Raw genomic sequence first — 138827 nt, forward strand, 5'->3', positions numbered from 1 at the left:
CTGTATGTTTGTCCAGGCTAATCTCGAAAAGTACTGCATAGATTGACTTCAAATTTTGCATGAATATTACTAACAGGTCGGGTGAGGCTTTTTTAAACATATTACCATGCTATCACCTCCGGGGGAGGAGCCGTGAACCTTTTTTTTTCTTACGTATTCCGTGTATTACGACAGCGTACAATCTAAAGACTCATGTTTAAATGTTGGTTTCGGATAAGCCATGCTATTATCTAGCTTTACACAATAAAAACTATGTCATTTACGTAATTTGGGCAGAGAATCAGTTTAATGAATTTATTAGTATACAAATTTGAAACAGCGCCATCTATGAGATTTCGTAAAAATCAAATCAATTTACATGTTAACACTACTGAACACAATGTTAAAAATTAATAATTTAAATATAATTATGTTATTTATTTATTTAACTCTTTAACCCATATCTTCCCTTCCCTATAAGGTGCGCTTATAATTCGTGTGAATATACTACATTTTTAAAAGTGAGGGTAGATGTTTATTATTTTAAGTCAAACTAGACACCATTACAGTTAATCTAATATTGATTGTGTTCATTGGTTACATTTTTAAAAATCTTCGTGTTTTAAAAATTCGATAACGAGGCGGGACTCGAACCAGCATTCTTTAGTGGTCGAATTTTTTCTATTCTTTATAAATTTATTGTTTATGAATTTATATTTATAAACAATAATACAAAAAGGTTAGTTCGTTGATAATTATTATTCCTTCATCATTTATATGTTGTAAGTAAAAATATACTTTGACTGTTAATACTTTTGTTCAGTATTTACCTGTATGATTATTGCTTGGTAATTAATATATTTTCATGTCGTATACCTAATTAAAAACATAAGTTTGATGTGAAACTAGCTGGATTTATTTTTACACACTCACAGTCTTATATTTTGTGTTAATGTTAAAATAGTATTAATAGTGTAAATCATAATATTTTTTCACAATTAAAAATATTTCCTTTTTTTGATGGTGTTGGCATCGAATTAAACCGCGCTGTCGTTTCGTTCACAAAAAGTGAAGTTATGAGGACTGAATATGTAGCCGCCTCAACTTACGGAAACGAGAGTAACCTGCGTTGTCTGTTAGTTATTGTATAGTCGAATTTAACGTTACATGGAAATTGGCATCTAATTATATGAATAATACTTATATTAAATCTGTAGAGGTCAATTCTGTACATGAAATATATTTCCTAAATAACTATCACGAGGTGATTAGGGATCGACACTGACGCCAAAAATTTTTGTCCGTCTGTCTGTCTGTATAACCGTTATAGAAACAAAAACTACTCGACGGATTTAAACGAAACTTGGTACAATTATTAGTATGAAAGAAATGTTCTCCATATTATATAAAAAATATCTCCCGACATCATAATTAATGTCTATCTTTTATGGTTGAGCTTAGGAGTTCAAAGCTTTCTGATTATATTTGTCTACTAGCTGTGCCCGCGACTTCGTCCGCGTGGAATAGTGACTATGGGACCTATGACCATGGGCTCAGGGTGGGGCAACAATAATTGTTTTTATTTTCATGCTTCCACTCCCACGCCCACTCCCAGGCCCACGCCAACGCCCACGCCCACTCCCCTTCACAATTGGTACCTACCAGATCAAACCCAGGGTAAGCGCCCCACCCAGCCCCACCGTGGCTACGCCCATGCTGAATTACTACTTAACATACAATTATTGAGTAAAAAATTATGATTAGTATATAATATCGAAAATCAAAAAAGAAATGCCTAACTAATTCTACGTTAAATTTCTTTTAAATTATGTCATATTATTTTTTAGGAACCAGGGGGGAGGAGCAAATTCTATTTCCTTCCTTTCTTAAATGGATGTTTTTAATAATGTATGGTGTAGCCACTGATCAGCTTAATCGATACTCAATTTTTATCAAATCCAGCAACAAATCCAAATTAGATGTTTCCTGTCTCACGCACGTAACTAAAGGCTGAAGAGAGAGAGAGGGAGCACGTAACTTAACCGTTTAGACGAAGAAAAGTGTATAGAAAAAGGAATAAATAATTTCATAAACTTCCCAACGATCTTTAAAAATAAATGATTATATCATTTTTTTCATTCCCACTTTTACCCCTATGTAGGTATAATAAGTGGATGAACCGATTTCGATACAATTTATCTAAGAACCAGCGTCGGAAAATATGCTGCCTAACAAAAAAAAGCCGCATCTAATTCGGTTTACCTGTTAGCCAGCTACGGTGCCTGCATAGACAGACACACACACACACACAGAAATACATAGCAGTCAAACACATAACACCCGTCTTTTTGCGTCGGGGGTTAAAAATATAATACGACATAATTTAAAGGACATTTTGTGTGGAAAATTTACCTATTAGAAGTAACCATAATGTTAATTTGACCCCGCCCCCCCTACTACCTCAGCTTACCCCCAAACCCTTGGGGAATTTTGATATGATCATCTGGACATGTAAAGGAATAACTGTAGCGTATAACAGATAAATTACGTTTTATCGTACATTGTACAGTGTACAATAGAATGCCTTAGCAAATGTTCGCCGTGATTACTTATAAATTGTCATAACTTTTTTATTTATGAACCGATTGACATGAAATAAACACTAACTGTTAAATGAAGATTACCACAATACATTAGTGAAAACCGCATCTAAATCGGATAAGCCGTTTCTGAGATTAGCGTGCACAAACATACAGACAAACAGACAAAAAAAATTTTAACTACAGTTTTGGGTTCAAGATCGATTTAATAATAACACCTGCTAATTTTTTTATACATATTTTCATTGTACAGACATCGCTTTTCCACAATTTTATTATATGTATTGATGATGATGATGATTGATGATTATAACACTCTCAGTCCGTTTTAACTTAATTTTTATTTACTCGCATCAGTGCCACCTAAAAAATCTTTATATCGAAATTCGAGCAAAGCTAAGAAAATGAGAAATAAGAGTTCTCAAGGATCGTTAGAGGTAAGAGGCTTACTATTGACCGAAAACAACATATTGTGTTATGCCGAGAACCTGAAACCGCTTCACAACGAGAATTGCGGCTCACAGCTGACCGCGAACGGCATGTACTATCCTGTGAGACCGAAACCTTCACTGAGAGGGTATAACGTCTCACAGCTGATCGCAAATGGCATATTTTATCTCGATAATCTGAAACTTTTACTCAATATGAAGACCGATTGACAAATGATAGATGAATCTCTTGAAGATGAACATGAGCATAAGCAATGACTAGAGTAGGGACGCGAATATTACCATTATTTGAGACAAGATTATTTGAGACAAGTACGATTAATAAGTTTTTTAATAAAAGATTAAGAATTGAAACTATTTGGTCTCTCGAAACGGACGAATAGCGAGAGGCCCGTCTTACTGTAGACAGATTTCGACAGTCTTAATGACTTAAGAGGTAAACATAGAAGATCAATCTACGAATTCGGTGGTGTGGTCCGACAAATATAAAAGTGGGTTTGCTTATAACCTCACAATTGATTACAGATCATCTTCTGTATAGGCGATATTAACGTAGTATGTTCTTTTTGTAATGCTTTAAAGAGGAGTAAGGAGTCGGCTTTCGTTTGAAGATATACCAGAACCTTTGAAATCACTACTTTTAGAGGAACATGTGCAATCTAAACAGTTCTTAGACAATATTCGCTCTTATAGTAGTGCGTTTTAAATGATCCTTTGGTGCTCAACAATTATCAGAGGATCCTTTCATGCTTATTTTTAAGATACAAGGTCAAGTTTATCATTTGATAGGATCCCTTTTGCCTGAAGGCCAACCTAAGTTTCTTCAAATATATTTTGTATTCGACTGCAACGAATAGTCGAATACAAGATATATTTCTCGAATTTAAAATATTACAATTTTTCCTACAGTAGGGCGACGAATGTATTTTCGCATAGTAACGGAGGGGAACTCGCGGGGGGTCAAGTGACGCGGGCCACGTACCACAAACATGCTTAGTTTGTTGTACCGAGCGCGAAAGAAAGTCATCGTGTTTTTAGTAAAATTACTATGTAAACTAACGTAATTTAATACTTAGGTACATATTATATAATGATGCGCTCAAACTGTTAATCTACATTTAATTTAGATTATTATTTGAATTACTAAGCAATGTAGAATTTAAATCAAATTCATGTTTTCCTCAGATTTTCGATGTCCTCCGATTTTAAGATTTTCTTATCAGAGTATTCAATTTTAATGTAGTTTATTTTTATAAGAGACAATTAAGAACATTCAAAAATAAAGTGTCACGTATTTTTTTTAAACGACGAATGACGAAAAACGACGTAATCGCGGACGAAGTCGCGGGCAACAGCTAGTCTTATATATAAAATTCTCGTGTCACAATGTTAGTCTGCATACTCCTCCGAAACGGGTGGACCGATTCTCATGAAATTTTCTGTGCATATCGGGTAAGTCTGAGAATCGGCCAACATCTATTTTTCATATGTACCACGGGCGAAGCCGGGGCGGACCGCTAGTCTATACATATAATAAAATCGTAGGAAAGTCAAAACTGTACATTGAATATTTTTTTAAAAGAATACATAATCCATGATCTATAATCGATATAGAAGCCAAAAACATAGTTTTTAGAATTTTTGTCTGTTTGTCTGTTTGTCTGTTTGTCTGTTTGTCTGTATGTTTGTCCAGGCTAATCTCGAAAAGTACTGCATAGATTGACTTCAAATTTTGCATGAATATTACTAACAGGTCGGGTGAGGCTTTTTTAAACATATTACCATGCTATCACCTCCGGGGGAGGAGCCGTGAACCTTTTTTTTTCTTACGTATTCCGTGTATTACGACAGCGTACAATCTAAAGACTCATGTTTAAATGTTGGTTTCGGATAAGCCATGCTATTATCTAGCTTTACACAATAAAAACTATGTCATTTACGTAATTTGGGCAGAGAATCAGTTTAATGAATTTATTAGTATACAAATTTGAAACAGCGCCATCTATGAGATTTCGTAAAAATCAAATCAATTTACATGTTAACACTACTGAACACAATGTTAAAAATTAATAATTTAAATATAATTATGTTATTTATTTATTTAACTCTTTAACCCATATCTTCCCTTCCCTATAAGGTGCGCTTATAATTCGTGTGAATATACTACATTTTTAAAAGTGAGGGTAGATGTTTATTATTTTAAGTCAAACTAGACACCATTACAGTTAATCTAATATTGATTGTGTTCATTGGTTACATTTTTAAAAATCTTCGTGTTTTAAAAATTCGATAACGAGGCGGGACTCGAACCAGCATTCTTTAGTGGTCGAATTTTTTCTATTCTTTATAAATTTATTGTTTATGAATTTATATTTATAAACAATAATACAAAAAGGTTAGTTCGTTGATAATTATTATTCCTTCATCATTTATATGTTGTAAGTAAAAATATACTTTGACTGTTAATACTTTTGTTCAGTATTTACCTGTATGATTATTGCTTGGTAATTAATATATTTTCATGTCGTATACCTAATTAAAAACATAAGTTTGATGTGAAACTAGCTGGATTTATTTTTACACACTCACAGTCTTATATTTTGTGTTAATGTTAAAATAGTATTAATAGTGTAAATCATAATATTTTTTCACAATTAAAAATATTTCCTTTTTTTGATGGTGTTGGCATCGAATTAAACCGCGCTGTCGTTTCGTTCACAAAAAGTGAAGTTATGAGGACTGAATATGTAGCCGCCTCAACTTACGGAAACGAGAGTAACCTGCGTTGTCTGTTAGTTATTGTATAGTCGAATTTAACGTTACATGGAAATTGGCATCTAATTATATGAATAATACTTATATTAAATCTGTAGAGGTCAATTCTGTACATGAAATATATTTCCTAAATAACTATCACGAGGTGATTAGGGATCGACACTGACGCCAAAAATTTTTGTCCGTCTGTCTGTCTGTATAACCGTTATAGAAACAAAAACTACTCGACGGATTTAAACGAAACTTGGTACAATTATTAGTATGAAAGAAATGTTCTCCATATTATATAAAAAATATCTCCCGACATCATAATTAATGTCTATCTTTTATGGTTGAGCTTAGGAGTTCAAAGCTTTCTGATTATATTTGTCTACTAGCTGTGCCCGCGACTTCGTCCGCGTGGAATAGTGACTATGGGACCTATGACCATGGGCTCAGGGTGGGGCAACAATAATTGTTTTTATTTTCATGCTTCCACTCCCACGCCCACTCCCAGGCCCACGCCAACGCCCACGCCCACTCCCCTTCACAATTGGTACCTACCAGATCAAACCCAGGGTAAGCGCCCCACCCAGCCCCACCGTGGCTACGCCCATGCTGAATTACTACTTAACATACAATTATTGAGTAAAAAATTATGATTAGTATATAATATCGAAAATCAAAAAAGAAATGCCTAACTAATTCTACGTTAAATTTCTTTTAAATTATGTCATATTATTTTTTAGGAACCAGGGGGGAGGAGCAAATTCTATTTCCTTCCTTTCTTAAATGGATGTTTTTAATAATGTATGGTGTAGCCACTGATCAGCTTAATCGATACTCAATTTTTATCAAATCCAGCAACAAATCCAAATTAGATGTTTCCTGTCTCACGCACGTAACTAAAGGCTGAAGAGAGAGAGAGGGAGCACGTAACTTAACCGTTTAGACGAAGAAAAGTGTATAGAAAAAGGAATAAATAATTTCATAAACTTCCCAACGATCTTTAAAAATAAATGATTATATCATTTTTTTCATTCCCACTTTTACCCCTATGTAGGTATAATAAGTGGATGAACCGATTTCGATACAATTTATCTAAGAACCAGCGTCGGAAAATATGCTGCCTAACAAAAAAAAGCCGCATCTAATTCGGTTTACCTGTTAGCCAGCTACGGTGCCTGCATAGACAGACACACACACACACACAGAAATACATAGCAGTCAAACACATAACACCCGTCTTTTTGCGTCGGGGGTTAAAAATATAATACGACATAATTTAAAGGACATTTTGTGTGGAAAATTTACCTATTAGAAGTAACCATAATGTTAATTTGACCCCGCCCCCCCTACTACCTCAGCTTACCCCCAAACCCTTGGGGAATTTTGATATGATCATCTGGACATGTAAAGGAATAACTGTAGCGTATAACAGATAAATTACGTTTTATCGTACATTGTACAGTGTACAATAGAATGCCTTAGCAAATGTTCGCCGTGATTACTTATAAATTGTCATAACTTTTTTATTTATGAACCGATTGACATGAAATAAACACTAACTGTTAAATGAAGATTACCACAATACATTAGTGAAAACCGCATCTAAATCGGATAAGCCGTTTCTGAGATTAGCGTGCACAAACATACAGACAAACAGACAAAAAAAATTTTAACTACAGTTTTGGGTTCAAGATCGATTTAATAATAACACCTGCTAATTTTTTTATACATATTTTCATTGTACAGACATCGCTTTTCCACAATTTTATTATATGTATTGATGATGATGATGATTGATGATTATAACACTCTCAGTCCGTTTTAACTTAATTTTTATTTACTCGCATCAGTGCCACCTAAAAAATCTTTATATCGAAATTCGAGCAAAGCTAAGAAAATGAGAAATAAGAGTTCTCAAGGATCGTTAGAGGTAAGAGGCTTACTATTGACCGAAAACAACATATTGTGTTATGCCGAGAACCTGAAACCGCTTCACAACGAGAATTGCGGCTCACAGCTGACCGCGAACGGCATGTACTATCCTGTGAGACCGAAACCTTCACTGAGAGGGTATAACGTCTCACAGCTGATCGCAAATGGCATATTTTATCTCGATAATCTGAAACTTTTACTCAATATGAAGACCGATTGACAAATGATAGATGAATCTCTTGAAGATGAACATGAGCATAAGCAATGACTAGAGTAGGGACGCGAATATTACCATTATTTGAGACAAGATTATTTGAGACAAGTACGATTAATAAGTTTTTTAATAAAAGATTAAGAATTGAAACTATTTGGTCTCTCGAAACGGACGAATAGCGAGAGGCCCGTCTTACTGTAGACAGATTTCGACAGTCTTAATGACTTAAGAGGTAAACATAGAAGATCAATCTACGAATTCGGTGGTGTGGTCCGACAAATATAAAAGTGGGTTTGCTTATAACCTCACAATTGATTACAGATCATCTTCTGTATAGGCGATATTAACGTAGTATGTTCTTTTTGTAATGCTTTAAAGAGGAGTAAGGAGTCGGCTTTCGTTTGAAGATATACCAGAACCTTTGAAATCACTACTTTTAGAGGAACATGTGCAATCTAAACAGTTCTTAGACAATATTCGCTCTTATAGTAGTGCGTTTTAAATGATCCTTTGGTGCTCAACAATTATCAGAGGATCCTTTCATGCTTATTTTTAAGATACAAGGTCAAGTTTATCATTTGATAGGATCCCTTTTGCCTGAAGGCCAACCTAAGTTTCTTCAAATATATTTTGTATTCGACTGCAACGAATAGTCGAATACAAGATATATTTCTCGAATTTAAAATATTACAATTTTTCCTACAGTAGGGCGACGAATGTATTTTCGCATAGTAACGGAGGGGAACTCGCGGGGGGTCAAGTGACGCGGGCCACGTACCACAAACATGCTTAGTTTGTTGTACCGAGCGCGAAAGAAAGTCATCGTGTTTTTAGTAAAATTACTATGTAAACTAACGTAATTTAATACTTAGGTACATATTATATAATGATGCGCTCAAACTGTTAATCTACATTTAATTTAGATTATTATTTGAATTACTAAGCAATGTAGAATTTAAATCAAATTCATGTTTTCCTCAGATTTTCGATGTCCTCCGATTTTAAGATTTTCTTATCAGAGTATTCAATTTTAATGTAGTTTATTTTTATAAGAGACAATTAAGAACATTCAAAAATAAAGTGTCACGTATTTTTTTTAAACGACGAATGACGAAAAACGACGTAATCGCGGACGAAGTCGCGGGCAACAGCTAGTCTTATATATAAAATTCTCGTGTCACAATGTTAGTCTGCATACTCCTCCGAAACGGGTGGACCGATTCTCATGAAATTTTCTGTGCATATCGGGTAAGTCTGAGAATCGGCCAACATCTATTTTTCATATGTACCACGGGCGAAGCCGGGGCGGGCCGCTAGTTATCAATAAAATAAAGTACGATACATTAGTCAGTTCCTACCTAGGGATGGTACGGATGAACAATATTGTGGAAAGTGTAATTCCATTTTAAAACTCCAATTTAAAACTCTACATAAACAATATTGTATTATTCATTCACTAGCCGCTCCGCGCGGTTTCACCCCCGTTGCTCCTCTCCTGTTGGTCGTAGCGTGATGGTATAAAGCCTATAGCCTTCCTCGATAAATGAGCTATCTAACACTGAAAGAATTTTTCAAATCGGACCAGTAGTTCCCGAGATTAGCGCGTTCAAACAAACAAACAAACTCTTCAGCTTTATAATATTAGTATAGATTGAATGATATAATTCAACCTGCTTAGTCAGGTAGGGCATCTAATACCGAATAAACTTTGTTTCATTACGAAAGCCTTTGTTAAAATTTTCTTATTGCAAAATTGTTCGTGCGTCAGTAACGGATTACGTAATTATTCTCATCAAACAATAAACAGAAAGTCACAATTTCATAATAAAAATGAATACTAAAGGCTTCGAGGGGCTCATTGTTGGTTCATAAAAAGAATTGAAGCTGTTCAAGCTTGTATAAGCTTTTGTACCTGACTACTGAAAATGTTAAAGCAATTTGTATTGTCAAGCCTCAAGTTATTGTTGGATCTTCTAATACTTAAAATTGAGGCCGAAATGGATTATGAAAATAAAATCTCTTGGTTGACTCATCATGAATAGATATTGCTTTAATTTTTAAACATTCAAACGAGTAGTCCATGATTTTTTTTAATTATTACAATATCATCGTTTTTGGGTTTAAAACCGTTAAAAAGGAGGCTACTGAATTCTAAACCATTATATTCCTCTTTAATTTCGTGCTTAAGCGTAACTAGTATCGTAAAATGTACTTAATAGCATTATACAGTGAAGTCAATTTCCATCGAATATCGTTCCCAGTATGTGTAATTGTGTGTCAAATGCATGCTCCGATTTTGCGAGGAACATGCACATACAGAGGTAATACAGATTGAAATTCCTCTATGTTAGTATAACAAATAGATCCAAAGAGTAGAGTCTGAGTTGCAGAATATGTTAAAGATCAAGACTGAATTGCGATATTTCAAGCTCTAAATTCTGATTTGTTGTTTATGTTTGTGCGGTTCGTTCTTATTTGGAGAATTGGAAGCGACTTTCAAATTTATTTCGTAAATTCAAACCACACAAAATCAAGTATTTCTGAAGCTCTTGTTATTCTGAAGTATAAACCTGTACCTGTGTTCAGTAGTGTATTCATTAAAGAGTAACAAACATACATACATCCTCACAAACTGTTGCATTTATATAACTTGTGGCTTTACTTACGGTTTGTCAACAATAGATTTACCAATCTACTCATTAAAACATACTTCAAAGTTTTCCTCCTCATAAATATCAAAAAGTAACTGATAATTTCACAAAGCATTGCCTTTACGTTATGTATTAGCATTTGTTTGCACCGCACAGCTAGTTCACCGCAATCATGGCGAAGTATAATGGTATAAGTCCAATTTTATGATAATGTCGTGTAAACTGACACAATTTGAGCGTTACTGGCTAGTTACTGGATTATACGTTTGCATGGCGATCAGTTCAACTGCAGAGCAATGATGAACATAATTTGATGGTTATGGAAATAACACTTTATGAGAGGTTTAATAGAGCGATGTTGGTACTAAATAAGAGTTAACTGAGGTTATATTATGATAATTAATGAATAATCGCTTTTATACTCTCTCGAATGATAATAATATTAATAATGAATGATGAATCGACATACTGAACATAAGTATAGAAAAGTACATCTTCACGGGTTACATTTATATTTTACTAGCGGTCCGCCCCGGCTTCGCCCGTGGTACATATGGAAAATAGATGTTGGCCGATTCTCAGACTTATCCGATATGCACAGAAAATTTCATGAGAATCGGTCCACCCGTTTCGGAGGAGTATGCAGACTAACAGTGTGACACGAGAATTTTATATATAAGAAGAAGATATAGCAGAGAGATAATTTACATAGACAACCTGCAAGGGTTGTAATATTGCAATGTAAAAAATATTCGAATATTGGCTACGCTGTATCACATCGTTCAATATTGTCACTGTCCAGTACCAACGTGGAAGCTCGTGGTCCATCCCACACGATTTGTTTATAGTCCGAGCTTTGATTTTCGTGGGAAACTAGCAATTGGTTATGCCAATTTGGGAGCACAATCAGATTAGTCTTATGACGACCAGTTCTGATACATAGATAGATAGGAGTATATAGAGCGTCGATTTTCAAAGCTATTGGGTACAGTTTTCAGTCAGTCACTTAGTTGTATGATGTATTCTGGTATAATTTGTATTTGGTTCATAATATAACATTTTCCAGGGTTTTGTCTTGAACGTCCTTATGTTTATCATGGTATATCTATATAATTTTATTAAATAATAATGTATAGATAACAAGTCGTCAAATATCATAGTCAAATTTTCAACACAGATTATTAAATAGTTACTACGTAGATTACTATTTATAAACTCAAACCCATAACGTAACCTCAGACCTCACTAATTGATCTTAATAAAGTTCCCGCCAAACCAAATTGTCACCTCAATAAACCAGGATCATGCTAAGATTTAACGAAATTGCCTTCATTTGCAATTTTAATCACCATCAAGCGAAGAGTGAACGGATACTTTCTAGGGAAGCGCGCTCCATCTTGGGCCACATCTCGACAGCTTACCATCAGGCGAGATCGTGGTCAAGCGCTACCCTATCATATAATAATAAAAAAAACCTAGATGTGCTGTGGGGTTTTACCCACATTGCTCCGCTCCTATTGGTCTTAGCGTGATTATATATAAGTCTAGCCTTCCTCGATAAATGGACAATCAAACAGTGAAATAATTTTTCAAATCGGACCTGTGGTTCCTGAGATTAGCGCGTTCAAGCAATTCTATGTCTAACTCAAATGAAGTGAAATTTATTAAAGATATTCATTTTCAAGTTTTTACTAAATTAAATGATTTATTTAAATTAAAAAACGCAATCCAGTGCCTTTAACCTTTTTACGTTACTTATGTAATTAAATTGTACGTTTAAATATGATCTCCGAGTTCATTAACATTTTAATTACGAAGTATTTCGTCAAGATAAATATATGAATAATAAATTTGAAGATTTTAATTAGCTATTCGTAATGAAGTATTTTTCTTTTAACGAGATTTTAGAATGAGAAATAGCCGGCGACGACAAAGTTAAAACTTCGTTTTTAGATGATATCTACATATTCAATAGTATGTTTTATGTGAACAATAAGTAAAACACGTCTATTAATGACATTATGAAATGTTGTATTGGAATAAAACAATTCTGCGTTATAGATAGTTAAATAATAAAAAAATAGATAAGATTTCATCTATTGTTTGTAACCACTACTCAACAAGTACTCGACCAATTTTAACAACCAATTAACTTCATTGTTACTTAGTAACAAACCATATTTATTTTATTTATTGTATTATGGACGAAACCGGTAAAACATCTAGTACAGTACAAAACGGTGAGAGTAAATAATAAACAAAGAAGTAGGTTAAATGTGGTTAATTCTTATACAAAGTGTGATAATTTATGTGTACGTGTTAAAGTACGTACATTATACTGTAATTAAGGAGAGTACGGTGTAAACTTATGAAGTAAAATAAAGCATTGCGTTAACAAAAACATCGTATCATGTTTTATTTACTCTATTATAATATTATTTAGGCGTGTCGTGTGCTCTCATTTTCCTCGTCTGAGCCACGACCACATTGAGCGAGCTTCAAGAGATTTGAGATCCTCATTAATATAATTAAAAAAATGAAAAATATAAAGTACATTTAATTCTTTGTAATTGAAAGCCATTTAAATTGACTACTTATCTAAACTACTACTACTATTACTACTCTAGTTCTATTAAAATATCGTTTATTAAATTTGAATCTTTTGCAGCTGACTTGAATGCATTATAAACCTATAATAATAAAAGCTATTCGCATGTAGGGAACATAAAAGCGATAAGTTTAAAATTTAAATAACATTGGATAGAAGCATACAATGTTAGGATAAAATCAAGTTGAAATGGGTTAATACCTCGGGGAGCTACCGAATATATGTTTAAAAGGATTCTCTACAATTATGCTAATATACTAATACAAATAAAACACCTTTTCGAATGTGTGTTAAAATTATGTTTCTTTGTGGGAAAAGACGCATATATCTAGATCCCGCAGGGGAAAAGGTCTTGATATATGGGACTCATGAGTGGACAATGGACTACTGACCCAGGGTCCAGTGTGTTTCGTGTAGGCGCTTTCAATGGCGAGATTATTGTATGGTAAAGAAACCATACTCGTTACCGGCAGCCTCTTCAAGGCATGTTAGGCTAACAATTTAACGACTAACTAATGCGTGTGGGTACTTCTACCAATTCTATTAGATGTAATTAATTATTCATCTCGTAAATCTTTATACCTATGTGTGTGCTATATTTACTCAACATATTGTGTTGTACACCTTGAAATTTTTAATATTCCTCTACCTGACTCTGAATTAAACACAATAAAATACCGCACGTTTCAGAACGTACAAAATTCTAAGCTCGCACCGAAACCTTCGTAATACGCTTGAATTTAAGACTGTATATACGAAAAGGCAAACCAAGTTAGCAGAACTTCCCGCTAACAATTTTAATATAAACTCGGATACAAAGATACGTCGAGGCACTTATTTAAATTTCTTCTACGTAATACGAGTGTTGTGTAAGTGAAGTGTACAGCGTAGTGTACACACGGTTGTCACTTGCATACGTTGAGGTTAACAGAGTTGTGCTAATGGGAGTCGATATGTTTTTCTAAGCAGGGTGTAGTCTACGCTTTATATGGTATTTTATAGGACAGTGTATAAAAGGCGTAACTGTGGAAACTACGCTTTGAAAGTGCTTTTTGTACGCCAATGTCTGTTAGACATAACAAATAATAATTCTGTTTAGGCAATGAATAATTTGAAGCGTTTTAAAGGGAGATTTTAATCTGTTTCGTATTTTAATTCACTCTTTAAATGTGTACAATAAAAAGTATTTATTCTTATCTATTATTCCTCGCGTGAACGCAAAAATACATGCCTCTCCTAATCTTAATCTAAATGTACACATAATACTAAAAGTGGTTTTTATTCCGCCTTTACCAATGTATGTAATCACTTAGTAGGAACAAATCTAATTACAGGCTTATTTCGAAAATTACCTGCACCAAACAAACGTTGGCGTAATAAAATTTTGTATGCTTCCGAAAAGTTTTGTTGAGAAGTTTTTACACGCAAAAGCTTTATGAAAGAAAAGAAAGATTAGAATATGACTTTTTTAAAAATTCACATGATCGTACTTGTGTGTGATCATACATTTAAAAGTTTAAAATAAAAAAAAAATAAGTTTATAACTATACCTAAGTTTGGCAGTTTATTATATAGTATGAATTACATGATTGGTAGGAATAAAAAATAATTTGGAAAATCCAAAAGTGCACGCCTCATAATTTTTTTTTAATAAATATTTATTAATTATTATTTTTGTTTATTTAATAACAATTAAACCACATCGAATCAGACCCTGAAAAATGAAAGGGTTCTATTCCTGAGCATATTCAAGCGTAAGAGAAAAAAAAAGACTCGATTAGTAAAGTATTTCGGTCGCTATCGTGTTAACAAGAAAAAGGATCCGCACATACAGACACACGGACGTCCAAGACAGAACTTTTTTAAACTGTTTTTTAACTAGTTTAAATAACAAAAATGACATCAAAAATATCATGAACGTTAAAAATAGTGTTTTTTCTTAATATGTATGTGTATGTATTATCTTACAAGTGCAATGTATGATACATAAAGACATTTTAAGTTTGAAAAATCAGATGTTTTGCGCGAAGTGACAGTAGTACCCACCTCAACGCTTCGCTTATGAGGCGTGCAATACATGTTAAAATTGTATTGTATGTATGTAGAGTCACTATAATATAAGTCCTATGTTTTGAAGAGGACGTTGACCTGCGCCAGATCTTTTTCAGCTAAATAAGCTTCTTGAACGATTATGATAATAAACAAAGGATATTATGTATTATGAAATTACCCAGTCGCCTCAAAGATCGGCCACCATGAACAACATAAAAAATTTACCCAATTCTGCTTAGTCATCTACTAAATGTTATATCTGTTTATTAAGTTTTTATCGATAATTTAATACTAATTTCACATCACTAGACCAAAGTGAAACTTGTCGCGTTAAATTGCTTTATTTATCAGCGAACAAAAGCAGGTAAGCCGTGCTTCCGAAGCAGTGTTGGAGCGGACATTTTGTATATTTTAGCTATCTTCAACAGCTATTGTTTCCCGTTGAAAGCAAGTTATGGTTGCAGATACCTACGGCTAGTTTATGGTACGGGGAATACTCGGACATTTAGTTCCTTATAGTACAGTACCTTTATCGTGTATGATAATTTCTTTTTTGTTAAAAAAATCCAATGGAAATCACAAAAAAACTGATCTTTTATTTCATACTCAATTGACATTTTTTGTAACATTAATTTAATGGGGTTGGCTATTGCATATGAATAAACCTTTTCTTCTAGCTTTAGCTTAGTATTTTCACTGTCTTTAGCAACCCATATCAACTCTAGATACTAATTACTACATATAATTCATATAATAAAGCAATTGTTGTAAAAAGTTTCAGGCCTACTTTTTACAATTGCGCTTCACCAATTTTGGCTTGGTGAGCTATCTATCAAATTACCACTACATTAGCCATGTTGTAAAAGTTACTTATAGTAAACTGTTCATAACACGAGTGTAAATAATCCTTTCAACTAGATCCAAACGATATCTAGGCAATCAATTCAATCGCCAACCCATTTGCGGATGAAATCGCGTTTGTATGTTCATTTATCACAGTTACGCATTTACTATGTACCTACATAGGTATCTGCTATGTATACCTATACTAATAATACGGGCATTTCTCCGCAACTCGACGTCAAGCGCCTATTTTGCGTGTACCTATACTATAACTATTGAGTATTCTGTGCCTATATCATAGTATTTTTATTTTTTATACTCCAACGCGACCCTAAACTCTACTACTACTAGTCTTAAGCCACAATATTAAACTACGTATTCGAAAATTAGTATTGGATTAGAAATTATTTTCTTACCGGCGAAACATGAAAGAAATTTAAAATTTTTGTCAAAACTACTTTAACTGTCTACCTAAAAACGACAATCTAATTTAAAAGCTCGCTGTAAACTTAGGTAATAGTAAGTTGTTTGAGAATCGAACATTTTCTAGGCACCGCATTGAATTTTCGGAATAGAATCATGAAGAAATAAACACGTTTTTAAATTTGATGAGTAGGCTTGATATAGGCTTGATAAAGACCAAGGGCAAAGTGTACAAGACCGCAGTTAGACCCGCTCTAATGTACGGCTCCGAGTGCTGGGCAATCAAAAAAGGTCAAGAACAAAGATTACATGTCAACGAAATGAAAATGCTCAGATGGGCGGCCGGTGCAACTAGACTCGATAAAGTGCGCAATGAACACATCAGAGGAAGTTTCAAGGTTGCTCCCATCACAGAGAAACTCACCGAACAGCGCTTGAGATGGTATGGACATGTAATGAGGCGAGGGGAGGACCTGCATGTAGTTAAGAGGGCTCTTAACTTGCCAAATAAAAGAAGAGGTCTGGGGCGTCCGCCAGCCACTTGGTGGTCCACCATATAGAACGACTTGGAGCGAGCCCAATTGAAAAACCAGACAACCCAGGATAGGCCATCCTGGCGCATGAGAACGAGGAGAGCCGACCCTAAATAAAGGGATAAGGCAAAGGAAAAGAAGAGTAGGCTTGATATACACGAAGAACATAATATATAGATTTAATAATATAATATTATTCTTAATTTCCATTCATTTCAAATCTCTTTATTTTCATTGCATATTTGTAATATTTAAGAACTTATACCTATAATATGCAATAACATGTTATGATCTCTAGACCGCATTAGAAAACAAACGCAACCCACGATATATAATGAAAATTTTAAAAGTATTTTCAACATTTTCGTAATATAAAAATTCATACTCCATTCCAGTTTTGCTAAAGGCTATTTTGTGAGCGTGCAGCTATAACTGTGAAAAATGCATCTGACACCGCAGGCGGCACTAAGCATTCGCATTTTAAACCCTTTTTAACCGACCGTTACAAAAGGAAATGTATTGATTCGGGTCATAATATTTTTTCGTTTCAAGTTTTAAAATGATTATACAGATTTTGCAAAAAACACAATCTACTAATATGTATATTGTTAAAAATATTACTATAATATTATAATGTTCTAAAAAAGGTTCTAAATAAAGGATGAAGAATGGTCATTTAACGTTGAACAGCAATTCTAATATGTACATATATCCACTTTCAGTTCATGTAATACCTATTTTTAATATGTTTTTGTAGTTTAAATTTACTGTTTATTATTGGTTTATGATTATTAAATATCACAGATAACAAAATAAATAAAATATCAAATTATCTCTCAATATAAAAGAGAAGCCAAAGTTAATACGAAATAACACCTAACTTATAAGATTTCCACTGGATAATAAGTCAAGTTTGTTACAAACGTACAGGCAGATATTGAACAAGTTTCTGAACCGTTTCTTATATTGAGCCTAGGTCAATTCTGAGAGACAGAAGTATGATTTCATATGAAATTCAAGAGCTATAAAAGTGGGGTAAAATATTATTATATTAGTCTATAGGTACTAATCCATACTAATATTATAAATGCGAAAGTAACTCTGTCTGTCTGTCTGTCTGTTACTCAATCACGCCCTAACTACTGAACCAATTTGCATGAAATTTGGCATAGAGATATTTTGATACCCGAGAAAGGACATAGGCTACTTTTTACCCCGGGAAATAGGATAGGTTTTATCCCGGATACCCACGGGAACGGGAACTATGCGGGTTTTTCTTTGACTGCGCGGGCGAAGCTGCGGGCGGAAAGCTAGTAATATTATAAAGAGGAAAGGTTTGTATGTATGTATGTATGTATGGTTTTCACGCATAAACTACAGGTACGATTTTGATGAAATTTGGCACAGATAATCTTTAGACCCTGAGAAAGAACATAGGCTACCTTTTATTGCGAGATATGTACCACGGGCGAAGCCGGGGCGGACCGCTAGTTATTAATATAATTCTTCTACAAAGAAAACGTGTACGTGTAATATTTGACTATAATATAGAAAGTAAGACTCTATCTGTATTTATGTTTGGAGATATTACTACGATGAATTAGGGAACCAAATATAATATTATACAGGGTGTCCCACTGTTGGTATACTAAGCTCAAAGGAGGTTATAGTTTTGCATACGCTGAGTACCTACGTAAAAAATACTTATAAAATTCCAGACGCATTTTTTTTTTTCAAATAAATGAATTCTTAAAACTCTATGTGTACACCCATAACAAGCAACCCGCCCAACTTTGCCACCAGCACGTGAGCTATCGTTTAAGATTATGTTTTCATAGACAAAATGCTCACATTAGATAAGCGGTATATGCCGGCTGCGCGAAGCTAGAGAAGAAAACATGAATTTTCAGGAAAAATTTAGCAAAAAATTTTGACGTAATTTTGTTGTTTAAGTATTTTTTACGTGATCAGTGTATGCAAAACTACAAGACCCTTCGCGCTTGGTATACCAATGGTGGGACACCCTGTATAAATATTAAATAATTAATACAATAAAACAATTGTTTCCATTATAATTATATACTTTGAACTTGTAAACTTGTGGATACTATTTTTAATTTATTTTTTTGTTTTGTTTTGGATACCTATATCCTACACTGTATTATTTCAACTAATATTACTTTGTATCGAACACTGCTTTATACCTACACACACACACACACACACACACACCAACTCATATGCTAAAATGGAAAATATATACCAAAAACACATAGAAGGAACATTTGTATTCCGAATCGTAACTCGTAAATTACAAAGTTCCCACACTGACGAAAACACATTTTTTATCTCGACTTGAATGGAAACGAATATGGCCGGCCGAGCGACCCGCGAATAATATATAAATCATAATATGAGTATTATCTATGTACTGAAGGTGTATATTTTCGTATAAAAAATAATCCTAACAACGTTATAGGAACAAATTAATATTCATCTAAACTCAAGCATATATTTATTCAACTAAACTTCTTATAAAAGACTCTTTGATTCATCAAAATAGAGACTTAAAATAATTACATGTACGTATTTTCTTTAACGTTTGTTCAATTCTATTTCATGTAGACATAGTATATGGAATTTACATTTGCATAAATCTATATATATATAAAACTTAAAGGTGACTGATATAGTGATCTATCAACGCACAGCCCAAACCACTGGACATATCGGGCTGAAATTTGGCATGCAGGTAGATGTTAGGACGTAGGCATCCGCTAAGAAAGGATATCCCGAAATTCTAGCGGGAACGGGGAAAAACTAGGATGCACGTACAAATTCGTGGGTGGAAGTAAGTAATAAATAAAATTTGTTATATATCGCAACTGATTATCCGTAACATAATACTCCATTCATATAATTTCATTCGTTTAAACAAAACATTGCAAAATTCATGAAATTCTGACCCAAATATTACAAAACCAAGTCTTTACAGTACAAGTAATTTGCACTTCAAGTCTATCCGTACAAACTTTTAGTTATTTCGCAAACCAATGTCTTTGTATTTACCGCAGATGTTCTAGAAGTTTCGCTTACAAAATTTCTTTAAAATATTTCTTACATCGATGAAACATATATTATCTGAAAATCCCAACTCCAGTGACCTGGCTCGAATACATATATCATTCAAGATAAATTATCTCACCCACACGTCTATGAAGTATGTAAGAATCATTTGAACATTAAGTTTCGTATATGTAATGTCTTAAAAATATTTGGAGGTTATGATTCTATACGATTGTAACGTGGTTAGTGATCGTGAATATTCGAGTCTCACTATTGAGAGAGCATTATAACATAATAAAGTGTGAATAAACTCTTTTTCTCACACAGTAACATGATATTAAAAATAAGATAATAACGTACATAAGGATCAATTACAAAGTATCAGGATGTCGTGTCTATTATGAAGGATCGATATTCCATATGTCTGATCGGTCTGTTTTTTTTTTTTATTAACAATAGGCAGAGATTTGGCCACAATCCCACCTGATGGGAAGCGGCGACGTGGCCTACTTGGTTGCACGTCTGCCTAGAAGGAGCCTATTCACCCTAGCTTTGAAGAGGTCCAAGTTGTATTGTTTAGGAAAAACTGTTTGTCAGTAGGTAAGTTTTTTGTTGATATCTTTAACCATCTGTAAAAGTCCTCTTAAAAACGTTACAACGTGAATGATCTAATATACATATACCAACAAATTAAAATAAGTTGATAAAATATTAATGACATTCCACACCATATATTACGCAGCACACGTTAAAAAACTAATACATTCAAAAGCGAAGGAATGTAAAAGAAATTTCCATTTGCACGTGTAAAAAATTCATGATTAATAAATACTTTGGAAGCAATAAATGAAAGGTTCATGCAAGGCCGCCTTTTAATCCTTTAAAGGACAGAGCTTTTACCGTCGAGTAAGTCGTGGATATTTTTCAATTATCCCATGTTTTTAGATTTAATATGGAAACAATGCAACGGTAAACAATGTGGTACACGTGCAGAATTATATTTTGCTTTATGATCAACATTTTACGTTGTATTTATTTGTTTTTATTGGAGGTGTGTTAATGAGAAATGTATACAGTTTTTCTTGTGTATGGATTTGTGTTTTTCGCAGTAACTTAGATGTCTTAACAAACTTGATTTCCATTATCTACACTAATATTATAAAAAGTAAAACTTTGTTTGTTTGATTATAATTAATAGGCTCATAATCTACTGGACCGATTTTAAAAATTCTTTCACCATTCGAAAGCTACATTATCCACGAGTAATATAGGCTATATAATATCATCATGCTAAGACCAACAGGAGCGGAGTAATGCGGGTGAAACCGCGCAGCACAGCTAGTGAGTATTAATAATAGAGCATTCGTTTTAGAAACAAATTCCTTTTAAATTTCACAAAATTGTGCCGTTTTTTTGCATTTATTAGACTTGATAAAATTTATTTCATTTAGTCTATCAAAATTGTACTTAGTTTTTTACATGCAAAATTATGCAAATAAAGTTAAATTGTATTTTGAAAGAGTAGCCTTAAAACTTATAAGCCGGCTTGAATAAATGCGACAAATAAATTTTTGCCATTTCTTTTTGGAGCGCGTTTGTTTCAAGTAATGCGTAATTTTTTTACCAAAACTTTTTCTTTAATTTAATTGCAATAAAAAGTGAAGTCCCGTGTCCCCGTAGTGGGGTAGGGGGCAGATGCATTATTCATACATCTGTTTCACTGATCGATTTTTCTTTAGGGAAAAGTAGGTGTGATCAGCCTTCTGTGTCCTGCCAGACCGAGACATTTTTTTTTTTCGTCTCCACCGGGAATCGCACCCAGGACCCTCGGTTCTACGCTCACGCGTCAACCACTGTACCGAGGAGGCGGTCAGTTGCAATAATGAAAGTATATTTACTCAGTTAAAGAGAATGTTGTTGGATATTTACTCAAAATAACAAAATTCTATTTTTGCAAGAAAAGTAAAACAAACAAACACATTCTATGTTCTTACTTCTTACACTACACACAAACACACAAAACTGGAATCGATTTTTTAAATTTACCTCTCTCAATTCTTTAATTTTTGAGTTGCAGATTGATATAATATCTTAATTAAATTAAAATATCTAAGGGCTGATTTTTCAATCCTTGGTTAAAACTTATTCGTCGAATAATGTATAAAACTACCATTTTAAAAAAGTATTCTAATTGCCCGTATTTGACAGTTTACGTGACATTTTAATACTATCGTGTAATAGGTACTTTATTGGACGGATAAGTTTTATCCAAGCATTGAAAAATCGGCCGTTAATTAAATAAAATTAATTTGACGTATTCTGGTTAAAACTCATATTAAATCGGATGTAATATGATGATTCGAATCATCAAAAGAAACTTTAAAATTTCCCAGTTAAATTTCTGAAAATTTCACGAAATACGCTTAAAATTATTCGTGCAGCTTTATTAAATACGACAGCCCTCAAAATTCGAAAACATCTGCTTTCCTGCAATAAAATGTAGGGCTGTACAAAACTTGTAATAAGCTGAAACTTGCATTTCTCGAACTCAGCGTCCATCGAGACTTGCTTTTTTATCCCGCTGTCAACCCTGCTTGTTAATTGGATGTGTTTTTTTCATTCAGAACCGATTTTTTTTAGAATCGACTGCTTCAAAGCAATTCTGTTGACTTTTTGAATGTTTTTACGCGCTACTACCTCCACTTTTGGGTACTTTTTTGTTCGGTTACAATGGACCTTTATTTTCATATGAATACAATTTTTCTTAAAAATTATTTTCTCTACGTTTAAACATTTCCTGCTGTTCTTCGCCACGGTGGTTAAGATTATAATTTAATTTGTCTTCTCGTTGCTACGTTTTCGATGTCTTGAAAAAAATCTGAAATAATAGCAGTTTTTGAGTTAATAATATTGAATAACATACCTACTTGTTTGTATTTTTTTAGTTATTATCATAAGTATTTGTACAAGCTGCGAAATACTTAAGAAAGTTTGACTACGTTGGCTTTGAAGATAAAGAATACAGTTACGAATAGATACAATTCGTACTAAATTTAAAGATCACATTTTTGATTTCACTTTAATTAAAACTTAGAACTTAATTAATGATAGTTTAGATAACATTATTTTTTTTATTTTTACAGGAGACTGGAAAAGTGAAATGTTAAAATTTAGCAGCTAATATTATTGAATAAAACATGCAATGTCGTCATTCAATAAACGCGCTAGTCATTCAATTGAATAGCAGATTCAATCAGATGATGGCAACACGTATAAATAATCTTGCTCATTTTATTTAAGTCCATGGGAAATGTAATACAAACTCATTTCAATTAACGTAAGCCCGTGAATGAATCGAAATAAATAAATTGAATCAGGTGATTGGATATTTTATTTTAAACTCCTTTCCTTCGCCATTAAATCAGTTAAAGCTCGAATTACATTGGAGTCGTTTTTCTTCCTTTAATATTGTCAGATATCGCTTCAGGGCGGTGTAGATTGTCTTTATTTTAACTATGGTCAAGTAATACCTTTTGGAAATACAAGGGTTTTGTTTTTTTGATACTAGTTGATTTTATTTTGAAAATATATCTACGTTAAGTATGAGAACAGAAGATTGATGAGTTTAAGTAAACTTTTGGCAATAAATAGTATTCGTAACTTGGTATGGTTTTGTTCTATTTCAATTCTCGCTTAAGTGTTCGCAATTACCCCACTCTCCCCTACTATGAATCTCTATTTAAAATCCTAACTAAAATGAAGTAAATTATTAAATATGGTAAATAGGTACTTATGTTTTTCATGTGATAATATAGTACAACATTTGAACCGTATTCAGCTACGTGAAAGTAAAAATAAAAGACATGTAGTTATGATTGAGATTTTTTTTATTATTGTATACTTATTATATTTACTCTAAATATTTAAATTGTTGTAAAATCCTTAAAAATTCATATCGTTAAAAAATCCATTTTAGTTTTTAGAATCTTTGACACAACATTCCAAGGCCAAGTTGAATCGATTATTCGATATTCAGTATCGAAGCCAAGTAATAGGTTCTCGATTATTCGATATTAATTACGTTGGTCTCTGGTATTTAACACAAGCCATTAAACCGCGAGATGAAGCTTCGATAAACAGAGATGCCTTCACACAGGATTATCGGAGATTGACTTTTAAATTACAAAATGTTAATGACATTTCAGGGTTTTACAATGGTAAATTTTGTGTGGCTTGGATAGTGGTTTGGAATGTGTTTATTTTATAAGATATTCCTAGATTAAGCTACATGTTTGATTAAGTAAAATGTCACATGATTTACATGAGCTTTAGCTGAGCTTAGACGCTTACATAATGCTCATTTACAACAAATGTGAAATGCATGGTAATATAATATATCAGGCCAAAATAAGAAAAAGTAATTATAATTATATGAAGCTTAACTTGTAGGCATTACATTCAAGGCTTGATGGCTTACGAGGTTTCAAAGCTGAGCCACTTCAACTAAAATTATAAAACTATCAATAAAGGATTGAAAATATGATTCGTAAATAGATATTTAAAGTTCCTAGACGTTGCAATTATCTGCTAAATTGAAGGCATTACATCGCTTATCTGCAAAAACATCAAAGCTCGACTATTGATGCAATTATAAAGTTTTCCTTTCTTTAAATTTCATTGTGTATTTTTCGATTTAACTTGAATGAATTCCATTTAAACTTGCAATACATTAAGTTTATTCCTTTAGAATAAAAAACGAGAAGGATTTTAAGCCGAAAATATAAATATCCTTTTCATGAATATTTTTTTTTTTAATAAAAATCTAATCAGCGTGTGTGCCGAGCAAACGTTTCAGAAGTGAAACTTCTTTGACAAGATTCAAATGTACCAAAATCGTCGCCTTACTCCATGACGAGAACTCGAAATTTTACTCTCAACGCAAAAAGTTTCACTTCCAAAAAATATTGTGTCGTACTTTAAAAGATATATATAAATACAAAATATAATTATTTATACAAAATAACAAAGAAAGGTTAAAAAATATACAGAAAAAAAGCATTATAAAATAACCCAATTTGGGACTTTAGCGGTAACATAAGAGTAATGTGACGAAAAAAGTCGACAGTTGTAGAATTATTAATACCCATACCACAGTATTACCATTATTTCCTACAGTAGTGCGACGAATGTACTTGTGCAGAGAAACGGAGGGGAACTGGCGGGGGTCGGGCAACGCGGGCCGCGTAAAGCAAACACGCTTAGTTTGCTTTACCTAGCGCGAAAGGATGACGCAGTCGTATTTTTTGTGTAATAATTTTATTATACATAGGTACTTACATATTCTATTACAGTGTTCTATTATGGCGCGCACAAACTGTTCGGTTTACGGATGTAAATCTACATTGAAATCCCAGAAGGAAACAATATTTCAGAAAGATTGTATTAATTGTATCTGTTGAATTAAAATCAAAGCTATGTATATGTTGTCCTCATTATTTTCTAATCAGATTGTACATCCCAATGCGAATGCATTACTTAGTTAAATGTTATAATATACAATTAAGAACATCCAAAAATAAAGTGTCCACGTAAATAATATTTGGCAGTGCAATATCTGTAATTATATATTTATGAACTAATAATTACATCAGATTTAATAATCGCAATTATTTTGAATGTACATATGAATAAAGATTGCATCATAATATTAATAATCACAATTGTTTTATTTCCCATTTGTTGCAACCCTAGCGTATTTTCGTGTGGCAGCGTAAGTACCTACGCTGGCGGCGGCATCGCGCGACATCAAAGGCGATTCCTTACTGTAGGAAATAATATTGTAATACTGTGCCCATACTTCCCGTGATAGCCCCTGAGAATAAGGACAATAATTTGAAACTGTACCTTTATTTCACCTAATATTATTATGTATTGTATAAGCAAACCAAGGATTTTAAATAAAGTATTTATTGGGAAATTGTAATTTTTGTGAATGAAGTTTGTCCGTAATAAAGGCGAAGAATGTGGATTTTGAATATATTTCTGGGTAATATTGTGAAGAAAAAGGGGTTTGGTTTTGTGAAGTGTGTCAAGTTATTAATAATTATCTTTAGGAATGATTTTACATACTTTATAACTAACAATGAATAGGAAGATATTGCAACAACTTAAGGCTTATACATGCGCTAATAACCTTGACCATACTTGACGGATCTCAAACCTCTCCCGCTGCACCTTCTTTTTTCCTCGCATTTTGTATTTAAAAAGATACCAATCAGTGAGACAAAAAATCCTCGTCAGGGACTGTTGTGTAACTGATAATTTATTAAACATAAAATTTTCAGAGCTCTAAGTCAGCAGGTTACGAAGTTTATAGAGTATTTGCGGAAAAATCGATGACCACGGCACATTTTTTTTCTAGAAATCTATTAACTTTGGAAAAAAGTCCTCGCGAGCAATTAAAGATCAAAGACCATCCTATTTTATATATTTTTTTCGGTATTGTGCTTTATGTTGTACCAGACTTTATAGAGGTTGAACATAGTCGAAATTGCCGGGTAACGCCTTAAAAAAAGACGTGTGGCACTCGGGGACTGCCGCGGTAAAGCTATTGCATAGCGTGCCTTCAAGCCACACCTCCGAGCCCGTCGGAGTGGGGAGCGTGAGGTTTTTTCGTTACGGAATTTCTCGATTCGGTCCCCGCGCTCAAGACCCGCGATAGAAGCTATGCAATAGCTTAAAAAATGGATTTCTTTAATCTAAATTATAAAATTCAGTTCCATCAAGAGCTAACAATACAGAGTATGAATTATAAACTTTATTTAAGATCTATAATAATTACTATCTGGTTGTTATCGTACTTATAGGTATAATGTTATTAGTTTTACTTTTGAAAACAGTCGCTCTATCATTGCGCTCTATAATTCAAACACTGCTTATTTAAGACTGAATTATTTTCACTCTACATACAAACTATCCTTCTTTCAATGCATATCTTAGTATAATAACAAAATACATAATACTGTACAGGTGTCAACTCGAGTGTAAAACACAAAATTACCCTCCACTGTGAGTTGTGACCTGCTTTTAAAAACTTTTATACTGTCAGCGACATTTTGTTTATTTTTAGTCGCAGAATAAGATGATAATACTGTTGGCGACCATTTCTAATTACTGAGTTAATGTATTCTTAAAAATACTTTAATTTAGTGTGAGGTCAATGACAAGGTTTTAAATGTTTGGCATCATGTATTGATGAAAAGAATTGTTTTTAAGCTATTGCATAGCTTCTATCGCGGGGCTGACCGAATCCAGAAATTTAGTAACGAAAAACCTCACGCTCCCCACTCCGACGGGCGCGGAGGTGTGGCTTGAAGGCATAGCATGCAATAGCTTTACCGCGGCAGTCCCCGAGTGCCACACGTCTTTTTTTTGAAATCTCGAAGCTAAGGAATAGGTCGAGCCCATGTCGAGCCTTTATCAAATAGATTAGATAATTATTAAGTAGCGTTTCATGTAACATCTTTGGATATTTCTCGTTTTATTTTTAAAAAGTTATTATTGTCATTTTACTCATTAGGTATAGTACTTTCAATATCAGTTTAAATTTTTTTGATATCTGCAATATAGTTACGGAATAATCGCCTGTGCACACTTAACGATTACACCCTGTATAAAAATGAAACCCGTTTTCCTTGGTCACGGCATCACGCGTAAACGGGTGGACCGATTTCGATTATTATTTTTTTATTATATTCCTTGAAGTACGAGGATGGTTCTTATGCAGAGAAAACGTAAATATGTACCACGGGAGAAGCTAGGGCGGACCGCTAGTGAGTTAATAAAACGATGTTAATCAAGATGTGTTTTTACTTTATTTTTTTACAATTTTATGTAACTAGCGATACTTAAATATCCATTAGCCCCACAAGCTATTTTCCAGAGACTTAATAAAAAGGTCAAGGGAATTGACCTATACCCTTGTCCCTGATTTAAAATCGACTGTTAGTGCTCCTTATCTAAATAAAAACGGTACAAAATGATAAAATTATGAAAAGTTTTTCTTCATTTTCCATAAAATATTTAAAAGTTCTGTATTTTTTATCAAAACCATCTCGCTGTTACGAATATTGATACAGATATGAACGTTTCGAATAAAAAATATTTTTTTTTCAGGTCCTTTATGTATTTAATTCTAACCTATGTCTTAACAGCTAACCAAAACATGAGTAATAGTTAACTAGGACTATTGTCTATTGACAAGTTAATTAGAAAATGTGTACAATTAATAAGACTCAAATTATTGTATAAAATATATATAAATATATATACATATTATTATATTATGGTTCATAATATACGACTAATTTGTATGATGTTTGGTACCACTTGACTATAACTAATGAGTACCTACATAATATCAGACCGCTTACAATGCTCGAACACGGCTTCATGGCTATCAAAATTTGAACAAAACAGATAACTTTCGCACACAATTTCGTGAAGTCAAATAATAATTTCATCTCCCGGTCTCACATATCTAAATACGTAGAATGGAATTCAAAAGGCTTGCGACCAAAGCGCTGACGCGGTCACTCCAAACGACATTACAGGAGTCACTGAAAGGTCTACCGGCCGGCTCATTCATTCCGTGTTTGAATTTGGAATGCTTTCTGATAATGGCGGGAAAGCCGTACTCGAAATTTATAAGTGGCCAGTTATTGCATTCCATTCTTTTTTTAAATTATTATAAACCTTCGCTTTATCGTATCTGTGGACACTTATTCTGAGCTTTTTTAAGAATAAGCTCGACCGAGACCACAGATGGCGGGCTGTGTCAGTGAATAAAAAAAAAAAGAAAAACACTATTATGACAATCCATAGAGGTTATAATTTACCACAAAAGATTAATGTTTCGTTAATCGCTTGTTTAAAAACGCGTGAAAATTACCCAAGAAACTTTATTTGCGAATGGCAGTGACAAATGTCCACAGATGTGGTTTTGGATTATTATGTTACGTGTTTTATCACCGTCTTATATCAGAGCCATGACCTAGAAACCCAATTATGTTTTTGTATTAGTTCTTCGAACAGTAAAAGGGATTAACGTGATCAATCTTGCGAGATCTGGAAGCTTCGAGAAGGTGTTTTTGGTAAGTGGAGGGAAATAACAAAGGTCGATTCGCCCTGGGAATACAGGAAAACTGATTTAGCTTATTGAACGTATTTACCAGATATGTAGTGCTATTTTTCAAAGCCTATCTAGACGAGTTAGTAGCCAGATTATGAATTTAATAAAATGGAACCTATATTGGTCTATCACCACTTAAAATTTTATCAAAATCTGCCCAGTGGATACAATATATGTAATATTATGTAATAACATACAATCAGACGAGCAGAAAAAAATACTAAGAATTCTATTATAAAACAAATATTGCGTAGAAAAAACTCTCTACAGACGGACATCTAAGAATTTGATACATGGTTTATATTTTGTTCTTTTGTGACTCCTTTGCTGGCTCAATAAATGCTGTCAGTCAATTATTTTCGTTCGAAGATCAAAGGATGCTCGTAAGACAATATAGGAAGTTGAAATATTTTAGTGGGTAGGGTTATGTATATGTATGGTTATTATTTACTAGCCGTGCCCCGCGGTTTTACCCGCATTGCTCTGCTCCTATTGGTCTAAGCGTGATGATATATAGCTTATAGCCTTCTTCGAAAAATGGGCTATCTAACACCGAAAGAATTTTTCAAATCGGACCAGTAGTTCCTGAGATGAGCGCGTTCAAACAAACAAACTCTTCATCTTTATAATATTAGTATAGATTTCTCACACTTATTTACGGTTAGGTTAGTTTTTTTGTAGTTTGGCTATGATGTAGCAAAATTGAAGGTCCTTCATGCGTGTGAAACAAAATATATTTATCAAATAATATGTAATAACTAAAAATAATCACATCATAGCTCTTTCATTATAGTTACGAATCAATGTATAATATTATACATTTTTAATATGCAAATAAATAAATGGAAGTGTTTATTGAATACACCTAATTAGGTATAATACAATAGTCTACGTAAGTTTTGTTTTAGGTACACGTGCATTCCGATTTTTAGAACAAAACACATTTATTTAAAAAATAAAATTGTCTGTGTATGTTTTTATAAATAATTTTGGTTGCGTGCATCAGCTACTATTTAAAAGAAACAAGACATATAATATAACAATACCAAATACAAAAATACTAATAATTATAGTCCTTTTCACCTAGGATGATTCCTGTGACACTTCATCGTGTTCCGAATTACGTATTTTATGTTTAAAACGCCAAAATAATTTTAGTGCATAATATTTTTATTTTATGGCGGCATTATTACCAAAAATATAAAAATGAAACATCTTAAGCTTATAAATACAAAACAGTATTGTTTAGTTTAATATAATGAAAAATAAAATAAAATAACACAAAATACGCAATTCGTGTACATGAAATGGATCGTTGAAAAATCATAGAGTTGGAAAATATATAATCGGCGCCCATCTTGTGATCGTTTGTCAATCGAGTAAATCGTCACAGTACGAGTGCGAGCCTTGTATACAAGTTGTATTTTTATATTGATACTTTACGTGGTATTCTGTTATTGTTACTAATTGTTATTGTTGACTTTTTGTTGCTGTTGTTTGCTAAGTTTCCTTAGTTAATTGTTGGCGAAATGCCGAAAAAACTAATTTTGGTACTTTATTCAAATCGATTTCATTTCCATATAAAATATTATCGATTATCGGAAACAATTGATATGATTTCAGTAAAGACATCTCTACACGTGTCAAAAATCGATGTGTCACAGAAATCATCTTAGGTGGAAAGGACTATAAAAGTTCTCGAGGTTTATTTGATGTGAGAACAATAGAAAGGCCTGATTGAAGATACAGCACGCTTTCCGTCGAGAAGTGGCTCTAGTTGGCTTTTATAGACCGTTTGACCTAATAATGCTGACTCTATTAAAGATTTTTGGTTATATAAGACGGAAAAACAACTGAAATAGAACTATTGACTGATTGTTAGGATTGCTGAGTAAATCTTTTTTTTTATTGACTTTCTGAGGACTTTAACGATGTTTTCAGCCAAAAATATTTATTCGATAGTTTTAATTATAATATTATGTATCTATGAAACGTTTTCGCTCTCACTTCGCTTCTAGTGTGTATGAAGGCTTTGTTTAATACTGAAAGATATTCTAATGGTTTAATTTATTATCAGCCATAGACACAATACTCATGTTAAAAAAATAGGGAGTATCATTTTCATACGAATAGACACTAGACAGGTGCAGTTGAATGAATTGAAAAAGGCATACCTAATATCATACGAAAGCTTATAACTTTCATTATTTATGTTACAAATAGATTAAGGAAAAGAAGATAATATGATGTCTGATTCAAATTATTACCCTCCTAACTGGTTTCCTCTGTCAAAAGGTAAAGAATAAAACAAAGGGTAAGTATAAAGCCATTTTTATTAAGCGCCCCATTCATTAAAACCAATGTTTCTTTCCATAACAGAAGTATTAGGAGAATGAGAAGGGACCTTTAGCAGGATATTGAGTAAAGGAGTCTTTGTGGCTCAAATCAACATCCATTATTTTGATTCGATCTTATCTCTTTGACAATATATTATTTTCGGCCAAGGAAATAATGTCGGCCATATTTAATAAGGATTTAGGCTGCCTGTCAACTTTCTTGCGAATTACCGAGTATCTACATATTTTATCATTATATTTTATTAATACCGTTTTTTCAAACAAGGCTTAAGAGCGTTATTCAATATTATAAGTACCGTACTCCTTGAAAGCTGTTTTAAAGGAAAAATTATTTGATAACCTATATCAGGTACGATAGAAGTAGCATTTGCAAAAACACTCAATTGGCGAAATTTTTATTCGCTTGCTTAGGTATATTTTATATCAAAGTTATTATGTACTAGCTTTCCGCCCGCGGCTTCACCCGCGTTTTCAGAGAAAAACCCGTTCCCGTAGGATTTCCGGGATAAAACCTATCCTATGTCCTTTCTCGGGTATCAAAATATATCTATACCAAATTTCATGCAAATTGGTTCAGTAGTTCAGGCGTGATTGAGTAACAGACAGACAGACAGAGTTACTTTCGCATTTATAATATTAGTATGGATTACTACGCACTTTTCCTCTTGTTTGTAATATATTATAATGTACAATTAATATTTCATTGTATAGTCAACAAAATTATGTACGCTGTCTTGAAAACCTAGTAAGTTGAATAAATATTGAACTATCAGATTTTAATAATTTACATTTACAAACGATATTATTTTATGATTTTGATGAAATATTCTTTCCTTATAATACGTCGCATTATATATTATAATATTCATGATAATAGGGCACACCATTTTATTTATTAAGCAATAACCTAGAGGCATTATAATAATGTTTCCACATTTCATTGATTATTTACAGATTTTAGAACATGCAAATCCCGTTGCGTATTACTGTTACAATAAAATATGTATAAGTTATTATCTAATGATACAAGCATCTTCTCAATAAATTTATTATACAGTCAAACTTTTCGCAATCTATGTGAATATTTAAAATGCATGTGATATTTCATAAACTTTATAAGATCGAAATTTCGGACAAGTATGTAAAAGTAATATTTCTTTTTGAGTTTAATTTTACTACTTCACTTGCCCAACAACGACTGAATTTATGTTTTTTGTTTTTCTCATTTGTCTCCGAAACACAATTAAAAATTACAATAAAAAAAGTTAAAGTGAAATTGCAAGCAAACGTGCAAGCAGAGCCATGTCAAGCAACTAGTATTATACATTTCACGGACCTGCCACTGCACCTTGTCAATATTCGAGATTGATGGCTTCGATTACAAAAGCTTACAAAAGCTCAGCTTATACGAGAATGAAATATTACAGCCTCTAAAGATATTGGGATTCGAATCAATGAAAACGTCGTTAACTTTATGATCTCCTAATGGATATTGAATCAGATCTTCGCGTAAATTCTAGTCCTTTATCCATTTTTCGTAGTAATTTATAAAAGCCGCTTTGTCTTAAACCTAATAAATAATATATTAACACCATCTTGAATCACTCTATCTAGGTACCTATTGAAGGAACCGCATCAAAATCCGTTGCGTAGTTTTAAAGAATTAAACATACATAGGGATACAGGGACAAAGAAAGCGACTTTGTTTCATACTATGTAGTGAGTAGTGATAATTTTTCCAGCATTATTATTACGGATAGAAAATACTTGTTTTTCTACAATATGACGCCTACGTGACGAATCCTAAGTCAGAAGATTATTTATTTACAGGATATTATATTGTTTACGGTTTTGTTTGTTTTATTTAGTAAACACTAGATAAAAATAGATTGATAATAAACAATTAATTTATTCACAGAACAATTTTGGAATGAATATTGTGTAAGACGGAATGCCTCTTACGGCCTTACAAACAATAACATAAAAATACGTATAATTTATCTTTTCATTTAAATTGATTCTTAAAATGCAATTTTATTTTTATCTATCTTATTAACAAATAAATATTTCAGGACAATTTTCACGAACGCCACGATCTGATCCCATACTAAGCTTTCGCTTGTGTTATGGAAACCAAATGGCAAAAAAAATGTAAAATAACTTTCTCCCAAGTAAAATATTCCGCTGTTCTCAAATTATCGAAGCAAACGCTATTAATCACGATTAATAGTTGTTTAATGTGGTGCTAGCTGAATGTAATAGTTTACAATAAACAACAGAGGCATCTGTTAACGCTATCACAACCACGCAATGTGGTTTACAACGTCCGTGGTCATTTTATGAAGATATCGCGTTTATGAGGGTAAAAATTATAGGTGTAAGGTGTTTGTGCGGATCGTAGAGCTTAGGGCGGTGAGCAATAATGTAATTTTTCTTGAGAAAATTATAGCAATTTCTAGTTGTATCAATGCAAAACCTATACTTTATATTATAAAGCTGAAGGGTTTGTTTGTTTGAGCGCGCTAATCTCAGGAACCAGGTCCGATTTGAAAAATTCTTTAAGTGTTAGATAGCCATGTATCGAGGAAGGCTATAGGCTAAATATCACGTAAGATCAACAGGAGCGGAGCAATGTGGGTGAAACTGTGGAGTATAGCTAGTGTAATATAAGATGTCGTAACCAAAACAAACTAGTATCATACGAAATATCTTCAAATTCTTTTAAACATGCAAAATAAAGTATTTTACGAAAGATTAATTTAAATTTTAATGAAATTGTCATGACAAGTCTTACATAGTCATAAAAGGGAGCCCCGTTTCTTCTGAGAGAAACAAAAGCCAATTTGTTCCGGCATAATTTAACGGACTCAATTTTATTTCACAATTTCACTAAAATACTTATTCGTCGAAAAGATTAAGAAGTACTGCATTATTATTAACAAAAGCCGTCGTGCCAAGCCGATGAAAAGATGAAAACAACTTGAGAAATTCTAGGAAACAAGATGACATAAATAAACACTTAATGACGGTAGTTTTAATTAAGTTTCATCGACGTGTCATTTCGTTTGCAAGCTGGGTAAGTGGGTCGAACTCCCGTTAACGCCATGTTTTATGCATACTGTATATAACTTTAGAATACTTAGAGAACTAAAATATTCTCACGGTCCAAATGCAGAAGTGTTTCGCGATAAAATCTTGAATAATGCCAACAACCAACGCAAATAGAGGAAATTAATTTGAAAGGAAACTCTTACCGCTTTCCAATGCAGAGGTAAAATATTAAATTCCTTAATAGGAAATATTAATAATGCTTTCTTTTGAAGTCAATATTGGGGAAATTGGATGATAAACATCCTTAGAGCTTTTAAGTTCAAGTATTTAATCCTTTATAAATGACTAGATTTCCGCCCGCGGCTTCGCCCGCTTTTTCAAAGAAAACCCGCATAGTTCCCGTTCCCCTGGGATTTCCGGGATAAAACCTATCCTATGTGTTACCTATCCTATGTGTGCACACATATAGAGAGTAACCTATCCAAGTTACCCTCTATATGTGTGCTAAATTTCATTGTAATCGGTTCAGTAGTATTTGCGTGAAAGAGTAACAAACACACACACATCCTCACAAACTTTCGCATTTATAATATTAGTAGGAAGTATGATTTTATTACGTAATATATTTTTAAGTCTGAAAGCATTTCAATACCTACTCTAAGAATTCTACTCTATTTAGTTTTTGTGACAAAAATCCATACTAATATTATTAATGCGAAAGTAACTCTGTCTGTCTGTCTGTTACTCAATCACGCCTAAACTACTGAACCAATTTTCATGAAATTTGGTATGGAGATATATTGATACCCGAGAAAGGACATAGGCTACTTTTTATCCCGGGAAAATAACACAATCCCGGAAATCCCACGGGAACGGGAACTATGCGGGTTTTTCTTTGACTGCGCGGGCGAAGCCGCGGGCGGAAACCTAGTAGTCTATATACACATACATTCACAAACTCTCACCTAACTCTACAAAATTTTATGAAAATCGACTTAGTGATGATAGTATGCGTAATAATAAGCAGACAGTGTTCCTCACAAATTTAAAAGATTATGTATTATATTTTCATAGTAATAAAGATTTATTTCTTTGTTCCAGATCCCAACCGTGCAGTGCAATGAGTATTCAATAGTGATAGTGCAGTGTTCATACCTAGTGTTTGTGTGATGTGTGTTTAAGAACTACACATATACTAAAATGTCATCCCGAACGGGCCAGCGGGGGCCGTCCCTGGCGACCAGTCAGAGGAAGCACCGGTCGCGATCGGCGCCGCGGTATGACCTTGAGAAGAAACCAAAGAAGAAGGACAATAAGCCATCAGGGACTGCCAGCTTGGTGTCCATACCGAATAGCATTAAGCTGACCATGCTTAACAGCGGCCTTATTTCTTTTGGTGAGTTTATCGTACTTGTTTGTTTCATAGTTTTATAAATAACCTATTTTGATTACTGTCGGAAGATTGTCTTTCTAAAAGTTCTCATATACATATTTAAATGTAATGATTACTATAGGTATTCCTTTACCTATTGAACCGTAATTATATTATAACATAATGACTGTGTATGTGCTTCTGCTGCCTCCCCGAGGAAATTTTAAAGATACCTACTATTATTCTATCATACATCTAGGATCGGACCTTTCGGATTATTATTTATACTACTTATAAAAATCAGTGAAATAGCATTGACATTCATCTGCTCTATACTTGCTCTACATCACAAAAGGCTATTTATTATTACGGTGGGCATACGTATTCGTAGCAGTATGTGTGCTTTAATTAGTCTAGCTCAAAATCTTTACGGCATTAACCCTATAGGTACACTTATACATGCAAGCTCTTCAGGACAAGAGCACTTCTCAAGACCGACGCAAAGAAGGGTTTACTATTGAATTTTTGACTATAGAATAGAAATATTTATCGACTTATATTTTCACTATTTACGTTTTACCCTCTCTGCCCTAACCTTCACTTAATAATATTAAGTAATAAGAATGTTTGACATTTATTTAGTTTATTATTATTAAATAAACATTAAATAACATAGATTCAAACATAATTTGCTGATGAAACATTAAAATCTGTACTAATATGATAGAACTGAAGAGTTTGATGGACTGAACGCTCAAATCTCAAAAATCACGTTTCCTATTTGAAAAATTATTTCACTTTTTGATAGTCCATTTATCGAGGAAGGCTATTATATAGTACCATATGCTGTATGTGTAGATATATGCTGGATGGTATATATCATCAGTCATCACGCTAGAGCCAAAAGGAGCAGAGAAATGCGAGTAACACCGCGGGGCAAAGCTAGTTGAAAATATTCTGATAGCGATGAGGGGAAGACAATTTTTGCTCCAATATAAAAAATGGCGCACATTAATGTCGCATAGATATTGTTATAAATACAATATGACTTGCACATTATACAGTAAATTGCCATCGTAGATTGGTGTCATCTATCACTTGCGATTCTGCTCTTAGTTATATTTAATGATTGATGATGCATTGTGGCATACAACTTAGGTATCAGGCTAGATTTAAGCTTATAATATATTATGGACTAAAGTGTAGTGCAGTAGTATAATAATTTATTATTGGGTGCTTAATTGGGTTAACTAGTTTACGTTCGAAGTCAGAAGATTTGTAAAAATAATTGATTGTTTTTTTTTCAATGAATTGAATTGGAAATTGATTCTACTTTATGCTTTACGAATAAATAAATAAATAAATAAATCTCTTTATTTGCATAATGTGTGTACAAAGATAACAAATTACATTATAAGTCGAATCAACACATTAGCCATGAATGGCGTGCAAATTATATTATCAGCTCCGCAACATTAATTTATATAAAAAGTACATTATTTCATTGTCTTACTTAAAAGGTACATATTATATATTATATTCATTAGTCAAGATAAAAAATTCAATGTCACAAATTTAAATAATCCGATACATTATAAAAATTGTTATTATTTAGCCACTCATACAGTTTTGTCTTAAAAGGACCGATATTTAACATTTTTATAGATTCCGGAAGTTTATTAAATATACGAATACACATAGCATGACAATTTTTGGTATATAAAGTGGTCCTGGGTGTTTTATTATAGACAAGTCGATTTGGATGACGGTGGTCGTGGCTGTATATGTCTTGGGCCGTGCTAAAAAGATACTTATGTCTTTTTACAAAAATACAAATTTCGTAAATATATAAGCACGGCAAAGTTAACAACTTGAGTTTAATAAATAGCGGTTTACACGATTCGTACGGACCTACGCCACAAATCGCGCGTATACATTTTTTTTGGGAGATGAACGCTTTTCTGATGTTTACGCCATTACCCCAGATTATAAGACCGTATCTCAAGATAGATATTACATGAGCGTGATAAGTCGATAGAGTGGTTCTTAAATCCGTAATTTTTCGTAGGCGCCTCAGGGCATATACAAATTTATTCACTTTACTACAGACCTTATTAATGTGTGATGACCATTTAAGTTCATTGTCTAAAACAATACCTAAAAATGAAGTTTCACTTTTTTCTTCCATTATTACATCATCATATTCTATTTTTAAATTATTGCGCAGAGGATTTGAAAATGTCATGTAGTTAGATTTAGTAAGATTGATTTTAAGATTATTTGTGCTAAGCCATTTTATCATTTTGTCCAAATTATTTATAATGTCGTTGTTAAAATTCATAATGTCAAAGATTTTTATGTCAGATTCAAAAATTATCGATATGTCATCCGCGTATAGAATTATTTTACGATTTGTTATGTCTATAATGTCATTAATATAAAACAAAAATAAAATAGGCCCTAGGACACTTCCTTGAGGTACACCACACTGGTTAGATATATATTCTGATTGGTATGTTTCTTTCTCATTAGTATTATTAGTCCGAGTAATAATAACACTTTGTTTTCTATTTTTTAGATATGATCGGAACCAATCTAACACAATCCCCCGAATCCCATATGCCTCTAATTTTTTTAATAGTAATTCATGAGACACTCTATCGAACGCTTTTGACATGTCAAAGTATAATACAGTAGTCAATATTTTTGCGTCGATGTTTTGAAGAATTGAATTTGTTAAGGAATAAATTGCATCATTGGTAGATTTGTTTTTTTGAAAGGCGAATTGTTCATCTTTAATTATATGGAACTTATCACTGAACTCACTCAAACGCAAAGACATACATTTCTCAAAAATTTTGGATATGATAGGTATAAGAGTAATGGGTCTATAGTTTTCTATGTTATTTTTATCTCCTTTCTTAAACAAGGGGGTAATAATAGATATTTTTAGTTCTTCAGGAAAAGAACCACAAGAAAAGGACAAATTAATTAAATGTGTCAGTACGGGTACCAATTCTGCTTGACATTGTTTAATAACTTTGGTACACACCTCGTCATATCCCTCTGCGGTGGTATTATTTAATGACATAATTTGTGTATAAACTTCCGTTTCAGACATAGGTCTCAGGTACATAGAAGAGGGGTTATTAGTAATACTGATTTGATTATGAAAGTTTTGATTTGGATTAACGCTACCAATATTATTGAAGTATTCATTGAAAGAATTAGCTATTTGAGATGGGTCTGTGATTGTTTGAGTGTTTAGTGTAAGTGAATCAATTTCGGTATATCTGTTCTGAGAGTTTAGCTCGCGTTTTATTATTTGCCAAGTTGATTTACACTTATTTTTACTTTTATTCAAATAATTAATATTACAATTTTTTTGTGCCTTATATATACAACTACGCAAAATTTTCGAGTATTTTAAATAAATAGATTTATTTTGATGCGATTTTATTTGGTAATAACGATACCTTAAATTTCGTTTAGTATTGCAACTAACTTTTAATCCCTTTGTTATCCATTTATTGCTGCTATTTCTTAATTTAATTTTGATCAACGGAAAACATAATTTATAGAAGAGGCAAAATGTGTCATAGAAGTTTTTGAATGCCACTTCAAAATTCCCACGTTCCTGAAATATATCAAAAAATGTTAAATCTTGGAGATAACTTTTAAATTTAATAATGTTCTCTTCACTGTAATTTCTTTTGTAAATTATTACAGCATTTTTATTAGGTTTGGGTTTAATATCAGATATTTTGAATGTTATAAGTTGTGCTGTGTCATGGTCTGAGAGGTGTAAACGTAATAATTCCGCTCTGACTCTATCTATATTGCTTAATATTTGATCCAAACATGATTGACCACGAGTTGGACCGTCGATGTGAAATTTAAGATTAAACGTTTTGGCTAAGTCTTTAAACTCATCCGAATGTTTATTTTGTTTGAGTAGATCAATATTGAAGTCACCTGTAATAATAATTTTTTTCTTATAATATTTTTCACATAATTTATGTAATAGTAAATTTAATTGGTCAAGGAAAAAGTTCACTTCTGAGTCAGGAGTCCAGTAAATGCAAACAACGATAATGTCGTATCCCACAACTTCTACTCCGCAGCATTCAAACTTTTTTTCATATGCGTAGTTGGTGAGATCTATGTTTTTAAACAACAAATCATTTTTAAGAAGTATACAGACTCCGCCCCTTGGTTTTAATCTACTGAAACTCGATGTCAAATAGTAGTTTCTTAAATTAAGATAATGTTCCTGACCTCTAATTAAAAAAGTTTCTGACAAACATATTACATTGGGTATTATTTGCGATTCGAATAATTCTTCCAACGTTATTTCAAAAATTTCTATTTTGCTTAATATGCTTGCTATGTTTTGATGAAATACGGAAAATGAATTTAGTTTTGTTTTCTTGTTAGGGACGAAAACAATTTAAGGTCAGTCTGGTTTGCGTTTGTGGCAGAAGTCGGTCTACATTATGGGCGTTGTTAGTGTTACTCAAGTTATTATTATTCGCGGATAAATGATTGATTACATGGGAATTTTGTATGTTGTTAACTTTACCGCACCTGTTTATAAGGTTTTTTAATTCTTTACAATCTAAGAATGTGCGTTCATAATTAATATAATTTATACAGTGAAGCAATTTATCACAAATAGTATGATTACCGTTAATACATTTTATAAAAGTACAATTTTTAAAGCGAGAACACAAGTGGTTAATTTCTCTATTTAATGTATATAAATATTTTGTATATAGATACTTTTTATGCGATGTGCCCACTACTATTATATTACAGGCACTGCGCGCACGTATTCTATTTAAAGCAATATTTAATTCAGACAAAGTTTGTGTCTGGCTATGGTCATTTTCTCCAACACAAATTATAACGATATCAGAGCGGTCTGTATTTAGATTATAGCAATGTTTCAATACTTCATCGTTCGGGGCATGAGGCTTGATGGTAGCTGATACGGAGTAGTTGAGAGACGTGGACAATCTGTGTGTTAACTTAGAGCCTATGCCGATACATCGCTGCGTTCCAAATATATGTATTTTCTTTTTCTCCGTCACTGTGTTGCACATTCTTTCTTGTGGATAGATAATATTAGTACTGGATTGAGAATTTATGTTTAACGTGTTTGAAGGTGATTTATAATTTGGTATAGTTTTTGTACCACTTTTATTATTATTTGAGGATATAGATGATGTAGTAACTGGTTGTATATGCTTATTTGTTTGTACTTTTGCTTTAAGTTCTTTTATTTCTATGAGTGCCAAATCGAGTTTAGTTTTTATTTCAATAAATTGTTGTTTAAGTTCGTTAAATTCGCTTATTGGTACAGTTGAACAATCCATCAAACCGGCTCTAGGCTCGGATTCTAAAGATACAAAAGAATTATCTAAATCAGGTAATAATTCATTTTCGATTGCTGGCATCTTCCTTCTGATAGTTACATTCATACAAGGATTTATTCTTGGCGTTGTATTATCTATATTCGATGAGTTTGTTTCTATGCATATTTTACATTTCCAGTTTTGCTTGTCCTCTGAAGTCATTAAATAGAATCTCTTTACAGAAATTGAAGCACAATCCAAGTCGAAAAGTTTGTTACAGCTCAAACATTTAATAGATTCTCGCATGTCGGTCAACTTATTGCATGTTTTACAATAATTAATATTATTTGAAGCCATATTTCGTAGATGCAAATTTATAATTTTAAGTAAATGTCTATTTTTTAAAATATTCTTCAAGAAATAAATTTAAAAATAATAATTATATATATGCTGGATGGTGCCGGATCGAACTTGGTTCCGTCGATCTTCAGTCGTCAGACCGAGGTGGTATGCTCGGTGCTATCAGCGCTGTTAATTGAAGCTTCGAAATAGTGTAACGTTTTGTTTACTATAGAAACAGCTGATACTAGAAACGGGTTAATGAACCGTTGCTTTAATTAGCCAATCACAACGCGTTAACTGTTTATTCACTGTACTTGATATTTTATGATTGTCAACGGATATTTGAACAAAGGAATTGTACATACGCGTGATTTAAGGTTTGATTACACTTATTACTTAGCTTCTGGGGTATGAGTTCTTGTTACTATATAGTTTGAATTAAATTTGTAGTTAATAATTTTTATTAAAGATATTAGGTTTTGTCACTTATTCACATCACATATTTCAACGATATTACTATTATTTTTAGAGCACTGATTGTTTTGCAAACACTTATGCACGTAAGTCACACAATATAGATCACGATTCACCATAAAAACTGTTGTCTTTTTTGTACTTTATATTTTTAATTTATTTGTTACGCGGAGCTGAAGTGACCTGTGGCAAGCGCAGCGCGCTGAATGGTCGGTAAAAATTAATTTTATATAGCATAATTTCATATGTAGGTATGATCAATGTGTTTGTTTTTCAATCACCTATCAACAAAACAAACAAACGATTGAAATGAATTGTATATTGATATGAATATAATGTAGTTTAAACACTGAGAAATTACAGAATATTTTATTCGACAGGCCACGCGAGAAAAACCGCGTGCGGCGTGCCGAAGCTAGTATCAACCCAAAGTCGAACAAAAGAACACCTAGAACGTTCCTTTCCACCAGACAAACGTGAATCAATAAAACATTTAACATTACATGTACGTTTTAAAATAGCATTGCTCGGATGCTGAACGAATTTTCCTCCGTGATGCATCACCATTCAATCTCGATATTTACATATGGAATGTAAGAATATATTCACTTGAATATATTGTATCTTATTTATACTTCTAAGTGCTACAGTTGAGGTGCCTTCACACATTTTTATTTTTTACGGATGTGTGTCGAGGCAAAAAGATTCTGGAAAATTTTTACAATGTGAATTTAAATCCGTGGATCTTGTACTCCTTAAATGTTATACCTTAAAGAAGCAATATTGCTAAGATTGAGAAAGATGCATTATTTGGGTATAAGGAAAGTTATTGTTGTAAAGCAATGCAGACAATTAATACATAGTAATAAAACAATTATCAAAATCAACGCATTAATAATCACGCATAAATGTCAATAGATAAAATTGAGATAAAAGATAAAACCACACAAATGACAGCAGAATCCAAACTATCTGAATAATTTATCACCGTAACATTATTATGTATTGAAAATACATTAATTTACGATCATAACAAACTGCACTATTAGGTACTATACAAACAGATTAACAGACAAAGCTATAAACATTGATTGATTGGAAAACGATGGAATGTTTTAGAACGTTTTTGGCGCGCTGCAATGGTGATCAGTGACGTCACACATACGCATGATAAACAATTCAAATTCAAATACATCGCCTAGATGTTCAGTAGTAAAATATCCATAAATAGCAGATATTATGTACATTATAACATGAAAGTTCAAAAAAGAGATATAAACGTCGAAGATTTGAAGGAAATTATCTTATTTATTATACAAATGGTAGTTGCGGTGATATTTTTTAGGATACTCGGGGTATGAATTATGCTTTTCCCATAAAACTTAAAAAATAAAAACAACTGAAAAATGAAAGGATGATGCGATCGAGCTTGCTTCATACGTTAACTTGGTAACAGAAAAATGCAAGCGCTATACTTAGTAATTTTTTTTTAGTCCCGAAATGAGTTTTTAGACATTGAATTATGCCTTATTGAAGTACCATTACAAAAAAATGTATCACGTATTCACATCTTAACTATTTACTCCGTTATGATGTTTGCAATTAAAAAAGTTTATATTACTACAAAGACACCGCAATATCTAGTACAAAAACAGAAAGAACAAACATTGAAATCACTACAACGATCCCGTCTTATATCCGACTGATCCCATAAATCCAGAAATGCATATTTTCCTAAAAGCTCTCGAAGTTTCCACCGACCGCCATTTGCCAATCGCATTTCCCAGATAACGTTAGCCTCAATATCCTTGAAGATAAGAGTGATAACGTTACTGTTCGATCAATATGTCCCTTATTTAACACTTTATTGATTGAGCTTTATTCCTTTAGGTATAACAAAGTAATTTCGATTTTATTATATTATACATATTATAATATAATATTATTATATCCATATAACAAAATGATACGCAAGTGAAAGCTTTATTGAAAATATTTTTTTTTAATACTTGATACAGGGCGATACAGGGTGTGATCTTCAATCGATATGGCAGTCTATGATGCATAGGAACGTCATACGCATATTTTTCTGAACATATTAACAAATTATTTGCGCTCCCTATGATATGAATAATTGAATAGCCTAAATCATCCTCTAAAACCCGAAACACGCATCTAAAAGTCATTAAAAACAATGACGGCTCTGGGTTTTCTTATTCTGTAAAAAACACTCTCTGTTGTATCATTTTAAATTATATTTATCGTATTTGTTACTCATTGGCTTGGATGTTGAACTTTGTTGAAATTCCCGCTACTAAATTTAGTATTTTTAAAATAAACTCCACATTGTATTCACGTTGCGTTGTTCCTAGAATCAGATGAAAATATTTGGCAGAGGTATGATTCATATTGTGAATGAAATTATAACGTATGTTCGTGTGCGTGAGCGTGTATAGAAGACGGAGGAGGAGATTGTATTATAATGAATGAAGATTGTATTTTAAGAAGTATAATGATTATTAATTATAGTGTTGTTTAAACAATTAGATAATAAATAAACATAGTGATAATATCTATATGCTAATATTATGAAGCTGAAGAGTTTGTTTGTTTGGTTGAGTCACAGAATAATAACCAGTAGCTAGCTATTGATCTGCCAACTTCCCGTAGCAGATCATTTTTAGCAGATCAAAAAAAAATGTGAGTTCTTATCGCGTGCAGTTGAGTTCTACAGTTCCTGATACTTTTTAGAAATACTCGCGTAAAATGAAACACTAGAAAATTTATTTATGTCATATTTCATCACGCCGTAGCACCATGCCGTAGCACCATGCTGTAGCATAATGCCGTAGCATCATGCCGTAGCATCACGCCGTAGCATCACGCCGTAGTATCATGCCGTAGCATCATGCCGTAGCTTCATGCCGTAGCATCATGCCGTAGCATCATGCCGTAGCATCATGCCGTAGCATCATGCCGTAGACCATGCCGTAGCATCATGCCGTAGCATCATGCCGTAGCATCGCGCCGTAGCATTACGCCGTAGCATCACGCCGTAGCATCATGCCGTAGCATCACGCCGTAGCATCACGCCGTAGCATCATGCCGTAGCATCATGCCGTAGCATCACGCCGTAGCATCATGCCGTAGCATCATGCCGTAGCATCACACCGTAGCATCACACCGTAGCATCACGCCGTAGCATCACGCCGTAACACATGCCGTAGTATTACGCCGTAGCATCACGCCGTAGCATCACAGCGTAGCATCACGTCGTAGCATCACGTCGTAGCATTACGTCTTAGCATCACGTTAAGCCGGGTCCAGGTCGGGTTTTTTCAAATGTCGTTTGTTAAGGTAAAAACGCCAGAACTATTTCTAAAAAGTATCAGGAACTGTAGAACTCAACTGCACGCGATAAGAACTCACATTTTTTTTTTTTTGATCTGCTAAAAATGATCTGCTACGGGAAGTTGGCAGATCATTTTTTCAAATGTCGTTTTCTAAGGTAAAAACGCCAGAACTATTTCCTCAAAAGTATCAGGAACTGTAGAACTGAACTGCACGCGATAAGAACTCAAATTTTTTTTTGATCTGCTAAAAATGATCTGCTAAGTTCACTAACATGACGATGCGTTTCTGCTGCCACTACTACCACAAATATTATAAAATTGGTATAAGGCGACGGTTCGCAAGGTCCTAAATTAGATGGGTGAATTGATGACTTACTATTTTTATTTTTCTCTTCAGCTTATTTGTACGGGATCACGATTGTCGCGAGTCCAACTTGCACTTGACCTGTTTAGTATAATACCTCACATAGCTTAAAAATTATAGTTGCGTAAAAAACTCTTTTCCAGCCTCGCTTGATTTGACATAGTATTATTGCAGGTGGCTCTTTATGGAGCGCTTGAGTGCTTTTTGTAATAAAATGTAATGACGTTAAAGATATGACGACATGTTTTGCGTTTGTTTTCATGCAATACTTGTTATTATATTAGATGGTATGGACCATGTATGGACCAGAGGCGGCTCGTGACAAAATTTTATGGGTGTTCACTTGAAATAAAACACTGAAAATACATGGTGTAAAGCAGTACATTTATCAAAAAAATTACTTATAAAGGAAATACCTACATACGTCTTTATTTTTGGTGTGCAAAAATATCTATAACTTAAAGCGACAAGACATTCGTAAATATCTGTTGTTGCTTTCATCACAACCACACAACCACGGTTTTTTTTACATATTGTTCAGATTTAAACACACGCGTATATGTTTTCGTTTTTGTCGTACATTTTTGCTTAAGATCAAGTTCAGGCCGTGGCGGTCCCTTAGCTTTACATTCAAGCCGAATTTGTAACGTTTTATCACACTTTTTAATGAACGCCACATTATAATTATTGTTCATTTTAACACTCACAAGTAATACTGATAAGTACAGGCTATTTCAACACGTATTTTATAATTTTAATTAGAAAATTGCATGAATCGCGCGCGTGCATTGAAGTTGACTCGAGAGTCGAGTGTTTGTTTATATTATAGACGTAGCAACTGGCAACGTCGCAATCGCTGTCCTGCCGGGCGGTAAAAACGAACCGGCAACGTTTGCGGGTGCGGCGCACCGAATTTTGCTACTTTTCCATAGAAAATCTTTTGTTTCACGCGCAGGGCTCTGGCAAAACCCTCTCTTTCACTCCTATTGGATTTCGTATTAGGAAATGTACTAAATCTTTTTTCATTGGAGCGCAATCGTGAGCGCACCGCTTCGCGCGTTACATAATACAGTAGGTATTATACAGGTGTATGGGATGATGGAATGATGGATATATTCATTGGTATTAACAGTAGTTTTAAAGATTACGATTGATTTTAAATAGTAATAATTAATGTTAATAATTAAATTAAGGAGTATGATTTTATTATAATTATTTATGGGAGTTCACTGCACCAGCGCTCCTTAGGGCGAGCCGCCTCTGGTATGGACTATGGAATATGTATGGATTCGTGAAAAATAAAAATGCTATAAGTGCAGGTGCAAGTCCACACTGCGACACATCTCAATTCTTCATATAAGATTCACCCGTTATTCCTCTGTTTTATTTATTTCGTGTACAACTTCTATAATGATCTCATCTCAAAATCGGACTGTCCAGTAAAAATAGCAAATCGTCCAAAGTTTGCAACACCCGAAAAACGCCGAACCGCTACTTGAGCTCGCGCGTCGGTGTGGCCACCGCGAGCGCCCGCTCGTCGCGCCCGCCTAGGCCGCCGCCACCGCGCATTCAGTGTGGACGCACACCAGGTCCACACTGCGAGCCTAGCGCGGTTGCGACGGCGGGCGCGAAATATCAAACGTATGAAACGCGCCTTTGTGTCCACATTGAAATGACTATGGCGGAAGCCTAGTGCGACGGTAATGAGCGAGCCAGCGCGCGTAGTTTTCAAACTCTCCTATCCGCGCGTTCTGGCCACACTACGGGCCTAGTCAGCAAGCGACCCAATGCGCGGACAGCGGGGGTATCAAACCAGTTCGGTCTTGTCGCTCGACTTCTTATATTATATCCTTTATTGTTTTTCGTAAAATAGCGGTAAATACTTAATTGTTGAAGTGAAACTTCTTTATTTATAAGTGCGATTCAATCTAAAACACATATTATATACACCACAGTAATTTTGTAGGGTATAATCTCAATTCTTCATATAAGATTCACCCGTTATTTCTCTGTTTTATTTATTTCGTGTACAACTTCTATAATGATCTCATCTCAAAATCGGACTGTCCAGTAAAAATAGCAAATCGTCCAAAGTTTGCAACACCCGAAAAACGTCGAACCGCTACTTGAGCTCGCGCGTCGGTGTGGCCACCGCGAGCGCCCGCTCGTCGCGCCCGCCTAGGCCGCCGCCACCGCGCATTCAGTGTGGACGCACACTAAATAAATATTGCTTATATTGTTATTAGATGTAACTGTCTCCTATCATAGAATATAATATAGATGCTAAATGCTTCTATTGAATTCATGCTCAGATAAATAATAAGTAAAGATTTCCCGAAATGCTATTACTCAACTTAAACAATAAATACCAATTTAAATCTTCACTATATTCCTTATTTTTGCTAAGAAAATAAACTATTATTGTTACTTTCAGTTCTCATAATAATGGTCAGTAATAAATCCTAACACAAGGTAAACTAAGAAGAAAGCTCACGTTTTCGGGTAAATATATTTTTTCCTTGTACCGTAGATTACAGTTGTGGCACCTTACTTATGATTATGAGGAAAAAGCTTGGGTTTTTTGCACTTGCAACATCGATATAATTCATCGAGGAAAATCGTAGAAAACCTACAAACACATTAAATATCACAGAGGTATTTAATAAGTATGTACTATATTTTATGTGTGTATGTGAATACGATTTTCATTTCTATGAAACATCATAAAACAAGAACTTTACAGAAATACATTTTTGGTATACTTACTGACTTTCCTTAATTTTATTTTTTCATACACATCGAAATCATGTTATATCCCTGTTAACTTACATAATAATAATTTATATCAAGTTAATTGGCATTATGCGGATCGCAGTTTAACATAATATGCATGGGCATAATATTATAGGTAATGTAACGCGTTGAAAAGAAACCATACAAACGAAAGACTAGTAAAACTTTCCTCTTGTTTATTTATATTCAATTTATAACTTTTAATTAATACCGTCATATTGAAAGATCTTTGATTAAACTATTAAAAATCACATTACTTCAATAAGTATAGTCAGTTAAATAAAACGTGGCAATTTAATTTTATTCTCACTTTGTCGTAATCTTCCTTAATATTAGATATCATTAAATGCATTGGCGAATACAATGAAGAAGCAGAAGTTATAGAGCAATCAAAAATGGCCATTAAAATGGCGGTTTTTGTATTAATTCTTCGATAGAGTGATTCAAGAGGAAGGTTTTAGTATATAATTTATTAGTTTTTAGACAAAGTGGGCGAAGCCGCGGGCGGTAAAGTAGTAAACGTATAAAACGTATATTCTTTCTCTTTACGCAAGAACCACTGAATTGATTTTGATGACAGTTGGCAGTAAGTACTATAACTTAAAGAATAACACATAATCCAAGTACGTGTTTTTACCCGCTGTTTATGAGCGACTGAAACCGTACAACATAACTAGTGTTTTGTAGTTTATCTTGTTTTTATTTATCAAAGTAAAAATGTAGGAAATACATCCGTCTTCATCGTCATAATTCCTTAAATTTTTTCTTTCATACGAGGAAATTCGTAAGAACAATATTTGCAGGATAAGTAGAAATTAAATATGACTCGACAAGAATTTTGTTACGAAAGACATCATGAAGGTCTTACATTGTAGGTACATTGAAGATATTAATAAGAAAATATTTTTTTTGCAATATATCAGGGATCTTTGTTTCAATTTCATATCTCATTCACATATCTTCAAAATCATAAAATTCTCATTCAAATTTCGCTAAAACGAGCTCTACCTAAGTATTTAGTTCGCAAAATTTAAACTAAACGATTGCCATAATCGCTGGTAATTATTAGTTTTATAAAGACAAAAGAGAAAAGAAAACTATAAGCTATTATACAGCGCGTTTCATAGCCCACGATTACTGCAAATGAAACGAACAGATAAAAACAAAATTAACTTCTTTCGCGGTGTGAAAATCAACTCATTTGTGCTAACCATTTTGAACTCTAATGCTAGGGAATAAGAACACTTTCTTGTGATTGTCCGACAGCCGGACGAAACGAAATTGCAACAAAGACGAGGAATTATTCTCTCCCATGAACAATGTTTGCGGCTTCGGCGACATAATGGAAGCTTTCAATTTGTTTTACATTTATCAGTGAACTTTGTCCTAACTTACTGTCAATAAACATAAAACTTTACGCAATACTACTAACAATACTATTAACCAAATATTAACGATACATAATAAAATTGAACACTAATATAACTAAACTCAAACTCAAACATTTATTCGTTCAATTAGATTTCTTCGAGAAGCACTTTTGGATTTCATAATTTTTACATTTAACATTAGTAATTATATTATACAAGCTAGAGGCAATGGCTTCACTCGTGTGGTCATACTACTACCGATGACATGTATGATTTAATACTATGTGCTTATCCAGGGTTTGAATTTCTGTCTGTACCAAATTTCATAGACACCCGTTGGGGTTATTACGTGAAAGTACCAAACACAGATAGATGTTTGGTTGTTCATTCGTTCCATCCTCACAAACTTTCACGTTTATAATATTAGTTACCAAAAATTAAAAATATACAGGTTTAACGTATTCCGGCAACGTGTCCATTTAAATAATAATTAAATGACGTTCGCCGACGGACAAAATGAAATTTCAAAGCACAGCTTTGACGAAAACGTTACTATAAACTTTGGTTTTATAAATTGTAACGGGGTTGTAATTAAAACTTTGTGGGTAATGTGATTTTATATGACATGAATATGGTATTACAGTGATAGTGGGTCAAAGCTGGTTTTCAAACTTGCACATTTTTATTTTAGTAGTAATATTCTGTTTACATAATATTATTATACAGTAGTTTCTTTCTGTTTACTTTTTAAATTATGTGAGGGAAATTAAACTCTTACTGTATAGTTTTATCTGTTTTGTTATTTAACAGGACTTGGTTCGTAACAGAGCACTAAAAATGAACAGAGGATAAAAGGAAGTATTCAATTCATAATATTATCACTATTAGTACCTTATAACAACCCTTGCAGTAATTTTAAACCGTGAAGGTGCAGCTTCGTCATCTATAGGAGTTTGACATGATTTGAATTTCATGCTAATTGCCCAATAAACTTTCCAATCAACGGCATATGCATGTAAAATCGTGCGTCACAAGTCAACATCGTGTGACGTCACAGCATTTTCACCAGTGACTTCCTGTCCACCTGTATGTACGTGTAAGTGTGTGTAACTGTGTAGGTTAGATATTGGATCTGAGCCAAACAGTGCTTTGTTTGCTTTGACACTTGTATCGTGAATGTTTTAGTGGCATAATACGTGGAACAATCGTTTTGATTAAAGTGGACTTGTGCTATGGTTTGAGGAATGCACTACGCTTACACTTATTTCTTAATATTTTTTTAATGCTGTTTTTTACACCTTACATCTTATTTAGCGATTTTCAGACATGATCTTATTTGACGTTGGTCTAATCTATATGAGTAATAATTTATATCAAGCTGATCAAGCTTCATTAGCCAGAAATAAAAGTTAAGGTAAGATTCATCTACAAATAACTATATTATGGACATAACTACGTAGATGTACGAATGAATTTCACAACATAAAAAAAAAAACATTTTTATACACGTTAAGTATTTTAATAAAAACTGTAAATATAAATTGAGAACAATAATATGTACCATTTCGTAATTTAAACCAAGGGTTGTATGCAAAAATATTATTTTAATTCCCAAAAAAGAAAGGAAATAGTTTACATCGTAATTGTTACCGGAGTTCAAAAACGATCTATCAATTTCAAATAAAAACTTTGGCAACACGGCGAAAACCAATTACCCGTTCAAAATTGAGAGTTCAAAACAAACAAAAATAAATAGACCTACGTAATTAAGCAGATTAACAGATATTCTCCAATTGCCTTTGTGTATTGATTGAATGCCAGTCGATATTGACTCTTATCTAAATACCATTAGCTCATTGTTTGCTTTGTAGTGGATTCCTGGCATGTACCTCGGGAATGTACTATTAGTACTTATCTAAGGGCTTGTATTGATTGCCTATAAATTAGTTATAATTGATGATTCTACAGCAGATACCTACAGAGGTTTATGGCCTAAGGCTCCTTAATTCTTCACTTATAACGTACATAACCTACTAAATAATGAAAAGATAAGAATTGCTAGTGTTTTGAATGTAGAGAACTATATAAATGACAAATAAATCGTATTTACATTTTATTAGGAGAGACATTTTTAACTTAAAACATATGACAGTCATTTGTTCAATTTTAGATGGGTGAGTTTAAATTGAAAAATGTTTTTGAAATAATTTTACACGAAAATTCTGGGAAATCTATAGGCCGTGGATTCGTATGAATGTAGACTGTTCCTAGTAATGTATAAAGGTAGATAGAATTTTGAAATTCTACTTGAAGAAAAAGTTCTCTTAATACTATAAATAGAAAATTGTACCCAAATTACATGATTTTTGTGAACAAAGAAAACTTTATTCAAAATTTTCCGAAAATTTGAAGTCTCTTTAACACAAACACAAAACAAATAAGATAAACCAATCGTCATTATGAGAAATGTTATATTAGTTCATTATTCATCCAATTTTCCATTACCGTATCAGAAAATATACCTTGAACCTCAAAATATCCACCTGTTTTCATAGATTGATACTATGATTTTAACGACTTTTACATTTTTACAGTTTAAAAATGTAAAATTGTAAACTGTAAAAATGTGAACACGCTTTTCTGTTCTCGTTTCCCGTGAACACGCTTGCTTGTGTGCGTGTGTCATTTCGAACGTGTTGTATGAAGTTTCCCTACTGGTTGTATATTGTGGTTATTTCTAAAAGCGTTTAAACCATTACTTGCATCAGAAAAGTGTTGGAAGAAGATTAAACTATTATTTAATGCATCGTGGCAGCCATTTGTCAACCTCAAAGCGCAGACAGTCTTGCACCGTAAACTGTGTTTAAAACGCCGAGACAAATTGTACGTAAAAGCTGTTTTTTGTGTTTAGGAAAATCTATTGCAATGAAAAACAGGCAATTGAGGCAAAATATTTTAAAAGTTTCATCATAAAAGAAAATTAATAAATACCAATTACTTATAGAAAATTGAATTTAAAAGCACAATCATGGATAAAACCATCTTACAAAGTACAATTCGCGATCAGAATAACAACTTAGATTCGAAAAATAATAGATGAAGGCTTATAGTAAATCAATTCACACGTAGCAATATCAACAAACAATTTAAAACAAGTGTGTTTATTATATAAAATTTATTATATTTTGTATTGCTTGTATTGAAATTGAATTAATCCTGTTTTTTAAAGTGCTGACGCAATTACAAACACACAAATATCTATACTAATGTTATAAAGCTGAAGAATTTATTTGTTTGCTAGAAGCAAAATTTCAGAAACCATTTAGTCCGATTAGAAAAATAATTTAACTGTTATAAAGTTCATTTATCGAGGAAGACTAGGATATATAATAATATCATCGTCGCTAAGACCAATAGGAGCAGAGAAATTCGGGTAAACCCGCAAGGCATAGCTAGTATCTTCTATACTTAATAATTAAAGCTGAAGAGTTTGTTTGAACGCGCTAATCTCAGGAAGTACTGTTCCGATTTGAAAAATTACTTCGGTGTTAGATAGAACATTTATCGAGGAAGGTTATAGGCCATATAATATCATTACGCTAAGACAAATAGGAGCAGATTAATGCGGGAAAACCTGCAGGGCACAGCAAGTATCTCATATATTACAGCATAAAGTACATTCAAACCACGCATTCAATATTAACAAAGCCATCATATTGAATTATTCATAGAAATGAAGTACAATAATACCACTATAGATAGTACTATTGAGTGTCATCTGTTTCACAATTAAATAAAGCATTGTTAATAATTAAATCGTAAACAATTTGATAAAATACATTTTAATCGGATGAGTAATACGTAAGAGTAAATAGGTCAGTTTAAATAACTGGTGCGTGTAATTATCAAAATTAATGTTCTTTCTCGTGGACAAATGTATGACAATATTACTAAATATTTTATTAAATGTCGCTTTTTAACGATTCGATTATGTAAGTTACGTAAAATAAAACAAATGTGCTGTATAATTGTGTAGTATGTCTACTGAAGCGTGTTGTTTCAAAGTGATTTATTATTATGGTTGTTTTACGCCCTTTTATAGTCTTTTGAAATTAGGTCTATACCATAACGATATATTTAAGAATGATAATATATAGAGTTTGCTTATTCTAAATACTAACTAGAATCTAAAATAAAACTTATGTATTACCACAGATAATGTAAATAATAATAATACTACATATACCCGATTATACCTACTTAACATCAAGATGTTGCTGTGAATAGAAAGACCATATAAATGACTGAAAAGTATATGAAAATTTTTCTTTCAAATCGAAAAATTGAGAAATTGTCAATCTCGTGAAAAATCTCTGTATCCTCTTGTGGTATGGGTCAGATACAATTTACATCTGATTTACTGTTCTATCTAGTTTTCCTTGCTTGTAGAATTTTGTATTTCTATCCTTCAACTAAATAAATCATACGGTGTAAAGGGCCATATAGATCTATATTAAATGAACAATGTATTCAAGGTATTTAATTTGTTAAGGATTAATGCTGTATTGGTTAAAATCGCTTCGAAAATTAGCCATTATTTGTCGTAAAAAGTAAACGACAAAAAAAGTTATTGTGGGTTATCCATAAGAGATAGACATATACCATCGCGGACTTTTCTGTAGACCTTTTCAATGTGTATAATACTTAGTACATTATTTTGATAAAACTAGTAGGGTTCAGCCTGCGTTTGCAATGTAAGCGGAAAAAATGTAATTTTTTACGACATCACATTAGAAACCTCAAAAATAACAGTACTTCTCCACTATTTAATGGGTGTTATTATACATATAAACCTTCCTCTTGAATCACTCTATCTATTAAAAAAACCGGATCAAAATCCGTTGCGTAGTTTCAAAGATTTAAGCGTACAAAGGGACATAGGGACATAGGGACAGAGAAAGCGACTTTGTTTTATACTATGTAGTGATAGTGATGAAGAGATCCAATTTAAAGTGCGAATATAATCTATATCCTTATTTCCAATTTGTAATATAAAGAAGTTTGTGAGAATGTATGGATGTATGCAATGCGTGTGTTTGTTTAACTTTCACGCGAAAAAAGATTTAAAGTTTCTTGGAAGTGATAGAGTTACCAGGTTGCCAGAATATCACAAAGGTGTAGAAATGCTTGTTTTTTGAAACCGCCCAGTATTTTGAAACCGCCCGGGGAAACCGAGTATATAAATTAAATTTACGCGTCACAGTGTTTCTAACCAAACAACATCTAAATAGCTATCCATACTTAATATTATAAATGCGAAAGTAACTCTGTCTGTCTGTTTGTTACTCAATCACGCCTAAACTGCTGAACCAATTTTCATGAAATTTGGTATGGAGATATTTTGATACCAGAGAAAGGACATTGGCTACTTTTTATCCCGGGAAAATGACGCAATCCCGAAAATCCCACGGGAACGGGAACTATGCGGGTTTTTCTTTGACTGCGATCGTAATATGTATGTTTCATTCCTAAAGAATAAAGGTTTCCATAGAACGTTTACTAGATTAGCTAGTAAACACATATTTAATACATAACTTGTTATCAACAAACACATACTTGATAATTTCACGAAACGTGCCCGCAGTTGGCTAAGCTAGCAAGGCTAGCTAAGCCGGCTTATATAATAGCTATCGTGAGTCATAATCGTCGCGCGTACGTGGCGGAAATCTCGTTTCCGTCCGCTCTCTGATCTTCCGGTAAACAAGGTTTTTTTTAGAATAAAACTGAGGTTGATTTTTTTTTTGTATTCTGGCCAAATTTTTTCATGTGTCTCTCTGTTTTCGTGTAAAGATGTGTTTGATAAGAGATAAGATTCATATATGTACAATAAAAAGAAATATATTTTATGGAGGTAATTGGTAAGTAAATAACAGTTTTAGCTAAGTTTTAATAAATGGTATATTTTTATGTTTATTAAAAACATTAATTTGTTAAGGATTAATATAAGTTCATTTATTGACATAAAGATAATTTCGTGTTTTATTCATAGTAGGTACTTTTACATAAATTCTTGATAGTGGAATGTTTTATAAATCTAATATATATTATAAAGGCGAAAGTTTGTATGGATGTTTGTTACTCTTTCACGTAAAAACTACAGTACCGATTACAATGAAATTTAGCACACATATAGAGGGTAACTTGGATTAACAAATAGGATAGGTTTTATCCCGGAAATCCCACGGGAACAGGAACTATGCGGGTTTTCCTTTGAAAACGCGGGTGAAGCCGCGGGCGGAAATCTAGTATCATAATATATATCGCACAATACCATTATATTTTCTCCACGATTTATTTTCAAAATAAGTTGTACAACAAGGTCCAGGAATCTAGAACTTAGGAATTTTATAAATTATTCTAAGATTATTTAACTATCAGTCCCTTGCGTATCTAAATTACAGAAAACGTAACCTTTCCATCCCTTGAGCTCAAATTTTGTTTGAAAACTTTCTGACCTTCGAGAATGTTCTATTGGGTATTCTAACCTAAAAAGTTTACTAGACGAAATAAAATTTATATTACATAAATAAAATTGTTTTTACAAAATTCAATTTACTATTTCATCGTATGTATTACTACCTGTGCTCCGCGGTTTTACGCGCATTGCTCCGCTCCTGTTGGTCTTAGCGAGATGATATATAGCCTATAATAGCCTTCCTCGATAAATGGGTTATCTAACACCGAACGAATGTTTCAAATCGGACCGGTAGTTCCCAAGATTAGCGTGTTCAAACAAACAAACTCTTCAGCTTTATAATATTATAATACCTATAGATTTCATCGTAACTAGATACAAATTATATGTGGAAATTAAGAAGTTAAGTTGCAGTTGGGAACAGTTATATTATCTTAAAATGTCAGTCTTTTGTAAGCAATTCAATATCACAAAAAAAAAATAATAATAATAAATCGGTCGATACGAATCTGGTCCAATATTTGAATGGAAAATGATTTTCCTTTCCTTTTCCAATATTTTATAAATTATCTATGCCCCAATATAACTTCAATCCTCGTCACTTATTTATTTAAAATTAGCTTTCTGCCCGCGGCTTCACCCGCTTTGTCTAAAACCTAATAAATTATATACTAAAACCTTCCTCTTGCCTCATCCATCTACTAAAATAACCACATCAAAATCTATTGCGTAGTTTTAATGATAAGCATATACCTATAGGGACATAGGGACAGAGAAAGCGACTTTGTTTTATACTATGTAGTAATTACAAAACTTAATAATTAAAATTACATTTATAATTCTTTACAGAGCCGAATTTCATACTTACAAATACTTCATAAAATTTGGAACTGGGGCAAATGTTTTGAAATCATTTCAAGTCCTATAGTGTACCGTGGACGTCGTCCAACATTTTAACTTGAAAATTGTGACCCGAATGTAATTTGCCCTTAATCTGAACCGAAAATAGCATGCATTATAATTTAAATTTGAAAACATTTTATATACTAAGAAGTTAAAATATTCCAGAACTAAATGAATGAATTGTAATCTAAAATTACATTATCTTTATATGAGCATAGTTATTCAAAGTTATTGTAGCAATCCTAATTTGGACACACAATTTATTTTACTAGCAGGTGATCTTTCTGGAATTTTAATACAAACAAAACAAATCCGTATAATCTATGTGTTGTATTATGTTGTAAATTAAGCGATTTGTCAAACAAAAGATCGACGATTCTTTTTAACTAGTGTTTTGTTTATTTTAAACATGATACATAAAATTTGAAATCGAAGGAATTATAAACACTTAAAACAAGGCTGCATATTTGCATAATGAAAGATAAACTATAAAATATATTTTCTTTCACTTTTGCCGAAAATGTATTAAATTCGTCATTGTATACAATTCTTAATACCATAATTCGTAAAACCACTTGGATATCCAGTGGTGTGAAATAAATTATATAGAACACAAATCCTAGGAAATCTGTAGATTTCCTAAATAGCAAACAGAAATGTTCATAGCTTTAGTGTAATAATAACTCGAACCATGTTTCATAACGCTCTTTCACGCCATTGAACAAATTCACATTTTTAGTACAAAATAATATAAAATATGAGTTAAAAAGGTAAAATATACTGACCCACATACAGTCGGATTCTCCGCTACACGATTTATGCATTTGGACTTACAAGTTTGGACTTTAGTACAAGTGGTGCAAAGTTTGGGTACTGCTTGAAACACATCGACTGTGGTCCATTAACGGGCAGTTGCTTTTATTTATACTGTATGTACTTATTTATACTGGATATGATTTATTGATGAAAAGCATAGAACATTATTTATAATGTTTTTAGTGAAATGTTTATCATAATAACGGGGGTGAGTCGTGCTACGTTTTATTTATATTGTATGTATTTACCATTTATATCGAGTGATATGATGTATTTATTAATAATAGTTGATATACATATAGTTATAACATGAGCCTTTGGCTATACTAGTACGTAGTACTCGAGTTAAAAGTATTTACAAACTCAGTTTCAATTTCTGTACCTATTTCCATACAGAATGTCAGTTGTTTTTGTGTGTGTACACACATCCTTCTGTCCTCATTAACTTTCACGTTTGTACTGTAAGGACTTGTAAAATTCTTGTTAAATATATTTATAGTTCTTTTAATATAATGACTATAATATCAAGTCTATTCTATTCACGTTTCATCACATATAATAATCAATATCTATCAATAAGACCCCCACAGTTTAACAGACGCACTGCGTAAAACGAAACTGCCCAGAAAGTCTTCAAACCTGCGGGGTATTTAATTAAACCAACCATTTGCAACCCTCTTTGTTCCTTGTTAATTGTTACTTTTCCTCATCATTTGTCTCGACGTCCGACACCTTTGAAAAGATCGTGGACTAAGAACATTTGCATCTTTTGATGAGCTGTACGCGGTGTTTTAATGAACCGCTGTTATTTCAGATTCTGAATATATTTAGCTCTATTGCAATTCATAGAATGAAAAGCTTAATAAAGCATGTGTGTTAACTATTAATAATATTTGTAGAATTAAATGCGCAACAACTGTGGTTTTTGTTTCAATAAACAACTTATTACATATTTTACACACTTAAAGCGGAAGGTATATTTGCTAAAACAAAGCTTGCTTATGTCAAGATTAGAATAATTAAATTATAATTATAATTTAAATATTAATATATAATTAAACTTTACTCAAAATTTTATTTATGATTAAGTAATTCTGTGACCCACATATTATAAACATGAGCACAATCTGTCCATTCATAAAAGATCCGGTATGATCTTAGAAATAAATCACATTCAAATAAAGCATTGAAGGTCACTTATTTTTTATTACCATTACAAAATAAAAAACGACGCTCTTTCAATCCCGTTAAAGCCTTAAAAATTATTATATCATCACTTAAAAATAAGTATTATCGCTTCTAGAATTACCATCATCTTAAGTCGAAATTCATTTTACAATCTAATTAAATGGGGTATATTGTGCTTCTCGTAGCGCCTACCTGTTGCTACGCAACTTGCTACGGTGCTACGACGCATGCGTAGTATCAGGAGTGATAATATATCAATTCTTATAAAGCCTCTGCCTGGAATGTGTTTAAATTTGATTGCTATGAATAAAGGATGTATTGACCGAGGCGTTGTGGATTTATGTGTTGCTTTTTATCGGCTACGGCTAAGATATAGGGGAATTTTAGTTCGTATAATCATATAAATAATGAACCTTATAAATATTATAATAATGAATGAATGAAGGTCATTTAATCTATCATAACTTACTGACTATACAATATGATGAAAATACATTAGCAATATATTGGAGTGAATAACTGACCGACTTATTAACTATATATACAGAAATTCGGCAATTTACTTGCAAGTTACAAAGCTCCATTGATATTGGGATCTGGATTAAATCTTAATTAATCTGGAAAGGTTAGGTCAGGGATATGGAGCTTCGGTTTCCTTAACCTTAAATGTTATTAGTTATTCATATTATAACCCATGATCTAATGAAAATTGTATAATATTTACATGTAGAACATGTCGTCCTAATGCTTGAAGTCCGCAGAAAAATCGTGTATTTATTATTGTAATATTAATTAAACTGAACATAAATGAAATTGTAACGTAATCCTAAACATAACTGTAAACCTTTTATTCAATTCAATTTCTTCGGGTGGCAATTTTGTTTAAGTACAATTCTGCCAATAACCCTTTTATTTTACATGTAAACATATGAGCTGTTCTCAACAATTATCAACGACCAGCGTTTATTTTTAGATAGTCTCTATAGTTACAATTCGATTCGTTCATCCAATACCGAAAGCAGTAGGTATATTAAATGAAATAAAAGCAAATATTGAGGCAGGTCATTTAAACATTCGAAATCCCTATTTCTGTCCACACCTACGTACATTCTTGGTTTCTATAAAAAATTAGCACTTTGTTTATACTCAGCGAATGAATTTACGACGTAACGGCATCCGTTTCGATGTCCGCCTTGAAAAAATGCCAAAAACTTACAGTGGATTGAATGTTCATGAATTATTCGAGCAACAACCTTTTGATAGAGGATCCTACTAATATTATAAACTAGCTTTCCGCCCGTGGCTTCACCCGCTTTCTCTAAAATATACATAAGTTATATGCTACCTTCCTCTTAAATCGCTCTATCTATTAAAAAACACAACAAAATCGGTTTTAAGCATACATAGGGACATAGGGACAGAGAAAGCGACTTTGTTTAACACTATGTAGGGATGATGCGAAAGTTTGTATGTTTGTTTGATTATTACTTCTTCACGAAAAAACTACTGAGCCGAAATTAGGTACACACGTAGAGGGTAACATGGATAGATTTTATCCTGAAAATGCCACGGGAACGGAAACTACGCGGGTTTTCCATTGATTTAGCGGGCGACGCTGCGGGCGAAAATATATTATAATTATAATATTATAATATATCAGGGGGTCACGTACTTGATTGGTTGCTCCACCTTCATATTAAATGATACTGACCCAGCATACGAAATGAATTATTTACATTTGGTTTATAGTAACGATTGTGTATGTGGTCATATTAAATAACTCTTTGATCTTTAATTTGTTTTTGGTGTAATTTTATCTAATCTAATATAATTCATAATCATTATAATTCATTACAAATAACATTTTATAAAAATATCGTTCAAACTTTTAAATGTGAATTAACTAGATGATGTTTTATAATATAATAACATACCTATTATGTAAAAAGAAATAATGATTATAAATGGAAATATTTAATTTTAGACAAAAAAGCCACGAATCGTACAAAATATGATCGTCAGGAAACAATTTTGACTAATTTAATTATTTCAATCCTCCACTTAACCTACGTAAGTGCACACCATTAATAACATTACCAACACAAAAGCACTAACATGTGTACTACACTAAAATAAGGCTCGGCTACACGGCACTCAAGGCATGCATCCTGCTACTTGACCGACTTTCCATCAAGCCGCCCTAAGGACCTTGTGTTAGGACTCTTTTGTTTCGAGAGAACACTCGCTACACGATTATAAATTAACGTATTGTTGCTTTAATTTAGGAAGCATAGCGAGAAGGATTATGTGTTTTTTTACGTTACTTATAGAGATATCAGAATAAAAAAACTTACATTCGGTAAAATGGATTAAGTTTATATATATTACATAATAATGCAAACTAGTTATGGTCATAGTGTAAGAAAAAAAATAAACTTATAGAAGAGCTTTCATAACAAAAAACTCTATATGATGAATTTGCACAATTAATGTATTTAGCTATAACTAGTCCAAAGGTTCTTCCTTCTATTATGATATTCTGATCTGATGACATCTATTGTAATATGATAGTTCCCTTTAACAAGTTTGTCGAGTCCCGAACCTTCTGTGCAGTCTTACGACATTACTACAGTTACTTTAGATCGGTGTCCACAGGCTTTATACAGTACTAACTTAGATGCATCTTACCTATAATTACTAGCTTTAAAAAATGAGATATTTAACCGCGATAAAAATTAGTTACAGTATAGCCTTCTAATGTCAACATCATATCATAAAATCGATCCGTTACGTCGTAATTACGATGTAAGAAGGGCAAACAAACACTTTCAAATTTATTGTATTAGAATGAACTTTCATAACCCATAACCATATAATATTATACTAGATAATCGAATTGAGTTGAAAGCATACTCCGAGTATCCGGTCTTTAGACGATTAATTACTAAGTGAGCACTTAGGCATTAATATATCTCACCACAAACTCTAACCTGTCACTTATACGGAGTGCGAACTTGAGTGCGAACTCATCCATGTGACGTCATGATGATTCGAAATGCTTCTAGAAGAAGTCTCTATAGTGAAAATGAATCGCCTAATGTGTTGCTAAGCGTAAAACTTGAGAACGATTCGACCAATGTAGCTTTTTTTAGCAATGTAACGTTTTTGTTACAAGGAAGGTTCTTATGGAAAGAAAACTCGAAAAAGGGGCAACAAGGCAGAACAACGCCTTTTTTTTAAAGTGGGGAAATCTTCCAAAGATACCCACGGCCCCCGGGGAAGGCAGAACAACGCCTACGGGAACAGCTAGTTGAATAAATAAATGAGTTTGAACTTATGTCTAATTAGACGACCAGAGTAAAACCCATTAGGACGGAAAGCGGGTTTCTTACAAATTACAATAAATTCCTAACTTGTTTGCAAATTGCAATGTCCAATTATTTTAGTATTTCTACGAACGTTTTAGGGCAAATCATGATATGCCTAATGTATGTATATAGTAATAGTGACTTTCCAGATTTTTTATTTGCTTTTTTTTAAGATTCAGGTGTTAGAATTAAGGAGGATGTATTTCACAGCTAATCGACGCGACGCTAATATTTGATCTAGGAATCTACTAAATTTACTATCTATTCAATTAATAGTTCTAGGAACGTTTGCAATTCTAAGTAATCTTAAATTATTGTTTAGCTTATAAACTTAACTAAACGGTGATTAAATATTTAGGAATTCCTAGTCTTGAATTCACTTTTAATACATCATATTATGTCCCACGGCTAACACGACGACGACGACGACGACGACGACGACATCATATTAATATTATGATTGATGTTACGTGCAATTTTAGAACTGTCCTATAAAGAATAAGGAAAAAACAAGACAAAATTCACGTAAAAAGAAACAGGAATTGTCCTATTCATATCATTTATTTATGCAACAAATAATACAATATGAAAAACAGCTCAATATATTTTATATATTCAATAAAAAATATGCTTTTTTTGCACCGAAAATGAATGAAATGGTTGAAAAATACAACGAAACTCCACTCAATTTTGCTAGTAACGCATAGTAAATATTATATATATAAAACCCTAAAATCGTTCTAAAATTAAGGTCTAGTAACTTAATTGTAAAAGTATTGCAAATACAAAATTTCGACAACAACATCACGAGAAAATAATTATTTTATGCCAGTCCTGAACTATGGAACACAAAAAGTTGTACGACTTGAAATTTTAAGCCTCAACAGCTCAGGTTAATAATTACCCAGTCCACTTACCGCTTGAAGTATTTAAAATTCAGACTTAAGTTTTAAATGCGACGAAATTTGTATAATGCTGACGAATTTTATAGCCATATTATTAACATTTTATCCAACCAATGAGGGCAAGAGATCATTAATTCAGTTTATTTTTCAGTTGCTACAAGGATAATAAATAATTAAGTTGGTAACATCTATTCTGAAGTTTTATTTAAAATAGATATACCTACCTGAAAAGCTTTCACTTTAATGAAATTAGGGATGTAAAAAACACAAACACATCCAAACAATTATGTGGTTCTAATCTCTAACATAACTTCTTCTATCTCTTGAAGACACATAATGTTACGTTTTATTCAAGACTAGCTTACCGCCCGCGGCTTCGCCCGCTTTGTCTAAAACCTAATAAATTATGTACTAAAACCTTCCTCTTGAATCACTCTATCTATTAAAAAAAACTGCATCAAAATCCGTTGCGTAGTTTTAAAGATTTAAGCATACAAAGGGACATAGGGACATAGGGACAGAGAAAGCGACTTTGTTTTATACTATGTAGTGATATGGAACATAACATGATTATAAACAAAAAAGCTGAACCGTTCCTTTTTTTACTTTTTAATCTCATTATTTAGCAATTTATCTTTTTTACACGCAAGTGTTGAACAGCTATCTTTACATAAGAGACAAACACACTTAAATATCAATAAGCTATACAAATAAAAAGTGGAAAGGAGGGTAAATAGAGTAAAGACGGGCGTCAGATTGGTAAATACAATACTGACGCCAGTAAGGGCCATTGAGGGAACGTGTAGCCTTTAAATATCTCCATCACTATATGTGACTATAGGTACTCTATTTATAGCATACTTTAATACTACACATGCCATTTGATATTTACTCTAGTTTTATAGTTAAGAAGTGTAATTGCCTGTATTTATATCAGAAATAGCTTTAGATTATAGATATTGTTTGTTTATTCACCTTGAATGGCAAACGGATTGTAAATTACATTATAAGTGTTAAAACATGATTAAAATAAATGTGATTGTGTAAAAAACAAACGCTCTATCTACATAATAAGACTTAGGGCCGATTTTTCAATGCTTGGATAAAATTTATTCGTCGAATAATGTATAAAACTACCATTTTAAAAACGTATTCTAATTGCCAGTATTTGACAGTTTGCGTGACATTTTAATATTATCGTGTAATACTTTATTGGACGGATAAGTTTTATCCAAGCATTGAAAAATCGGCCCTTAGTAACAAAATCCTGAATAACAAAAATTAACCAATTGACACACACATGAGTACATAGACTACTTCTTATTCGCGTACCACATAATTATAACATATATACAACGGAATCAAACAACTTTATTACCCATACATATAAACTTATAGCGCGGCAACATTATTTATTTTGACCCAATAATACACTTCATACCTTACACGTGTACACACACACACACAACAAACACTCGCACTCCAAACATTTCTACACTATTTCAAGCAGTCAACGTGTTTCGAAAGGCCGTTGTACGATACTTGCAGACGTGTGGACGTAGCATCTTGTACACCCTTGACTCCATCGGCTCTGGAGACACCCTTCAACTAACAACCACTCAACTATGATGTCAATTTTCATCAGCTTATGAACGAACTATTTATGCTGGGGAGTGTAATGAAATTTTCGATGTGAACGGTTTTGTTTTGGATGGAGAATAAGACTTAATTATAACAATTCTGATTAAACATTTCAAACGTTTTATTTTTCGATTTATTTACTGTAATTTTCAATTATTGTATGCAATTTTTTGTCCTTTTATCTTATGTTTTATAAATGAAATGATTGATAGAGTAGAGATACCTGGTTAGAGTTGCTTGTTATAAAATAAATGTTCTTGGTATTCAAAAAAACACTTCAATTTTACTTATACCATTTATCCATCTATGATTTTTATCCCAAAATATATTGCTATACATTGCCTTCTTATTCAAACAACAAACTGGTCACCAAGACCCATTTATCACTTCAATTTGCTGTAGAATTTATGATACAATTTACGTTCCAATATAATTATGCATATAAGTTTATTACTCGGGGGAGGCAGGCGCCGCCGTGGCGCCTTGTTGGTCGCTCGATGATCAAATTTCAACTATGTGAGAATACGGGTAGATTGTATGTATAAGTATATATAGAAGGGAGTGTTTCGAATAGTTTTCCTTGGTTTTCGTAATGTGTACATCCTGGTTTTCTAATCTTTAGGAATCTTCATTTTATAACCTTAAGATAGTATGAAACTATCTAAATTTGAAGTCACTGCTTTGTTTTTATGACAATAACTCAATGTTTATGTTGTATGAAGTATTTTATTTTCAAAAAGAGTATGAAAGTAGATATGTAACAATATTACTAATGTAATATTCACTTATGCTGCAAATTATACAAAAATTGTACAGTTACATACAGTTTTAATTGAAACTAATTTTCAGTATAATATATCCATAAAAATATGTTATAAAAATTGTCTGAATATTCATTTATACTAATCGTATTCTTTTTTTTTTCATGTACATCTTCCGTGGCTGCTCATCAAATAGGTAAGAATTTCATGGAAATACAGATATTTTAAAAACCAGCAACGCAGCATCTACAAATTATAATTAAAATGTATTCTTTTGTTGTAATTTTTAAATTGTCTTAAATACTTAAAATACACATACAATGGTATGTATAGTATTTTCTTCAAATAGAAAAAAATACTTTAAAATTTACTGCCAACATACGGAAAAATCGAACATTGAGCTATTATTATAACAGCTCAATGCAATCGAATCTAGCATTATTCAATTTTTTGTGCTAAATATGAGAGCACGATCAATGGCTTCTTTCAAATTTCTTTTTTCACATTTGAAAGAAGTCATTGGCAATTAAAGTCATGAAGTTATTGACATTTAACAAGACTTTAACAATCAATATAACAATCAATAACAATAGATTAGTATTGTTGAAGTGAAACTTCTTTATCGGGGTTGGAAAAAAATTTAGTGTAACATTTTTTTGTTACGCGTGACATTTTTCCGTTACGCGCCATCTTTTTATTATATATTCTTATATATATCGTGGTAGGGCCACGCGTGATTCGACGTTATTCTGTAAAGTTGCATATAGTAAATTATTTTTTGAAAAATAAGGTCATAAAGAAGTTTCACTTCTTACGTGTGTACACTAGTACACGCACACATTTTTTATTAGTATAGTCTTGTTAATATAAAGAAAATTCATTACGTTTGATACGTAATTAAATGTTTTCGTCAAAATAAAGTTAGGTATATTAAACGTGTTAAGTGTTGAAGCAAAGAGCGAAAACTCAAGAAGTTTTCTGAAACTAGTTGTTTATTACGCTTTGGGTATGCAGTGCAACTTTAGCCGTGTAAATTCTCAGAAAATGTAAACACTTTTTATTCAATAGACGCTAATTGTAAACTGTATGTATCGCTTTTTGAGTAAAGGTAAAATTTTATTTTTTATACAAATGATTGATTTTGCATGGAATCGGTTTTATATCTTTGTTTGATTTTAAAGAGACAACTTTCATATATTTTCTGTATTTGTATAGTTCATAGACTTTATCATAGGCTAATATTAAGGATATAACTTCTAATAGGAAAATGAGGAATATATTTTATCACCGCACTTAACGATATAATATAATATTTTTTACGTCTTTCACTAACTATTTTATTTCTATTTTTTTTTTCTAAAATACGTATGTAAATCTTATTTTTATACTTATATTGACTTCAATAAACTATAAGCCAAATGCATATTTGCGAATCTCAAGTATATGAACGTGACCCTATTTTAAAAATTTTACGGACAATTTTATGTGTCCTACTTAACCGCGCCTTTTTCCCACCGGGGATTAAACTGAATTTAAAAATATCCGATACGATATATTCTACTCGTATTTTTGAATTTTTACGATTTTTTCGTTAAAATAATGTTTTAAGGAGAAAATGCGCAAGTCAATTCTAAGAAGGATATAGTGAAATTCAGAGGGTAATTTACGCCCATCAAATGTGATGTAAAGTTAATATTTGAAATTCCTAAATGTTATACACATAATGATTCATCAAATATAAGGTCAACGTTTAGTTCAGAGCCTTTTTATATACTCACCTAATACAGTACGTCAGTACCTTAACATAAAAATGTACTAGTGTACAAAATGTATGAGATAAACTAATTCATACTTCACTTAGCATTTTCCTTAAAGCAAATAAACATTTATCACTGTCAATAAATCTAAATGAAAATACATAAAAAATGCTCTATATGTAAATTAAATTCATCACTAGGTTATTATTCTAAACAGTTCCCGATTTTAGTTTCTGCTTTACAGTAGAATTTAATAAATACTGTTATAGTTAATCATGTAAGCTTATATTCTTTAAATCTAATATACATACGTGTGCATTTTCGTGCTCTATTTGGAACGATTTGTTTACTTCTTCACTATTGTAAAATACACTATGTTGTTAAAAGTTTTAATTTAATTTGTGTCTGAATAAAAAAATCTGCTTTGATCCTTTATGCGAAAAAAATACCATTTGCAAGTAAAAGAACAAATAATGCATACAGTATATTATATAAAACTTTTTGTACATGATGTCATTACCCGCTTTTGAGAATATACGTACTTTGGAATAAACATTTTTGATTTAACTATACGTTAAAGAATTGTTTTTAAAACATTTTTTTAATGTTTGTATCTTATTGTATTATATCGTTGTCAATTCGACAAAGCACTCATATTTTGCTCAAATGTATGGAGAATTAATTACTTTACCAACATATTACCTATAATAATTTTTATTTATGTATAAAGCCGGATTTTCGTAACGATTCGCCATTTTTGCAACTTCTAAGGTATCTTTTGAGACTTTCTTATTCATTATATTGAATACAATTATGATAAACGTGTATCCAACTACCCACTTGTTTAATTAATAATATGAAAGCGGAGAAAATTGATCGCGACTCGTCTTTCAAACAATTTCAAAGGTTTCTCTATGATAATTTTCCTATTTACTATAAGGCGCGGGACATATACAAGCGGCGCGGCGCGCATCGGGCGCACCGCGGGCGCGCCTACCGGCGCGCCTCGGGCGCGCTGTTGGCGTCCGAAAATGATATTTATATAGAGTGGTTAAATGCATTTTCTTCATGCATAATTTAGTAAAATTATGTTTTTTGTGCTAAAAGAGTTTAACATTAATTTGAAAGTAACGATTTTGTTTTGATAATTCCTTGTAAGTAAATAGCGAGGATAACCCCACGATTGCAAATATATCTTTGTTGGAAATGTTGGAATTTACTTGGAAAATTTTATAGTACTTTTAAAGTAATTTTAAAGTAGTACTGGTGTAATGATGGAAGAAAAGAAGGTTAAAATAACACAAAATTTATATTGTACTAGCGGTCCGCCCCGGCTTCGCCCGTGGTACATATTTCGCAATAAAAGGTAGCCTATGTTCTTTCTCAGGGTCTAAAGATTATCTGTGCCAAATGTCATCAAAATCGGTCCAGTAGTTTATGCGTGAAAACCATAGATACATACAAACCTTTCCTCTTTATAATATTAGTATAGATAAAATATGGTTTTCAAACACAGGTTTACATTTAAACCATATAAATCTTATCATTAAAATCTCAGTTCAAAAGTATTTACAGTACTGATCATTCCACAATATTATTACAATTACAAATAAATAAAAAACACAATCAAAATCAGGATTATCTTTATTTCTGACATTGTAAATACATGGGAACTTTCATTATGCTCTTCTTCATTTTCACTTTCCCTACTGCCATCACCTGTGTAAATCATTTCATCGATTAATTCAATTCACCTTTAAAAATAAAACGAAGAAGGGTATGTAATAGCAGCTCTATATAATTCCACACAGAGAGAACACATTTTTGACTGACAGGCTACCGTCTCCTACCACCCGATTTGTTTTTGATTGTGTATGACCGTGAATTGACCTCTATTTGGATGCGATGGGGGAAGCGCGCCTGCGCGCGGTACGCCTGCGGTACGCCCGCGGCGCAACCGTGGCGTGCCGCCTCGTCGCCTTTCCAAAATTCTTTCATACAAAATGTATAAGAAGGACGTGGTGCAAAACAGATTCAAGAGGTGCGCTTATGGCACGCCCGCGCCCGCGCCGCTTGTGTTTGACCCGCGCCTTAAGAATTCAATCGTTAGAGATTACGTAGGCAAAAAGATTACATAGTACATAATATGTAGGAAGGTATTATAATATGAATATAGTACAGGGAACATTGAGTTTGTTTTCATATAAATCTATACTAATATTATAAAGCTTAAGAGTTTGTTTGTTTGTTTATTTGTTTGAAAGCGCTAATCTCAGGAAGTACTGGTCTGATTTGAAAAATTCTTTCGGTGATAGATAGCTTATTTATCGAGGAAGGCTATAGGCTTTATATTATCATGCTAAGATCAACGGGAGCGGAGTAATGCGGGTAAAACCGCAGGGCACAGCTAGTTATTATGTAGAAAGAGGGAAGAGACGTTAAATACAAAATAATTAATGTAAAATTTTATGATTTCAGACCGGGTGACCTTTAGACCAGAGAGTAAGTTTGGTTTGAAACTTATGTGTTAGATCGGCGCTTTAATCTTAAGCTATTAGAACTAATGCTTCGTAATTAGAATAATATCGATTTCGAGAACATTCGAGAAAGTTCGATTACAACGTTATGAGCGGGAAAATGTTTTATTGGCATCTATTGGCTGATCAATCCTCTATATCCAATTATATAGAATGTTTTAAAAGTGTTGGTTAATTACTAAAAACGACGAAAGTATATTTTCAATATATTTATGAAAATAATGAATAGTAGGTACCTACTACACTTGTTTAATAAAAAAAAAATTACCATAATATTATGGTGTTGAATGAAATGTACTTATTTGATTACGCCATATTTTTGTTTGTATATAACGTTGATGATAGGCAAAATTCATAACTATTGATGTAAATGAAAACACGCCATACAAATTCAATTACAATGTAAAAGAGGAATAATCCAGTAGTTAGTATATAACCAGCTAATGACGAGTTGATTTAGAATTAACAAAGCTTCGCTTCTAACGAGAAAGTAGTTAGAAATAATATATCCGTATCGAATGTAGTTTGTAAGTAGATAACATCGCTTAAGGCAATGCCTTCTTTAACAGCAGTCAACAAAATGCAAGCGAACATCTGCTATTTCTTCATTGTTTTGGTAAGTCCCTGAATATTAAAGATACATGACGTGTAATATACTAAATATTACAATGTTTGGAAGACTGTTCAGAAATGAAAACCCCCCAAACAATTATTGTGAATTAGAGGATAAGTAGGTATCTAAGTTCAAAAAATTTAAAACTTTGAACTAATATATTGTCTCATATTATGTAGATTAAACAATATAGGAAATTTAAGATTCCCGGACCACACCTTGATCTTATCACTCATACACAGAAACTGTTATTTCTGCAGAAATTGTATGAATTATTAACTAATATATATTACACATTAAATTGGTAGCAAAGAGTTATCTATCCTGGCTACTGTTTAAAGAACTTACATAAAACAATTTATTAGTGTTTACTCTTATATAGGGGAGAGAACTTATTTAAAAGTCAAAAGTTTATGAAACATCACACAATATAACTACAAAATGAAGTAAAATTGTGACAAAGTTAAATATCTTTTGAACTGAACCTTTTGTATTGGCTGATTCCGGTATCGATATCCTAAAACTTTTCCTTATCAAGAAAATAATTATTTACTTTGAATAAATTGAGAGAAGTTCAGAAATTATTTATCAATAAAGGTTTTGTGTTACATTTTATATTAAGTAAATTATTATTTCACTTACAAAAATAATAATTATTTTATTATTTATTTTAATATCTTTTGATATTAGATACGTATATTATTTTAAGACAAAACACACAAACGAAACTTAGATTGTCTTTCTACTTTTATTGTATAAACTCTGGACCAATTTAACTTTCTCTTTCTACTTAAATAATATTATCAAGATGAAACATATCACTGAATCTGAATTAAATAAAAAAATAACTATAATATCCTAGTCTCTGGCTGGGATATCTAAGATAAAAATGTAAAGTGAACTGTATCTTAAATATAGTATAATCCTTTTCAATTTTTGTTAAAACTCACAACCGTTTAAAAGTTATTAATGAAAATCGCTCCAGATCTTGGTTCTTTCTTCTTAAAGTCGTCATTGTATTTAATCTTTTAACTCGTCACTCCATTAATTATTCTATTGTATTGAAATAATATTATTTAAAGTCTTTTGATTCACTCAATCTTTGAATTGTTTTATTATAACATACAGATAAAGAAACGAAGATTTATTATTTACATATATATTTTTTTGTTATTTTATTTCGAAATTATAATATGCATTACAGGTTATTTACCCAATGCGACAGTGACTTAAAAATAAACTAAAATTAGGTGAAACATCTATTTAAGAATAACATCATAACGTGCAACATATTACAGAGATACGGCCGTAATATTTTTTCCATTTTATTTGTTTGTTAAGGTGAGCATTTCAATGTAACACATGTTTACAGTGGCGGCGATCGGTACTCACCAATTGTCAAGAAAATACGCAGGTTTTTGTGACATTTTTACTTGCAATCGTATAAAATCATTATTTTATTTCTCAGCCGTAATAGAAAGAAGTCCATTGGAGAACCAGATATACATATAACATTTAAGAAGTAGACTTTCCAATTCAAAAAATAACTTTCGTGATCCGTCCAGCTAGATTATACCACGTGGAAAGTCATGTCACTTGCAGGATCTCAAAGTTTCTTTTTCAGTTTAATGCCACAGTATATAAACTGTCAGAACTTTTAAACAAAAGGCAGTATAATATTAGTGACACATTATCATTTATTAAATTATATTTGAACTATTAAGTATATACTAAGGTCAATACTACACTAACGATAAGAAAGATAGCAGCAAGAATTTTGTTATGAAGCAAGTTGTGTTTTCGTAACTGTCGCGTACGTCATATAATAAAATACACTCTCTCAACAATATAAGTATAGGCATGTGGTTGTACTACGTGTTACAAAGAATTATAGGGCTTCCTATAGAAGCTAATTTCCTAGCTGACCCTGTGTGTAAAGCTGCACAAAGCAAAACATATTTGCTCCTCGTTACCGTACCGCTTGTTAACGTTACTGGTGCAATCTATCAATCAGATTGTCGAATGGGTATTTACACGATGTATCTACAATCTACATGTTGTACTAGTGAAAAATCTATTAATTTAGTGGATTTTTATGTTTATTTTGGTAATTGCGATTGAGAAAAAAAAATTATTTTTAGTTATAGATTGTTTTTTATTCTTATTGTAATTAAATCCCGTTATTTCATGAATAATAAATAATTATGAATAAAATTAAAAACCTGGTAAGGTAAGATATTTAGGTATATGAATTATAAAAAAAATCCACATGAAAGTCATTATTCTTATAGCTATTATTCAACTTTTTATTTCATTTGGATAGCCATTTTACCAAACATTCATAATATTGTTATAATTAAGTTACGAAATTACTTGCTCGAACTTAAATTCCATACATAACTTTAGCAAGGTAATTGCTTATACAAAACAAAGTTTGTCTTACCCTTAAGCGTTATAAAATAATTCGCTTCGAGACAACTAATTACGTACTCTATCCCATACAGTTAAAGTTTATTATCCTTTAGCAGTTTTGTAAGAGAACATATTAGGCTGGGAATCCACCAGAGGTGTGTGAGGATGCGTAGCGGGGGATGTATTTGTATCGTTCAATAGTATCGCTTCTTTTACCTCGCCTCGGTCAGCACAGCTCAGCGGTGCTAGGTTTTTTCGCATAAAAAACAAACGAGATATTATTATGTGTGCCAGGGATGTGAGCGAGGAATACCTACGTGCGAGGTATGTTCATTAGTTCTATAAGCTTTGAGCGATATAGAAGACATTTTACAGCTTAACAACGCATCCTCGCATCAAACACTTTCCTCGCACAGCTTTGGTGGAAACCCCCACATATTTCACAGCACGGCTAAACATCTTCGCATGACACATTATCCTCGCATATCTATGGTGGAAAAGCACCGTAAGTGTAGTTGTATTTCCTCCGCTGACTTGCCAAGTACGTTGATTTGGCGTCACTCCAGTACTCGGTTGTCCAAGCCAATAAAATGAATGCTCTTGTACTATTTACTTTTTGTCTCTCTATAGTGTTGCCCCAAGGAACAGCTGAACGATAATTTTCTTTGGCTACGTTCCCTAAAGACATTGACCTTTTTGGATATAGCATAAAACTCGTGCCGAACTGGACTAGCGAATATGTTTATTTATTGGAAGCAATTTGAAGAGGTTTTTCTGTAATTTGTATCAAACTAAGAGTATTCATTCCATATTATGTGTAATGTCTATATAGGTTTTATTATTTAAAAACAAACGAACTCTATGTAGGAACTACAAAATATTACTCATGCTGACTAATTTCTTGTTTTCGTTTCATTATATCCTTGATCGGAATAATCTCATTATTTAACTCTTATCCAAATGTTAAAATCTATTGGTTAAAAAACAGAGTATTACATTTATTGCTGCATTTATACTAACATTAAAATAATTCATTAAAATATAAATGCTAGTGCAAAAATAAAGATAAATTAAACAGTATGTTTTATTTATTCCTGAACAATATATCTATAACAATCATACATACACTCAAACCCAATATTCCCGGTAAACTGTGTTTCTCATCCCACATCTTAGATCCCTGTAATACCCGTTGCAAATAACATGTCCTGGAGATTAATAGCTCAAGCCTTGTTATGACAGTCCTGTAAATGTACACCTTTGTAGTGCACCTACCTGCCCTAGTTATGCCACATCCATTGCTAATAATTTCTTCGTAAACTTGGGTAGATAAAGGTTAACTTTAAAATAAATAAGCAGCTAGTTTTGGTCTTTTGGCGTAGTATAATTTGTTACAAGAAATAGTTGTTATAAAATTAATTGGTACTGACCAAATTTCAAATACTTTTCAAATTATAATTACTTCAACAGTAATCTAGTACAAATTCTACTGTTATCATCATCATCGACCCATGTAATGTCTTACTGCTGGTATACTATTATATTCGTTGTTTATTATCTTCAATAAGAATTCAAATACATTTATTTTCATGTACCTAGTAGGTACTTACATATACCAAACTTTGTAGCTTAGCAGTTATTTCCACTCTGTAAATGTCATAAATCTATAGAAAACTAGCTTTCCGCCCGCGGCTTCGCCCGCGTTTTCAAAGAAAAACCCGTTCCCGTAGAATTTCCGGGATAAAACCTATCCTATTTCCTTTCTCGGGTATAAAAATATCTCTATACGAAATTCATCCAAATTGGTTCAGTAGTTAAGGCGTGATTGAGTAACAGACAGACAGACAGAGTTACTTTCGCATTTATAATATTAGTATGGATTGTAAAATCTTAATTATATAATTACTAGCTTTCCGCCCGCAGCTTCGCCCGCGTTTTCAAAGAAAAACCCGTTCCCGTAGGATTTCCGGGATAAAACCTATCCTATGTCCTTTCTCGGGTATCAAAATATCTCTATACCAAATTTCATGCAAATTGGTTCAGTAGTTAAGGCGTGATTGAGTAACAGACAGACAGACAGACAGAGTTACTTTCGCATTTATAATATTAGTATGGATTGTAAAATTTTAATTATATAATTATTATTCTAAGCATCACAATCTGCCGCCCAGTTGTATATTATTGCCGCCCTGAGACACATACAAACGAGGACTTGGGTTCTCATACGATTTGATCTTGAGGGCCTTCATGATTCTGCCTACACAGGTGGAAAAATTACTGTCGAGCTTTATCTTTACTTAGAATCGTAGTAAATAGATTAATTATAGTAGTCTGGTTGTTTATTTACCCTGCAGTTTTTTTTATCTGTAGCGTAGTAAAAAGCTCACGTCAGTACCTATTTAATTAAATGACGAATATGAAATGCGATTTAATAATACTATTGTAGACAAATTGAGCATAATTATAATGAATGAAGAATTTTTTAGAACTCTACAAATACTTTTCTCTTACAAGCCACTTCTCTTCAACAATATGAACCATAGACATAAATCAAGTATGCTAAGACAATTGTCCCAGTTGCACACTATCCACACTGACATGTCATGTCAAAACGTGGACTTTATAAAGCGGATACAGTGATCCCTGATGAGACGTGTGTACTGGCTTTATCTCTTCCCTTTCAATATGTAGTTTAGATTTTATTATCACACGTTTTTAATGTGAACATTTCTTTAGATTAGTATATTAGATACGCCTAGGTATTAGATAATATAAATAGTTGTTTAACAGCGCTAAACAGTTTTTGGTAGGGAAAATGTTATGGGTTCGAGCCATCGACATGCTATGCTATGAAATTTTAGATTATATTACATTTACATTAGGTAAATTAAGTTATAGTTTCTCAATTCTATTGACAATCAAACAAATTATTAATTTAAGTGTAACATATTTTTACAATATAAATTTATTACTATTTTATAGGTTATACACATTAAAATTTGTAGCTTTAGAAAACAAATTTAGTATCCAATAAAAGTTTTTATTGATATTTTTAACTAAAAGTAAGAAATAAGCTGAGTTACTTAGATACGACACAGACGACAGCAACTTGTAAAATATTGACGAACTTCCAACGGTTTCTTTGCAGTTCTAGAAAGTTCTAACTCGTACTAAATAACGTACTATCATTGTTATTTAATAAAATATTGCAGTTTAACTATGAGTTAGCTATACGGCGTTTGAGCGTTAGGGTTAAACTTTGGATTGTAAACGTCTCTTTAGTTTAACTATTTATTGTTTTTCGTACAAACAGTTACACACGAATTGGCCTGTAGTAACTCAACATAATGTGATCATCATCATAATAAAATAGTTACAATTTACTTGAAAGACACTGAAAACTATAAACAGTATGACATCTTCTATACTAATATTATAAAGCTGAAAGGTTTGTTTGTTTGAACGCGCTAATCTCAGGAACTACTGCTCCGATTTGAAAAATTCTTTCGGTGTTAGGAAGGCTAAAGGCTGTTTAACATCACGCTACGACCAACAGGAGCGGGTGAAACCGCGGGGTGCGGCTAGTAACTGATAACTAGGCTCGTTGGTAGAGCAAGCATTTTGTAAACTCAATTATTATTTAAAAAATAATATTTAAATTTAACCTGATCGTACCACCATTCGACTATTTTCTAAAACCCAATACTCAAAAGCCAAACATATTTTAACGATCAATCGCACTCAAACCTCAACAAAACTAGTTCCATAAAAGACCTTTTCATTAAAAGCGAAACTCACACCGTGTAAACGAAACACTTTTTACCCGGTCACCAGCACATTTTTCCTAACAAAACGTACCTAGGAATAACATATCGTTTTTGAATGGCGACATTAAAACCGCATCACAAACCTATAGTAAAATACGTTTATACGTCACATGTACGTGGTTATACGTGGTTATACGTAACTACAAAGCGCGTGGTTCGCTTGCAAAAGTTTTTTAATGAAATCCCATTTGGCTTTTTGAATGGCCTGTCGCGTCCGCGTATCGGCTTACATCTGTTTGCATATAAACATTCGATTCAATATTCCGTAGTGCATTTTATGAATTTCATAAATGTAGGACGCGTGATGTTTGTGGATGTAATTTTGTTTACAGCCACAAGCTCATAGATTAAACATAATATATTAAACGGAACTAGACCCTTAGTATGTAGGTATTTTCAAAATAAATCGCACTCCCTTAACTTTCATTCAAACTCCTAACTTTTACTTCATTTATAAATTAATCAGAAAAATTAAAAAATGCAAATAACTATCATCGAACATGTGTCTTTACTAAGGAAAACAAAAGGCACGGATGGTAATCAAATAACAACATTTTTTATTTGCTTTCAGCTTAAAAACACCCAAAAAATAATCTGCTCAAGACTCCTTCAAAAAAGGCAATTAAAACAGATGATATTCAACAAAACTTACTTCGATAACAAAAGCAGCTCTCCAATTAGGAAGCATTTTGATACAGTCTGCTCCAAAATAATCTCTCTCAATGAGCACTTTAATATTCTCGATCAGTTCATTATGGGAAATATTAATTAGACGGGCAATATTTGTTTAGGAACAGCCCTTAGGTCAGAATTCATCCGTCAATATTAAGGACCAGCAGTCTTATAGTAGTAATAACTGTGCCCCGCGGTTTCACCCGCATTGCTCCGCTCTTATTAGTCCTAACGTGATGATATATAGCCTATAATCTTCCTCGATAAATGGGCTATCTAACACCGAAAGAATTATTCAAATCGGACCAGTAGTTCCTGATATTAGCGCGTTCAAACTAGCAAACAAACAAACTCTTCAACTTTATAATATTAATATAGATAGTATAGATTAGTATAGATTATATCCAGTGTGGGAACGTGATGGCGCTAGACGACCTATATAGCGCTGTCCTTTTTCCACACTAGAAATAATACTGCTTGAAAACATCATGGTACAGGGGCAGGATATCAATGATTGCGAATGTTTGAAGAGGTTTGTAATTTGATTTTGTATCGAATGTAAATGTCGAAGGTACGGGGAGTAATGGTGCGTGTAAGTTGATAGATAACGATTTCTATTGATGGCAAGGATTGATATTTGAATAAAAAATTGCTCGTTGATACGGTCGTGTCCCGTTTCTATGTGAACGAATTGTGAATCTTTTGAATGAGATTTTGACAAGAGATAGAGCCTTCTTCTGTCACATAATAGAAATTAACATTTTATTGCTTAACCATAAATACGAGTAGGTCATAAACTGGAACTACAATTTTCCAAAATTAATTGCATCAAAAGTTATTACAAAAGCATATTTAAAGGCTTTAATCATAATAATTAATAAATTTTAACATCATATTATAACCACAAAATATTTAATAAACTTTAACAACTACATCCGAGATTTAAATGACAAAATTGTATTTTACGGAAAGAGGCGTTAAAACCTGTAGACTTGTAAAGGCTTCGTGCATCGGATGACGCTCACAATACCGGCTTGTACTGCCGTATCAAATTTAACTTTTCCATCTCGTTAAATATCAAATTAAAGTTGTGTTAAAGTCGTAGAAATTAATATTGTAATTTCCTCCTCCTCCTTAAGTCGAAATCCTCACTGCTGAGGGTCGTGATCATTTTGGAGTTGTGATTTCCTAGTTATTTTACGCCATTTGTCTCGATCTTCTGCGATGTGGATTGCTTCAGGTACGCTAGTTTCTACGGTCGTTTTAATTTGATCTGACCAGCGCATTGGGCTACGGCCTCGGGGCCTTTTTCCTTCTACCCTGCCAGTTAGAAGGACTTTCTCCAGGTTATCTCCCCTCTTTCTTGCAATATGACCGAAGAATTCCAATATTCGTCGCAAGCATGTGGAGGACAGTCTTTTGGTAATACCAAGCTCGTATTATATATAATTAAAACGTATTATGTATAATATTGTAATTTAGTGAAATATATTTTATTCTGTCATTTGTAATGTTTGAGTATTGAGTAGGTTTTTAAGAGTGAAAGATAGAGTTACACTAAGATATCCGTTGGATCCCCGGGTTATAGAATAAAAGTATTATACATTTAGAAATTAAAGATTTTTAACGGATTTTAAAACGCGATTTATTCATTATATTGTTTTCCCGACGTTTCGAACACTTTACAGCGAACGTGGTCACGGGGAGACTGATACGGATAATCCATACTAATATTATAAATGCGAAAGTAACTCTGTCTGTCTGTCTGTTACTCAATCACGCCTTAACTACTGAACCAATTTGCATGAAATTTGGTATAGAGATATTTTGATACCCGAGAAAGGACATAGGATAGGTTTTATCCCGGAAATCCTACGGGAACGGGTTTTTCTTTGAAAACGCGGGCGAAGCCGAGGCGGACCGCTAGTATAATAATTATATAAATCGCGTTTAAAATCAGTTAAAAATCTTTAATTTCTAAGGGTAAATTTTGTAATACCACCGTAGCCTTGCTTAAATAAAATATTCCCTTCAAAACAAACACTCTAAATCCTTGAACGATCTATTGAATCATTATTTTCATAAATCGAATATTGTAAACTACAAAACGAAATTATTATTAGCAATACTAAACTTCGATAAGAAATTGAAAAGCGGCTTTGATACCCAATTAAGAATAACTCCCAAGTAAATTACATATTCTTAATGGTAACTCCGAAGTTCGACCTTCACAATCTAAAATAGTTATAATTTAATCTCAGTAACATGGCAACCCACCCCTTGTTTTGTTCCAAGAGATCAATAAGTAATTTCTTATAGACACGGTCGTTATACACACAATTTAATGAAATGTGTCTTTCAATATCTTATATATAAAAATGAATGTGTTGGTAAGCGCATAACTCGAGAACGGCTGAACCGATTTCGATAATTCTTTTTTTAATATATTCCTTGAAGTACGAGGATGGTTTTTATGTAGAGAAAACGTAAATATGTACCACGGGCGAAGCCGGGGCGGACCGCTAGTTTTACATAAAATATACTTACTACCCAAAATTACACTAAATTATTAGGACAGAAACAAAGAGTAGAAAATACTCTTTATTTTAAGAGATAATTTGAAATCTGAATGCTGCAGTGTCCAACCACTTGCCCCGAAAATTATGAAGAAATTCATAATATAAAACGGCAAAGAACTGCAAAATTCAGCTTACAATTGCGAACTATGCAATTTGACGAAATTTCAGAAGGCCTGTGACTTTCAAGAGTATTTACATAACCCTAGTAGTCAAAACTTCAATATACAATTATACCTACCCATCTTATTTTTGTTTATAAATGGTTAAAATAGTTTTAATTTCATTCAATCAGACTAAAATATACCATAATAAAGATCTGCTATTAATTCTTAAAACGTAATAAATATGGCTATTGCCCCTGCTTCATAAAAATTTGCAATTCAGATTGGTTTTGTTTATTATACAATAAAACGTAGCGCTTTTCAATATTTTCGCAAGTGTACTAAATCAGTAATGAAACAATATATTTCGAGAAATCGTTTTAATATTCAAATTCGAAACAAATCTCTAATTGAAAAGCTATTTTATACACAAAATCCATTTTTATTACGTTACCATGTTTCTATAGTAGAAAACATATTTTTTTGTGTATAATATCTAATTTAATATAGTTGTAGCTAAACTAAATTATAATTTAAACCGGTATATAATAAAACTTTATTAATACACTAGACAAAATAATATTAACTAATTTCAATAATAACTAGCTGCTTGCCCCGGCATCGACCAGGTTGACCTGGAAAAAAAAAAAAAATTATGTTACTCGGTAAATATGTAACTCTATTATTTGTAAATAGTTTTTAAAATCGATCGATTAATTTTTGCGTTGAACCTTTAAAAAATCCTTATCTACCTCTCTAATATTAGTACCTATAGCCACATGAATGTTATAAATAATAGAATACATGGATACTTTATAAATACATTTCTCAAACCTGTTATTTTCGGATTATATAAAGCGTCGTGGCCGAATTACCATCAAGGGGACATTATTATACTGACAGGGTATTACTTCAAGTGAATGACTCGAACAGAGTTTTTGACGAATAAACTTTGAGTTAGAACGAAAATAACGTTTTTATTTGAACTCACAATTTCTAGTTAAAACGTATTTGAGAAAATTTATAAGAAAGTAAATACGATAAATCGTATGTAATTGTGGGAAATAGCTCTTATTTGTGACTGAAAATGCAAATGTTGTTGATAGAGTTTTTATCAAACATTCACCAAGAATATAAAAGCTTAGCGCTGAAGATCAGTACTAAATAAGGGCGTCTTATAAATACTGAGTTTCTGTAAAAATCCTATTCGCTTACTTTTTGAAATAAATTGATTAATACAATTTAACATTTACTTTGGTAAGGTATAAAAATAAAACTGTGACTGAAATTTTACTCTCTCTCTCTTTATTAACAAAATATATTTGATTGCTCTTATTTACAATATATTTGATTGCACATTCAAATGTTCAAAGTGTAATAATTTTATTACAAATTCACTGTATGACCGTTATTTTTATTTTTTTTTTCGACGGACGTGGGACCGACTGCTGCCAAATTAGAATAATTTTATGGAAAGCAAATTTTCTGCCGACCATGCTCGCGTTCCCTTTTCAATTCATTATTCAATATGAGAGTGCCCTTCAATTGTTTTTTGGAATACGAAACTGACCTAAATGTTTCGCTGAAGTCCTTGAAACTAGATGGAACTTAATTTTATTAGGGAATGTTTTATTTTCTTATTTATTTGTTCAGCTATCTTGTGCTAACGGTACCAACTTTATTTTTCTGTTAAGTGGAAATTTGACTCTGAAAATGATATTACTACTAACTACTAAAAAAAATACTATTAACTAATATATTATTTTATAATTATTTTTTACATGACACTTTGAAGACTCACATACACAAATCTTATTTTATACTACTTATATTATTTATACTAGATCTGAAATAGAATCTAAAAAAATACATAAATGTTTCTAACTTCGATAACACTTTCCAATACTTCCAACATACCGCTAAAAGAGCTTCCTGACCCAAAAACAACATGTAATTTCATCCTTCAAAGCGGAGATAAGCGGTAAAAGGAAAAATCAAACACTGTGACGTATAAAAATGGCGTCTCGATACCCTGATTGGTTCGGGTATCTAAACGATGTGTGACGTCATTCGAGTGACGTAATCTCATTAGTTATGTTTGAACGTGTGAAAATTCATACGTTTATGTGAGAACTTATATTTATTTAGGACCGTGTAATACGAGGTTAAGTGAGTTAACTAATTTTCGCAGAATGGCGGTACGGTTAATAGAAATCATAAGCACTTTTCATGGTTCATGTCAATGAAATGTAGAAACTTGTGGATAATTGAAACGTTATGGAGGAGCATTTTTAACATGATAATCTATAAGCAGTGTTTGAATCCCTACATTTTAAAAATCATTTCAATTCTATTTCTCTGGTCGATTTATCGATTTCGAGAATCATTTAAGGACTAAAATGTGATTAATCTTTCGTGGTCTGCCACGCCAAGGCATTGTTAGACTCCAATGGGAATTGAAACTAAGACGTCACGGTTCTACACATACTTTAATCACAATAGCAAGTAGATGATCTAAACACAAAAGTTTACAGTGGACACGTAATAACTCAGGCCCCGGAATCACAGACACAATAGAAAATCTATTGTGTCGTGGACCGATCGGGCCGTTCGGGGCTCAATGGGTTAAATATTAAATCGGACACTATTAATTTAAATTGTTTTTTTTTAATGAATTTTTTAATGAGAATTTAGCATCTTTTAACCAGGTAGGTAATAATACATGTGTGAATTTTATATACTTACTCTTACACCACCTCATACATTATTGACCAAATCGTTTGAAGTTTGACTTCAAAGGAATACAATTTCCCAATAATCTATTTTAGGAAATTACTCAAAAAACACTTTTCGTTAAGCAGATAAGTAGGTAATTAGGTTCTGTCAAAGTGAATAATATAGCATGATCATTTAACTGGGTTAGGTTGTTCTTCCGTCCTCTATACTCTATATCAGAGCTCTATATCTATTTTATATCTGGAAAATGCAGGCGAAGTAGGGACGACAGGTAGTAAATTATACAAAAATACTCTTACTCATTATTTAATATAAATTGATTCGTCTACATACTTACTTATTTAAAGAAAACGTTTGAAAATGTCTTATGGATAAGTAAAATGTAAACCGTATTATAATGGCTATACAGCACTTATACGAGTTCTTATTACAAGAGCATTAACAGCATATAAATGGCATTCGTTTTTTATTATATGACAGAGTAAGCAAAGTACAAATGAGCCATTTCATATTAAGTAGTCATCGCCCATAAATACTAGCAAAATTGGTAGTTTCGCAGATTCTTTGAGGGCTTTTTAGAGATAATATTATAGACTCATTATTACCAGATGCTCTATTACTTTCCTATAATATAACACTCATAAAAATCTCCATTTACAGCTGACGAGAACGGATCCGTGTCAGAGACGATACCAGACAAGCCGGTCGAGTTGAAGAGCTTTCCGAAACTCTGCGAGCAGCGGCGAAAGTTTCCAGTGCTGTACAAACTTGAGTTTCAGGTGAGTTCAATAATTACCCTTTCAACGGTGTTTAGTTCTGGCCCCTACATGATTTATTCAAAGACGTCGCGAACTATGGTTATGTATGGTTTTGTCAAAGTGTTGGTAGTGTAAAGTGTTTGACTTCTGAAAGCTTTCTATTGCACTAAAGCGCGTCACACACGGTGAAGATACTATAATATTTTATTTTAAGATACTGTTATATTTTATATTACAGTATCTTAACGCATCCGGTATCAGCGTTCGGACCATCATTTTTCTTTTTGTCATTACGTACTAAGACCCCTGTAGAACCGCCATCCTGTTACAAATGACCCACAAAATTTCGCGTCATTTGTAACAGGATGGCGGTTCTACAGGGGTCTTAGTACGTAATGACAAAAAGAAAAATGATGGTCCGAACGCTGATACCGGATGCGTTAAGATACTGTAATATTAAATATAACAGTATCTTAAAATAAAATATTATAGTATCTTCACCGTGTGTGACGCGCTTAATTCGTGGGATTTTATGAAAACCACAATGTTTAGAAATATGATGAATATGTAGAATCTGCTTATCGAAATCGTAAAGGCACGAGGCAAAAAAAATATTTCAATCGTAGATTACTCTCTGATGCATCGCATTATGAGTCGTACATATATGTATTTAGGTATACTTATATTACTACACATACATAAGTGTACTTAAAGTTTCAAAATCCTTTACCTACATTAGAGAAAGTCTAGCATATATGGTTCCTCTAGCTCCAGCTATAATTTTCCTGCTATCAAAAATTATGACGTTAGCAGTTATCTTCCTTAATACGTCGCTTTAGTACAGTTCCGTTTAATGATGTCCCCCATTATCGAGATTATACACTTGGTGTTCAGCCAAGAAACTGTCCTCTGCCGCAATTAAGAATTATTCATTGCGACTTCTAAACTATCTACTGGAGATGCTTGAGCTCTGAAAGTTCTGTTAAAGGACTGAAAATACGTTTAAAATAAGGGCTAAAAAGTCTAAAAAAAGGTGCAGTGAAGGCCGGCGTTTTTGTAAAGTAAATAGATTTGTACTGTAATTACGGCTTGTGATCTGTACAACAGGTCTTTCACAGACCTATTTCAGACACTAGTCCTTCACAACGAAAATGCTACACGTTAACATATTTAGTTCCTTTGTAAGATGTAGTTTTAAGTTGTGAAGGCAAATAAATGAACTTTTATTATTATTATTGTAATGCAAGGCTGGTCGCTCTGTTTGAAACCCGACTTTTTATATAATGCTAATCCAATTTTCGTAATAACCTCCCTGTTTCTCATAAACAGAAAATGCAATCACATCATAAAACCATAAAGTACACTAATAAAACTAATCATAGTGCAGAGTTAATAACCATTTTTTACTATTCTAACCTTATTCAATATAACATCCCTATATGTCATACACAAACAGCATACAAATTACACACTAAGTGCAAAGTTAGCTCCTAGGAATTTCATATGCCCTAGTTATTTAGCATTCATATACAATCTAGATAGTACTTCTATATAATAAAAATGAATCGCTAAATGTGTTGGTAAGCGCAAAACTCGAGAACGGCTGAACCGATTTCGTTAATTCTTTTTTTATTATATTCTTTGAAGTACGAGGATAGCTGATGTACCACGGGCGAAACCGGGGCGGACCGCTAGTTAACTATATTTTTCCAGATGACAGGATAATTAATTCTGGAGGATTAGGAGCTTTAAATCCTATAAAAGACTTTAATTGCTAGAAGCATTATCTTTGTAGACTTAAAACAAAATGAATTAGTTCAAGGTTTGAACCTTAATGTTCTAGAACCTTTCTCTTTGTTCGACTGTCACGTAGTAACAAAGGGACGCCTTTAATCTAATTATTTGAATAATTTTATGTTCATCTAATTACTTATTTTTCTCTTGTGATAAATAATAGAGTACGAAATTAACGTCGAAAAAAATAAAACTATAATTAATCATTATGACAATTATATATTTAAAAAATATGACGACATGTCAATTATATTATTAAAGTATTATTATAATACGATCGTTGTTATTGTTGGTTATTGAAAAAATGGCACTGAAACTGTACATAGGTTTTGGAGCTACCATGACACAGACAAACATATTATAGCTACACAGATAGTAAATAAGCTCTACATCCTAAAAACCAACATAAGCATTTAATAGTATAGATTTCTTCCCGCAACATGCGCCTTTTTGTTTTATTTATTCTCGTTTTATAGCAGATATAAAAATGCACTAAAAATTGAACAGTCAAATCAGTATAACATGGCAACACGAAGGTAATAGATACTAAACTGTAACTCGGTTTACGGGTAGAATATTGCTGAAACATGCACAATTTGTTCAGTTAAAACGTCCTCGCTTCTGAATACTGAAAATGTTATCAACATTCGATGGAATGATAACTTTCTAACGTCTCTCACCTGCACGTATCGTGATTAAACATAATCACTACATAGTATAAAACAAAGTCGCTTTTTCTGTCCCTATATCCCTATGCTTAAATCTCTAAATTTACGCAACGGATTTTGATGCGGTTTTTTTTAATAGATAGAGTGATTCAAGAGGAAGGTTTTAGTATATAATTTATAAGGTTTTAGACAAAGCGGGCGAAACCGTGGGCGGACCGCTAGTATAAATGTAATTTATACAATTGGATATTCACATGCATGTGGATAATATCTCCACTACTAGAAACGGTGGAGGAAAACATCGTGAGGAAACCGGCATGTCCAAGAAACAAAAGATCAATGATATTATCTCCTAACCCGCACTTGCCCAGCGAGGTGGATTATGGCCTGTACCTTCATAGGAAGCCTGTGTTGCGGGAATATAATTTAACCAAGGGGATGGATCATTCTAATAAGACATGATATGTTGACTGCATACATAATATAAATCTACATTCTATATAGTTTTATGTATATTAGCAAACAAAACTTTTATGTACACGTTAAAAGCCACTCAAAATTCTTCTTGAAATATTTTCGCCAGACAGTAAAACATTTTATTTTTAGGTGGAAAAAATGAGGCTCCCGATTCGTCGGAAGCTTTTATGTATGTTCCCTAATTATTCTAAATGAAGCCTAGACCCATTTAGAAAAATATTCCATTTTTGAAAGAGTTCATAATATTATTCTAACCTCCTAGGTACTTTTGGGTTGAAAAAACCTTGTCAGTTTCATCATTTTAGCAAACATTTCTGGACCTCTGGCGCTCTAGTACGGTGCGATTTACCCGCCACTTCATTCCGCGCACAACCAAATTGTGGAACAGCCTGCCTTCGGCGATATACAACACAACACTGTTGGTAAAATTGAAGAATTATGGCTTCCACGGAACTCTTATCCAATGGTTTCATTCTTATCTTCGCCATAGGGTTCAAAGGGTGACCATGGGTGGATTCAGGTCTCGTGAATATATTGCGGCGTCAGGGGTTCCCCAAGGGTCACACCTAGGCCCGACTCTTTTCTTAATCTTTATCAACGACATTTCTAACTGCATTAGTTATAGTAATTGCTCAATCTTTGCCGATGACCTAAAACTTTATCGTAGTGTGAACAATTCTGATGACGCATATCTTCTGCAGCATGATATAAATGCTATTCAAGTCTGGTGTAAGAATAATAAAATGGAGATAAACGCTGACAAGTGCCTTCACATAAAATTTTCTAGAAAAAAGAATTCTTTTAAATCAGCTTACACGATTAATCATAAACCTGTTAAGGAAGTGTCAGTAGTTCGTGATCTAGGTGTATTATTTGACAAAAAACTAAACTTTTCAAACCATATTGATCATATATGTTCTAAAGCTTGGCAGATGTTAGGTTTTATAAAACGGAATACAAAAGATTTCAGAAAAGCAAGTACGATAATTTGCCTATTTAGTGCCCTAGTTCGTAGTCTATTAGAATATGCTAGTACGATTTGGAATCCGCATTATCAAATTCATATAGGCCGCATTGAACGCCTACAGAAAGCTTTCACAAAGTACTTAGCTTTTAAGGATCACCGTATCTCGTATAGGGCAGCTTATAAAGATAGACTGGATCACTTTAAATTAAACTCTTTGGAAAATCGCCGTCGTTTACTCGATTTATATACATTGCATAAAATTATTCATGGGAACCTTAGCTCTAACCTAATTATGTATTTGAATTTGTCAGTTCCACGCTCTATTCCACGTTACGGTGTTTCTAGTACTTTCTGCCCAAGTTTATCCCGTACTAATTTAAAAAAGAATAGTCCATTTAATAGGTTAATGAAAACGTACAATAGTGTTACCAATAAAAGAAATAGCTTACAACAACATAGTAATAACGTTGACATTGACATCTTTCACGATAATTTTTATAGTTTTAAAAATAAAATAGTAAATTTTATTCAGTGACTGTGTTGTATTTTTGATGTATTTGATGTATTTGACATATTTTATTTTATGTGTTTTTATTAATTTGTATTGTATTTTATGTGTTAATTGAATTGCCATGTTTTAATTGAATTTTATATATTTTTTATTTCATGGATGTTTAAAATTACAAAATTTTAATCATGTTATCATTGTAGTATTAATTTGATGTATTCTTGATAAATTTTTAATTATGTGATGAATTTTATGTTTTATATTTATTTTTTTCGTCAATGGATGATAAATTTGATTATGTATTTTTAGACTTTTAAAACTGAAAAATTTTAAGACTTTTTTTTTTATAATTGTTGTATACGCCTGCTTTATGGCCAATTCAGTTTATGAAATAATTATTAATGTATTTCTGTAAATTGTATTAATTGAGTCATTATTGGTGTGTCTTATAAATAAATAAATAAATAAATAAATAAATAAATATTCCAGAACGCCTATAACATCGAGGCATTTAAAAAGAGAATATACCTCCACCTTAAAAAGTCGGCAACACATCTTCGGACACGTCTGTCGATGCCTATGGGCTGTGGAATTGCTTACCATCAGGCGATCCACATGCTCGTTTGCCTTCTTTCATATAAAAAAAAACAGTAGAATATAGGTATAATATAGTAACACATATTTACCTGTATATTGGCTCTTATTATATCTATTATAGCCGGTCAAGATTAAAGAAGCTGTAAATACTCATAAAGCTATATTAGACCGGACTCTCAGTGGAGTTTCGTTTGCAAAAATACCGGACCTAAATCTGACTTCTGATATATATTGTATAGATCCCAGACATCCTATAGACAGATGTTGCCAACCAGTTTTGTGGTCCCCCTCTCCCCACAACGGTAATTAAATATGGCATACAAAGAAAAAAATAAAAATTTCCAAAACATGCCGCGTGGGGTATCAAATGAAAGAGCTTATTGAGTAGATCACGAATATATAGCATACTATAACATTTCTTACACTTTCTCTAAGATTTTTTAGAAAATTTACGAAAATGGTCCATTTTTGAGTTAACTTTAACCCACTATAGATTGAAAACTCATGAATATATTTTTTAAATTATTATTTTAAATAATTAACAATAGTCCATTGTTTACGATTCAATAGTTCGTACAGTGAAATAGTTGCATGGGGGAGTGGGGGGAGCATTCAAAGATGGCGAGTATATTTTCAAGTTTAGAAGAGGCTGATGAAGTTAAGAGGCTGATTCAAGAATGTTCTGCCATATTTTTCATTCTGTCAAACACAACGACAGTGCAGAGATAATTATTCTAAGCCCTGACACCGATATTTTTGTATTAGGCCTTTATTTCTGGCATAAACTTGAAAATATACTCGCCATCTTTGAATGCTTCCCCCACTCCCCCATGCAACTATTTCACTGTACGAACTATTGAATCGTCAACAATGGACTATTGTTAATTATTTAAAATAATAATTTAAAAAATATATTCATGAGTTTTCAATCTATAGTGGTTTAAAGTTAACTCAAAAATGGACCATTTTCGTAAATTTTCTAAAAAATCTTAGAGAAAGTGTAAGAAATGTTATAGTATGCTATATATTCGTGATCTACTCAATAAGCTCTTTCATTTGATACCCCACGCGGCATGTTTTGGAAATGTTTATTTTTTTCTTTGTATGCCATATTTAATTACCGGGGTGCGGGGAAGGGGACCACAAAACTGGTTGGCAACATCTGTTTATAGGATGTCTGGGATCTATACAATATATATCAGAAGTCAGATTTAGGTCCGCTATTTATGCAAACGAACATCTCCTTGGAGCCTGCTCTATATTATGAGTCCCTTAATGGAAAAGCTGAAACGCTTATGGCATAGTTTATTAGATTATATAATATTACGATATTATTATAGCAAACACAATAATGATATTATATAGCATGTTAAAGTTTTAATATTATTATTTTACTCTAATTAATAATATATTAATATTTAATATTTACGTAGCATACATTGATGTAGGCTTCATATACATATTATGTAATATTATACCAATATTTGTTCAATCAATGCGAATTTTGGGTAACTTTATTGGCTTCAGTAATTGGTAAGAACGTAATTTATTAATATTTACTTGCTTTACTATTCCTATATTATGACATAAGAGTCAAAATATTATTTCTTTGTATGGAGTTATTATAAAAATATGTTTGTTATATTGTGCTTGTATATCGACGTTTTCATTACGTTAGATATCTACAATGTATATGATATAGTATCTAGTATCTATAAACCAGTGGCCGGATTAAAGACATAGTTGTTGTCAAAAATTCGCAAACAATCTCCCTTTTTCAACACCGCTCTGTCACAAAAACATATTTTAATCCTTCCCCATTGAAAAGTTGGATTTCGAAACTTCGTGTTCAACAAATGTTTTGAGATTCTTTGCAAGTTTTCCTTTGCGGTTTGAATATTTTACTTCCTACTGGGTCCACACACAATTTGTCTTTCAGATGTATTTGCCTCGTTTTTCATAAACCACGTTGGACCTGTGTCTCGACCAAATGTTACAACGAATGTTCTAACGAGCGCTATAATGATATTATTTTATGAATTACTCGCACATTTCAATACTTGGACTTTAATGGTGCATTTACACATTCGTGCGAATAGCAAGGCGTATAACGAACACGCAATTGTAAACAATACTCTACCTATTCGCCTTGGGTTACGCGTATAATTGTGTTATCGATTTGTAGATCAGTTTTTGACGTACGAATGTGTGAACATTGGTTCGTGTTGGCACTAGTATACGAATTGTATAAAACATAAGAGATAGATAATTATAGTCAAAAAGAATAGCCAGTCTCGCTAAGACGTGCACCGTTGCACACGTTAACTAGACCTTATAAAAAATTAATTATAACAAATACAGTTCATTAAAAGTTTTGTGTGGGCTTTTTATTTTAACCAAAACCAGCGCCTGCTCACACGAATGTTTCGTCGAATATATCGTCGAGTCACGAGGCTGCGAACACAAATGTGTAAATGCATCATTAGCTATTTTCATCATTACCTATTCACAATAGATGCATGCAAGTTGCTATTCAATATTATATCAGGAGCAAAACAGGCTGTAGCTAGGGATGAAAATATGTATTGGGCGTTATCAACATGTTTTGTTAAGAATAAAAAAAATAAGACCGTGTTTTGTATCGTTGTTCGGATCAATTTAAATTTATGTTGCATAAAATATAAAACGCTATTACAATAGCACTACATATTTTAAAATTTTAATAATCGTCCTTCCATGAATATTTTGTAGGTTTCCAATATCTCTTTAAAATCTCTTTAAAAAATTTCTAGTTCACGGAGTTTTAAAATACCTACAGTAAAAACTTTAAAAGTAAAGCAATTTTAAAATCATAAATATTTTTTGTTTTATAGCAATGATGAAAATTGCACCGACTTGCACTTTATTATTATTTTTTTACTAGCGGTCCGCCCCGGCTTCGCCCGTGATACATATTTACGTTTTCTCTACATAAGAACCATCCTCGTACTTCAAGGAATACAATAAAAAAAGAATTATCGAAATCGGTTCAGCCGTTCTCGAGTTAAGCGCTTACCAACACATTTTGCGATTCATTTTTATATATAACTAGCAGTCCGCCCCGGCTTCGCCCGTGGTACATAATATTTACGTTTTCTCTACATAAAAACCATCCTCGTACTTCAAGGAATATAATAAAAAAAGAATTATCGAAATCGGTTCAGCCGTTCTCGAGTTATGCGCTTACCAACACATTTTGCGATTCATTTTTATATATAAGACTAGCGGTCCGCCCCGGCTTCGCCCGTGGTACATGTTTATGTTTTCTCTACATAAGAACCATCCTCGTACTTCAAGGAATATAATAAAAAAAGAATTATCGAAATCGGTTCAGCCGTTCTCGAGTTATGCGCTTACCAATACATTTTGCGATTCATTTTTATATATAAGAAGAAGAAGATAAATAATTTTTTGTAGCAATTAAACCTTTGTACGAAAATTAAACTATAGTTATTACCTACGATGATTGGTATCACGACTTCCGCCTGCAATAATTAATAAAACACTAAGATAATATTATTTCTGCCTATTTCTTATCTGCAGTTGTAAATCAACTTTTACTATAAATGACTCGTGTCATCAAGATGAATTCACCATTTTGATCCGCCATAATGTTCATTGAACTAAAAAGCCGCCGTAAATTTCACAATGCGACGGCAACTTTAGCGAAATTTCATAATTGTTAGAGTTATGCAACTCCACGGATGCTCTGTTCTGTTTGTGGATGTAATTTATACTAATTGTTTGTTGTGTGGTAAGTGTAATGGAGCGTTATTAGTTCATCAAAATATTCATCGTTTAGATTTTAGTACAATTTAATATAAAATGTATGATGGGTGTTTGATAAACAAAATGGGGAATTAAAAGTAAACAACTTTCAATGCAAAACGTTTTACAGAATTTAACTTTTATACTTTAAATCGTATTTCCATGGGGTTCAAATAAAACTAATAAATTTTCTTGTTCGCAAACAAAAATTTTAATTTAACTTATAACTTTTGCACCAACTGTAAACTAAGTATTCAAAATTGTTATTATCATAGAATCACTATCATTTATCATTTACAATGATCCAATAACATCTCAAAATATAGATATTAAGTCTTAACTGTAATAATTAACCAAACACTACAAGCTTTTATCACAAAAGTTATAACTAACACGGAAATAATTTCACTCACAACTGTACTGTATACTATGTACATAACAGAAACTTCGCAATCATACAAGTACCAACAAATTAAATAACCTAAGAGACATTTATAGAACTGCCTTTTAACGTGTCTCAACAGTATTTATTTGAAGTCGTTAGCCCGGAAAAGTAACTTAACCCTAGAACACTAACCTTATTTTTCACCGTTTAATTCTAACCTTCGTCGCTTCGACTACGCTTTTTATTGGAGGGGATTAAGGGGTTTAATTAAAACAATATATTTGTAGTTATGTTTTTATTTTAAGGACAATGTATTAATCTACATATAAAAATATTAAAATACTTATATTACCATATTTTTTATTCAAACAGTCATCAAAATGAGATCATAGTTTACATGCTTTATGAAAGTTCTTAAAATTTTTGAAAAATTCGTACACATAATATATACCACTAAATTGCTCGAAATAAACTTTTAATTGTAAAAATAATATCTGAAAAATTAATAAAAAATATAATTTTGATAATAGCTTAGGATCTAAAACATTTGTGACACACATCAAGTTTGTGTACCGCACACAACGATTTTTTGCACTTAGTGCACCTATTTTTAGTCTACCTTTGCTTTACGGTGGGACATATAGCATATTTATGTTTCTTTTATTTTGCTGTGGAGGGACATAAGCATCATTACTTTGCTCAGTCTCATCTATAACATTCATATTACTTCTTTCTGGCATGTTTAAAATTTATGTGATTGAGTCCCGCAGAGTATCAGTAATGTCATCAGTAATTATACCTGAAAAACATGGAAGAGGATCTAAAATATCTTGAAAAAACCGTACAGGCCCTCGTGTTATGTTTCTATGTTCCTTGAAGGCCTTCTGCTTTGTGACCTTAACTATTGTGGTGACCATATGTGTTTATCTTTCCCAAGAAGAATGGTACGTGATGGTCTTATAATCAAATCACTTGGGTCAGCTGAAGTGCTACGTTTTTCGTCTTCAATGTCACGTGGGCAGATGTATTACTACATGCCTCATAATCTTGATCTGGAAATTTCTCTTTATTTACAATAGAAACTTCATCATCACCCACTCCATTTCATGCCTCATCAGCCTCAAAATGGTCTTCAGGCTCTCTCGCAGATGAATTTTCCTCATCGCTTTCGACTTCTAATAATAACACATGAATCGTATCTAAAAAATAAAATAATAGGCACCATTATAAAAGATAAAATAATGTAATTTTAACTTAACTAAATAGTACGAAAAGTTACGTTAATACTAACCTTCGTCGATGTGACGAGCCATGGTTGCTGGTACAGCGCGTGTGGACCTTCCACACACAAAGCACTACCGTCCATCGCAAGAGCAATGGGTCGGCTGAGATTAGCTGAAGTTAGAAAACCATACGGTCGCGCGCGTAAAAGTTATAGCGATTTTTTTGGTGACGCGTCGTCGAATCGACGAAGGGTAGTAATCTAGGGTTAATACGTATAACATGATGTCGGGTGAACTGGGAACTAATGGAACGGCATCGGATGGCGGGACAGGACAGTTCCTTTATTTATCGTATACAAGACAGATATTTAACGAAAGAATAGGTATTATAATAGTTAATTTTCTAATTTGCATTTATCTAACGCAATATATTCTAATCAAATCATATATCTAATCAAGAAGTTGCAACCATATTCATCTAGTAGTAATCTATTTTATGAAAAAAGCTTGTAACCAGTAGAAGGGTATGTAGAGCAAGCTATGCATCAAATTAAAATGTGCAATACTTTAATTTACTTAATTTTGTATCCTTATGTTCTTTAAGTAAATAAATTCAAGTGTAGATACTTATTTTTGAAACTTGAATTTGAATAAATAAATAAATAAATATTTCGGGACAATTTTCACACACGGCACGATCTGATCTCATACTAAGTTTTCGCTTGTGTTATGGAAACCAGATGGCTGATAAACATACATATATAATTTTAAATAAATACTTAATATAGATAATTAACACCCAGATACAGAGCAAACATCTATGTTCATCACACAAATATTTGCCCCGGGTGGAAATCGAACCCACGACCTTCGGCTTGGAAGGCAGGGCCACTAACAACTAAATCAACCGATCAGTCAAAGAAAGAACTGATTATTGTTCACAAAATTTTAGGCATTGGCTATTTCAGTTATTAATAGACATGAAATTATATTGACACAAACATTGAGTTGTTTTAATTAACGATATTATGGACTTGTGCGAAAATCAAACATCATTATCAGAATAATATGAACTACGCTATTCGATTTTGAAACCATAATTCAAACTCAAATTATGTATATTTATTTGGGATAAATGTACGTATATTGACAATTGGACCAAATGTATCAACTTGTAGCCGTTATTATTACTTGAATCTTTAATCTATAATGATGTACTGTTTTCTTTGTGGTCCATACTTATTTCTTTGAATTATTAATAAATAAATTCATTTTTTTAATTACATACTTTTAAATACTATTAATCACGAGTAAATTTCAACTCCATCACATAATATACTCGCATTTATGACCGTTGTACATAACACATTTTCACGTAATTTTCATACCTTATTATCTGTCCTTTTAACCGTCAGAAACACTAAAAAGAAAATATTCAGAAGCTGGCCACCAATGTTTCTTTTATATACAGGTAAATTCCTCTGTAAAAATATTCTCAAATAAATTCCCCGGTTAGGGTTAGCGATAGCTTTTTAAATAATTCATAAAATTACTGTCTACTGCAATTCCCTGGATTCTTTTTCAAAATTAAAATGATATTCATCCCTTATTAGACACAATATTGAAAATTTCCAAGGAAGAAAATTATTGTTCGATGAACGTTTATTTTCAAAGGGATCAGAGGCAACGGGGCGAAATTTTCCCGCGCTTTTCCGACCCGATATCATGTTGAATACGCGATACTCAATATAAATTTATGATAACATTTTCATTTTGTTAACTCTCAAATCTGAGATATTGTTAAAATGTATATAATTGATTTATATCAATAACATACATTTTTATGTTTTGTATAAACACAATGGAGAGGTTTATTGTATCTTTATTTTTATTTTCATATATTTAAACTATTTACAATCATCTTCATCATAGAGATTATAATATAGAGATATTCAGTTTAACGCATTCGTAATTATAATTATTTATAAGTTTTAAGTATTCAAGGCAAAAGAGAACGATTAAGAATAAACTCAACAAAATTTTTGTCGTACTGCAAATAGATTTTAATGAAAATGGAATAAATGATATATTATTTCATCTTGTTTCAGACTGCTACGAAAGTAGAGACGCACGCGTGTAGACACGCAACAAAGAAGACTAATTTTCATAAAAACCAGAACCAAAAAGTCATTCCTTGTGAGTATTTTTTTCTCTAATATAATATTTATTATGTTATGTGTTACAAACTCATAATTAATTCCAATATTTTTTTTTACAATATTATCGGTAAAAACTGTGAATAGACAAAGGGGATGGATTTTATAATTTTTCACTTATATTTTATCTGATTATGATTAGTTTTTTTCATGACATTGAATTAAATCTTTATCAATAACAATAATCATCCAAGTACTCAATAATACCATAGAACTATTTTCCTAGTTTATTACAATGAGTTTATTGCAAACGTATAAAACCTAATTAAATTGGAAGCCGAAAATTCCACAGGATAATTGCAAAACTTAATTATAGCGAATGCTGAATCATTTTTACTTATTTATATCATCAGCGTGTGTTAATTATAGCCAAAATTGTATTTATACAAACTTTATGAAAGTAATGAAAGTAAATAGGTTAATAAAATAGAATAAATAGAACCACTTGGCCATTAATCTTAGAATTATACTTTGAACATTTAACACCAGATTTTTGACAAGCATATGCGTTTCTTTCAATCCTTACATCTTAAATTTTTACTTCATAAAAATAATATATATATGTTATTATTTACTTACATATTATATTTTATGTACCAGAACTAGAAGAATAAATTATTCAGTAATTTCATTTCAATGTTAAGAATTATTAAAGGCGAAATTTATCACCTCCATCAAAGTTTGCGAATTATAAAAAAACAAACATGAAAAACGCTAAGGAAAAACGAAATACGAGTCGTCGCGCACCGCCGCGTTCTAAATTGAAATAAGCGCGCGAATGGAAAACATTTACTTTTTCTTGTAATCAGCAAAGAGTTTATGTTATTTGCCAGTGTCAAGTGATAAAAGAAATTGTCTCTTTGTTGCCCTATGAAATATAATCTTATTTAATGTTTCTTTTTATTACAGAATGACAATTTCAAATAATTATTTTTGTTTACAGACGACTACAACAGAGTGGTGCTACAGACAGTTGATCGAGAGCCAGACTCCGATTATATTAATGCTTCCTATATAGATGTATGTACCTAATTTATTAATATTTAGTAGGTAGAGTTATAAAATAATAAGAATGCGTTTATTAAATACGATTTTATTAAATCTTTAACTCCAAAAATGTGATTATGGTAGATTAAAATATCAGTCCGATCATATAATAAATTCAAAGAGGCTCCTAGTTCATAAGTTCATAATTTGCCAGCATTTTTATACATTCTCAAGAACCTGACACTCTATTAACTCTTTGCTTGTCGGCGCCACAAATAATCGCATCTCCATTAATTTGAGCGCCACAGAACTGGAGCAAAGATCCAAAGTATATAACGTGACTTAATATTACTCTCTCGTAGTGTCTTCATCAGTGAGTAGGGACAAAATCTCATAGTACGTGACACGAATAGTAAAAAGGACCCACCATACAGAGCGAGCAGCCTCGCGAAGCAATTGTTGCACGGCTCGGGTCTATGTGGATGTAGCTTGGCCGAGGAAAATGACAGCTCATACGTTTTCCTTGGCCAAATCACTTTTTTATTTATTGAAGTGAAAACTTCTTTAGCGGCGTTGAGCACTTTTTCTGCAATGGGTATAAAATCTTAAACTCGCGTCAGGACACGTGACCTGATCGAAAAAGCGTAAGACGGATACCATTCCAAAATATGAAACATGCTCAACGCTAATAATTAACAACGTTTTCACTTCTGCCGGCACTCCCGGAGTGCAACCCGTCTTTTTGTTATCTATAGGTGTGTTGAGAGTAAAATTTCAAGGTCGCGTCATGGCAATATAGTCACGTCATGGATTAAGGCGAGAATTTTTGTATTTTTTAATCTTGCCAAAGAAGTTTCGCTTCTGGCACGTGTGTTCGGCACACACGCTCTTTTTTATTTATTGTCAATAGGGAAGCAGTTGACCACAATCTCGTCTGATGTTAACTAAGATGTGATCCGTCCAAACTGATTCGCGTAACTTCGCGAGGCTGCTCGCTCTGTGTATACCCGGCTTATGAGATATTTAACTGGTTCTTGGCAATCTTGATATCACTGAAACCACTCCGTAGATGTTACAAAAGTATTGGTGCGTTCCGTTTTATTCGGGTCTTGTTGAAGGTCCGTAATGAGTCATGTGGGCGAACTTATAAGGTACTTGGGATTAATCGACTTGGAACCGCTTCGGTTAAGACGTGTGTTGGACGTGATTTATTTTTTTCGTCTTTTTCAAAGGACGAAGGATATAAGGTTTTGTAGAATCGTATACGAAATTGAAGACTTAACCTGTTTTTAATGCAGTCTAATCATACTTTTATGCGAATTATTATAAGAAAGAATCGATTGCAATATACAGGTTGTTTTTATTATTTTGAGAGTACAATAAAATTATTTTAATTTATTGTCATTTAAAATAATAATATGAATACTTTGTCAGTAAAAGCGCAATCACTTTAAAATATTCACAAAAATAAGAATACTTTTTCAACAGGAACTCTTTGGTTAGTCACCCTGGCTGGAAACAGATTTAATAAAAACGTTGGCGCCAGAAAATGGCTCGATTAAATACAGAACGACTGTCTTTTGTTCAATTTATTAAAATGACAGTTTCTTCGATGCATATTAATATTGGACTGCTTTTTGTCCAATTTTTGTCAATGTTTTTAGCGAGTTACTCGATTGTTAGGCGTTTTACAGTTTCAAAAATATAGGAAATGGTTTTTCATGAATTTGCTGTAAGTTTTTTGAAAATTTTAACGTTCATTGTTGTTGATAAAGTTGAACACATGAGGGAATAAAAAATATAGATTAATTTAATTTTAAATTTATTGTAATATATTAAATAATTGTTTTTGTTCACAGAGTATATTAAAACCAAACGCATACATAGTGACTCAGGGTCCAACAGAGGAGACCGTAGTATCATTTTGGCGAATGATATGGCAGGAGCGAGCCGCAGCTATTGTTATGCTGACCAAGACATTCGATTTTATAAAGGTACTTTTGTGTAGTATATTTTTTTCTAATTTCTACCAAAAATATTTTTAATGGATATCTACGTCGAAACTTAAAAGCAGATAAAACATAGAAGGTTCATACATTTCTACGAGTAGGTACCAAAAAAAGTAATACATGTTATTACATGTATAATAATATAAACCACTTATAAGTTTGGTATAATTTATAGCTCTACATTATTGGAAAACCCTATCAAATAATATATCCGGATACCGGGACATGGTCCCTAATTCAAAATCTATAATTGGTTATCCAGAACCCAAAACGAACGGTAACAGATGTCCACTAATTGTTAGCCATGTAATTAAATCGAGATTGGTTATCAGTCGCCACCCTCTATTCGATACCCGGGGGAAATAACTACTAACCTAGAAAACACCACAAAGACCTCGGGGCTTAGTTTTCAATAATAAACAGATATAATGAAGTGGAAACTCATAAGGTTATAGTACCTATATTAGTAAAACGTATCGATAGGAAATTTCCTTGGTTGCCCTTATTTTCGCTCACGGTAGTTGAATCATAAGATGGTATCTTTGACATCTAATCGTGTGTGCCCCTTTTAAAGATCGAATGCTGCTTCGGTAACCTATCCCTTTTTACTTACACACCTACACCTTTTCACTTATAATACCATTGGCGGAAATCATGAGAACGCGAGATTTTACGTAGCCAAGTGAACTTATGAATTTGGCAAGAGCATTTACGTAAACCGTGCGTACATGAAAACGGTCGAAGTAGCTCATTATACGAGCGATACAGTACACACCGCTCGCGAACACCTACCTACTACCGCGTAAATAAATTTACATACATTTAAGCGTCAAAACGACGTGAGAATTTTGACGCAAATTGTAATAACGGTGTTCCATTTGCAGCAATCCCCTTTCATCACAATTACGTTACAATTTGGGTGAACCCTTCGCAGGCTTTGGAGGAATTAGGGCTCGATTTGTTCGTAAAAACACGACGTACTTTGAAGTTTAATGGCCCTTTTTTATCTGTAACTCTGATATGTTACTTAAAAATATGAATAATATGCAATATTATTATAATAGGTAATATAAGTGAACAAATACATTGTGGTGGTGGTGGATTACAATGTGGTAGAGTTTATATAACAATGCGTGTTCTAACAAGCGTAATATAAACTTAATCTTATACGCAAATAACACGGCTTGTGAGTAATTTTAATTAACGTAAGTTAATTTAAGGATATTCTGAAGTTTCTTCTATAGGAAGTATGTATATCGATTTTCATAACGCCTCAAGCAAATATGTTGATTTTAGTCATTAAAATGTTCTTTGTTGTTTCGATGTATCTTTACTTAACGTGTATTTGAGTAAAAAACAACATTGTTATAATATTTTAGATAATAATAGCTACACATGAAATTCTAAGTTCGCAACCCTTTCTCAAATGTATTTACGTTCCATAGATAACAATATTTTTAAAGACATAGAGTAATCTCAATTATTTTCTACTTTAATAAAAATAACAGTACAGATATTTAACATCTAAATCTCGAAATTCTCTTCAATTCTTGATAACTAACTTCATAGCCTATGTTTCCTTTTACCTAACTAAGTTTCAAACATTGCAATACAACATGTTGTCACATGCACCTAAGTATAAAAATGTCCCAAGGTTGCAAACATTAGTGTTACATAAGTTTGAAATATTATCAATTTTCTCTATTTAACCGTGTCGCTGGAAGGCAATATTTTCATGGGCTATAAAACCCAATGCTGTCATAGTTTATGATAAAAATTCTCGATTTTTGGCACGAGTAACTTTATGCAACCTTTGTATTTGCTCTCTGCTGTGCTATTTACCTGTTATGTAATTTTATTTATAGTGTTTCGAACTAAAAAGGTTATAGAGCGACACAGTTAACTGGTGTGTAGAGAAGCTTCAATATATTACTTACTGTTTGAGTCACGAATTTACATGAAATTAAAACATCAACTTTGTATGTAAGTAGATCTTATAACTACATACACATGAAATTAAAACATCGTAGTAGCAATATATAAACAGTAAACAAGCATATTGCTTAGAAATTATTATATCTAATAATTTCAACTCATCTTTTATATTCGAAATAGTTAAGTATATATACCTTATATTAATAAATTCGCTATTAATAAGCGATCTTTAATCTTAAACTTTTTAAATTAAAACAATGACCTATTTGAACTCTCTCCAGCAGGAGTATTGTAATTTCAATCCAGTAATTTTTACACGATTTCTCTCTTACTATAAAAGAAACTTAGTTATTTCTATTGAATAATCTTTTTTTTTCAACCTTATAGGCACTTCTCGTTATCCCGATAAACTTCCCTATGTTTTGTTATGGAATAAACTGAATTTATAATTATATTTGACAGGTGATGTGCGTCCAATACTGGCCGGCGAGTAAAGACAAGGACGAGACATATGGCGATATAAGTGTAGGAATAGTGCAAGAGGAGGAACTAGCCAACTTTCACATACGGACGTTTCGGCTTTACAAAACGGAGAAAGACGTAAGTATACATTTTAACTATTATGAGTTGTTAGTGTAGTATTATTTGATGATGACAGTAAAATTCTTTAAAAATATAATATTTTAAAGAATAGAAAAATAATTAGTGGTGCTGTTAACTATAGCTATCTTATCAATTGGATATGTGGTCAGGAAAATCATGATACTTAAATTTTCTACTGTAGGCATCAGTTTTCTATTTATGTTTACTCATACTTATACAGCTCTACCACCGATATTAGAATACTATGCTCTACCAATTATAATTTAGAAAAATAATATAGATATTAGATATGATTGAACATAATAGTATGTCTATAAGAAAATTGAAATGAAATAAGCACATTTTAATCTACTATTCGGATTTCCATTCCTTTTCATAACAAATACACAGTTTAAATCTAAAAACTAAAACATAAAGCTAACCCACAGTCTAAAAGCGAATAGAACCTCTTATCCCGTTCCAATCGGGTTATTTCCAGGATCTTTTACAGCCCAATTACTTACAATCTCCAGGACTGAGGCATTTTCACAACAATGCAAGGTACCTAATGTTTCTATAGAATTCTCAAGAGCCCATTGTTAACTCGTTTGCTAAGGCCAATCTTTAACATAATAGCAGCGAATTGCATGTATTGACCTCACGTGCTTTCAACATGTTGAATATTCTAATAAATTTTATGTTTAATATTATTTTCGCTGAAAAAAATACTACACCTCTTTATTTTAACTTTTTTTTTTAATGAACAAAGCTGACTTTAGATGTAGACTTTCTGCATAAACGGAATAGTCAATAAAAGTTATTTTAATGTACTTATTAACGGTGGTAGTATGTCATGAAAATCGTTAACTTTAAATTGTATTAATTAATGAATAATTTATATGTAATAATTGTTCTCTATGAAAAACACAAATTTATACAAATGTAGCAATGTAAATAAACTTACAATTATTGTTCTGTATGTTTTCAATTCTTTAGAATTAATTAAAGAACTAGCGGTTTCATTTTAATCCTTAGATCATTAAGTAATGGATAACACACGCAGGCGTTTCCCCTTTTGCCGAGGTATAAGATTATTCGAATCGAAAAATCTTATGCTTTCATAAAAACTACTTGCGTAATCGATTACGAACACTCTGCGTATTCGTAAAACATCGAAAGGACGTCTGCGAGTGCTCCGCTAAAAATGCCGTTTTGCACTGTCAAGTCTTGCAGAAGCAATTCAAACATGTCGAATATTAAAAAAGATGGAATAACCTTTCATTTGTGTATATTTTTTTATTTTTTTAACGTACATTTCTAATTAAATGCAATTTCTAATAATCGTCGATGTATCGTTTAGCGATATGATCAAGACAAATAATCGAGTCATGTGTGTACTCGATCATTGATGCGGCCTCACGAGACTATCATGGAAAGAAAATATACAAATTTAATCTTAATGAACTAAGAGATAAAGTTGAATTTAAAATGCGATATTGAACCGCATTCCCCACGAGACTATAAAGCGATGTAGCGAGACTATCTTGAAGAGAAAATATACAAATTTAATCTTTATGAACTAAGCGATAAAGTTGAATTTAGAACGCGATATTGAACCGCACTCCCCACGAGACTATAAAGTGATGTAGCGAGACTATCTTGAAGAGAAATTCAAATTTAATCTTTATAAACTTAGAGATAGAGTTGAATTTAAAAACTCGTCGCTTAAAAGGTCGTAAATTTTTACGACTTTCTTAGTGACGGACTGCTTTTAACTTGAACGTCGATAAAAAAATATTTTTCTAAGTATAATTTGAAATGAGATGAGAATTAATCTTTATTATATTAAAATTTTACACAACTGCATAAAAAGGAGTATAATGTTTATTTTGTAAGTCTTGTATATATTTATTAAAATTTACGCTCGGTTACTTTTAACTGGCAGAACATTTTAATGGTACGGAACCCTTCGTGCGCGAGTCCGACTCGCATTTAGCCGTTTTTTTTTGTAATGTTAATCTTGTAACCTTTCTATTATGTAATCTATACTAATATTATAAAGCTGAAGAGTTTGTTTGTTTGTTTGTTTGTTTGAACGCGCTATTCTCGGGAACTACTGGTCCGATTTGAAAAATTCTTTCGGTGTTAGATAGCCCATTCATCGAGGAAGGTATATATCATCACGCTACGACCAACAGGAGTGGAGCCACGGGGGTGAAACCGCGCGGAGCAGCTACTTTGTTTATATGTATGTACGAATATTGCGTATATTTCAGATTTACAAAAAATCCTGCTTTAAGGCTAAGGTGGATTGAATGCTGTGGGAGAAAATCAGAATGGACACCTCGGTACAGAAATAATAAAAATTTCTGGACCGATATTTATTTTATTGAATATAATATGTGATGTGTTGAATAAATACATATTCAAATACAAACAAAATGGCGTTTTATTGTTTTTTCGTATGCATATAATAATGATGAAAACGTTACAAATGACCTGTGTAGTATTTTTTATGAATATAATATTAATGTTATTTCTAATTTCAACAAAATTATTATTTTTGTAATATCGATATGGTTACATCCCTTTAGAGCGATTGTATTATTACGTATATGTATAGAGATTTTTCTGTGTAATCGATGTATGTGTGCAAAAACATGCTAGTCTGTCCATTTTGTAATAGTTTGAGTTTGTAAAGACACAAATTATTTTTGTGAATGTGTGATTGTGTTTCAAAGTGTGAGTTACCCTCCCCGCACCAAAACCGGCAGAAAGTTTAGTTAGAACATTTGCCAGCGTGCTCCATCCATTACTTAATGATCTAAGTTTTAATCTATAGTCTATAGATCAAGACTCCAACATTCAGTTTGTAGCTTCAGTTGAAACGTAATGAAATATTTTGCAAACTTAAATAAATTGCTTTGTGAGCGCTCTATTTATTTATTGTACAAAGTAAGTTAATTAAATTTTATGTTGTAACGAAATATACTGGCGAACTTGAGTTTTTGTAAATAATATTATACTTATGGAATAAGGTATAATTAAGGTTAAGGATACAAAAGAGTTATAAGCTTTTGGTTTTTGTCTTTGTATTTTGGTCTTATAAACTAGAACTAACTTTGAAATTATTTTATCTCCTGAAATATAATAAAAATAAGTGCTTTGGTACATTAAAAATGAAAAAATACAATATATTTTCAGAATATTTATTTATTATCCAACGTTATATTACATTATCTTAAAACACATACTTATATTAAATAGAGGTAAAGTTTACGACTTTATATATTTGTACGGTATCTTCTAAGTGAGTACTTCGGGGTTACCATGGATGGTGTCATAAAGCAATATTATTTCCAGTGTGAAAAAGTGATGTCACTAGACGACCTATATAGCCATAATACTGGCTAATAGCCTCTTGGTACACGGGCTAATCGGATCATGAACCACACAACCAGAAAGCTTCTCTATTCAGAAGTGTTATAGGCTATTTTTCTTTACCCGCCGCTTGCCGATTGTCATGGCAAGCGGGTAGCTCTTATTCTTCTTCTTTTTTGTCTAAAGCGGCTAATAAAATCCTCTATTCTGTAGGTGGTGGTAGAAGAACGGTTCCTTCTACAGTTCCACTACACACAATGGCATTCACATACATGTCCCTTTGGCAATGCTCTTCTGGAGTTCAGGAGACGAGTCCGGGCTGTGGTGGGGAGACGATTGGTGTCCAGCTCTGCGACTGGACCTATGGTGGTACATTGCAAGTAAGTATTTATGTTTTTATTACAATTAAAGGGTGTTTCACTCTGATTTTCTTTTTACACAGCCTTATTTTAAGAGTCACTTAGGTTATACATTACAATGATTGTTATTTTATCATTAAATTAAATTTAATATTATTCCACTCTAATCCTGAAAAACTACTTGTGAAAATTGATTTTATAATTTAATTTTATTTATAAAACGTATATAAAAAACGGCAATATTTTATTTATAAGCAAAATATTGCCGTTATACTTATGCCTGTGTCTCAATATTTCATTTACAAGTTATAACTTGGGGTTTTTTATTTCACTAATATAATAGTGAAATAAAAAACCCCAAAATCAAAAAATGATTAATTATGAGTATATTATACTCAAGTCTTGAAGCGTAAGATTTCCCTTTGTAAATATTAATATACGTAGGTAATACGTTGGCCTATTTTTAATACATATTCGCGAACCGATTTCATTTTGATATCAATAAAATAAGAAAATATAGTGCTGAAACAATGAAACAGTTCGTAAAATAATATCCCCGAGATTGATTGTTATTACTCTTGGTAATATTATATTCAATATCTTTTATATTCAGAGTTGTACATTTTTATAACATTTCTTATAATATGAGAGAATAGCTAGTTCTTTCTTTGACTTACATTATTGGAATATTGGTACTTATCTGAAATTTTGATAGGTCAAAAGTGAAACAAAAAAATGCTAATTGAGAGCTTTTGCATGTTGTGATGTCTCTATATCCCTTTGTATGCTTAAATCTTTAAAACTACGCAACGGATTTTTATGCGGTTTTTAATCGATACAGTGATTCTCGAGGAAGGTTTTAGTATATTATAATTTATTAGGTTTCCAGACAAAGCGAGCGAAGTCGCGGGCGGAAAACTAGTAGATAGAAAAGTATAAAATGAACCCAGAAAGTTAAATTTAAATAAATATTATAAGTCAAGATTCAGATCCTATCTATCAAACGAAACTTTACGAATAAATTGCTGATGTTCAAGGCTCAAGCTCTACTTAAATATTTATATTGTTAATGAACTTGTGGTGAATTAAAACGATAATAGATTGAAGATAATCGGATAGCTAAGGGTCGGTGCCCGGTTGGGGTAACATCTCAATTTAACCCGCCTTTATGTAAGTTATTTGGCATTCAAGCAAGTTTCAAATATGCAAATGTCTATACGTTATCTATGTTATTAGATATACTATATAAAAAAACTCGTGAATGTAAAGATATACATGTATCTCATTTTGAATTACACATTCTCTTATTCAAAGAATTGAATTTTCTAACAAAAAAAATATATTTTTACATATTACCTTTCTGATATGTCTTATAGCTGAACTTAACCAAGTCTACCAAAAGAGAACAAGTAATTATCATAACTGTATAAGATAATTCTTAAAATGTACTTATAGGCAATAAGTATAAAGTTCTATCATAATGTTTTCTTTTATAGTGACGGTGGTGGTAGATCCGGGGTATATCTGGCAGTTGACGCAAATTTAGAATTGGCTGAGGAAGAAGATTGCTTTGACGTTTTTGGTTACTTGAAAAAACTGCGCCAATCACGGAAAGGACTTATTGAAAATGAGGTAATTCTAATATTTAAGTAGCTTTTATGCCTTATAAATGTATAGAGATCAATTATATAATTTTAGATAGGCATAGAAGATAATTTATGAAGCAATGATCCAATAATCTAGCAAATTATATAAGAAAATATTAATTTTCTAAGATAAACGACGTTCTTGACTTATATCTTTTAATATTACTCAAAAGATATATTAAGTAATGGACTTTTATTAAATATAGAAGCCGTGTAATGAAACTTACATGGAGAAGGAATTAGTTCCGTGAATGATGTCATGAACAGTATTCCATAAAACATCTGAAACTATTTCTTATTATAAAAATTAAATTAACCTGAAGAAATGAAACGTCGACCATAAAACCATATCGATGATACTTAGAAATTTCAATATAATTTAATTTATTTCTCAGAGAGAACTTGATTAAAATTGTAGAGAATAAATAATAATTAATTAGGAAATATATTTTTACGATTACCCGGAATTTTATCGTTATATTGCTTCCTACCACAATGCAACCGCGTCAAAGCAACCAGAGAAATATAGGATGAATATATTTTTAAACACTTTTTAAACACATGTATAAAGTAATTAATTGTTTATATTGTTTTTAAATTAACTGACGCAAGAGTAATAGGAAATTTAATCATTAATCAATACCTTAGTTTTTAAAGGACGAATACATAAGTATGTAGAAATATCTAGCCTATTTTGTCTAGAATATGTCTCTTACATAATGATAACCATGAAATTGAATACAATTTTCTTCGTTTTATTTTAAATTATAGTAAATATGATATATTTTGTGTATTAATTTGCAAGTTTTCATAATTTGCAAGTTATCCCAAGTCTCCCTGCTTCTCAAGTCTAATCGTCATAATATCAAAAGCTGAGGAACGTCTTACCGCGCCTCAGTTCGCGTAATCCGCAGTCGTTTCTCAGCGCCGCAATTATTCATGAATTAATTAATTCCATCCATATTAATCTCTTAGATAATCCGTTGAATACTATTTTCATAAAGTATATAAAGTTTGATTATCGGTACTAAATATTTTTGGTTGTTGTTTCAAAGTTTTGTAAAGTAGACACGAAATAAAATTGTTTTCTTTCAAAGCTCTAATAAAAAGCTCCTTATATGAAAATACTAGCGAATAAGTTTCACTATCAAAATAAGTCTCTACTAAAAACTCTAGTATAACTTTAAATGACTTTATGTCATTGCATTGGTTTATTTTATATCATAGAAACCTATGCGAGCTTTTGTGTGTACAATTTGATGTACACTTACTAACTTACTTTACCTTTGCCTTTCTCCCAACAAAACTTAAAAAATTACTTAAACCTTAAAAAATACTAACTTATCCATTACCAGTACCTTCCCTATTCCACTACTAACAGTGATACGTGTTTATTTCTTGGTGAAATAAATAATACTAAAAGCTTCTTTACCCCTACACCGTAGGAACACACAAATTTACACGTAGTGTGCAGGGTATCCTGGTTCCCAGTTTCAGATCTCTCCTAACATCAACATTCTATTTTCTAAATCATTTCATAGTTACTTATGTAGATTGTAGGCAACGTACATACTTTCATTTCTCCCCTACCTAAAACTACCTAAAACTAAACACATAAATTTTCACTCTAGGAACAATACAAATTCGTATACGACACGCTAGAGGAACACGTAGTGTGTGGGGTCTCCTGGTTCCCAGTATCAGATCTCTCTCAACGTCTCAAACAGAAGTCCCAAAGAGACCCGGTGACCAAACTCAACGAGTACCAAAAGGAATATCAGCAGATTTGCAAGCAAACCCCCAGATTTACGATTGGAGATTGCGCGGGAGGCCATAGAGGGGATAATAGAGAGAAGAATAGGGATGTTCTTGTTGTTCCACGTAAGATTTGTTCTTAAATTGCTTTATTAATGAAATGTTATAAGTTTTTTTGTGTAATATTTCTTGTAATATCAAAGGAAGAGGGAGATGTTCTACCACAAACATTTAAATGCTTTTTATGTTGTCTTTATGACAACTGTAGAAATTGTTAGTGAATAAATATTTTTGATTTTTATTTGATTTAAGTTTTTTTATTTAAAAATTAATTTAAATTTAAATTTTATTTTGGAAAGTAGCATTAATTATTGTGTTATACACAATAAGGTTTATCTCTATTATACAACTTTGAGTGATAAAACTTTTAATTTTGTAAAGTGATACTTGTGTTTTGAACCATTATAATAATATGCTATATTAATATGTTTAATGTTTATGCCTTGTGATACGATACTTTTATTATGAAAAATCATACGTTTTGATAGATATCAATAAATTCGAGAAGAACGCTTTGCTTTATGTTTTTAAAGTTACCCGAAAAATGCTAACGATCTCTCTGCTCAAAGTGAATTCAAAAACTATCAAGTCAAATTTGGTTTCATAAATACTCAATAGTATGAACCCAATAATTGATAGCTTTTTCTCGTGACTTTGATACTACTATTTACTTCACATGCACGTCAGCGTTGTGTATTTTATTTTTAGTTTCAATAAAAATGATCATGTTAGCATGTTTCGGATAAAATTTATTCGATGTGAGAATGAAATTACTTTATAAACTTGCTATATGAAACTTGTTTGTGATTTTTAATTAAACTAAAAGCACATTATGCGTTCATCAAAGAGATCCCATTTAATTATTAAAGTTAAAAGAGAAAGTACAGATAATTTTTATGCATGGATACACTTTTAATAGTTGTATTTAATTTCAGCTGATAATTTTCGTCCATACTTAACATCATTTCAAGGGAATAGTTTTACGGATTATATCAACGCAGTATTCGTGGATGTAAGTATTTTAACATTTTTGTCCTGTTTTGTACGAATGATACATTCATTGCTAATTATAAACTGAAAAAAATCTAATTTTTTACTTATAATTAGATAACTAGCTGCCAGATGATGTATTGACAATATATTGTATTTTTGCAAGCAAATTACTATTTCTTAATTAGTCACTAACCAATACTCAACCAGATACAAAATTGATAATTAAACGAAAACACAAATAATATGGTTTATTATATTTCCAAAATTATAATACAGGGTGTCCCACTATTGGTATACTAAGCGCGAAGGGACTTGTAGTTTTGCATACACTGATCAGGTAAAAAATATTTAAACAACAAAATTACGTCAAAAATTTTTTGCTAAATTTTTCCTGAAAATCCATGTTTTCTTCTCTAGCTTCGCGCAGGAGGCATATACCGCTTCTCTAATGTGAGCATTTTGTCTATGAAAACATAATCCTAAACGATAGCTCACGTGCTGGTGGCCAAGTTGGGTGGGTTGCTTGTTATGGGTGTACACATAGTTTTAACTTTTAAGAATTCATCTATTTGAAAAAAAAATGCGTCTGGAATTTTATAAGTATTTTTTACGTACTCAGCGTATGCCAAACTATAACCTCCTTTGAGCTTAGTATACCAACAGTGGGACACCCATTATATAAAATTCTACTAGCACAATATTTGTTGACGCGTAAATCTAGGCTGGTTATGCGGTACACCATCTTTGTTGTCTCAAAGCCAATGTTACGTTTGCATTGGTATCATAATTGGATGTTAATTATACATTTATATACAGGGTGTCCCAAAAAGTAGTGATGAACGGAAGCTGGGAGGTAGAGGACCTAGAGGGCTATCCGAATCACCCCCATGTATGTTATGCGATTTTTCGTATTTTCGGAGTTATGACGTTTTTTTCAATTTTTCACCTATCGCCGAGTACGATGATATTTTCACTCATGGTGACGTCAATTGTTGCGCTAGATGCTTGATTTTTTTTGTTTGCTAAGCTGAAAAATAGGCCAATTCAGTATGGTAACATTTACTATCGTTAGATCTTCGAATGGAATAAAAAAAAGAATTAAATGCCAAGAAAGATAAAATTACCCAGTATGTTCACCACTTCAAGGGCCCGTAAAAAAATAAAATCACATAAAAAAACGTGCCCGGGTGACGTATCTATACTTTAAAAAAATCATTGCAAGCGTTCCTACAGCTACATGATATTTCATAGCGTTACATCTGGCCATCGTGAAAGGCCATAAGCAGCCTTTCACGATACTTCTGAATGAATTCATATACCTACTTGATTTTGGACATTATAAATAAGCATATAGTTTAGTAAAATATGACCATCACGTAATATAACTCTCTGCTACGCACAACTGTAAGCCAAATGTCACTTATTGAAAATCTGTGCCGTCGCCAGCGACAGGCACAGATTTTCACACAGAGATTTTCACACAGAGATTTTCACACAGAGATTTATACACAGAGATTTTCACACAGAGATTTTCACACAGAGATTTTCACACAGAGATTTTCACACAGATGTTTTCACACAGAGATTTTCACACAGAGATTTTCACAGAGATTTTCACACAGAGATTTTCACACAGAGATTTTCATACCGAGATTTAAACAGAGATTTTCACACAGAGATTTTCACACAGAGATTTTCACATAGAGATTTTCACACAGAGATTTTCACACAGAGATTTTCACACAGATGTTTTCACACAGAGATTTTCACACAGAGATTTTCACAGAGATTTTCACACAGAGATTTTCAAACAGAGATTTTCATACCGAGATTTAAACAGAGATTTTCACTAATAGATTTTCACACAGAGATTCTCACACAGAGATTTTCACACGGAGATTTTCACACGGAGATTTTCACACAGAGATTTTCACACCGAGATTTAAACAGAGATTTTCACTAATAGATTTTCACACAGAGATTCTCACACAGAGATTTTCAGGCAGGTTTGCTAAGCTGAAAGATAGGCCAATTCAGTATGGTAATATTTACTTTCGTTAGATCTTCGAATGGAATAAAAAAAAGAATTTCCGTTCATCACTACTTTTTGGGACACCCTGTATAGGTATAATAAATAATAATATTTGTAAAAGGATTTAATATTATTATGTCAGGATAAATTACATTACCAAGACCATACATAAGTATGGTCTTGGAACTCGAAGGTAATTTTTGTATCATGGTGGAATTTTATAATGCTACCCGGGGGATAATTAGTATACTCTTAATATTGTGGATAAAAAATTACAAGGAATAAATCCAGATAAAACTTCATTCGAAGAATTCCCTTTTTTGTATATTTAAATTTTTTATTTCTTCCGCAAAGTAAAAAATTAGATAAGGATTAAGGAAAATTCCATTTTTACTCTTATAAATATGATAAAGAACTCCAGCAAAACAGTCAACAGAAAGCAACTAATGTACTTGTTATACTCTTAATAATTTTGCATATTTGTTGTATAATTCCTTAAAAGATTGTATTCTCATTTAAACATAATTATTTCTTGTTTTTACCCTATAATCCTTAACCAAATGAAACTCCAGGGTTACACAAAACCTCGAGAATACATAGTGACAGAGTGGCCGTTAATTCGGACTCAAGGCGAGTTCTGGTCCCTCGTGTACGACTACGAGTGCGCGGCGGTAGTCGTGCTCTGTGTTCCACCTAAAAACTCGGTAAGTTTTGTAGCTTTTTGTACTGTATTTATATAATGTTTAGGTCTTTTTCAGGTTATTTTGGATTTTTGTTTGGATTATTTTTGTATGATGACTCTACATTAATGAAAATAAGGGGATATTGTCGAATGAATCGATTAGTAAAAGGATTTTCTAGAAACTTCAATATTAAACTTGCGTTTTGTTTTTGTAGTTAAATTCTTTTGCATTAATCGATTAGTAAAATATTTTCTAGATAGTTTATTTTCTTAAAGGTAATACCTACCCATATTGCGTCACACATAAAGATTTTTTAATTTTGTATTTTTTTTAGAAAATAATAAAACTTTGTCTCTATTTTCCTTAATATTAAAGTCGCTAGAGTTAACTACTAAAGGCATTACAGTACTTCTAAATCCAGACAATGAACCCTTGTCCTGATGACCTTCACATTTTATTAAGACGAAAATTGATGAGGTCAATAACTTGCGCCATCATTTATCAAGTAACTTCGGCTCACGGATTGTTTTCGTTTCAGCAACAATTCCCGCCTTTCTGGCCAGAAGGGCGCCACTCCAAGAAATACGGGCCCGTGTTCACAATAGATCACGTTTCTCATAATCATTATACGAACATTAAAACGTGGATTTTCAGGATTAATAAGAAGGTTAGTTAAAGTTGTTTGTGTTTATTTTCTTAATGTGTATGAATTTATATGATTTAAAAGGGAAAGGAACCTACAGCTCTTCCTTTGGAAATTGCTATCCGATGTTAGAGTAAATAATTATTCCATACATAGTAAAAACAAGACCAATTTGATACAGTCTTGAACAGTTATCACTAGACATCGGATTATATGCATTTGCATGTTTGCATATGCAAATGCATAAAACTCTCTAATTACGGCGTTAGTGCATATTTTAGCCTTTTTCCCCAATCGTGCATATTTCGTTAGTAGCGGGAGCGGGAGGCATGTGTGACAGTGACGTGTAAGCGCGAGCGCAGTGGCTGACTCAAGACCTGAAGAGCATTGATGCCTACATCAACGGCACAGGTCGGGCCCTGCCTGTACAGATTATGAAAAATGAAAGAAATGGCGTTTTAAATTTTAAATTCCAATGACATCGGTTGATGTTGAGAAGTCGTTCTCGGCGTAAAAATTGATACTGGGTGAAAATAATAAAAAATTTGCGTTAGAAAATTTGGAAAAATGCTTAATTGTATATTGCCTTAAAAACTATATTTAATTTTAAGAGAATTTGGCTGTTTTTGAACAATATTTGATTAAAATAAATAAAAATAATATAGGTTTTTTTATTTTGTATTGTGCATATTTTAGGCATATTTGTCGTTTTTAGTGCATATTTCGGCCTTTTTTAGTGCATATTTGCATGCATATTTTGGCATTTTGTTAGTGCATAATCCGATGTCTAGTTATCACACTCGACTATTTAGAAAATTTTAAGTTCGAGTTAAACTAAAGCCTACATTTTTTTATTTTTGGCTCTATTATTATCTAAATTACATCATACGTTAACTTTTTTAAATCAAATTAAATTCCATTTAGTCAATAGTTGCTTTAAAAAAATTACATTGATAAAATGAGTAGAAAAAGTGAAGGAAATTGATGCTACACACGTCTCTGAATTTGATAGATGGTCGGAATATGTCTTAGAATTATTAGTATTGTACTCTGCTGAAAAGTTTCCACCATTTATTTCGTCGGCTTGGTACAATAATTCTGCTTGTTTTTCTTCATATACATCCAAATCCTTCATTTATTTTCATTAAATATAAAGAATCTATAACAGTATATTACAAGGCCTACGCGATTGTCAAAACCTTTTTTCTCTCATGACTGTATGTTCCAATCTTATCAATTATCTTCATTTATCTAATGAAAGCAGAAAAGGCATCCCCAAAGACATTTAGAACCGACACAGACTACCCACCACTTTTAAATTACGTTATGAAAGCCTCAAAGACATTATAATTTATAGTTAAACCTCAAAAAAATATTTTTGCATAATAATAAAACTCCCCAAAACAGATCGTATCCCTAACGGAGCTAATGGCGGGAGTGAAAGCACCACCAAAGACAGTGCAACTGTTCCAACTGACGTGCTGGCCGATGGGCCACAAGGTGCCATCGTCCACCAACTCGCTGGTCGAGCTCATGAACATGGTGGAGCGCTGGCGACAGCGGACTGACTACGGGCCCGTGTGTGTGGTGTCGCCGTAAGTATATAGCTTATCAAATTGAAGGAAATACAGGTGACAGAATTGTTAATTGTGTATTTTGTTGAGTAAAAGCCTTTTCCAATTCAAACCCACTCTATTTCACGTAAAATAAGTTTTTCCTGCCTGCGACAGACAGTACAGTCTATGTATAAAATATATGTATATTTAACGACTTGTCGTATTTTTATATGATTAGTGTCAATAGATTCTTCTTAGTCGTAGAAATTGCACTGGGTGAATGAAAATGGTAAAATTTTCTTTTTGTAATTTTTCATTTTGTTTTTTAATAAACACATACATCATGATTATTCAAACTATCTTACATTTCAAGAACCAAGTAGAACATTATAAGAAGAATTGTTTTGACAGGGACGGTCGCAGCCGCGCCGGCGTGTACTGCGCGGCGAACGCGTGCATCGAGCAGGTGATACAGCACGGCGAGGTCGATGTGTTCCAAGCTGTTAAGACCGTGCGCAGGCACCGGCCGCAGCTCGTCGAGAACATGGTAATGTTGAGAGACAGGGACGTATATCTGAAAATACATATGTGGTGTGGTTTGAATAAACAGTTTAGTCAAGATTGAAACTTCTTTTCATTTTGGATATATATATCCAAAATTAATTTTTATTTTGAAGTTAGGCTTTGAAAGGAACAGTTTTGAAATGTATATTATCTGTTTCCGTAGAATAAAAACATTTATCTTCTACAGACGGAATACAAATACTGCTATGACCTCGTGCTGCACTACGTGCTGCACTATTTAAACAAGGACATGAACGAGAAGAAGTGAGAGTGCGAGCTGAAGGACGAGCTCTGGTTCATAGAGTTCGGGCGCGGGCCGGCGCTGCCCGCCACGCCGGAGGAGCGCAGCCCGCCGCGCGCGCGCCCCCGCCGCGGGCTCTCGCTGGAGCGGCCGCGCGCCCCGCCCCCCGCGCCGCCGCCCCGCGCGCGCCCGCCGCTGCGCCGCTCGCTGCGCCTCGAGCCCGACGACAGCGCGGACGAGCGCCGCCGCGTGTTCGGCCGCGGCCCGCGCGCGCCCTCCTTCGACGAGGGCGACGCCAGCGACCCCGAGTGCGAGTGCGCCGCGCCCGCGCCCCGCGAGTACGAACCGGAGCTCGCCTCTCCGCCCGACCCCGCGCGCCCCCGCGGCGCCTCCGCCGACCGCGTGCTCGAGCGCGACGCGCCCCCGCGCGGCCCCGCGCGCGCCCACTCGCAGGGCGTGTTCGAGCGCCGCCTGCCCAAGATATACAAGCTGGGGCTCATCGACCGATCGAAACGCGCCAGCTCCAGCGCGCTGTACGAGCGAGTCGACAGGTCGCCCACTGAAGCGTTCTACAATGCGACTGGCTCGACGCGCCTCAGTTCTCAGGAGCTATTCGAGAAGTTCTGTTCGGAAGATTTCACTTCACTTTACGGTAGAGAAGAATACAGACCGCGGCGCCCGCCGCATTCAAAATCTACGGGTAGCAGTGGTTCCGATGTAAGACATGAAAGGACTTGCTGTCGACGTATTCCGTGCGGTTCCCAGCCGGCTCTAGCTAGACGGCACAATTACCAAACTCCGCGTTCCGATCGCTCGACAGATTCAGATGACACTTCGCCGGGCAGGACAAATATGCGTATTCCGTTAGAAGTGCACTCTCAACGTTCTGAAGATTGTTCGCGATCAGCTCCGTTGCTGAGTCCAGACAAATTTGAGGCGCGTTTTACTTTCGATATTTCTGAACGCAGTGAAGTTACATCTAATCGTGACGAAACTCCTTCGGACGCTACTGAAACGCGTAATCTTACGTTATATGAAGAGCCGCATTCGGATCGGACTAGTATATGTGAATTGTACGATGCGGCTTTTTCATCACACAGACCGTCGTTCAAACGGGACGGTTCACGTAAGCGCGGTGGACCGTTCGATTTGAGCAATCTAGACTTTCGCGCGATAGATGATGAGAGTCCTCGCGCCAGTCGCCGCACCTCCCAGCGCAGTATGGACGACACGATGCGTCAGACGTCCGAGTCTCGCAGCTGGGCGTCTGACTCGGTGTTTGCGACCCCGGAGCGACGGGCGTTCACCACCACCACGTCGCCATCGTCGACCGACACTCGCAAATACCTCACGGCGCAAGGCGACTCAGAGCGGGCCGAGTCCGCCGCTGCAGATTCTACACTGGCTGAAACTACAGCCGCTGATGAGGTGCCGAGCGTGATAGAGCGCTCCGAATACGCGTTAGCTCTTACACTAGGTAGGATAGATTTAGATGGTTCAGAGCGGCCGGCGTCGACGCCGTCCCTGGTGCGGATAGCGAGCCGCCCCTCGATGTTGAAGCTGGCGCCGATCGAGGCGGAGAGCGCGGGGGAGGGGTTGGCGGGGGCAGGGGCCAGTCCAGCGGGTGCGGGCGGGGGGGCGCGCGGGCGGCGCGGGGCGAGCGAGCCGCGGCGTGGGGCACGCTGCTTCCCGCTCTGATGCCGCGCGGCGGCGCCCGCCCCGCGCCGCAGCCCCAACGCCGTGCCTTCTCGCCTCCGCCCCGGCGCGGCCCTCACGCTGGCCCCTAGCGAGTCCCTAGGCCTAGCGTGACGACACCCCGCGCCTGTACAATAATTATGTGCACAGCGCGAGGACCGAGCGGCGCCCGGCGAGCCCCTTCGCCTATCACCAACGGTAACTGCCAAACTTTTAGCGTAATTTCTTCGACTAATTATTGTAAGGTATCGTGACGCAGTAGGCTGTGCCTCGACACGTGCGTAGAGCGTAGATTCTAAATTTGTTAGATAGCGATCCCGAGGCTGTGGCGAACGCCTCGCAGTCCACGACTGACACAGGGTCCTCATGTAGCTGAATACATTAATTATCCTTAGCCAGTGATGGATTTAGAGATTCAATACGATTGTTCATTAAAATTTTTCATTAACTTAATAAATTAACATCAATCTTATAATAAAATAAAAACACACCGGCAGTGACTGAACAAAACTTTCATACATTTTACGAGCAAAATAAATCTATAACTTTAAGTCATCGAGTAGATAGAATATAATAATAAACAAAACAATAATGTTAATTCAGAATCTCTAAATCTGGTACTGGTTATTTACAATCATTAGCTTAGTTTTCACTCGATTCACATCATAATTCAAGTATTTGCGTATGTATCATATAATTTTAAGAGCTTCATCCATCGTCGCATCCCCTAGTTGATCATTTATAAAAGTTTTGACCAAAGAGATTATTTAAATATAAAAACTACCGGTTCAGCACATTTTAGATCGATATAATTAATGAGGAGCCGAGATAGATAACATTGAATTGAATTTTTATTCGAAGGCTTTGAATTACCAACAAATGAAAACCGTAACCACGCATGCTTTATTGTTCGACCTTAGAGTTAAAAATAATTAATTAATCCTGATTTATATTAGTTTAGCCATAAAGTTTAGGACTAGATAGCATTTTAAACACGTGTACTACATTTATTACACAAACTATTCAACATAAAAACAAGGTTTACACTTTTCTAAGAAATCAAAGGGCAACTTCATGATCTTGATCAAAAGTAAATATTAAAAATGAAGAGACTAAAAATACTAAGTACATTTTCGTTGCACTTATGACTTAACACTCATTTGTTGGTAACTCAAATAGAAAAGTAGCTTTAGATCTAGCATCTAATGACTGCTTTATAAAGACAAAACGTATTAAATTGGAAAGTCTATGAATCCATGGATTTAAATTCATAGATAATAGACTCTATCGAATCATTATTTGTGTAGTCTAATATATTTTAATAATCAGCGACTAAGTTGTTGACAGTAATTCAATATTGTTACGCTTACTTTTATAATACTTTGTAATTTTATAGTTCAAAGAATCTAGTTCTTGTTAGATGTTATTTTACAATCTGACAAAGCATATTTTTTCATATTCTTGTTGTATCCGGATAATTCAATATAACATTGTTTTCCTGGACAGTTTATTGTTGTTGAACCAAATATTTCATTATATCTTTGTACTTAATTAATATCAAACAAAATATATTAGATTATCGCAATTACATTGTGTCGTATCTAATAGGGAATCCTTAGATAGTAATATTTAATTAAAATATTACATAGGCATAGTTAACCGCTTATATTATTACTACGTATCAAGCCAAAGAATGAAGAGTAGCGTTTTATTTTATTAGCAATATAATTTTAATTTGTTATAATATGTGCCAGAATATGTGAAGGAATTGTCAAAACTTAAAAGTATTTATACATTTTTATTATATGTTTATTAATTAAGTAAACTGTATCCAAAGCCTTAGCACAAATTAAAAATATATAGATACTTAGACCTCTGAATCAAACGTTTTACCTAGCTTTGAAACGTACAATTTAGATGTAAATATTACGTGTCTAGTTTATTATTAGCATGTAATTACGTTATATACGTGAACAATTTACATAATTATTAATTTGTATTATTATTAACTCTTTCCTTAGCGGAATGATAAAAATATACTAGAGAAAAAAATGAGGATTTTGGGATAGCTATACGATTTTTAGCTTTTGCGTTGTTTTGAAGACTTAAAGCATATAATGCTACAAGCCAAAATAGCAGATTAAACGTTATACTATAACCAAATATTATGGTTTTAATTTAATGTAAATTGCATTAGGGACTAGAATGCAGGAAAGAAACGTTTAGTCCACGATAAACACATAGGTACAAAGCTTAGGATATATTATAAATAAAAAATATTATTTACTAATTGTGCCATTATTTCCTATTCCGTAATCCATACGCATTAGCTTATGTTAAAAAAATAAGCTACGTATTCATTTATAATAATTAAGAAATGCCAATTAAATTCCTATAAATTTTAATCTTTGAATTTAGCGATGCGTTCCGCGTGCTATTTGTATGTTTCAAATTAAAATATTGCTTAATTTCGGGCAGCTTGCGAGCCTTTTATGATACAATATAAAGATGAATATGTTTTATTTAAATATGAAAATAGGTCGGAATTAAACTTTTATATTATCGTGTACTATGAGTCGACGCAATGCGCAATTACTTTACTTCATAACGGCTGTTGTTAAATTTTTAGAGAATTTAATATTCAATGATCTTCATAGCTGTGAATAAGTTAAAAAGCTGGCCATTTTTGGTAAAAGCACAGATATTATAATAAAAGAAAGCGCAAATAAACATGTCTGTCAAAGCAGCTCTCGTCATGAATAAAAATATTTTATTTTTATTTGTATGTATATGTAATCTTAGTAAACATATTATGCATGTTATACATCGCAATTATATCCTTTGAAAGGTGTATATTATAAAGTATTATATTTATTAAAAGGTTTACATTATAAAATATTATTTTGCAAATTATAATAATATAGTTAATTTGAATATTATAACGATTTCCACTTGCTACGCCAAGGAATTATATATAAAATGTTTATGGAAATTTATTAAACAAATAAGCTGTGTTAAAAATAGAGATCGTGTTTCTTTATATTTTTGTTAATTTTATGGGAATGTTCCACTATTACAAACGTCCTCAGCCATTTACACGCAAACCAAAGCGCACAACCTTTATAAAATTGTAACCACGTTTTTATATTTGAAGTTTACTAGAATTTTAGCCCCTAAAAATGTCAAGCCTGTACTTTTTTTTAGCGAACGGCTACAGATAGAAAGATTTGTAATTAAATAGCGGGAAGTTTTATACCTGTAAGTGTTCCTCCACCACACTTTAGATTTACACTTTGTTATACATTAAATAAAATATTTGGTTACTAAATGATAAATTTATTTATTTAGAAATGACTTATTTATGACATGGGAATAGAATTGGAATGTTACGGTAGTGAATAAAGTAGGATATTTGAATGTTTATTTGTAATAAAAAATATACTAGGTGTTCTCGTTTGCCTAGGGATGACAAGACTTTTCTATAAGATTTTAGTATTCAAAATCATATGTATTCGTTTATAAAATACTTCACATTAATTAATCTTCATCTAGCTATAGCGCTATGTCTTTTAATTATGTACTATTTATATTTTTTGTGCTCTTTTTGTAAATTGTCATGTGGACCATTGTCGATGTTTTAGTATAAGTTTAAGTATATTATTATCCATTTTAAATGTTTCTTTTCTTTTAGATTTTAAGCGATTTATTGTATGAAACTCGCCACACCGACCATCTTTTTTGTAAATAATTATTAATAATTGTGAATAACAATTCTTAAATTTATAATAAGGGTTTTTATCTGCAATTATAACTGAGCGAATAATATAGTCGAAGTACCTATGTACTCAAATTATTATTAAAATATAAATATTGTATACCGTATACACATATTAATGAATTTGATTATATAGAACGTATAAATACTTCCCATTGTATTATTAATTATATATGATTAATAATAATTATAAAGGAACATTGTGATTTCAATTTTTCAACTTCCACAAAATATTGCGTAATAACTTATTGAGATATTGTTGTCATGAATGTTATTTAAAAGTAATTTTAAAAATTTATACATGGACTTAATGGAAAATATATTTATTTGTTGTATAAAACGTGTTTTCTTTCTTTCTCAACACACCTTTAGTAGTAATTGATATATTAGGTATATATGTGCTATACTTTACTGGCTTCAAATATATAATACAGTTCGTGAGTTCTGTAATAAAACTGATTTTATTTGCTGGATTATAGTTTATATGGTTATTTTTACGAATGAAGGCATTACATTGTTACTTTGATTTTTATTTAAAAACCTTATGCACTTCACTTCTTTTTCACTGATCGATGGATGTTTTATAGTAGGTAGTCTCCGTAGTAAATAATGAAAGATGGATGGATAGAATGATATACTTATGTACAGCCTTACGTATATATTGTATACAACATGTAAAGAAATGACTAGGATCATTTCTTTCCATTTGTATCAGTTAATAATTAGTTCAAATAAAACAAACAAGCATTAAAATATTTACATAAATTTAGTCTAATCTTGTATTGTTGGCATCACACAATTTCATATAAATTCTAACCAAAATTAATTTACATTTCATAAAATCGTGCGGAATGTGTGAGGCTTCGGGTTATTTCATTAACCACGATGTATACAATATACGCGTTTTCCCTTAATTCTGTGCAAAATCATTATCTTCGATAAAAGCTGAGCTTTTTGTATCAAAGCGTTCGTTAAAAGTTAATTAGGGAGTGTGAGCCTTTGATAAATTGTTTTGAATTACGCTTCCAGCAGATAACTTTATTAAAAGCTTTTTCACATACGAGCCATTTGATTATAAAATACTTTAAAAATAACTAATAGTTTTTGTTTTACATAAAATGGTAGAAAAATATGCGGTAGATTTAAAAATATTCATAATAATTTTTTGTTTACCTTTAACTTTTAATTTATATTTGCTCAAATTCATCCATTCAATCATCCATACTAATATTATAAATGCGAAAGTAACTCTGACTGTCTGTCTGTTACTCAATCACGCCTAAACTACTGAACCAATTTGCATGAAATTTGTTATGGAGATATTTTGATACCCGAGAAAGGACATAGGCTACTTTTTATTGCGAAATATGTACCACGGGCGAAGCCGGGGCGGACCACTAGTACTATAGTATGTAAATAGGTTTGACCTTTAAAAATGTGATTCGTATCAATTTATAAAGGTCGGTTTATTTACATATTATAAAACGAAGTCATCTGTTGCGTCTATATGTCTATCTGTTCGCGGAACTCAAAAACTACTGCATCGATTTTGATTCTGTTTTCACTAATGGTTAGCGTGGTTCTCGGGGAAGGTTTTAGTATATAATTTGTTAAGTATTAGATCACGACGGAAATCTAGTACATACTATATATAATTCACCTTATATTTAAATTAAATACTAAGGAATTAAAAAGAAACACAGAAATAACTCAACTTAGTTGTGAGCTTTAATTATGTGGTACTGTGGTAGCCTTACTGAGTAATAACCCGGAGACGTGAAACAAATTCTAATGCAACTGCAATGTAGTTTGTACAAACATGGTAGCAATTATATATCTTCAATCACCACGACAATAAATAGTTATAAGATACTTAAGTACCTTAAATACGACCTTGTATGCATGATTTCAGGTAAAGTCCGGTCGCGGAGCAGAAAGAATTTCGTACAATGACCTCTTTACCTACTGACAGTGGTCACAAACATTTTTGAATGAAGTGCAGTTTACATGAAATATTTGGAGGAGAAAATGTTTTTTACTAATTTATTAAATAAATGTCCTTTATTCATTTACAATACTTATTAGTTAGTTACATTTTAACTTTTTCAATAACAACGATATATTATATAAAAAAAGTGTGCGTGTACACACATAAGAAGTGAAACTTTTTTATGACCTTATTTTTCAAAAAATAATTTACTATGTACAATATTAGATACAGAAATTCGTTAGTCTTACACGCCCTTTCGACTTTGGCGGATTTTGATTGGACATAAAGAGTTTGAGGTTTATTCTTATAAATTTTGAATTCACAAAATCATAATTGAACACCTGACACCAATCAAGCAAACACAAACCTTACGCTCTCAGGTTAAAGGTTTACAATCCCTAAGGACGGCGGTCATTGCACCTGTGCGAGCAAGACACATTATTTTTACAAGGGAGTGACAGTGACAGGTAATAACAGGTTAATGTACGAAATTCTTCCTGCTCCGCGACCGGACTTTAGTAACAGTTTTGGTAAACAAATTTTAATAAAATCGGTTTAGCATTATTTCAAAGGCGTTCTAAAATCTTTAATTTAAAGTTATTTATGTAGGAAAAGTTTGTTTATAAACGAAAGTAGTTTTACAATTACAGTATTTACTTACTTCCTTTACAAAAACTTAGATATAATATCAAGAGAAATAGATAGATACATACATAAAACACATAGATGTATGTCATGTACGTAGGTATGTCACGATAGTAATAATGAGATGTTAACAAATCTATCCAACCGATATCAAACAATACCTCATACCTGTACACATTGCATTGAAAGTACTTTATTAAGCACACATGACAGTGTAATTAAAAACGCAATATATTTTAACTGCATATATTGCTTCACTCTAGTTCACTGGTAAAATGATTTTAATGGAATATTGCAAAAGGCCAGCTTGCAGAAAATTGTATCTTGAAGAGATAAATCGAGATTATCCGTGCTTTCTAAAAGCTCGACGGATTTTTATGTTTTCTGAAAACAAGCCGCTGTATATTTCATTTTATTAAGTCGTGGTGAAGGCTTATGAGTTATATCATGCTTATAGTAGTATACCTATTCGTATAGAACATATAAAGGTTTTAACAAGGCTTACTCTACTATTTTTTGTTATACATATTGAGTGGTTTACAGAAATATTGAACCTAAAAGAAGAAAAGTTACACGTAAATGATAGCATCAGAACAAAGAAAAACTCTTAATTTTAGCCATCTTTGTTATCCTCGTGACAAGAAATTATTATTACTAGTTCAACTACTACTTATTCTTATTACTGACTACTTACTAGTAATCGATTCTACTGTATCGACACATATCAACATTCAACAGAAGCTTTAAATCGTCTAACTACGATCATGTCTCATATTCGCTATGAAGTTTTCACAACTCTGATAACCAACGATGATTATACATCGAGGTCAGTGACCGCAAATCGGATTGGCATCGAACCCGCGCTAGGCTAAGCCGATTAGCCTTCCAATGCGGCTAAGACTGTAATCGCCATCTCCCACAGCATTTGATGAGGGTAAATATTAGGTCATGTTTGTTACCAACTGTATGACTATTGCTCTTACTTAAATCATACATGATCGTATCAATTAGAAAATCTCCGTCCCAACCTTAGTACTTAGTATAGATTACGCACTGACTGGCCAATTCAGCTATACATTACTGTGAAATACATCGTGTGTTGGAAAGTAGTCGTAGAAAGTAAGTGAATTCTCAATTGGTCGAGTCCTTGTCGCGTCCCGCTACTTAAAGCTCGATGGAACACGTTGAAGTTTTGTGGATAATCGACTGCGCATTGGGAGTCTAACATAACCCAAGGGCCAAGGCCTTGTCGCTATGTTCCCTGGTTATGTGTAAACATATTCTCTTCTTTAAACGGGTGAAAAGAGCGTTACTTTTAATGAGAATAGCACGAATGAACACCTTCATGATCATTCTTCTTCAGTTAACTAGTCAAAACTCAACAATATTAAACACTTGACCGTAATTTGAAGCTTACTTCATTGAGAAGGTACCTAGCTTTTTCCGCCTATTTTTCCCTCTCTTTCCGTTGTATATATGCTATCTCTCTCGCACACCTCTCCACCAGGTGGCGGGGCGCACGATAATGTCGGGCGCTGGATGTTTTTCATTGGCGTCTAGCTTCCGCCGCGAGAAGGTTGTCTACAAGACTACAACCTTGGTGCTATTAAGTATTAAGTATTGCTTAAAGCAAGTGCTAAAAGTGTTAAAAAGTGTATCCCGTCGGATCGGTACAGTGAGTTATTTTTACATCTATTCTAATAATATTTTACTTAAAAATGAGTAAAAATCTTTAAAGTCAACGGTATAATCGTTGGACTTTATTTAAAATGCTGAGGTTTTTAATGAATCCTTCAGCAATAGTTTATTTTTCAATATGCTTAAATACTTAATAGCATGAATAAAGATATTTAAAATTAACGATACAACCGTTACATTTTACTTGAAATAGTAACTTTCCTTTTGAAATATTTCATTATGCAATATGTACTAATTAATATTTGAATTTTTAATACTGTGAGTAAAGCTATTTTAACGGTGTTACCGTTCGGCTTTACTCGAATCGTTAATATTACTTTTGTGATTATTTGATATTACTAGATATATCAAATACCCTCTCTTGTATATAGATATTTTTAATATTTTATTTCATTTTTAATAATGTGTTTTTATTACAAGGGTACAAGTGAATTTTTCGTGGAAAAATTACAATTAATACTTAGTATGGATATGAGCCAACTCAAAGCTTTACAGGCATACAATCCATTGCTACGACTTTATTACATTGTCGTTATCGCTAGGAACGGTTCGGAATTCCTATCATAGTTTATTACTAAAAATTATCGAACGAGATGAGTCAGCTCCAAGAAGTCACGACATGTCAGAACATGTTGTGATTTTATTTTATAAATCGTACGGGAGTTACCGCTCAACTGAATAATGATGGAATTCGCTCATGTATAGTAGATACGTACCATGAATGTTCCACACATTCAAAACTATCCGTAGTCTATACGTGTCCTTTTATGAGTATTATTCTGATCCGTTTTTATGTGAAAATAGACATATTACACACGGCTAATTTGATTGAAAATTACGTTTCCTATGTTCAAATGATGCAACTTTTTTGTTAAAACGAGTAAGTACCAAAATTTTACAATTAAATTCTTTGGTTTACTGAACTTGTGCTGAAAGGGTTATCGTATAATAATTATCGAGATATCTTAATATAAATTAGATTTAGATACACTTATTTCAAAGGATTTACAATTCACTTCTAACGTTGTAGAATAATATTATAAACTTGTACACCTTGACAAAAAGTAAAAAATTGCGGGTGAGTGGAGATTATTTTGTGCAATTAAATATAACGTCCTACGACGGTATGGTTGCGTTCGTAAGGAATGTTAACGGATATAAAGCAACTAAATGTTACATCGATTGCATGAACAAAAATAAATATGAATCGAAGTTCATTTTAAAATTTAGTGAATTGATTTGAATTATGAATTTATTAAATGTCGCTAACATTGGAAAATAAGTTAAAGGACCTTGTTAATTGCTATATTATTTAAATGATTATTTACTGCTATTTTTATATTAGCACTAAGGTGTATTCTTGCTCGAAGCAGAATACATAAATGTGGCCACTACTCCTCGCAGGGGTTAGCCAGGTCAAATTCACCCTCGCAGGGTGTCTCTTAAGCATTTTTTGGCAGGCCCTACTTATTTCTAGTTACAAACATCCCTCGCGCAGCTGTCGCTCGCAGGGAAATGGTGCAAATATATATCGGCCCTCGCGGGGCTTTGATTACAATCGTCCCTCACGGAAAAGATGGTGCGAATATATATCAGCCCTCGCGGGGCTTTGATTACAACCGTCCCTCATGGAGAAATGGTGCAAATATATATCAGCCCTCGCGGGGCTTTGATTACAACAGTACCTCACGGAGACATGGTGCAAATATATATCAGCCTTCGCGGGGCTTTGATAACAACCGTCCCCACGGGGAAATGGTGCAAATATATATCAGCCCTCGCGGGGCTTTAATGGCGATTGGTGCAAATATACAATGGATTGATCATTAAAATGATCATAGATATTTGCTTTTGTCAACGAGGACCCACGAAAGAAGTTTTGGATATGACCGTATCGGATCTTCACTCTTCTAAGGTAGGTAGAAAAAGGTTTTGAAATCTACTTCACAGTGGGCAGTATAGTAAATGACCTAATAAATACAATAAAGGTTAGATACGTCAAATAATGGGCGCATGAAATTGATACTTCGTATCCTAAAAGTTTACGCTTCAGGAATCAGGAAACCACCATTGGTTTACCAATTATGGAAATTGGAATTGAACAAATTGTATTTACCAATGCAAAGCCTAATCACAACAGAGGAAGGCGAGTCGGATCAAATATCATCTCGCAGATGATTTGTGGCGGTGGTTTCGAGGATTGTCACCAAGCCTTGTGTCAACGGTATGTTTGGTATCGTAATTAAATGGCACTAGCCGACCAATTTACATATACAAACATCGGAAGAGATTTTTTAATCGCAAAGCGATTGAATGTAACAAATGACGATTGATTACGTATAGTTGACCTCTCATAGGCCTATTTTAGTTGCCCGGTCTTGTAGGCAATTTATTTGACTCGTTTTTCAACCCATTTGACCTCATTATTGCACCCATGAGATTTTTCTTCGGGGCTCAAACAATAAATCGCTGAGGGATTAGGATAATCGTTTGTTAGACAAGTTTTTTGTCATCCCACCAGGATTATTATATTGTATAATAAAGTTATATACAACTATTAACGTAAAACGTTTAAGTACTCAACGAATGCTGAGAATACTGACTGTTGAGTTACATAGGATAGAGGATAAATAACGGAAAGTCAATCTTTCCAAACAAAAGCCTCTTATTATTAGATATTACTTGGAACCCCTACCCTTAACGAGAAAGCTCTGCCAAATGACTTCTCATTTCTTTGCTTTGAGGGGGGGGGGGGGGGGCAATAAATGAAATGTACAGGCTATACGGCTTTTAAAATATAAGTCTGGTAAGCGAACTAAACTTTGCTGGTTTAGTTCTTGCTATATCGCTATCCGTGCCTGCTTCTCGTGTTTACGGGTGAATTAAGTTTATCAATAGTCATAAATGCAATGCTATTCAGAGGATATACTGCATTTAAAACATGACAAAGTCTGGTAAGCGAACTAAACTTTGCTAGTTTAGTTCTTGCTATATCGCTGTCCGTGGCTGCCTCGCGTGTTTACGGATGAATAAAGTAATGTCCTGTCTTCGCATCCACAGCTAACTGTCCTATACTGTCATAATCTTAACACAGATTCATTCGACATAGCTCCCCACGAGCTCAGTTCTTCATTTTTGCACTCGCACAACTGTGGACAACACAAGAGCAATGCCTCCATTGGTAGCAGTTACAATCAAGGGATAACTAACCTTAGGCTAGCCATATTACGGATGTTGGAACAACCGACTATATTCAGGGCAATTTTCTTTGTTCAGTGTAACGTTTAGACTGTCGTAGCATTCCTACGGAACAAAGATGGGATCAGATCTGCATCCTTAATGCAGTTAATCGAAAGGAGATACTTTCAGACGACGATAGTATTCAAAACCCACCATATTCCTTAACATAATATTGCATAGTTAAGCTTATAATCTCTCTTGCCATTATCCTGCAGCAGAATTCCTTGGCGATAATTTATCCTCGTTAGAACGAGCGAGGGTTGTTACGATAATATGAGAAATCCTAGTCAGTTAGAGACCTGAACGACGCGATAGAGTACCGCTATTTCAGTAGTAGTAACACCTAGAAGGGTGAAGGTATTCTGGAAAGCGGAACTGAAGGCCCGGTCAGCAGCATCAGCCACCTAATAGACAGTGTTCAGTGCTGCACCACTATAATCTGCAAAATGACTCTGACGGTATGAAAATGTGGAGTACATTTTCAAAATATCAAATGATATAGTTGGAATAAAAATCCTATTTGCCTCCGTCTATCCAAAAGACATACGGAGTAGCTAGTAGTAGTTGGTTGAATTAGAATAAAGTAACTATAGTTAAAATCCTTTGTTACTGACTGGATAAATTTGGCTCTTTTCCTATCTGACGTTCATATAGCTGTTGACTGCCTAGTGTTGTGCACAAACACTATTATTATAAACTAGCGGTCCGCCCCGGCTTCGCTCGTGGTACTTACGTTTTCTCTACATAAAAACCATCCTCGTACTTCAAGGAATATAATAAAAGAATTATCGAAATCGGTTCAGCCGTTCTCGAGTTATGCGCTTACCAACACATTTTGCGATTCATTTTATATATAAGAAGATAAGTCACGTTATGTAGTCCCGAGGCTTTCGGTATATAAGTTCTTATGTAAATCATAATTATATCTTAAAACCGAATTGATTAAAAGTAACGTACTTGGCTGTAGTAATTGCAGTTTTGGGACACAGATAAGCTCCTTATCATTTTAGTCTCTTAAGAGTTAAGTTCAGTATATTTGTTTCCAGTACAGAGTTTATGACCTATCAGTTTTAAATAAATAATTCATGCATTGTACTGAAAGTACTAGCCATGTTTAGATTATGATTGGTGGCGTTGGCTCTAAACATTAATAGATACCGCACGGTTTGGTTTGATGTTAAAAATCTGTATTATAATTAAAACCGTTTACCTGTTTTGATATTTTATTGCCTTATTCAAGGGGTGACCTTTTAAATTAATAATAATTAATATTTCTGACCCCAAAAGTAAGGACCAAGTTCTCTTCTTGTCCGCTTGTAGCAGGTTGGGTTAAAACTGTGTGAGTTGAGACAGGTGGTAATTCTATGTAAAGATGATTCAATTGTGCTTCTACAGAGTTCTAATTGAATAAATAAAGGTTTGAGTTTGAGGTATTTTTGCCTCGTCGGGATCAGCTGTTGCTTCATTTTGTAAGTAACATCTAAATGCGTAATTGAAAGTCGTTACTGGCGCTTTCGCAGATTTACGCTAAAGATAGTGAAAATTGTAGTAACTTTAACTCTTCAAGCCCAAAAGGTTAACTAAGGTACGCTTGAACCAATCTCATAAGTTCTAATACTTTTAATCATTATGATTAACTTTTTGGTTCGTATTTGATTAACTTTTCATCTGGGATTGTTAATATATTATATAATATAAAAATTTGTGTGATTTATTGGTAGGTATACTATCTGCACACCTTACTCTTTCAAATAAAGAAATAAGTAATTACTTATGTATTCAAATTCACATTGGCGTCCATATATTGTACACCAGGTGGGTAACAAACAGGTCTCAATGAAGTAAGCTTCAAATTACGGTCAAGTGTTTAATAGCTGTGTTTTACCTGAAAATAAAACACATATTAAATACTTACCTATATTTGAAGCTTACACTTAACGTCCACCTGTTGTGGATTTCGACTCAATGAAAAACATCCAGCGCCCGACATTATCGTGCGCCCCGCCACCTGGTGGAGAGGTGTGCGAGAGAGATAGCATATATACAACGGAAAGAGAGGGAAAAATAGGCGGAAAAAGCTAGGTACCTTCTCAATGAAGTAAGCTTCAAATATAGGTAAGTATTTAATATGTGTTTTATTTTCAGGTAAAACACAGCTATTATAGATTAAAACCGGATTAATACCTAGAGCTCTTTATAATACTATAGGTATAGATATGCTAATAGTTTATTAATCCTATACAAAGCGTTACATAATGTACTGTATACAGAGTTAAGCTTCGAATCCCGAATGTATTTGTCATGGATATTATGATTTATTTGATAATTCATATAACACAAAGCATACAGATTTATTTACTAATGAGATGTTTGATATTCACACTGTGAAATGAAAAGTAAACATAATTATTATATAAATTGCTCTACAAAGTGTTGCTCATCCTTTTACCTAACCAAGGATCTCTGCAGCTTTATTTTTCTGTGTGATTATTGCAGACCATAAGCAAACCAAGTTTTAAATTACCTACATTACATTTTTTTTATTTCATCAACAATGTAAAACCCACAGTCCAAGTTCAATATTATGTACAAATACGCCTCTAACTTAACACTTAAAATCACTGCTCACACCATTCTCCCTCAGATCCCTAAAAACAACCATAAAATTATTACAGCTTCGCATATAAAGAACACGTGCTGAAATACGAGCACTTAAAAGTATATTCATCTTCATAAAATTCTTTCATTCAAATAAATATAAAAAATTCATTATACATCCTGTAAAACAGCAGAGGCTCGTGTATGTATGAGATAAGGCAATAACGAACCTCGTAAAACGCACATTACTTTGTAAAAACAGGCGAAACTTAAAAAATATTTACAAACTTGAGCAAAGTTGGTGGTATGCGGGTTCTGTACTAATTATTATATTGTTCTTTAGTTTTAAACGATGTTTAGAAGTTTTACCTATAGACTGAAGGAATTACTTACCTATTATTGAAGATTTAATCATTCACGAATTATAAGTACTGAAATATTGAATCCAAAGCGTGTTTTTACCTAATTTTTAATATAGGTACCATGGTAACATACGTTTTACTCCAAGTCAATATATATGAAGCAATAATCTCTGTAATAAAGACGGCGCCACGTTATGAGCTATATCGTTGGCTCTAATGGCTAATGACGTCATAGCACGTATTGGTGATATTGTGGTCAAGTGTGCGTTGTTGTTAGGCGCCGTATCTTTATTAGATGAGATTCTAGAATGTTCTGGCACTCGAATGATAAAAGTTCTAACTTTGCGCCTGTTTGTTGAGCTATCACAGTGAAATTTATTTAAGACTATTATTTTTATTCTTCGGTTCTGCATGTCTAAATTTAACCCTCTACTACCTGACCCTAATTTCTTATACGTAACTACCTACTTGGAGTCTCTCAGACTCCCATACTTTGAACTCTTAATAAACAAAAACTATTATAAATGAAAATTAATTAAAAGAAACATGTTATAGCTTGAACACTTCTTTATTTCTTAAAAGTAAAAAAAATACATATAACCTTATGGCTTATACTTAAAAACTACACTTTTTTTTAAAGTAAGCAAAATTTTTTCAAAAATTTTACACTTTTAATAAATGAGATCTTTAAAAAAACTAACAAAAATTAGGAACTCTCTTCATAAATTGTTTAAAGTTTAGTAACTAATCAACATAATGTGACACAAATTTTTGGCAAAAAATATTTTTTTTTATAAAATTGCAAGGCTCAAACTTTACAATTTTTCCCGGCATATTGAGCACGCCGTGTAGGAGCACTGCAGGCATGTAGGCTTCTTATATATGAAACACAAGTACTGCGTCTTAATTTTTTTTTTCGGGTCACATGTGAAGCAGTACTTGCGTATTGCCAACTTTTCAGGTGCTTCATAACTACATCCTGCATCTGCATCTCTGTATCAGATGCAGAATCACAGGGAAGAACACAATTTTCTTCAATATCTTCCTCGTGTCCACTGCACAGTTCATCAAAACATTCTTCTTCGTTCGAGGAAACGTCCTCCTCCAACCAACGATCAATATTTTCATCATTCGAGGTCATTTTGAACTAAAACAGAAAAAAAAAGTTTCATGAAAAAGTCACGTAACTACCTACCTGGAGTCTTTCAGACTCCACGACATAGTTTTTTACTCACCAAAACACAGCGCGCGCGCGTATGACCTCGACGAGTTCAGGGGCGGTACTGCAGGCAGAGGGGCGAAGGTACACGGACGCACACCGTTCAAATACATTTGCTTGTAAAGATATAGACAAAAATAAGACTGCTGGAGTCTGAGAGACTCCGGTCAGGTAGTTGAGGGTTAATCTTAATATACTATTATAAAGGCGAAAGTTTGTATGGATGTATGGATGTTTGTTACTCTTTCACGTAAAAACTACTGAACCGATTACAATGAAATTTAGCACACATATAGAGGGTAACTTGGATTAACACATAGGATAGGTTTTATCCCGGAAATCCCACGGGAACGGGAACTATGCGAGTTTTCCTTTGAAAATGCGGGCGAAGCCGCGGGCGGAAATTTAGTAACATCATAATTTTTAGTTAGGTACTATACCATTTGAAATATATAGTAGGTAGTAAGTTCAACTGTTCAAAGTATATGTTTAATGCGATTACAGAAAGCAAACTTTGCAAAAACATTCATATATGTTTACAATGCGAGATATATATTGTTAAATCATCACTAGGTATATAACATAGTTACCACAAACTATAGGTACCTACATAAGTCGCTAAAGCTACAGTTCAACTTTTAAAGTTCGTAGTTCACATTCCTTCAATTCAGTAATCACCGTACAAGTCAAGTACCCATCAAGCGATCATTAAGAGCCCTCCAAAATGCAAGACAAAATGCGGTTGAGTTCCATTTGTTCCTTTATCCTGACTCCAGTCACTCCCGACGCTCCGCGATATTGCCAGAAAAATCTCCCGCCATTTTTCAGTGTCTGTGGAGCGGTTGCTTTTGACATTTCACTGCTAAACTTATCTGTCTGACCTCTATTATACAGGGTGTTCTGATAAAAGTGGAACATTTATTTTTGTATTGGGTTTTGAAATCTTTGAGTGTATGAAGGAGCCGTCTAGAAATTTATATTTTACACCGAGCTTAGTCACGAGGTTGTTTAGAATTACAAAATGTATTAGTTACTAAATAATAATATCAATTCGATGTAATAAATGTAATTCTAATACATAGCGGTATAATATCAGATTTTTGTATGTACATGTTTTAAGCAACCGTCCCGATTTTGATGAAACTGTCACTGTTCCCAAAATTAAAGCAAATTTAGAATAATTTCTTAAAAGTAATAAAAAAAATTCGTGTCTATATCAGTTACAATAATCTTACAAACATACGTCGTATTTCTTTGTCGAAATCGGTTAAAATACATACCGGAGCTTTCATTATAAGGCAAAGGCTAGAAGCAGGTGGGACATAATACCTCTTAGTCCAATGATACACAGACCCACTGTGCTAGGTTTAATTTATTTGTGAGATTTACTTTCACGTTTTGGTGGATTAAGCTTATTATTTTCTATACAAGTATTATAACTGGATATGCACGATGAAAATGTTTAGAAAATGGTTTTTTTGAATTTTCTTTTGTTTGATTGTGGGATATTTGCACAGAGTTTATGGATGGACTGATTATAGTTATGTATTATGTTTTTCGATGCTCTAGGAGTTTAAGAAAGTCTCACTGAACTGATAACACCTGATTACTTGCTTAACTATATATCAAACATTTTAAAACAGAAAATAATCTTTCGGTTACAGAATAACAGTATTTTCCTATTATTATACGATTTTCTGTTAACTCAAAATTTAATATAGTACTATACCCATACTTACACTTAGCCTTGTTTTCCTCATACAATAACTTTGGCCTTAAAGGCTAAAAAATAATGATAGTTCTTTGAAAGCATCCATTAAACATACTTTGTAAGTCTCGTAAAAGTTTACATTCCCCACACTGTTGTGTTCCACATGCGAGGGATATTCGTGACGTAATAAAACTTCTGTTAGCGACATATTTGCGAAATGGAAAAATGTACATTTGAGCTCAAAACTTCTCTAACTATGGGTGAGGATTATTTTTTTTCTACATAAAAATAATGTTAAAAATAACTTTCATTGAAAAAAATGCTTAAATTTTTCCAAATAAAAATTATACACCTAATTTCTGCTTCGCAGTTAGTACACGAATAGGCTTTATCTTATAAAGTATTATCTATAACCACCAATAGCATTGATTTTCCTTCAGAATAGCTCAGGATTGATGAAAATGGGATATAATATAATGCTACGTAATACAGAAAAGGTTCAATTGATACCAACTACTGCATTACAAAACAAAAAGTACATAACTTTTAGGTATAATAAAATCTGTAATAAACTGAAACTTATTTTGTACCACTAACTGTATTTCATCAATTACACAAACTTTTTAAAAGTCTGTTTTCTCTGTCTTGCTATTGAACTAATATTAATTGTATCTTTTGCAGATTAAGAAGATAAAATATCAACACATAGGCTACTTTTTCTCGAGATGTACCGAAAAAAAATGTATTTTATGAATAATTGTTTAAATACGTTTCTCACACAAAACGCGAACAGATAAAGTTCAAGTGACAGTTATATCATACTATTTAGAAGATGGATGGTCGAGAGCGGTTCGAAGGGCTTAACTTGTCACCCGGGATTCCAACTTTATTGCATAGAACGCTTCAGCCAAAGGGTTTTGATTGATGACGTCACTGAGCTCGTATTGCGAATCTAGTTTGAAAAATCGTGTGTATTTAACAACTTTAGAGAAATGTTATTGCATAAAGTATTATATTCATTAAGACTGTATAGTGTTGAATCTCTGTTCATATTGCACTTCAAAAAGCTAAGTCGTCTTGTAATTTCTAAACGTCTAAAATTACCATTAATTCCAAACAAATAACAAATCTTAATATAATAATATGAATATCTATTCAGTAGTTTTTGTCCTATTTAAAACATTTAGAGCAGACGATCTTGAAATTATTAAAGCAATATAACACTAGTTTGCATGCCAAAGTTTAACACAAAATTCTCAAAGCTCTGTTATATTGTATTACGTCTAGACAACATAACGCATTTTATAAAATTATACTAAATGAAAATGCTGAAATACTTACTGTTAAGCCCTGTGACTGGAATTCAATGGATATTTTATAGAATCCGTATAGGTACATAATGATTTAAATTTAAATGTTATTTGGCAGCAGTGAAGCAGCGAATTGACAGAATTTTCACTTATAATACCACAAGAGGTTCAAAATTTTCGGGTATTTTCCGATAGGTTCGTTGCAAACAAATGAAGGAGTCAAGTTTTTAGTCAAGGTTAAAAAATCCGATTGATTTTTCCTGAAAAACTTGACGACTTTATTTGTTTGCAGGGAACCTTGAGGGAAATGCCAGATAATTTTGAAGCTCGTGTGGTATTCGGGGGATTATTTTTCCGTCCCAAATGTCGGCCAATAATTTCACAATTGAATTCAACCTGTCAGTTTGACGTCAACGACCAGAGAAAATTTTCAAAAAATTATCAGTATAATACCATGTAGGTTGTACCACGTGACGTCGAATGGTGCAATTCTATTGGTCGATATTTGGGTCGGAAAAATAATCAGAAAATTTTTCCAATTTACTTTACGACTAGTTTCTGAAAGGATTCTTCACTTGCTACAACCACTCTAGATAAGATATATTTGGATTATTAGTTTACATTACAACTACTATAGTGTATGTTAAAATCGTTGGTTAAATCTTTACACAAGACCATATGCCACGTTAGTAGAATATTGTAAAATATAGTTGTAAATATAACCTTCCTATATTGCAATCTAGCAAATATACTCTACATTAAAGCAACAAAGAACTCCCAGTGAATCTTTCCACCTCCCACTCAATAGCAAGCAATAGCAAGTCTGTAGTGACGTCACGCACGAGGAAGAAAGCCGACATCGATCAGATAATCCATGATAGATTGCGATAGATCCTACGTAAACTGGAGTGAGTTAGCTAACTTTATACCAAATATAAATGTTTATTTAAGAATGGAGGAATAATATTTCCTCTTGGACAAATAGAATAAAAGTTATACTACTTACAGTCAGATATATAGTAAAAGTTGACATCACCATGATCATCAATATTAGACTATTGTTTTGTTTCCACTGCTACGACCGTTGGCTACGCCAACACACAGGGATCCTATCATCACTACATAGTATAACTAAGTCGCTTTTGCCGTCCCTATGTCCCTATGTATGCTTAAATCTTTAAAACTACACAACGGATTTTGATGCGGTTTTTTGAAATAGATAGAGTGATTCAAGAGGAAGGTTTTAGCATATAATTTATTAGGAAAAAGCCGCCCGCGGCGGGCGAAGCCTAGTTAATTAAAAAGGAAGGTTAGTTATTATACAAAATAAATAACTTTTAGACCATAAACCTAAGCTAGAAGCTGGTTAACTCTTGTGTCAAACTTTTTGTTTCACGTCTTTCCATTCTAATTTACGATGTTTATCTTCACACGTAGCATGGAATCACTCTGGTGCAAATATAATATTTAATAAACGATTTAATATGTGAACCAGTAGCTCCATGCAGTCTTACCTTTGATGGATTATTCCAGTGTTGTGAACATTCTCGAATCTCGTATCTTAAGGGACTGCAAATCTGTAAATCTTGGGCTTTTCATCAATAACTTTGCGAACGAAACTCTACCCGTTTTCAAAGATTATGTAAATCAGCGTAAATAATAATCGGCATAGATGTATAAGATTTGAAATGATTTCAAGTTAAATAGGTTAAGGTTTAATTATAATTCGTTAATCACCTTATTCTCGTCTTTAGCTATGAAATTTACATATGAGCATTACTTTACCATTTTGAAGTCGTTTGTGAGCAAAGATGGCCGCTAATTCTCAAATTAATTAGTTTATAGTGGTTGGTTTAAAAAATTCCTATTGAATGTGAATATGGCACATACTTTTACAAGTTTACATGAATAGAAGAGTTTCAATTTGAGTTTGATTGTGAAGGAAGTTTGAGTGCGGACACATCCTTGATTCTACAGTATTATTTCCTACATCTAGTCATCTAAAATTGGTTTGTTGCATCTCTATAAAACTTTCTGTAAATTGCATTCTTCACTTATATTCCATTAGATCATAGATCTTCCAGTTCCTATAATACATATATTAAATTTTGAGTTATTCAGTGCGTTGAGTTATTGCGAAATTACTCAACTCTATCTTCTATCTAACTTCATATAAAACTCTGAAATCAAAAAATACGATAGCATGATACGATGAGTGCTCATTGCTGTCATATTGTTTCCAGTCTTTTCTTTTTTCAAAATATCTAACAGTATTTTGTATTTTACAGATATGAAACTCGAGGATAGTGTATCGCCTCTATTCTCTAAATA

General features: G+C 32.8%; 1 protein-coding gene across 1 annotated transcript; it reads left to right on the forward strand.

Moving 5' to 3' along the window:
- Positions 1–35847: 35847 nt before the first annotated feature.
- Ptp36E (protein tyrosine phosphatase 36E) lies at positions 35848–117951 on the forward strand. The gene is made up of 16 exons (XM_090111123.1): positions 35848–36107; positions 70429–70452; positions 84088–84206; positions 96720–96807; positions 97771–97847; positions 99674–99808; positions 102221–102358; positions 105935–106101; positions 107577–107712; positions 109358–109607; positions 110477–110553; positions 113139–113270; positions 113788–113916; positions 115300–115487; positions 115860–116044; positions 116315–117951. Exons 1-16 carry the CDS (start codon positions 35912–35914, stop codon positions 117949–117951), a joined length of 3678 nt encoding a protein of 1225 aa, XP_089967249.1. The 5' UTR covers positions 35848–35911.
- The last annotated feature ends 20876 nt before the right edge of the window (positions 117952–138827 follow it).

Source organism: Colias eurytheme, chromosome 16, assembly GCF_061535395.1.
Source record: "Colias eurytheme isolate Ceu_HAF_F1 chromosome 16, ilColEury1 Martin Lab GWU primary, whole genome shotgun sequence".
Taxonomy (NCBI): Eukaryota; Metazoa; Arthropoda; class Insecta; order Lepidoptera; family Pieridae; genus Colias; species Colias eurytheme.

What these genes read in the sequence shown, in the direction of transcription:
- Ptp36E (XM_090111123.1), top strand. Translation starts at nt 35,912, where the DNA reads ATGTCATCCCGAACGGGCCAGCGGGGGCCGTCCCTGGCGACCAGTCAG. An exon ending in TGTACAAACTTGAGTTTCAG is followed by an intron (nt 84,207 to 96,719) that starts GTGAGTTCAATA and finishes ATCTTGTTTCAG; the next exon opens with ACTGCTACGAAAGTAGAGAC. An exon ending in CCTATGGTGGTACATTGCAA is followed by an intron (nt 106,102 to 107,576) that starts GTAAGTATTTAT and finishes TTTCTTTTATAG; the next exon opens with TGACGGTGGTGGTAGATCCG.